Genomic DNA, 143,154 nt, shown 5'->3' on the forward strand with positions numbered 1-143,154 from the left:
CGCTTCCTCCCCTTCTCCTGTTGCAAGTGCTGCTCTTTATCCCAGGTTGCCAGGAGCCTACTGTGCCAACAGCTGCTAAGACACAGAAAGGTGTCAACTTTGACAGGATGCCAGACTGTTTATTAATTAAAAATTTAAGCACTCTGTATCTGTCCTGGGACCCTAATCAAAACCGAGCCGTTTTACCAAGGGCTTTGAATGGTTAAACCCAGTTATTCTGAGGCTTTCAGTCACAACTGGCAACCAGAAATAAATCCATTTTGTTGACACTACTGTCTGTTTACTGAAATACCCAAAGACCACAAAGCTAACTTCAGTTCTCCACAGCGAAACCCCACCTCAGTAATATGGCAACATATGCACCCTTCCAGCAGGATCCTTCCCCCTGAACACAATAAATAACATCTTTTCAAAGGCGTTCACCTGCCTCCCCAGCACTCAGCATCAATATGCTTCTATTTGTATGGTACATTTTTCCTGCTGCCAGCTCCCAATGCCAAGCAGAGCCGTCTGCTTCCCATATGCCACCCGTCCTCCAGTGCCTCCTCTCCTGCTTACCTTCCCCCTCTGGGCTCCCACTGTGGATCAACTGCTACTCTGCCAGCCTTCTTGGTGTGTAGAGGATTTTTCTGACTGCAAGCTCCACAGGATGGGAACTCTGCCCAACTCTCTATTTCCCGGAGCACCAGCTAAGCTGTGGTATAGAAATAATGAGCACGGAGACGTTACTGGTGTGACATTTAGATTTGTAATATCCCAAACATCCTTCAAAGTGTCCCTGCCCAGGGCAAGGGGGTTGGGACAAGATGATCTTTAAGTTCCCTTCCAACCCCAGCCATTGCAGGATTCTAAAAAGCACGGGAAGCAAGGCCCTGGGTTCCTTTCAGACTCATGTCCAGACAATGGGGTTAACTTCTACTGGCTCAGGGTTTTGATCAAAAATTAAAAAATACATACACATGTTTGAATAAAAAAATATAAAGTTCATTACTTATATAAAAATGTATTTCTGAGCACTTGCAGTGAGCACTGAAATCTTCTACAGCACAACAGTGAGAAAATTAGTGTAACTACTGAGTGAAGAGGTCATCCCATTCACTTTAGAGACAATCATATCACATCTTTCATTCAGACGTTGCTGCACATCAACATCCAGGGTTTGAATTGCTCAGGCAGCGTTCTTAGGAAAATGGAAAATGTTTTTAGTGGTTCCTCCCTCACTTCTGCAGCCTTTCTGTGTGTTTACAGCACTGCTGTCCTGCCCCAGAGGTAACCCAACAGGTCTTGCAAAGCCTCCTAACTTTGCCCCACCTCCCATCATTCACAATCTTGTCTCTCTAACCTACTCATTTTCCCCCATTCCACAAACTATTAGTTTCAAAGAAATTCAGAGATTAATTAAAATGATTGGTGGGATGAGTAGGTGAGGGGGACAGGCTAAAGGGCTTGACAAGAAGAAAGATGAAAAGGACTAAGTGCGTATGGCTTGGTTATGCGATGACTAATGGAGGGTGGAGGAGATGGACACGATATTCATTTACAAGTGCCTGTGGTTCTGAAGAGCGTTTTTCATGTGCAAAATGAAGACTCACTCAAGGCTGGCCGGGGATTTTTTTAGAGTTTTGGTTCCAGGGTCCTCCACGCCAAGCTGTGAATCCTACTCTTCCCCCAGCCTATGCATTCCCACCTTTCCCCCGTGTTCCCAAATGTATTGATTGGGTTTTATTTCAGACTCAGTTCCTGGATCTCCACCTGGCCACGGGAGTCCTGCTGGGAGCAAAGAGCAGGAGGAGAGGCCACGGAAGCCGGGGGTGGATGAGGTGGCAGCTCTGCCACGCCTGTGCTGTGCTGCAGACTTGGACCCACTTGAACCGAAGACACAAACACGCCCTGAGGAACCTGCAAGGGACTGGGACCAGCAGAAACTGGGAATGGTTTTACTTCCACTTGGCCTAAGTTCCTCGTACCCTCTCACTCCCACCTTCTTTTACTGTGCTTTCATGGAGTAAATAAGAGAAAAATACTTGTGCTTTCTGACTCTTCAAACCCTTGTCTCCCCCAGTTGGAGAAATCTGGTCTATAGTAATTCCTCAAGCAAGTGGAAAGCAGTGTGTGAGCATCCAGCAATTCCCGGTTTTGTTCACTTTAAGATGTGAAGAAGGATATCACATTTAGAAAGCGTGAAGTCCTTTTTTTTAGACAAAAAAAATCTAATACTTTTCTATACAATAAAAATGTTACGGAAACATCAAGGAGGACAAAAAGCAAAATAGTCTAACATGTCTAATATTGAATATACATGTAATAAAACTATATGGAAAAAGGTGGGGTTTTTTTTCCTTTGAGCACTGTTTCCAATATAAAAAAATCAGAAACTGACATTTATCCTTTTTTTTTTTTCTTTTTCTTTTTTTTTCCCAAATGATTTTGAAATAAGTCAAAAGCATTTGAGATGCAGGAGTGAAACAAAACAACAAATCCATTTATTCCTGGACACCAAATATAATTTAGACGGATGTGGTGTGTGTAAGAAATTTTAATTTGTCCCTGAAAAGCCATTTAATTATTCAGATTATCTGATTGCCTCACTCAGGGTTCTATTGATTGATTAGAGAAGTTTATAAATCAAAATGTGCATTACTGCTGCTTGACGTATTGGCCTCTCAGAAATACAGGGCAATTCCTAGCCACAAGTTTGTTTATTGAGCCATGTAAATGGCTCTGGTTTGTACCTGGGTCAGGAAGTGTTCCTTCATCCTACTAAAGGAATATTTTCTTAAGGACGTCAGGAAAGGGCGAGTAAAAGCCCAGAATTAATAGGTGTTTAATAAATCAGGGCATAGCCACCAGAATTCCCAGCTCCTTGGCTAAGGGCCATGAAGAATCACTAGGCATGGATCACACTTCTGGATCTGCTCCACTCCGAAGGTCTCAGGGGCTGAAGTTGGGACTGAAGCCTCAGCCGAGTCCTCCCTAAGGTCCCCAGTGAGGCAGAGAATCCCCTGGGAGCAGCCAAGAGCTCCTGTCTCTGACTCCAGCGCTCTCCTGCTCCCCACAACCTTCACAAGCACCTTGACTCTACTGCAGCCTGCACCAAATAACCCGCAGTGAGCAGCAATTAAGGTAATGAGTGTCCCCCACAGCTACAGGGCCTCGGCCCCTACACGTCTCCAGCAAACTGGAATGTCTGCTCCTGAAACCCCGCCTCTGCAAGCGGAAGGAAGTACAGAGCTGAAATGGGTGGAGGGGGAAAAAAATTAAATTACACTAATCCCTCCAGCCTGATCCAACCCTCAGTGAAGTTAATCAAAACCTTGCATTGATATCAGTGGGCTCCAAAGGCAGTTTTTCAGGTTATACAAATTTGTGATAAATAGTGGTTTAAGCTACGCTGAGCATGTTCATCATAGTCTGAACTTGGCTTTCTAGGACAAAAGAAACATGCAGAAGAAAACCCCAAAAGATAAAACAAAACAACACGACCAATTAAATACATAAAGTTAATCAGAATAAATTTTCTTAGTAGTATTTGTCTAAAGAGCAAATTAATTGCATGACTTCCTATGTACCAGAAACCACAAACAACCTCCCTGCCCCCATTTTTAGCTTTATTTGGAATTTAAAATATTTTATTTAAAAAAAAAAAAAAAAACAACAAACCAAAACAACAACAACAACAACGAAAAAAACTCTGCACAATAAACGACATCGAATTCCAGTCTAGCATTTCTCCAGATTTTCTTCCTTGCCCTTTATAAACACAAAAACTGCGGGGTGACACAGGGATCATTTATGGGTTGTCTCCAGGGGTTGTAACACATCAAGGTCCGCCGAGATACCATCTCTGACAGGAGGCAGGAGAGGGTCCCTAGGGAGGCACAGAAACCAGGGATGCCCCCCCAGGCACAAGTCATTTGCAGCTCTGGGATTTCCAGAGCCAGTGTAGACGTTCCGTGATTCACAGACCTTAAGTGATTTCTCTTCTGTGAATTCATCCAATCGCGTTAAAATCCCTCAGCCCGCCCCTTGCCAGGGAGTTCCAGTGCTGAAGCACAGTTCTGTGCAGACATTTCTCTGGTTTATTCCGAACCTGCCAGTTTCATTTGATGCCCCTTGGCTCTGGGGCCAGAAGAGTTAGACACTGGTCTCTATTTATCTTGTATGTAAGGATTAAAAAGGAATTAAGCAACTGCTTTGAGTGCTCACTGCATTAATGAATTTCAGAGATTTCCTTATGCATGTGCAGTAACTTAGTGCTGTTTGGCAGCAGTTTGTGCAGCTGAAGTTTGAGTTACCTGCAGCCCAGAGAGATGCTGCCTCTGTGAAGGCTGTGCAGACACCAGCAGCACACAGCGAGCCCCCACATCCAGTTCAGATTTTGTATTTTGCGCCACAAACAGTTAACACACCGCATGTATTATTTTCCATCATTCCAGCGCACACCGGTGCCCACCGTGTGGCCAAAGTCAGGTGGGAACACCAGGGAAAATCTCAAAGAGGGGAGCTGGACCTTCACTTTTCTTTCACAGCTGCTGATGTTTCTGTTTGCTTCACTGCTCCTTCCTATACGGTAACTGGTAATTATGTTATTATATCCAGGAAAAAAATAGCACTGGAGAATTTGAAAGTGTGTTTTCAAAACTGGACCTAACTTTGTTAGCTTCACGTATAGTGGAGAAGGGATCGAAGCTGACAGACCAAGTTCTGCACTGACAAAAAGCTGAACAGCAGGTAACAGCTCCGTGTCGGAAGCGTAAGGAGCACTTGTTGCACCGCTGGCAATCAAACACAACAGTACAGCCCTGCGGTCCCTGTGCCACCCCGTATTGTCACCGTCTGTCCTCAAATACCTGCTTGCACTTTATCCCAGAGGTCCCAAAGCCCAGCGCCCCGAGAGAAGGGCGTGCGCGGGGCCGGCTAAGGAGAGAAGCCCTTTTATCAGCGCTCTGCCCTGGAACGCCGCTCGCTCAGAGCCGCTCCAGCGAACCAGACAGCTCCCATCTGTTGCTCCGAGGGGAACATGCCAGCAGGGACTTTTCTCCTCCACCGCGATCCTTCGGCTCCAGCCCTTATTTTCTCTCCCGACTAACCTGCACTTCCACAGCAATACTGGGGCACTGTCTAAAATTAGGCCGTCGCCGTCCCCTCCCCTTGGAGGACGAGTTCAGAGAAACCCATCCGCACCCCGGCTTTTTTCCCGTGGGGTTTTATTTCCCCTCTGTATTCTCCCGGTTATTCCTGAGGCCGGGAATTGACGCCCCGGCTCTCGGTAAAGGCAAAGCCGTGCCCGGAGGTGCGGGGGCGGACGCGAAGCCCCGCCGGGCCGGGCGGGCGAGCGGGGACTCGGCGGGAGCCGCGGGGGCTCAGCCCGGGGCGGGGAGCGCGGGGTACCCCCGGTGCCGCCCCCGGCGCTGCCTGGAAGCCGCGGGGGCGGCGGGACGGGGAAACCACGTGGGGCTCCCCGGGAGCGCCACCTGAAGGGCCGAACCACCGCCGGGAGAGGGAGGAGCGGCGAAGGGAGGGGGGAACGCGGCACAGCCCGAAACCCGGCGGAGGCAGCGGCCGCCAAGCGAGCGAGCGAACAAACAAACGCACGAGCGAACAAAGAAGCGGAGGCAGAAGCACGCCGGGAGCGGCGGCGGGCCGGGGCCCAGCGCGGGGCCCCCGCCGTAGCTCCGGTGCTCGGGCGGCCCCGCCGGCCACCGCCGCGCGCGCGGGACGCGGTAACCAGATATTTCAAAAACAAAGACGTCAGCCCACACTGCCCCGCGCGCGCCCCCCCGGCATTACGTCATCCCACAAGGCCCCGCGCGCTCAAGAAGCTTCTGAGGGGGGGGGTGGCCATGGCGACCCGGGCCGGGCCCGCGCGCCGAGCCCTGGCCCCGCCTCCCCCGGGGACGGGGCGGCGGCAGCCAATGGGGAGCGCGCGGGGTGACATCATGCGCTATTTTTAGCGGGCTCGCGGCCGCTGATAAGTGAAGGGCTGCACGGCGGGAGCGGGCGCAGAGCGCGGGGCGGGCGGGAGCGAACGAGCGCGATTGAGTGCGGCCGCCGGGACGGTGGAGCGGGAATAGCGCGGAGCCGGGCAGGGAAAGTACTTGTGGCGGCCGAGCGGCGTCCCGGCACTCACCGGCACAAGGAGGAGGAGGGCGGCGAGGCGCCCCGCCAGGCCGGGCGGGCTCTCAGCGCGGCGGCGGCGGCAGCGATCCAGTAAGGCTCCGCGTTTCTCCTTCCTCGGCTCCGCGTTCCCCTTCCCCGGGAGGGTCGGGGTGCCCGCGGGGAGCTGAGCGGCGGCCGGGCAGCTTCCCCTCCCCGGACTGTGTTCTATGAGTGCAAAGATGGAGCCTACTTTCTACGAGGATGCGCTGAGCGCCGGCTTCGCGCCGCCGGAGAGCGGCGGATACGGATACAATAACGCCAAGGTGCTGAAGCAGAACATGACGCTGAACCTGTCCGACCCCTCCAGCAACCTGAAGCCGCACCTGAGGAACAAGAACGCCGACATCCTCACCTCGCCCGACGTGGGGCTCCTCAAACTGGCCTCTCCCGAGCTGGAGCGGCTCATCATCCAGTCCAGCAACGGGCTGATCACCACCACGCCGACCCCGACGCAGTTCCTGTGCCCCAAGAATGTCACCGACGAGCAGGAGGGGTTCGCCGAGGGCTTCGTGAGAGCTTTGGCGGAGCTGCACAACCAGAACACGCTGCCCAGCGTCACCTCGGCCGCCCAGCCTGTCACCAGCGGGATGGCACCTGTGTCCTCCATGGCCGGCAGCACCAGCTTCAACACCAGTTTGCACAGCGAGCCCCCGGTGTACGCCAACCTCAGCAACTTCAACCCCAACGCGCTCAGCTCCGCGCCTAACTACAACGCCAACAGCATGGGATACGCGCCCCAGCATCACATAAACCCCCAGATGCCCGTGCAGCATCCCCGGCTCCAGGCTCTGAAAGAGGAGCCGCAGACTGTACCTGAAATGCCGGGGGAAACTCCTCCCCTGTCCCCCATTGACATGGAGTCACAGGAGAGAATCAAAGCCGAGAGAAAGCGCATGAGGAACAGAATCGCGGCGTCCAAATGCCGGAAAAGGAAGTTGGAAAGGATTGCCCGGTTGGAAGAAAAAGTGAAAACTTTGAAAGCCCAGAACTCAGAGCTGGCATCCACTGCCAACATGCTCAGAGAACAGGTTGCACAGCTTAAGCAGAAGGTCATGAACCACGTCAACAGCGGGTGCCAGCTCATGCTCACACAGCAGTTGCAGACGTTTTGAAGAGACTCTTCAGCGAGAACTGTGTGTGTTGTGGTACAACTAAACCAGGAAAACTCCGAAGTGGCAGAGGCATAAAGCTAATGGCAAAGGCTGAGCGGCTGAGCCCTGCCTGTGCTCCGCAAAGCGCATGTGTGGAAAGACTGGCAAAGCCTTCAGCCGGAGCCGGGAGTGCAGCGGCCGGCGCTGCTCCGGGAAGTGCTGTTCCTGCTCGGATGAGATGTCAGATCTTCGTTTAACATTGACCAAGACCTGCATGGACCTAACATTCGATGATCATTCAGTATTAAAGGTTAAACCGCAATAGAAACTGTAGATTGCTTTATGTAGTATTCCTTAAGAGAAAAAACAAAACAAAACAAAAAAAAAAAGTGGGAGGGAGGTTTGTGGGAGGCTGATAAACAAAAACAAAAAAAAGAACTGTTCTGCCTGCCTTCAAGTAAATTGTGTATGTACATATCTTTTTTTATTTTATTTTATGAAAGTTGATTAATGTCAATAAACTACTTCATGACTTTGTAAGTTATTTTTATGTTGTTTATTTGGGCACTGCCCAGTATTGTTTGTAAATAAGAGGCTTTTTTTTAGCACTCTGAGTTTACCATTTGTAATAAAGTATAATTTTTTAATGTTTCTGTTTCTGGAAAAATCTAGAAGGTTCTATTATATTTAAGAAAAATAAAATAATTAAAATGTATTTTCCCCTCACACTTTTTTTTTTTTTTTTTCTTTTTGGCTAGTACCTGAGTTGGGAGAATGCCCTTTGAGCTGCACTCTGAAGGGTAGGGATTGCACTGAACTTGCTCTGTAACTCCAGACATGTCCTGGAGAAGGTGTGAGGAGGGGTGGAGAAGCCAGATGGTGCTCACTAAAGCCCCAGAACTTTTTGGGGTTGTCGTGGAGTTGTATTCCCAGCTGCAGCCTCCCTGCCTCGCCTGCCGCCTTCCTGGGGCCCAGCTTAGGCTTCTGACTTGAGGCAGGGTTGTGGAGGGGTGGGAAGGCAGGGAATGAAATTGTTCCAGAACTGGAGCAACTGGCTACTTGATCTGACATGCTTTTTATTAAATTAATGCCCTCAAGAAGATAAGGCAGGTGGTTGTATTAAAAAAAAATTATGCTGTAGGCTTCAAAACTAAAAATATTCACCTTCATCCCTGTGTTTTCTCAGGTACGAGGTGATTCTTGTCTGTTAATATTTATGACAATGCTGCTGTCAACAGGAAAATAGGTTTATAACCCTTCCCCTGTCTCTAAATCCTTTCCCTTTTGGGGATTACTCTGGGTTCTAACCTTCTTGGCAATAGAGAAGCTGGGAAAACTGAACCTAGTGGGAAATGAAAATAGCAACTTGTTGAAAAACAGCAACTCCTGTTGCTTGTTTCCAGCAATTTGCTGAAAATAGTAACTTCTCAGGCACTTCCCAGGTATTTTTTACAAAACAGTCCTGATTTTTAGTACAATGAAAATATACAGTTATATCTCAGGAACATGCTATTTTGCTTGAGGGGGTGGGAAACAGCTTTATTACCAGGATTTTAAACACTGCACCCAATTAATTTTGTTTAATAAACCTATTTGAAGGAGACCAGATGTTTTCCTGTTTACTGTTTGGAGCCAAACAGCTAAGAGAAAATAGATGATATCAAAAGACTGCCAGAAAATATTAGAAAAATCAATACTCTCAAGCAGGAAGGTCTTTTTAAAAAAGTCTTTTTTTTTCTTAAAATTGGAATAAGCCTAATTTAAATTGAAGTGACAGTGTTGGCTAAGGTCTCTTCACAAAATTACTAGATCGTTATTTTATATTTGTATATACACCTTTACTGTTATCAAAATTATACTCTGAAAACGTGCAACTACTGTGCTCCAGTTCCTTACAGGAAGCAGAGAAGTCTCTTCCTCTAACTTTTTTTTTCCCCTGCATCATAAAAAGCGTGATCCTCATTTTATCACATGAGGGGTTGTTTGACTGTTTACAATATCCTAATTTGGTAGCGTCCTTCCACATCCCAAGCACGTGCCAAGGTAGGCACCGTTTGGAGGCTGTTTGCTGCTGTCACAGGAATAAGGCTGTAACAACACCAACCAAACAAAGGGTTACTAGGAGGATTCCCAAGTTTGCCAAGAGTACATTTTGCTGATGTCAGCAACCCGGAAGGTAAGTTGATTTTGACCATATGTAGGAATAGACAGCAGAGGGATAATACACAGCACTGCTGGGTGTGGTTTTACAGGGATTTAGCAAGTGCCAACTAGCAAAATAAGCAGGGCAAGGAGATTAATTACCTGCAAAGGTGCATGTTTAACTCTCAGCAGCGCTGGGTTATGGAAGAGATGTTACTAGCAAGCATTTTGCTTAATCACCTAATTACGTAAAAAATAAATACATTATATAAAATACTATGTTAATTAAACACAGCTGAGTGACAGTCTGCTCCACCCTAGCCTCATGTGCACACACAGACACTCAGAAGTGCAGCTGTGTGCTCTCTCTCAAGGTGACATTCCGTGGCAGGGGTGAAAGAGTTCCTGAGCAGTGGCCCTGCTGGGTTGTTCCTGTCATGCCAATATTCCAGTGGTGCCCACTGACAGAATCTGCCAGGCAAGGTGGGGTTTAGTGCCAGTCAGCTTCACAAGGAGATGAGGAGCACTTTAAGATGAACCTTTTCATTGGCCCCTCATCACATTTGAGGATTAGGCCTAAAAGAGGGCAAAGTAAGTTTATATTCTTTCCTCCTCCATCTGTTGTGTAAACAGTGTGGTGGGCCGGGAGCCTGTTGCTATCTGGTCCACCTCAGCCTAGATTAAAATTCAGCACTCTCAGTGTATTTGTTAGCAGATCACTGTGTGATCAATACACACAAGGGTAATGAGAGACCTGCGTGCACTTATATGTGGTGAAATGCAAAGTTTTAACACTTAATTAACTGCCAAGACTAAAATTGCCTCATGCACTATGGGCCCTACTGCTACGAGGAATAGTCAGTTCTCTCTGAGATTCTTTTTGTTGCCCCAGCTGTACTCACAAGGGAATATTTTGCAAATAACAGCATTGTGAACATGTATTTTGTTTGGCTGTGAGTGTTGTCAACGGATTCAGGAAGTGAAGTCAGAAAAAGGCAGGGTTTCAAACAGGGCAGGCTACAGAGAAATGCCTGGGCAAAGAGCCTCTAATCAGAACAACATGTTTGGGACACAGGAATATTAATTAGAATTTGTGTCTCTATTGAAACCAACCTCACACTTCTGTCCCAAGAACAGAAGGGAGCTACAAAGAGGGGTTTGACCATCAACACTCACTGAATAATTTAAAATCCAACGTACTTTTTGTTATAGGAAGAACAGTAACAATTTAACTTATTCTCCAATGGGACCGAGTTAGTTACCAGCCACTTTCAACCTCAGAACGCAGGGGAGGTTTGTACAGACCCCTGTGTATCTGTAGGTCTAAAAAATACCAACCTCAAAACAAAGGAGTTTAAATACCAGCCCAAGGCAGCACATACCCATTTAACAATGACATCTAAGGACCAGAGATTCCTCAGCTATCTCTATTTTATAGGGAGCTGTCAGAAAATCCAGACAATATCCCTCCAATCCGTGTGAGAAATGGCTGACAGTTCTGTCCCATGCAGAAGTCTAAGAAATCCATTACAATAATTACTTTCTAAAAAGCAGCTCAGGCTGGAACAAGCTCAGGCACCACTGGAGAGCACCGTGGCGTGGGCTGTGCCATGTCCAGGAGATGCACGAGGCAGAACTGAAAAAAATCCACTTATCTCTAAAATCAAGCCTAGCACTTTCTCTGTTCTCCACCTCTTCTTCCCTCCCCTTATTCCCAAAACTCCTGTTTAACAACATGAAGTTACCCACATCAAGAACTAAAACCAGTTCAGGCAAAGTTGGCTGTGTAGAAAATAAAAGTTGCAAACACCATGAGTGAACACAAAATATTGCTAACAGGCAGATGGACAGCAAGGAAATATTTGAAATTACCATATACACAAACCCATTATGAGACAGAAGATACCTTAGGAACATCTGGCACCAGCTGAGGGACAGGGGAAGGAAGGTGGTGTTAGCCTTACAAGTAAAGAAAATGAAACTTCAAAATGCAGTTGGTTTGCTTTCCTTTTGGGGAAGGTAACTCTTCCAGAGAAATGCTTGTTCCTTGGAATTACACAGGCTGCCAACAGCAGAGCCTGCACCCAAGGGCTGGTGGCCATCCTAATTCTCCACAGCCCTGTTATTGTTGACAGGAACAGGATAATGTATCCTCTGCACAGAGAATGTGCTCCTTACAAAGGAAACTTGTAGAAAGTCATCATATAATTCACCGTGAAAGCCTCTGACTACTGAAACACTTTTAGAGTGGTTTTGCACAGCAGGGCCCTCTTTTCCAATTCTGCACATTATTCTTTGCAGTACTTTTTTGTTAAGAAACAATGGAACTACAAAAATCAAATTAGATTTTCATCATGGTCCCTTCTGTCCTTAAATATCCGAAACACTGGAAGCACAGTTACAATGGGGAAGAATGGCTTTTTAAAAACTTAATTAAATATCCAAAACACTGCTAATTTTCTTAGTTATAGAGTAACAACAGACATCAGGGGAAAACCAAACAAAAACCTAATGCAGAAAAATGAGCAAATAATCTGTTTTGAAATCTGATACAGAACTTGATAGGTCATGACTGACCTGATTAATCCAATTCTCTATGAAATACCTAGAAACTGTGAACAAAAGCAGAGGAAAACTTAGTATTTGTTTTCCTCCATCACGATTATTTTCTGGTTTTGAGTCTTAGATTCTCCAAGCAATCTCTAAGTTGAACCCTTAAACAAAAGGACGAGCAACTTGCTGAAAATTCCTCTGAATTGTGAATTTCACTGCTTATTCTCTTTTTAATAAAAACCAATTCCTGTGAGACCTGGCAGCATAATGACAGCAAAGATGTGGGAAACAGGACAGAATTCCAGCAGATGGAGCTCAAAAGCAAATAGTTCTGGAACCAGCTGCACAGATGCCTGGAACAGGAGCCTCTGCTTAGGTGGTGTAGTAGCCAAAAAAAGACTTCAGATGAAACCTGTTATCATACAAGTGTGCTAACAACAGAGTAATTATAACAGCTTTCCTGAGTTCTTAAAATAATCACTGCAGTGAGGAGCGAGATCCTGCAAGATTTTAGTCACAGAATAAGTAAGCACAGTTACTTCAGAGGACACTAAGAGTTCAAAGTGAGTGTCCATGGCTGTTTTTCTGAATTCTCCTCCCCTTTCAGATGGCTGCTGTCACCACACCTTTCTGTCTCAGATAACAAGCCATGAAACACACATGACACAGAGACCATCCAATAACGTTGCTATCCAAACTCACAAAGTCTCTCTCTCACACGGCACTGGACTGAAAAGAGAAAACTGAACAAGTTTTGAATCTCCACTGAGTGGATCACTGGTAAGTTTAAAAACACGGCCAAGCACTACCAAAACTGGGGCCCACCTATTTCAAGTGATGTGATTCTCCAAGTTGCTGACTTTGTGTGAAGGCAAACCAAACCACCTTGGCAACTGTGGAAAGTTCATTTTCATTTGTGTCCAAAAGCAGTTTTAGAAATTTCAATAGCAGCAAAAATTGTGAGCTGCTGCACACACCTTGCAAGCTCTGGAGGTTGTTTGATTTGCACCTTGAGAAATCAGGCACAGAAATCCCTAAAACTTTAGAGATACAACTCAGGATTTATTCAGTTTACTTCTGACACCTAACAAAGCTGGGGTAGGAGGCACCACAGGTTCTCCTTAAAGTTGACAGAAAAACACAGGCCCCTTCAGAGAGTGATCTGGATAAATTAAATTGCTGGTTGAAGTGCCTGTGCCTCAGCAATGAGGGTTTTTTTTTAACTTAGGAGCCTCCAGTCAGATAGGATGAAACCAGGGAGCAACAATTACCTGATTAGAATCAGGAGACATCCACTACACAGAACATTTCTGCAAACATCCACCACGTGTTAGTGATGAACACATTTCCATATGCAAAGCTTTACTCTGCTGCAGCCCATACATAATGTACATCTTTTTTTTTTTCCCCCATCCAAATATTATCCCCAAATATTAACTGTGCAAAACTCCTTGCAAGAAGTAATTAAAAACAAGGCTTACAATGAGCCCTCCAGTGGTGTCTCAGGGCCCCAGTCAAGATATGATCTTTATCATGTTAATAATCACTAAGTGTCTGACCCAAATACCTGAAGGGGAAAAAAAGAACCTGAATTCTCCAGGCAAAATCTATCCCAAATTTTCTTGTTTGGCTCTGCTCTCAGTTATACAGACTGTCTGTTCTCCCTGCTTCCTGACTAAACAAGATAAAGTATTTATAAGTACATATATTTTAACTAGTTAAGCAAGTGCTTTAATATGGAAAATTACATAAAAACTATATAAAAATGTACAGTAAGTGCAGCTGACTCCAGAACTGACAGTACAAGAGTCTGCAGTTAGTCTCCAAAAAGGTTACTGACCAAAACCAACCCCTGGATAGTTGACTTCAAATTTCCTTCTTTAAATGATGAATTGTAAGCAGAATTTAGTGTTCTTTGCTCAGGTTGCTCCTCTTTGAAGCAGAGATTTCTAACCAGTAACTTTTTGGTACAGCACAATTTCCAGTTTTCAGGAGTGTGACCTATGGAAAAGCAGGCAGCTTTTCTCTAGGCAGGTGTATCTGTGCTTTTAATACATCAGCGTGGTTAAAGACTTCTGGATTTTATTTCCCACTTCTGCACTCCAGAAACCACCTCAGCTCAGTATATTTGGGGAAGTGCCCCTCACTACACTTCAAACTACTCACAGTTTAGGCTCTGTATATTTTTGCAGAAGTAACAATAAAGTTACTGACCAATTTGGCTGTTCCTCAAAATACTGACAGTTACCAACAAAGTAGCACAAGTCCTGAAGATGCTGAATATCCCAGTGCTGGAAATCAGGCCACTGATAAATATTGGAAAGAAAATGGAAGGAAGGAAGGAAGGAAGGAAGGAGGGAAGGAAGGAAGGAAGGAAGGAAGGAAGGAAGGAAGGAAGGAAGGAAGGAAGGAAGGAAGGAAGGAAGGAAGGAAGGAAGGAAGGAAGGAAGGAAGGAAGGAAGGAAGGAAGGAAAAATGAGCAAGAGCATAACACTTTGTACCATGAGTTGAGTTTTTTCTTATCTCATCCTCAGACTAAACTTTTATTTTGTAAGAAAGTTGCATGGTTCCAGCACTTTCAAAGGGATGGTCTCAAACTGGTCCAAGTGTGCACATCTGGGTTTTGTGCAGCCCAGGCCTCCCTGCACGACCTCAGGTAGCTTTAGCTGGTGTTGGGTGACGGTGCCAAGGAAGCAGCTCAGGGTTCTGTGCCAGTCTGTGGACTGCAGGAGCCACTACTGCTGCAGGGGCAGCTGCTGCCAGGCAGACACCGACACAGGCTCCTCCTGCCCTCAGGAGCTCAGCTTTGATGTGTATAAGCACTTTTTCTGCCTCGGTGCCAACCTGAGCAGCCACCTTCTCCTTTCTCCTTGTCTTTTCCACTCCCTCCTTTGTGCTGGTAGAGCGTTTGGGAACATTTTACCCTGCGTTGCTCCCCTTATTCTGTTACCCACAGAGCTCTACAAACACCTGACATGACAGGGAGCAATAGGGAGTGAGGATGTGGCATCTCCTGAAAGAGATGTTCACAGATTGCCACAGATCGAGCCAGAGCCCCTAAATTAATTCTTCTCAATGGAACTTACAGTACAAAAATGCCCAGAGAGATTTTTGCACCAGTTTTACTAACTTAATTTGAATTCACACTTTTGGTTAAACAAGCTCAGCTTCCCATATGGACAAACCTATAAAACATCGTTTGACTTTCCCAGGGAACATTTTTCATGCAGCCATTAACTTGAATGAGAACTGTGAGACATTACTGTACCTGCTTATGAGACTGTTTTTGTTAGATGACTAACTTTATGCATATATGTTTAAAATTATTTAAGAGGGCACTGAGGTTATTATTCCAAGTCTTATAAATGGAATTTCTCGCACATGTTCCTGATATTGGCTTCCATGCCTGTTTTGAATTTACTTACGAAGTACACTACCACACCCACAATTAATTTCAGGCTATTTCCTTGGCCCCCTCCGTTTGCTGCATTATCATCCTCACGTGCAGAAACTGCTCCTGTGTTTTTCACTGCACAGGAAATGCCAGGCTGGCAACACGAGAAAGGTTTGGATTTTAACTAAATGTTACTAATGGCTCTTGCTGCGGCTTGAATGTGGCAACAATGAAACGCTCTCAGACTTTGGATCGACAACTCCGATTTGCTACTGCCAGTCACGGTTCCAATCAAACTCTAAAGGTAACAAGGACGACAGAGGGACAAAAGCACCAAAGTCATGAGCTCAGGGAAGGAAAGATATTCGGAACTTACTCTTTTTTTTCTGTTACAAACAGCCCAATTCTCAAACTTGTTGCAAATGAGGAACACCAGCAGCTCGGTGCCGCCTGATTTCCTGAAGCCTTTCTAATGGTGCTCCCTCATGGAGTTTAGTTCTGCGTGTTTTGACACTTGTACAGCCCAATCTAAGAAAGAAAAGCTCCTTTTTAACACGCTGCCCACCCCAGCACAGGAACACAGCCCCATCAATCCAGGAAAGCACTGCCAACCATCTCCTGCCTCTCCAGGAGAGTCTCGCTCTGCCGGCAGTCGTGATCTAAGGCAATTATGAAGAAATAAAATTCCTTGTCTTTACAACTGTAGAGAAACAAGAACAAGCAAGAGCTCGCCGTTAACAGACAATTATAAACCCAGATTCCTCCGTGTTTCTGGGGTTCAGCTGATACCACAGCAGCCAAGAGCACCATCAGTCACGGGTTTGAGTTCTATTCCCAGCTACAGCTGTACAGGAGGAGCTCCTTTCTAGTTGCACACAGTTTCTACACTGCTGATTGAGATCTGCAGTGTAGAAATACCGAGCTTAATTCTCCTTTTTCCAGGCAGGCCAGGTCTTGGCTTAAAAAACAAAGCTGAAAAGCCCCAAACCAAACAACTATGTCCTGGTCTAAATCCTTCCTCTGGATCTTCAAAACGATACCGACTTCACAGAGATCTACTCTCTCATTTAAATGACTCCGTGAGTCTAAGAGTTCAAAAAGAAAAGTTTTATAAGTGCAGGTTCAAAACAAACAGGCTCTCCATGTAATAAAAATTACCACTTTTGCCTTACAAATAAAAATGATCATTCAATGATGATGCTCCAAAAATCTATAGAAAGGCTTTTCAAATTCATGAGAGGAGTCAGAATAAAAGCAGAGCTCTCAATTACTGAGAATTTGAAATGGCTTTCTATTTCTTTTGTGCACATCCATCAGTATTTCATAGTCCAAAGCCTGTCCCATATGACCAAGAATATATTAAAATGTATTTATCAAATTAGATTGAATTATATTTAAACATTGCTGGTTCTAGAACTAAAACTGGAGTATTAATATTTACCACATTAAAAAACCCCAAAGATTCTTCAAGTCCATTTGCTTTATATATGCTTGCCATGCCTGACATTACAAACCTCATCCTAATCTGGAATTTAGCTATTATTTGATACTTTATGTTCTAAGATTCCTTCCTTAAGTCTGAAGCTTTAATTTAAACCAGCTGTTCCGCAATAACTCAACATGTGTGGGATTTTCCCACTAGATGAAAATGATAAGCAGGATTTTTTTTTTATTATTATTTTTAAAGACGTATTACGCCCATTGAGAGATGGCTCCTTTTAAACAAAGGCAAAGAAATTGTCACGGTTGGTTCAGCCATGAAATGTGAAAATGATCCTGTGCAACACAGTTGGTTTGTTGGTTGCTTGGGTTTGTTACTGGTATTGCATTGGCCATGTTCTGGGTTAATGTATAAAGTTATGTTGGCTTTTTTAGCTTCCCATTTTTACTGACCTGTGCACTTTGTTTCATGATGACAATTAACACATGAATATTAATATAACAATATAATATTCCAAAGAGGCATTTTAAATTCAAATTACAGCATACACTGAAGACTATTTGTGCTCATCAGGGAGGGTGTCAAAGTGCACATCTATACTACAGAATGCCACTGGTGTACTATCAAAATACAGACAGTTTTAGCATTGAAATATATTGTTTTCCAGTACCATTTTGACCACAAGAAAATGACAAATGGCCTCTAGGAAAAAAAAATAAATAGCACTGTCATACCAGAGGCAATGGCAGGTGAAGGGTTAAAACCAACACAGGATTCCAGAGTAACAGAATGTTTTCCTGCAAACTCCTTCTATGGTGTGATCCAGGGGAAGGTCCAACTCAAGTGCTGGATGTTCATACAGGATTTCCTATGACTAATGCTGTCAGCATTCAAGACTTTTGATTTAAAACGTGGGCGTTACACACAGATAGGAAATTTACCATTTGCAATTTCGAATTTGAAAATGAATGGCAATGACTCTGATTTTCAGATTCATTTTCTGTACGTGGAATGAGAGCATAAAATAAGGAAATCACTAAGTGGCACATGCTGGGATTGCCTGCCAAGCTTTTACACAAGTCTTATATTTGGATGGGATTCACAGGAAGCTTGTACAAGGAAGGCCTTTTCCTTCCTTATTTTCCAAGAGCTTTGCTGGATGGAAATTATGCCAGTGAGTAAAAGAGGGGAAGGGGGAACAAACCACCATCCCAGTGGTTTTGGTGTCAATTCAAGCAAAAAGTCACATCCAGATCACATTGGTGCAACCTGTTGTAAAATAAACTAACAAAACCAAGCCTAGGGAATACAAAAGATGTTTTTAATTTGACAGATTCAAAACCAAAGTAATACAGAAATCAAACCAAACTGGAAAATGCAAACTTGAGATGAAATCTGTTACAATTAAGTTCAATTTGCTAATATTTCTCACAAACCTGCCATGGCCATGAACATTCTTCAGCAGATTTGCTCCGAATTCTATCACAAGCTCTGGCTGCTTCAGACAATGTTTAAATAGAGATATTTTATTGAATTAAACATGAAGTCACTAAAAGCACTTGAGCTGTCATTACAATATCCCTTCTATTCACTTTTTAATGTCACGTTTATCCCATTTTCATGATGCAATATTAACTTTTAATGGAAACTGAGATTTCCCTGTGTCTTGTGACACAAGGGAAAAAGAAGGTTGATTCCAGCTATTAAAAATCACTATTCTTTCCTTAATCTGGATCTTCTAAAATCCCTAGTGGCCATATGACTGTTGTATTATCAGGGCAAGGATTTTGCTTCACTGGGAACCATAGGATATATAAATACATTTCCAAGTAAATTACAGTGGGTCCAGATGCCTGTTCAGCATCTACCACATCACCTGACAGGAATCCCACAAGTCTCAGAGAACTCAAGTTAAACCTCAGAGTTTTGTAAACCCAGGACTGCTATTTAGGCAAGGAGAGGGGGGAAAAAAAACCCAACAAAAACCAAATCAACAACAATTAAAAAAAAAAAAAAAAAGAGAAGGCACAATCCCAAAAACTTTTAAAACTTTCTCAAACAGTGAATGCTTCAACTGCACCATAAAGGAAACTGAATTTCCAAATGAGTGTGTTGAGGTTAGAGGGACAGTGTGGAAGAGACTCAAAAAGGCACAGGGTAGCAATATTCAAAGGATGGAAAGCAAAGTAATGCAGGGACAACAGAAGACATCAAAAGCTTTAGGAAAGATGCCTGAAGAGATGCAGCTCTTGTGAAGACTGCTGGTGGAGGTGTGCAGTTCTCTCCAGCTGGACATCAGAACCAAACATTCAAGTTATGGAAACTATTATTTATTAAATAAAAACGATGCTGAAATGATGAGTCAAACCTTTGCTTTGTCCACAGAGCAGCTGTGGCACAGGAACCAACCCTGTGTGCTGTGAGAAAAGACACTCCTAGGGAAAAGAAAATCCATGCTGTTGTGTTTGCATTACTCCTGTGACCAAAACTAGGTTTGTTTTTTTTTTTTTCCAAAAGCCTCTTTATTCACCAAATAATTCTCTGCTCCCAGTGCAGACTAGAGGAATGAGGAATAAAAGACTTAGTCCCAGGCATGGGGATAGAGAAGTCTGAAATGAAAACTCCAGTTCAGATGGGACTGCACATGAGCTGCAGAGCGATGGAAACTGAGTGGGCAGCCAGGTCATGCCTTTCCCCTGCTGCATGAATCACCCTTGGAGTGGAAATTAGAGTAGGAAGACAGAATGGCTTGGGAACAAAGGGAGCTGCTGGAATATCACAGGTGCAGCCCAGCACAGAAGGCTGTTTTGGGACATGCCAAGGAAAGCAAACACCATGGATCTGGAGGAGTTGTCAGGACTTGGTGATTTAGGGAGCTCTCCAAATCAACAAGGCTGTTTCTCATGGAGTCAAACAGACCCGAGGACAGCTGAGCTCCTGAGCCAGGGGTCCAATCCATCAGGTCCTCAGTGCTAGAGCTTTATTCAGGATTCAGGGAAAGACAGGAGCTGCTAATGTCCGGCTGATGTTTCTGGGAGTCAAACTCACTCCTCTGAGGCACCTCTCTGGAGCTGGGTGTGTGGCCACATCCTGTGCTGACCTGGAGCTGAGGTGAGGGGCAGGATCCAGACCCTGACCTACAAGAAGACACTTTCTGGGGGAACCAAAACAGTTAAAGGCAGAGGATTCAAACAGAGGACAGGGGAAGCTGCCAGAACTGGGACGGGGAGATAACATGAAAGAATCAACTCTATATCCCTCTGAATGAGAAATACTGTGGGACTGAGCAAGAGATACCAAATTACTGAACTGAGGACAGACTAAAACACTAATAAAAAAGGCACAATTAGATGCCTGTGATTTTTCTGCTACAGCAGGAAAGTTAAACTTCATTTTGATGTATAACAAACTAAACAGAATGCAGCTCAAAATCCAAGATGATTTTAACCACTTGATCAGGTTGGAATACAACTAAATGATAATAAAGGCAAACAGAATAAATTAATGAACAAAAAATTGCTTCCATATCTTTTTTTTTTTCCAGAAGAAAGAAGGAAAAGAATACCAATTTTTAAAAAAATGCAGTTACAACCAAGACCCTTGAGTAATTTCAATTGTCTAAAGACTAGCAAAGTGCTATAGATAGAGAGATTCAGAAAGAACAGTGAAGATGTACCAGTGATAATTTTTTATAATCATTAAGAACAAAATGCAGCTCGGTACTGGTGTAATTTCAGAATAGTTTTCACTAAGTCCTCTACCTCTACAAAGCAGATTTGGCTAAAAGGTTTCTGTGGGAGATGCAGTGATAGCACCACATCCTTCTGGGAGAAATGCTGGGGCTGTGAAGAAGATCCTCACTGTCTTCACCAGTTACAGAACTTGTATAAAGTATTTTCTTCTGTAAGATTTCACTGACAAAGTGCATGTTCCTGGTTCAAAACCACAAGGGCTTGTTTGGTTTACAGTGCAAAAAAACCCAAAAAACCTCCCCATTTCGGAGAAAACCCCGTCCCTCTCTCCATTTGGTTTTGCTGATCCTTGAAGCTGCCTCAGCATTTAGTAACTCAATATTTTATATCATTTACATTTCATCCTAATGATAGGAGGGCTTGTGTTTTGCCATAGCTGTTTTCTGTTAGCCTTGGTCTGAAAGGTCACATCTAAAGCTCTATAATTTTATATAAGATAAAATGATGACACTGATACAGCTTTCAACCAATTAGTGTCCAGGTTTAGTCAACAGATTGACATACAATTAATTCTTAAATTTAAATTAGGCTTGTGACAGTAAATATGTCTTCAGAATAAATACATGTAGAAACTAATAATCATTAATACTCATCAGTTATACACAAAAATTGTAATTTTCTTTAACTTTGCATTACGAAAGTTGCAGTAGCTGAATATATCGTTCATCACATCAGAACATTTTTTGTTTCTTTCAAACCAATATTTATTATGTTCTGAAACAAGAACATCTCTTTTCTATACCTCTGAAGCTAAACTAGCAACTTTTTTTCCTTCAAGCTCCACCATGCAGCTTCTTAGAAAACAACCTGGCAAGTAATGCCATGAAGAACTTTGGAAAAATACTTCAAATCTAATTATTCAGAACACGAATGGCACAAAAAATGGTTCCTAAGTAGTTTTGATTGCTCTTCTTAAATTCACTATAAATGCATGATAAACTGGAAAACAATCCTAATCCTCACTTTGGCTGAGTTATGTATTTGTTAAGCCTCATTCCTAGAGCTGGATGCAGGCAGCAGCATTTCCAGCCATCAGTGGACTTTGCAGATGTGCACTGTCCACTCACAGGTACAGGCTTGGGAAGGACTCGTTAATCTCTGGCAAAAAGGACAGTTTGCACTGAATGTCTGCAGGGTTTAGTGTGCCCTTCATTTGTTTTTCATTTGTTCATTTACCCTGAGGAAACGGCCCCAGAGTGCCCAGATAACAGCGTGGCTTGTTCTGGAAACAGGATGAAATACCTGGGGGGTTACACCAGCTGCTGCATTGTTGGGGTTTTGAAAGCATCCAGGGGCAGTGGACAAAGGTGGGGAGCTGTGGCTTCTGCAGGTCTCTCTTCCAAGCCCTGTGCCTGTCACGGGATCTGCAGGGGGGCAGAGGTGTGCAGGGGGATGGGATGGGATGGGATGGATGGGATGGGATGGGATGGGATGGGATGGGATGGGATGGGATGGGATGGGATGGGATGGGATGGAATGAATGGGATGGGATGGGATGGGATGGGATGGGATGGGATGGGATGGGATGGGATGGATAGAATGGGATGGGATGGGATGGGATGGGATGGATAGAATGGGATGGGATGGGATGGGATGGGATGGGATGGGATGGATAGGATGGGATGGGATGGGATGGGATGGGATGGGATGGGATGGGATGGGATGGGATGGGATGGGACGGGACGGGATGGGATGGGATGATGGGATGGGAGCCTGAGTCAGGCACAGAGCACTGGCACACTGCCCAATTCAGCTTTCCCTGCCCTCAGAGGGCCCTGCTCAGGCCCCTGATCCCTGTTCTGCCTGTGCCACTTTCCCAGGGAACACTTCCCATCTGAACACCGAGCCTGCTCTCCACAGAAATATGACCAGCACAAACTCATCCCTCAGCACCAAAGCCTCCCTCTGGATTTCCCTCATTTTCTGCAGTTCATCTTTAGGCAAAACCAAGCACTGCACTTGGCCTCCTGCAGACGCCCTGACTGCTCAGCTCTCCCAGCATTCTAACAAGTGGAGCTCACTGTAATCATCAAAACGAGCTCTCCCAGCGCTGCTGCTTCTCAGCCCAGCTCGGCCACACTCAGATTTCTGGCTATCCAAAACAGAGCTCTATTCATGAGCCGTGTTTATTATGGAAAATGTTTTGATTACCCAGAGATATTTCTGCACCCCTCACGATGTTTAGATGATGATGTTGGCTGTATTATCTCTTACAGGCTGCTTATTCCACAGCGAGATGCGTTCCCAACAGCCAGCTCAGTGGAGGAATGGTGACCTCTGCAGGTGCCACATCCCCTCACAGGCTCCTTCCACCACACTCAAGGTGTACTCTGGGTCCCTTTCATCTTCGAGAAATTAAAATAGAGAAAATTAAATGTATATTTGATGATGACATGGCAACATAAAATCAGCTAGAGAACACGGGCATGCGTTAATTGAAGAAATAAATGTTCATTGCTGAGAAGTCAGAAAACAATACTTCAAAGGACAAAAACTTCAAAGCACTCTACAACTTCAAAGCACTGCACCAGCAGTAATAAACACTTAGGACGTGTCTGTGAGGTAGAAAAAAAAATTTCCTTTTTTAATGCTTGTGTAAACAGGGAACAGGGATTAAGGGATTTGCCCAAGGACACAAGTTAGGAGCAAAACTGAGATTGCATGTCAGAAATAACTGACTCAAGTGTCCCAGCTACAGCCAGATTTAAACAGTTCCCTGCACAGACACTTACTGAGCAGAGGCCAAAATTGATATCTTTCCTATCAAGGGCATCACCTGCCCTTCAAATCTACAGATTTAGTAAAGCCCACCATTTTCTTTTTAAAATAACTTAATAAAAAGCCTTTTAAAATAACCTGATAATCCAGTCCTTGGATACATGAGGCTAAAAAGCCAGCAGAAATAAAAGTGGTCTGTGAAGTACTTCATGCCCCTCTGACAACAAATAAATATAAAAGATAACAAAGAAGCCCAAAGATAACAAATGTCCAAATAAGCCTCTTCTTTCTCTCCAACTTTCTTGTTTTCTTAGATCTCTGGTAACATTAAATACTAAAATAAAAATTTTATTTTTAATGAGGAGTTTACTGCTGATCCAACACATTTAAGGTCTCATACACTTAATTAAAAGAGGTGTTGAGCCTTAATATTTTTCCCTTCTCTAAAACATTTACATGTCAAATAAAGTGAGTTAGTAAGTGAAAAAGATAAAAACAAAAAAGCACACTTCAAATAGCCAATTCTGAATCTCTTTGTGAAGTGGTTGTTGGATCAAAGGCTTAATTCTGAAAGTGGTTAAAATAATAATTTAAAAATAAGAGCTTTTAAGGCATAATTTCTTAAAACTAATCTATACAACAAGCTTCCAAAATTTTCTTGCCAAATATGATTCTTGTTCTAAGACAGAATTTCATCATAAGTCACATATTATGTATATATCTATTTTTGAAATATATGATTTTTTATATATTGAGAAACCTTTCTTTTTTAAAAATGCGTAATTATATTTTGAGGAGTGTGATTTGTAACACGTCATTTGCTGCTTGTTACTTTCCAAAATAAAGTGAAGTGGCTCTGAAAGAGATGCTGCCTGCAAATATTGCTCAAATGTTCCTCCTCAAGGCCAGGGAGGAGAACTGCACCCTTCCAGCTCTAGTAGGACCTGCTTATGAGGGCAATTCCTGTATTCACAACACTGGGAAATTACTGCCAAGCTAATGGAATCTTAAAGAAGAATATCACCATTTCTTTTTTTTTTATTATTATTTTCAGGAGTTCAAAAAATTCCTGTGCTATCTATAATAACTCTGCTTGGCACCCACATAACATTTCCCACTGCCAGAGCTCACAGCTTTCCTGTGAAGGTGAACGAGGATTTTTATCTCTGTTTTGCACGGGAAGAATAATAATAACAACAACATAAAGATCCCATTACCCAAACTGAGGAAGGATTGATTTACTCAAGGCACAGAGAGATCTTCAGGACTTTGGGAAGTGAAATCTGGAGACTAAATAATTTGCAGCTTACAGACTGAGTCAGTGGCAGATTTGGGAACACCACTCAGTCCACATTAGACCATGGTTTTCCATGCTATGAGTTAACAATCATTAACTAAATGACAAAGGTTTTGCTATTCTTGGTGTAGTGCCCTTCTTTGCATTTCAGAGGAATTACTGGGCTCTTAAATTGGCTGTCAAATTCGCTGACTTGGTAACTGGCTGGCTTTCAAAATATATATTAAAAGTCTTGCCTTTCCCAGCTATTTCTTCAATAAAACTTTTTATTTTTTTAATTAGAATAAATTTTGCGATCTTACTTATAAAGTTAAAGTCAACAGTGAAAAATTAAAAATCTTATCAGTCACCTTGTACATACTATTAAAAAAATACATGCAAAGGGAGCAGGACCCAGCAGAAAGGGCAGTGAACTAAGAAACTGATTGCAAAATTTCCCATTTGCTTAAATAAGGTCAAGCTTTCAGTTTTCAGCTCATTTTACCTCCAGCTTTTCCCAAACTCTGTAATCTTAATTTCTCTCTCAATTGCTTTCAAAATGTGTGGATAATTACTGTTTTATTTCCTTCTCTTCCATAGGGACTTTAAACACCAATAAGTTTAAATTAATTACAGCTAGATCCCAAGGTCCTACATCCATATGGAAGACTACACAGATTTGGAGCTCTAATTATACTTTAAATATTGCCCACTGAATCACAGGCCTTGATCTACCTCATGTAAGAGAATTAACTTCCAGACAGACTCTGGGTTAGGGCAGGAATGACAAGCTAAATGGCCTTAAATATACCCCTGACTGGAGTTGTAGCTCATATTAGAAAGGCTGGATCCCTTTTTATAACCAGCTGCTTATACAGTTTATTTTTATCTAGGTCTTTATGCTTTTATTTCTTTGCATTGTAGGGTTTTCACCTGCCAGAGCTGGCAGCGTGCACTCTTTCATTTCAGATCAAGGGGTGTGATCATGGCAACAGTAACTATGCTCTGAATTTTCTTTTGTCATGTTTAATTGGCTGGTCATTTAGGAACCAGCCTGGCCAGAGGAACAGAGAAACTCGACTAACAGCTATCTTCTATTCAAACACCAGATTCACAAAAGCATTTTTTAAATCCGTAATTATGCATTAAAAATCTGGAAGAAGCCTTCCAAGCGAAATTATCTTTACATATCACAGACTTTTGTTTTGTTATTAAGCTGTACTTGTTGCTAAGGAAGAAAAGAGAAGATCAAAGGACTTCTAACAACCAGCAACTCAAAGGTGAGGGAGTTTTTATTTCTTTAAAGATTTATCACTGATCTACAACGGTTGTTGGTTGATAGGTCTATGAAAAGACTGAAATTATGTGAGCTGCTTTGCTATTTCCTATTTACCATCAAACAATGCCTTCATTCACTTTTTGGTTAGCAACATGATCATGCATTCAAGCAGCTTGTTTACAAATCCATACGCACTTGAAGTCCTAAGGACTAAAAAAGAAGAACTTGTACATAAATGACCCAGAGCAGCTCCTGCACTGCCTGATAGAAAATGGTATTTTTACCCCAGAAAAAAAAAAGCTGGTCCTGAGTTTCTAGAGGACACGAACAGCAGAGAACTCTCGTGTTTTAGACACACTCATTTCTCAAGGTGAACGAGCCTGCAGGCTCTTTTCTTATCCATGTTTAAAGCAAGTGGAGCCAAAACTTTACAGCAAGATAAGAAAATATGTCAGTGAAGTAAATGAAAGCATTGGAGATGCCAGGAGACAGTTGATCGGTATTTACTTGAAAAAGATAAAGTTTGGTTTGAAAATAGCAGCGAACAGCAGCAGGGGAAAAAAGACAGACCTGGGGGAAAAAGCACAAATGGGGTCTTAAGAAGAAAGGAAAAGTAATTCCACTTTCAAGGGCAACAAAGCCTAGAAAAGATCCTGCTGCTGTCGACATCTTTGCTGCAGTTGCTGAAGGGTGCCTTCCTGAGTTAGAGAAAACAATGAAGGAAGATGATCTCAATGTGCTAAGTGTTCCTGTGAAACACTTTGCATGTTGCAGCCGCTCATGGCCAAATCTCCATCATGGAATATTTGCTCAGCAAAGGTGCAAGGACAGGTGTGAAGGACAGGGAAGGGAGAACAGCCCTGCACAGGGAAAGGCCATGGAGGTGCAGTCCAGGTGCTTCTCCCAGGTGGTGCCTCCATGCACACTCTGGATATGGAAGGCAAGACACCACTTCACTGGGCTGCAGAGAATAACCACAGGCACATCCTGAAGATGCTCCTGAAAGAAGAGGCAAGGAGCTGCAGGAATCAGCATAACTTTGTACACATGGCAGCTCTTAGAGATGAGAGCAGCCTGAGCAAAATGCTTTTAGAGGCTGGTGCCTGCACTGAAGGGAAGGATGAGAGAGGACAGACTGCTCTCAGCTATGCTGTTTCTCAGGGATTTGAAAACACTGCAAAAGTACTTCTAGAAGCTGGAGCCACTGTTGATTCCAACATAGTTGAAAGAGCCTTCAACAGCAACCACCCATCCATCATCAAAATATTACTGGAATATACAAAAGATCTGTCTGCTGGCATCATGGAGTCAGCTCTCTTTAGAGCTGTACAGAAGAATCTGCAGTGTTGTAGCAGCTTTAATTGACAGAGGCACAGATATCAATGCCCACAGCACAATGCATTACCCTCCTTTGCTGCTGGCCTGTGAAATGGGGAAAGCAGAGTCAGCAGAAGTTCAATGGAGAAAGGAGCAAACTTGGGCATGAGGACTCCTGCTGCAGACACAGCTTTGCCCTTGGCAGTGCAGGCTGGGGCTGCTCCATGGCAGGCATGCTCCTGAGCAAGGGGATGGACACAAACCTCAGGCACCAAGCTGAGTGTTGGGAAAGATGGGGCAGGAAGGGCTTACGGATGTGATTGTCTGGTAAGAAATACTGGAGATGTAAAATCTGTGAGTGAAATAGAAATGAAGGCCAGCTTTGAGATGTAGGCATGGCAGGCAGGAAGATGGTGATTAACTGGAGACAGGTTGAAGGACAGAAAACAAAAGGACCCAAGAATGCAGCCCCTCTCCACCCTGCCAAGGCATCAAGGAAAAAGTAGATAAGAAGAGTAGTCTTTAGAGTTTAGAATGTAGGGTGATATATTAATTTAGTAGTTCTCATAGGTTGCATGCAAAGTTTGTAGGTTTTGTACCTTGCACCGGTTGGTCACTGTAAATTAGAATATTCATCACAAAAGGAGATAGAATGTGTTGGAACAAGGCGCTTGCTCTCTTGCTCCTTCCCCTCTCGCCACTCTCTTTTTCCCTGCTCTTACTCTCTTACCTCTTACCACTTACCTCTTCATCTCTTCTCTTCTCTTCTCGCCCCTTTTCCTCTTGGCCCCTTCTCTTGCCCACTCTCTCCCTCTGCTTCTTCTCCCTCCCTCTCTCCTCCCGCCCTGACCCCGGCACTCTCCTCACCTCACACCCCTCTCTGTCTCTCCCTCTCTCTTTGGGGCTTCCCTTCAGCCGAGGCTGGTGGCTGAAAGCAGCCCTCTTTACCCACCACCCCTGCAATAAAACCACGTGTTTCTGGAATATCTCAGCTCTGCAGAGTTCCTTCTCCCTGCCATCCACGGCTGCCCCTACAGCTGAGGAAACCCCGCTCCACAGTGCTGCACTCCAGGAGAACAGAGCACTCGTTGGCCTTTTAGCCGCTGCCAGGGCCAGGGTTAATGGTGGCACTGGAGACTTTGTGAGTCCCCTGCACGTCACCAGTCAGAGAGGCCACGCTGAAGCTGCCCAGCAGCTGCTGCAGCACAGAGCTCACGTTAATGCCCAGGACAGGCAGGAAAAGTGCCCTCTACATCTGGCTGCTGAGCAGGGACACAAAACATGGCAGAGATGCTTCTGAAGGCCAGAGCTGACCCCAACGCTCAGGACAAGGGGAAGAAGACTCCCCTGCACGCTGCAGGTCTGAGAGGACACCCGAGCACCGCGGAAGTGCTGCTGGCTAACAGAGGGAGAGCTGGAGCTAAGGACGGGGATGGGTGCAGCCCGCTGCACCTTGCCACCGTGAGAGGAAACACAGACATCGCAGAAGTCCTCCTGGCCTCGGGGAAAAATAAAAATACCGACGACAGAAACGTCTGGAGGAAGACAGCTCTGCATATTGCAGCGGAGCGCGGACGTGGAGAGTTGACAAAGCTCCTGCTGAGCCTCGGGACTGCCATCAACACCTCGGACAGCAGCAGGGACACTGCCCGGCGCCGTGAGCGCCCTCTCAGCTGCTCACCGCGGGGAAAAGAGAATCCGCTCGCCCTGAACAGCCCCAGGGAGACTGCACTGCGAGCAGCGGAATTGAATAAGACGGAAAACCAGGCTCAAATTTTAACGCTGTTTGAGAAAGAAAATGTTAATAATGAAGATGTGAAGAAGAAAAAGGGCAGAATTCTCTTTAATGTAATTTGGAAAATTATATATTATGTAATTTGGAAAATAAATCCTAATGTGGAATATGATTGAGAATTATGCTTGAGCTGGCAGAATTAAGTTAGCAAAGGTGATCTTGGAAAAAAGGGATGTTAAAGGCCCTATTAAACTTTTAAGTATTGATTAGTCTTCTGCTTCTCTCATGAATCACATACTTGGGACCTATTTAAAATGCTCTAGGCTTAAACACATTGTTTTTGACCCCTTCTAGTATAAATCAAGACAAAGATAGAAAATATCTTTTCATGTATCTATGAATATTAGCCTGTATGGATAGCTCAGTTTGTTTGGCAAAATCACAAGTTAAAAAACATCTATTGTAAATAGGAAGATGTCTGTATTTCCTCAAGATATTCCTGAGACTACAACAATTATTAACAATTATTTTTCTTTCTATCTTTTGTCATACCATTGTCTAGATTTTGCATTTTTAAACAGAGAGAACAAACCCCATCACATTTGCCATTTATTAATTTCACTTTCATCACAACACAAAGATAAAATATGTAGAATACAAAGGTTGCAAAAGAGTTTCTTGGTTCAAAATATTTTTGTATTGAGATGACAACACAAATATAAACAGAGACGCTTTCTGAGTCAATATTAAATTCTCTGGGGTCATTTCCCTAATGATAATTAACCCTTACACTTCCCTTCAGATTACAAGCCAAGTTGCCACAAACACCCAAACACCTTTTGAGAAACAAAACACAGATTTAAGGATGCATGAGACTAAAACTGATTTTTTGGTATGGATAAAACAACACTTTAACTTGACCCTCACAATGCCGTGGTGAAGGAACAGACACGACCACGAACTCCAAAGACACGGGCACACAGGCTCAGAGGATCACAGAACCGTTTAGGACGGAAAAGATCTCCAAAATCATCGAGTCCAACCTATGAACAACCACCAGCCTGTCAAACAGATCACTGAGTACCACATCCAGTCTTTTCTTAAACACCTCCAGGGATGGAGACTCCACCACCAAGCTGGGTAGAGTGTTACAATGTTTAGTCACCTCTTCTGGGAAGAAATTTTTCCTAAGATCCAATCTAAAACTCCCCTGGTGTAACCTGAGGCTGTTTCCTCTTGGTCTGTCTCTTTATCCCTGGGAGTTAAAGCTGACTCCTGGCAGGGAGTTGTGGAGAGAGAAAAGGTCCGCCACAGTCTCCTTTTCTCCAGGCTGAGCCTCCCCAGACACTCCTCACACTTTGCTCCAGGCCCTTCCCCAGCTCCGGACACCTCCAGCCGCTCCATGTCCCTCTCGCAGCGAGAGGCGCACACCCGCGCACATCTCTGAGGAGCCCCTCACCAGCGTGTGCTCCAGCCTCCCGCCCTCCTCCTCAGGCCTGACTGTCACCCCTTTCCCCTTCGCTCTCAGCCCGGCGGTGTCCCCTCAGCCCGGCACTGTCCCCTCAGCCCGGCCGTGTGCCTTCAGCCCGGCCGTGTCCCCACAGCCCGGCCGTGTCCCCACAGCCCGGCCGTGTGCCTTCAGCCCGGCCGTGTCCCCACAGCCCGGCCGTGTCCCCTCAGCCCGGCCGTGTCCCCACAGCCCGGCCGTGTGCCTTCAGCCCGGCCGTGTCCCCACAGCCCGGCCGTGTGCCTTCAGCCCGGCCGTGTCCCCTCAGCCCGGCCGTGTCCCCTCAGCCCGGCCATGTCCCCTCAGCCCGGCCGTGTCCCCTCAGCCCGGCCATGTCCCCTCAGCCCGGCCGTGTCCCCTCAGCCCGGCCGTGTGCCCTCAGCTCCAGGCCGTGTCCCCTCAGCTCCCGGCCGTGTGCCTTCAGCCCGGCCGTGTCCCCTCAGCCCGGCCGTGTGCCCTCAGCCCGGCCGTGTCCCCACAGCCCGGCCGTGTGCCTTCAGCCCGGCCGTGTCCCCTCAGCCCGGCCGTGTCCCCTCAGCTCCCGGCCCTGTCCCCTCAGCTCCCGGCCATTTCCCCTCAGCCCGGCCCTGTCCCCTCAGCCCGGCCGTGTCCCCTCAGCCCGGCCGTGTCCCCTCAGCTCCCGGCCGTGTCCCCTCAGCTCCAGGCCGTGTCCCCTCAGCCCGGCCATTTCCCCTCAGCCCGGCCGTGTCCCCTCAGCCCGGCCGTGTGCCCTCAGCTCCAGGCCGTGTCCCCTCAGCTCCCGGCCGTGTCCCCTCAGCTCCCGGCCGTGTCCCCTCAGCCCGGCCGTGTCCCCTCAGCCCGGCCGTGTCCCCTCAGCTCCAGGCCGTGTCCCCTCAGCTCCCGGCCGTGTCCCCTCAGCCCGGCCGTGTCCCCTCAGCCCGGCCGTGTGCCCTCAGCTCCAGGCCGTGTCCCCTCAGCTCCCGGCCGTGTCCCCTCAGCCCGGCCGTGTCCCCTCAGCCCGGCCAAGTCCCCTCAGCCCGGCCGTGTCCCCTCAGCCCGGCCGTGTCCCCTCAGCTCCCGGCCGTGTGCCTTCAGCCCGGCCGTGTCCCCTCAGCCCGGCCGTGTCCCCCTCAGCTCCCGGCCCTGTCCCCTCAGCTCGGCCGTGTCCCCTCAGCCCGGCCCTGTCCCCTCAGCCCGGCCGTGTCCCCTCAGCCCGGCCGTGTCCCCTCAGCTCCCGGCCGTGTCCCCTCAGCTCCAGGCCGTGTCCCCTCAGCCCGGCCGTGTCCCCTCAGCCCGGGCATGTCCCCTCAGCTCCCGGCCGTGTCCCCTCAGCCCGGCCGTGTCCCCTCAGCCCGGCCGTGTGCCCTCAGCTCCAGGCCGTGTCCCCTCAGCTCCCGGCCGTGTCCCCTCAGCCCGGCCGTGTCCCCTCAGCCCGGCCAAGTCCCCTCAGCCCGGCCGTGTCCCCTCAGCTCCCGGCCGTGTGCCTTCAGCCCGGCCGTGTCCCCTCAGCCCGGCCGTGTCCCCTCAGCTCCCGGCCCTGTCCCCTCAGCTCGGCCCTGTCCCCTCAGCCCGGCCCTGTCCCCTCAGCCCGGCCGTGTCCCCTCAGCCCGGCCGTGTCCCCTCAGCTCCCGGCCGTGTCCCCTCAGCTCCAGGCCGTGTCCCCTCAGCCCGGCCGTGTCCCCTCAGCCCGGCCCTGTCCCCTCAGCTCCCGGCCACGACCCCCAGTCCCCGTCCCTGTCCCCTCACCGCCCGGGCCTGTCCCCTCACCGCCCGGGCCTGTCCCCGCAGCCCGCCGCCCATCCCGGCCGCCCCGCGCTCCGCCTACCGCAGCGCCATCTCCGCCTCCGCCGCGGCCGCTCCTGGGGCGCAGCTCCCGCCCGTTCCCGCGATAGTGCCGGGCGCGCTGTCATGGCGGCGGCGGAGGAGCCCGAGGTGGACATCGAGGGCGACCCTGCGGCCGCGCCGGGGTGAGTGAGGGGCGCGGGGGTCCCGCCGCGGCTCGGCCATCGCGCCCCGTCCTCCCGCGCCGGGCGGGAGCCCCGAGGGGAGATCCGCTCCTGAGGGGGCGGCCCGGGCCGGGCGCTTCCCGGGAGAGACCTTGGAGTGTCACGGAGTGCCCGAGGAGAGGGGGCAGCGCCGTGTGGGGCACGGCCGGGAAGGGCGCTGAGAACGGGGCCGTGATAGCGCTGGGCTGAGGGGAAGGAGGAACCGCCGGCATGGGATCCCCCGGAGCCCGGAACAGCGCTGCGGGGCTGCCGGGAGAATCCTTAAAATACCCATGGAGAAGGTGCTGGGTTGTGTAACTGTGTTAGCTGCTCGCAGAGGAGGGAGGCTCAGAAAGCTGAACGCCGGGGCGGAGGTGTAGAAAACGGGTTCATGGAATCACAGAATGTTACAGATTGGAAGGAACCTTAAAGATCGTCTAATCCCAACCCCCTTGCCATGAACACGGGTATCTTCCACTGGAGCAGGTTACACTAGATTCAGTCTGGCTTTGAACGCTGGCAGGGCTGGGGCATCCACAGTCTCCCTGTGCAATCTGTGCCGGGGCATCACCATCCTCAAGTAAAGAATTTCTTCCTAATATCTAATCCAATTTTTCCCTCTTTCAGTTTGTACCCATTAGTCCGTGTCCTACCGCTGCAGTTCCTGCAAAGAGCCCTTTTCCAGCTTCCCTGTAGCCTTTTCAGATGGTGGAAGTTTGTTGTCCACACAACCTTCTCTTCTCCAGGCTGAACAGCCCCAGCTCTCCCCCGCTGTCTTTGTAGGGGAGGTGCTCCAGTGCTCTTATCAACATTCTGGCTTTCTCTGGACTTGCTCCAACATTTCCATGGCCTTCCATGGTTGGGGAGCCCAGAGCTGGGTGCAGCACCTCACTCCAGGTGAGGTGTCACCAGAGCAGAGGGGCAGAATCACCTCCCGTGCCCTGCTGGCCGTGCTGCGTTTGATGCAGCCCAGCATTCCACTGCCTTTCTGGGCTGCAGCAAATTCATGGATAAGGGATGCTGAAGTGAGTAGGCAGTGACTGTAATGCCTCAAATCGAGCACTTGCAGGTGCTGGGAGAGAACAGGAGGTTTGTGGCAGAGACACACTGCCCTGGAGCAGCCCCTGCCACTCCTGCAGACAGGCTGCTGGCAAAGGGAGCTCTCAATCCCACACTTTCCTGGGAATGCTCAAAAAAAAAAGCAGGAGTTGTACTGATCTCTGCACATGGAGACTCATCCTGATCCTTTATCCTATAAAGAGATGTTTGGAGTGCTGCTCAAAGTAATTCAGAGCAGGAGGTGAGTTTAATTTAGTAGCACTGCAGGGAGCATAGGGCTAATTAGTCTTTAGACAAGACAATGTTCTGGAGGTAAAGGTTTTTGAAAACAAGTAATTGCACAAATTGCTAAGGAGATCTTATTCTGCATGAAAATAAAAGGAAGTTGATCAATGATGTTAATCAGTGACAGATCTCTAATTCGTAGTTATTTACAGAAAATATTAAATATAAGCTGGATGAAGTCTGTATGAGCAGGAGATTAAATATTGGGAAGAAACTCTCCCTGTGTGGATGGTGAGCCCTGGCCAGGCTGGACAGGTCTTGGAGCAACCTGGCCTAGTGGGAGATGTCCCTGTCCATGTCAGGGAGTTGGCATGAGATGATCTTCCAACCAAACCATTCCAGGATTTTATTCTATAGTTCTAACAACCCTGTATGACAGGATTCCATTAAACCTTGTGCAAGCAGGAGCTTTCCGCAGCAGGAAAAGCAGATTGGCTTTACAAGAAAATGCTTTTACCTTATTGGGGGTAAGATGTAGAAATGTTAAGTGCAAGAAATACAACTCAGTGTCGTTCAGCATTAAAAATACAATGGTTCTGAACACTGGAATCTCTTTCAGAGATCATGAAAACACAGCATCAAGCCTGCTGCAGGATCACTATCTTGATTCATCTTGGAGAACTGGCAACAATCTTGTAAGTGGTTTTTTTTCATCAGTGCTGCTTGTATCAAGGTTATCAGAGCTTCTGTGTTCTCTCTTCCCTCCATGTGTACACTCTTCTAAGTGTTTAACCAATGCTTCTTCCTTACTTTTGGAAACTCTTTATTGTCAGTACTCAGGTACAGTGTGACAGAATTCAGATATTAAAATGTATTTTTGTTGTCTGCAGCCCTGGACATTGGACAGCAGCATTAGTGAAGAAAACAGGGCTGTCATTCAGAAGATGTTGCTGGAAGAAGAGTATCCTTTTGCTGATTATGTTTTATGTTTTCCTGTAGAATGCTAAAAAACCTCCTATTTCCAAAAGAACTGGACAGATCTTTCCCTGTTAAGGTGACTGAAGCCCTGTCAACTTGTAGGTAGATTGCATAAATCCTGCTGTAGAAACTACAGTATTTGTTTCTACAGCTGGGTAATTCTGAAGCAGTGTAATTTATCTGATTATTAAAATTCTCACATGTCCAAATATATCTGGTGGTCTGAAATCTTACTTAATGACTATTTCAGATATTATTTATCTAATAAAACGCTTTCTGAAAAAATATGGCTCAACCAAAAGGAAGTGGAGAAAAGATCTATGAAAAGGTAAGATCTGTCTGGGAAAAATTCTTAGTTTGCTGAGTAGAAATGAAAAGTCCTTCTAAAATAAGGTTATTTGCTAGATATGCACCAACAGCACAAGTACTAATTTTTATTTTCACTCTTGCATTTGCAGCCCACATAAGAAAACTGGAAAGGTCATGTACGTACATTTTAACAATTGAATTGCATTTTTAACTGTGGTGTCTGATTTTGTTAAGTTGCCAGATGCTATTTTAGTAAAATTAAAGTTTCTTTTTCTCTGGCTATATAAAATTATTTAAGAGACCTTTCAACGGGAAGAAGTATTGTTATCTGTAACAAGAGGCTAGAGTAAAACAGGTTTTGGGAAGTTTTTTTGGTAGCACAGTGGTCCTTGTGATAAAAAATTGTTAATTTTAGTTACCTTTTTATTTGAACTTCTTTGTTGCCTGCTTTGATGTATTTTTGTGCCATTGGTCACTGATGAGTGTTGAGTTGCCTTGAATCTTCCATCATGATGGAGAAATTGATGGGATTCTCAGTATTTTATTTATGAGTCACATTCATGTTGAGAGCAATACTATGAGTTTTACCAGGGATGAGGAGTGTCCTCCTGTGAGAAGGTGCCTTGAGTGACTGGGATTGGAGAATATCTGGATTTGGGGACGCACTGATTTCTGCTTCCTGCATTCCCAGGGTGCGTTCACCTACAAAATCACCCGGCTGCTCCTTGAAGTGGACACCAGAGGAGAAGGAGCTGTTTGAACAAGGACTGGTGAGTTTGTTTATATATATATGTTGCCTTAAGTTTGCTTGCCTTTTTAGTGTTTGCAGGTCTGTGGTGAAGATTCTCACGCAGCTTTATGTGAACTATATATATATATATTTAGAATTATCTACTTTGTGTACATATTTCTCCTCTGGGATTGATGGTGATGTTCACTTACAAGGTCGAAGAGGTGGCAATCTGTATAGCCAATCTTTTGCCTTCTGTTAAAAGTGTATATAAACTGAGTCAGAAATATTAAAATAAGAGTTTTCCTGCCTGACTTTCTGCTGCCTGCCTCGTCCTTTGTGTGTCAAATACTGAGACATATATATATATATCAAATATTTTAAATTGAATCAGTGAGTTTATCTTGAATAGTAAAGTGGTTAACATAAATAAGCATGTTGTACAATCACAATGCTGCATTAACTGTGAGAAGTGTAGTGTGTTCTGAAGGCAAATCAGGTAAGAAAGGAAAATCCTTCACTGTTGTAAGGCCTGCAGAGATTATATGGTTGTGCAACTGTGAAAGGGTTTGCTTTGCCAAGCACAAGGATTCCTTGGGAGAGCAGGCAGCAGAGTGCCTGAAATGGGTGAAGATATTTTAATTAAAGATAACAATAATTCTTACTACCGGATGCAGTTTCCTTCTCGGTAGAACTGAGAACCACAAATAGTGAGGCTCTTTACCATGGGGTTGCTGTGCTGTTTGTGCATTTTAATGACTAAAGAGGTTTTGAACTCACCTGACACATGCAGTGCCATGTTTGGGATGTCACAGTTTGGGTCACCCCCTTGTGCTTTGTCGTTTCAGGTGAAATTTGGCCGCAGGTGGACGAAAATCGCCAAACTGATCGGCACTCGAACTGTTCTGCAGGTGAAGAGCTTTGCTCGGCAGTACTTCAGGAACAAGGTAAATGGAGCATCCCTGCAGCTGGTAAAAAGGTGTTTGCCAGTGGTTAGCTTGGTTTTAATCTGTCTTTTCAGGGCGCTGCTGTCAAAGCATGTACTCCATTTATCCCTGTCCCCAGAAAAGTGGAATATCCTTATTTGCAGATTTAAATGTGAAGTCAGACCTGATTTCAAAGTCCTAGAGTCACCACTGTTTTTATTGCTGGTATAACTGAGCAATAAATGCAGTATAATTGTGGTCCCTTATACTGTTGGTTGTTAGTCTGAAAATACTGGTTTTCTACTGCACAGCCTTATCTGCTGTGTGTTGTAGTTTTAGCTTCAGTCTCATTTGAGATTTCATGGGCTTTAAGAAGAAACAACTACTTTCTAGGGTTTTTTGACTGGAAATACATGGAAATTTACACTTGGCCTAAAGAATACTTGTAATGCTGTGTAAAAGTCAGTTGCAGTGGATTAAGCTAAATTAAAAGGATAAATTGAAGAAGAAATACTTCAGAATAACTGCTGTTCAAATAAAACAGTTCTGATTATTTGACAGGCAGATGGTTTGGGTTTGTTTTTCCTTCCTAAAAGTGTTTTATATTTTCCTAAGGCAAAAAATGGTGATTCAGAAAAAGAAGAGCAGAGCCAGTGTGGGAACAGCCTTCCCATGGAAGATGGGATCAGGGTGGAAGCTGGAAATTTGAGAGGCCGTGCAGACCCCAACCTGAACGCAGTGAAAATAGAAAAGCTGTCAGATGATGAGGAAGTGGACATAACTGATGACGTGGATGAACCTCTCACTCCTGCCTTCCAGCAAGAAACAAGAAAATCTGAATTGTCTGTTATCCCAAAAAGTCCAGTTGAAGAAACGAAAGCAATGGAACAAGATTTTTCATCTGCTGGCCACAGTTCTGCAACTGCTTTGCCTAAAGAAGATCCTCAGCACACCAGGCCAGAGACTGTGGATGCTTTAGTATTTCCTGCTGTGGCAGCAACGTGTTCCCAGCACCTGAATGGGGATAAATCTGTGAATTTGGATTACCAGCAGTACAATAGTTTTCTTGAGAAAGCTGAACAAGGTGGACCAGTCACATGTCATGGGACTGCACAAGAAACAGGTCAGGAGCTCCGTGAGGAGCAAAGAGACCTGCCTGATAATGGATTGCTTTTCCCTTCTCCCTGCCAAGCGGATGAAGATCACCAAGAGGAAGCAGAGGAGCTGAAGCCCCCTGATCAAGAAGTGGAGGTTGACAGAAGCATCATTCTGGAAGAAGAAAAGCAGGCTATTCCCGAGTTCTTTGAGGGGCGCCAGGCCAAAACACCGGAGCGTTATTTGAAAATCAGGAATTATATTTTGGATCAGTGGTGAGATGCATTAATGTCTTTTACTGAAATAAGTGATTAAGGTGCCCTGCTCTGATGTAGTTAAAACACTACTTAGGAGTAACAGCTTACTTCTGAATAGAGTGAAATTAATTGTATGGTAGCTTGCCAGTGAAGAGCATTCTTTTATTAATGCTTCTTTTGCATCTTCCTGATTTGTTCTCTGGCATTCTGGAAGCTGAGCAGTGAAAATAATTAGAAGCATTAAGAAAATGAATGTCCTGTACCAGAACAGGGTGCATTTATTTTGGCTGTGCTATTTTCTTGCCATCTTATACATAAGAATGATTTTAAAAAGTGATTCCTTAAAATAACCAATGGCATTAATTCTGTAGCCCTGCCTTTAGAGAAGGGCAGTAAGAGGTAATCATCTGTGCTAGAGCAAATAATGTAGACCAGAAAATGCCTCAGATTAAGAATCAATTTGGAATGGTGCTCATGCACTAAGATATTTTATATTCCATCTCCAAAAACTCAGTGTAAGGAACTGTAGTGGCCTGTAGGAGGCTCAAGATAATTTGGTTGCCAGTTTCAGTTTGTGCTTGCTTTGAGGTAGAAAGAATTATTGAGTTTAACTCTGTTATCACTCTGTTGTCCTGTGCTCTGACAGCTTCTAGTTGCAAAGAGAGACCAAAATTCCATTCCACACCAGAGAAGTATTGAACTGAGAAGGTTCAGTATCAGTTTAAAGGAAGGAATAAATGCCTAGAGAGTGAAAACAGGACCTCAGTTAAAGTCACCCAATTCCTTCACCCCCCATGGCTTGTCCTGCCCTTTGAGCAGGTGCTGTGCTTTGTTTCAGGGAGAGATGTAAACCCAAGTATCTGAACAAGACCTCAGTGCGTCCAGGCCTGAAGAACTGCGGGGACGTCAACTGCATCGGGCGGATCCACACGTACCTGGAGCTGATAGGAGCCATCAACTTCGGCTGTGGTAAAGAGATTTCTGTGAGAACCAGCAAAGAGCCTCCTCTGGTGCAGTGCTGGAGGACTGCCCAGCATTGGGCTGTGCTGCTCACACTGAGGATGCACATTCGTCCTTCCCAGCAGATTCTCTCATAACCTTGGAAACCTAGAGGAGCTTGTAACCTATTCAACAGGAATAGGAAACTTCGGGTTTACATAAAACCTTCTATTTTTTTTATTTCCCTTTCCTTGTGTTTAGCCACACACCGGTTGGTGGGAACATTTGTTTCATGCTTTTCTGTGTGTGCTGATAACCAGCTGTGTCTCAAATTCTGCCCTCCTTCCTATTAAGCAGAATTCAAGGAGTTGTTTCTTTTCCCACACTAAATTATAACTCTTTCCTAAATAAATACCAATGCCTTCCTCCTCAGGGCTAGTTTTTAAACAATTCAAGTGTTAAAATGAGGTGACCTGTTAAAAGTAAATATGCACCTGTAACTTGGTTTTGGTTTGGAGGCTCTGAATGAATTTTGCTCCAAAGCTGAATGACAGTTGCCTAGGAGAGGAGCAAAGTGCTGCAATTACATTTTGTCTGAAGTAAAGTTACTAAAAATTAGTTAACAAGAAGGAGGTTTTGTTGTTTCAGAAGTGTAGAGGGAGAGGGCCACACCATCACTCAGAGTTACAACTACCAGGAGATGTCTTTACCGTGGGTTGCTTTCTCCCTGTGCCGTTTGCTGCTGTCAGCTCCCCGTGTCGTTGCCGTGTGTGTGTGTGGCAGTGCTGAGTGGCCCTGAGCCCTGCTGACACGGGATTGTCCCCTGTGTGTGTCCTGCAGAACAGGCCGTGTACAACCGCCCCCAGCCCGCCGACAGGAGCCGCTGCAGGGAGGGCAAGGACACGGTGGAAGCCTATCAGCTGGCCCAGCGCCTGCAGTCCATGGTACAGCCCCGGGGGCAGCAGGAACAAGGGGAAAATCCTCAGTTTGCATTCCTCTGGGAATTTCTGCCCTCACTCAGGCTGCAGTTTCCTTAGAAGGCCTTGTGATCAGGTGTCAGTCTTGGTACAGGTGTCTCACACCCACTGGCACATCCAGGCATTTCTGTCTCCAGGCCTCCCCTGCAGCCTGAACCCCCTGCTCCCCGCCCCTCCATAATTTATTAGCCACAAAACAGTGAAGTGCATTGCAGTGTGTGATTAAGCTGCTTGCATTTCAACTGTTAAATACAGTAGGTATTTGTTATGGCTTACTGAGAGCCCTGTGCACACAATTAAATGCCGCAGTAACTCATTTATAACTGCGCAAATTACCAAGGCTTGCCAGAGTTAATTTTTATATTCACACTTAATGTAGCATTTTTAAGTGCTTCACAGCAAAGTAAATCAGTTGATTAGAAGAAAACTAAATCAATCCCCCTTTAAAAATAATAAATTGAAATGTAAAGAACTGTAGCATACACTGAATGTAAACACACTGAGTTTATAGCTTTGTGTGTTTTCTGAGCATTAATTCAGAGCTGGAGATCAGTGCCCTTGTTGCCTGATACTCCATGGAACATTAACAGGCTTTACAGCCTTAAACCCCAAAAACTTTACTGATGATAATTCATGACAGATTATGAACTGCATAATTCCACAGAAATCCGGGGTGTTCTTTATTTCCTGGGGGCATGTTGGAGTGTCAGTACCATTCCTGGGGCAGTGACCTTTTGCACAATGTCATTCTGGCTGCCCAGGTGAAGGAAATGCAGTGTTTTCAGGGTGAGAGCTTTGACTCATGGTGCTTTCTTGCCTCAGCGCACGAGAAGACGGCGAGTGCGGGACCCTTGGGGAAACTGGTGTGATGCAAAGGATTTGGAAGGACAGACATTTGAGGTAACCCTCCTGTGGTTTAAACTTACCTAAAATCTTCAGTTCTTGCAAATTGCTGGTGGTGCTGTTGCATCAAACAGACAAGGGAACTGTCATGTCATAGGGACTTAACCTCTCCTGTGGAAGTGTAATTTGAGAGTACTGCAGCAGCTGGTATGTCTTCATGCTGATAAATACAGCAGCATTTAGGGTTTGCAGAGGGGGGTTATGCCCATAAAACTCTGCCTCGTCTTGTAGGAGATTTCATGACCTGTTGCTTTCAGTTAACTGCTTTTAGGGTAACAGTAGGGTATGGGAGAATAACATTTAAATGTTATTTTTTCAGTCCCATATGGTTTCCTTGTGCTCATTGTGCAGGTGACAGTGAGTTACTAATATTAGTTCTGCTGCTAGCAATATCCCCAGTAATACTGTGGCTTATTAAGTGCTTAAAAATTCATACAAGGTTAAATATTTTATGGGAGAATTGGACAGAAAATACACGTGTGTTCCTGCAATTACAAACTACATGAAAAGTGAGGAACTGTAAACATCCAATTTTCCTGTATAGAAAACCTTAATTTTCAACATTTCAGTAATCACCTGTGACAATTATTTCCATGATATGGTATCATGCCATACCTATTTTGGAAGAACTGTGGGTCAATAATTCCAACACTTCCTGGAAAATATATATTTGGATGGAAATAAAGGTTGAAAACATTCATCCCTAAGGAGAGGGCATAATAAATTCTGGCTGTGGTTTGTAGTGGCAGATTATCACACCTGGATTTACACCTGGTTTGTGACGTGGGCTGTGATTTTACTGAATTTTAATGATTTGGAGAGTGAGAAAATTCTTTTATCAGGCACCCTGTGGACTTGATCCCACACTGTCATTCCTTCCACACTGTTTGGTTCTGCCACGGCTGTTGCCTCTATCTTGAGTAGCCTTGTAATGCACAAATCACATTAAGAGGGCAGGGATGTCAAGAATTTATTCCAGACTTGTTTTGCAAGGGCTGAAAAAGCACTTCAGACATTGAAACATTCAATTTTTTTTACAAAAATGTTTTCAGCATCTCTCAGCTGAAGAATTAGCAAGAAGGAGAGAGGAAGAAAAACTGAAACCTGCAAAATCTTCTAAAGGTTCGAGACAAATCAAAAGGTATTTGATTGCACCGTGTTCAAACGTAGCTCTGCTAGAAATGGAACAAATGTCCTGTGTTGTGTCAGGCTGGAACCCTGCACTGCATTAGTATGTATTCTGGTCTGAAATAGCAGGGCTGCATTTGAGATGTTCTGTGTTGGAATTCAGGAGTGTGGGAAGTGACATTTCTCTATTTGGTGGAAGTCATCTCTAATGTGGGATGAGAAAATCCAGTGAAGAAAACAAGGTTATTTCTCCTCTGTCAAGGAGACAGTGGGAAACTTGAAAAGTTTCCTGACTGTCCTACATCTTTAGAGAAATTTTCTTTCATTTTATAGTTCCTTTGATCCCTTTCAGCTGATACCATGCTGTTTGTTCACGGAAGAAAAGCAGGTATGTACCTCTGAGTGAATTACTGAGTGCAATACTGAGAAGGCTCCATTGCTTGGGTTACTTTTCTTATTATTGTGTTTATCATTTCAGGAACCCTTTCAGGTCAAAGTGTCTTCTGAAGCACTTTTAATAATGGATTTGGTGAGCATTGAGTTTTATCTTTCAGAAAGCTGTGAGGTGTATGCTGTGGGTTTGGTTCTTTTTTTTTAATAAGCAACATAACAAGACCAAGAAAATAAAATAGAGAAGCTGTGGCTGCCCCATCCCTGGAAGTGTTCAAGGCCAGGTTAGGTGGAGCTGTGAGCAGCCTGTTCTAATGGAGAGTGTCCCTGCCCATGACAGGAGGGATAATGAGATAATGATTAAGGTTCCTTCCACCCCAAACCATTCTGTGATTCTTTCCTGTCAGACCTAGAAGTGTGAAGCCAGTACCAAATAAAGCCCCTAAAATGGAGGGGTTTTGTATTGTGCTTAAAGTACAACTATTGACCTTCTAGAAGAACTAATAAGAGTTTTGCTACTTTACTGAGAGCTTTACTGCTCTTTGTCATATTTAAATCTCATTTGCTTAAAGCTACTTTCTGAAACAGAACTGCTCTTCTGAAATCTATGGCTTCGTTTTCTCCCAGTCTGGGAATTGATTTTGTGTTTGCAAAGCAGTGTATGGGGTTTTTTTTGAGAATAACAGGCTGTACCAAAATGTGTGCAGTTGTTCAGCACTGCCCAGGCTGCAGTTTTTGAAGCCAGCATTGCCTTGTGTGTGGAAGTGTTGCACCCTCACACACTACATCTGTGGTGTGGGTATAATAAGCAAATTTCATCTTTTTTGTTTGCTTTAAATGGAAGTATTGGGTATTTGAGAGTCTTGAGTTGTCTTGAGTTTTCCTTCTGTATATCCTTGAGAATTCACTGGCTTGTGAGAAATCCCACAACTTGGATTTTCCTCTCTGTTTGTCTCCTTCCAGCACTCTCACGTGTCCCTGGCAGAGGTGATTGGGCTGCTCGGTGGAAGGTACTCTGAGGCTGATAAAATTGTGGAAGTAAGTGTTTGTCTTCTCACATTTTCTCTGTGATATTAAAACCAAAATGATCAAAGTTATAATTTGAATAGATGTAACTTATTTCCAAAAGGCAGCTAATTAAATATATTGAAGTTCATTACTTTAGTCTTGAAATAGGAGAGTTTAGCTTGCATTCAAGTGTCCAACTGCATTGTGAGGAAGATCTGGTAAATTGCTCTTAAAGCTCTGCAAGTTTTCTGTAACTGATGGAGGTTCCTGTTGGAGCCCTGGGCACTGAGAATTCCAGGCTTTCTGTGCTGACAGGCACTGACCCTCAAGAGAACACTACATTTGACCTGAGGCCGTGGAACAGGTTCCCAAATTGAGTGACAGCACTGGGGTTATGGCTGTGTAGTTTGAATAGAAGTGTGTAATGCCACAGGCTGCAGAACTTAGGATTTAAGAGTTTAGTATATAGTAATGTATATCAGGCAAGATGGAGGATTTAAGGTCTTGGTTAAATTCTTCTTTTCAGCTTCTTCTTCATGGGTTTGGGTGGTGTTTTATAACTGGGTGAAAAGGTCCACATTGCAGACCACGGATGGTTGGTAATAGGGTTAAAAGTCAAAATAATAAAGTGTCATCTCATTATTGGACCAATTATGTTTAAGAGACCTTGAAAGAGTTAGAGACAGAGCCATTTTCTACCTTGTTAGCTAGAACTCACAACTTGGGAGGCTGTACTTTAGATAAGAATTAATGAACAACCGAGTCTGAATGTGAAAACTGCAGCTCCCAGGCATTAATCTGGGCTCTGACAGGAAAAAAAAGAAGATAAACCCCCCAGATTTTAATGGTGCCCCATGTGAGGATCACACTCAGGACCTTCAGCCTGCTGAGGTTCCTTGCAGTGCTGCAGCCGGAGCTCTGTCCCCAGGTGTGTGCAGCAGAGCCCTGCAGCAGCCTGAGCACGGGGCTGCAGTGTGAGATGGACCCGGTGTCGCAGACGCAGGCCTCGGAGTCGCTGGCGGCCAGGGGCTTCCGGGTCATCGGCTGGTACCACTCCCACCCCGCCTTCGAGCCCAGCCCCTCCATCCGCGACATCGACACCCAGGCCAAGTACCAGGTACTGCCCCGGCTGGGCCCCGCTGGCCTGCCTGAGAGGGGTGTGCTTTTCTGAAGTGCTCTTCCCGCGGGGGTTCTGCAAACCGCACAGATGGCTTTGTAAATTACACCTGTGGTGTCCTTTCCTGTTCCTAGGAGGGACTTCTGGATGTCCCTCTGGTCTGACCAGTGTGAGTGAAGAGGTTTTGCCTTTGTGTCACCAATCGAATTGGTCTGTGTAAAATAGTATATAAGGGAGACACGTCCCAAAAATAAAGGAGTTATTTCATACTTCTGAAGCTCGGAGTCTGTGTCGTTGTGGTGTAAAACAGCGTCACCCAACAGCCCTAAAGCCTCCCTGCTGTCTGCAGGGGAGTTCACTGCTGCACCAGTGCAGCTTACATCAGCTCAGCATGAACTGATAGAAAAGCTGCTCTTTAGGTTTCAGCCTTGCTGTTCAGAATAAGACTGGCTTTTTGTATGTGGTGTTTTTGGTGTTTTTTAGAGCTATTTCTCCAGGGGTGGTGCCATGTTCATCGGGATGATCATAAGCCCTTACAACAGGAATAATCCTCTTCCCTATTCCCAGATCACCTGTCTGGTCATTAGTGAAGAGATCAGTTCTGACGGTTCCTATCGTAAGTACTCCTGTTTAATCCAGTGTCTTAATTCTGCTTTTCCTTTTGGGTGTCAAGGGGAGCATGTCTGGTTTGGAACCTGAGAAATCAGTATTTATGTCTTCATATTGGTGATATGATGGCATTATATAAATGGGTCATTTATAGTGGTAATATGTGCTGGATAAATCCAGGAATTTCCCTGAGAGAATAAACCTGTGGGTTGTCTGCATTGTCAGGACAGGAATACACAAGTATAAATACAGGTGAGATTGTTCTTCAGTGTCAGTAGTTCCATAATTCCTGAAAGGGTTGGGACACAGGTCCCTGTTATTTACCCACAGAATCCATGTGAACAGCTTAGAAACTCTTTCCCATGTCTCACTTGGCCTTTGCTGTGTTACAACATTCTGAACAGATTCTCTGCTCGAGGACACAGAAGTAAATAGCAAAGAATTGGCTGCTATAGTAACCAAAAATCTTTAATTTTTAAGTAACACAGCATTCAGAAGGTCAGAGGATGGAATCAATGTGCCAGCTGTCCAGGGAAACCCAAGGCACGAAAGCTGAAATGGTGCTGGCATGAGCCCCCACATAAGGGAACAAATTCCCCGTGAAAAATACCACTGGCATTTCATGAAAACGGGATCTTTTCCTTTCTTGAGCAAATAAAATTTGCTGTACTGCAAGTGCTGATCAGATCTTGTGCTCATTTCTGCCATGGATTTGAGGAAAGTTCCCTGATAACAGTAGATGGTTCTGGTAGCTGCCCGTTCTCTTTCCTCCTCCCTCTGTTTATAAAGTCCTGATTTCTGCATCCACACTCCAAGATTTCCAGTTCTCCTGGCCCAGCAGTAGCTGAGGCCTTGTGAGCCCACAGTTCCCTCTGTTTTTTCCTGTGGAAGCAGACAGGGGAGCCCATCTGCCTGGAGCCTCACTGCCCAGTGCTGGGGCAGGGGGAGCAGTGGCCACATCTGTGTCCCAGTTCCTGTTCACCACACTGACACTCCTGCATTTTATCCTCTTTTCCCACACATCCCACCCTTGTGGGGGGCAGTTGAAATACTGACAAACCCCATTGCCCTGAGAAGCAGACATTTTTGTAGTCATGTGCATTTTCTATCAGAGGATTTCAGATTGCTCTTTAGCTCCTGAAATCCGGGTTGTACAAAATGCCATCTCCTCTAGCTCTTTGGAAATGATTTACTGAAATGTACAGTCTCTTTCTTGCTCCCTCATTTTTGGTAAAAAAAATTGTGTTCTGCAAATAACTTTCTGATGGTCCTTTAAAAATATTTTCTAGAATTCTCCCACCTGCAGTAAGCTAGAAGAATTTCTTCATTTCTGAGCAGCATTCCTTTGAAATTGAAAACAATACTCAGCACTTCACCATCAGCCCATTCATACTGAAAAACCAAACCTTTTTTATTAATTTAATAACCATAAAACTCCTAGGCTACAAAAGTGCAACTAAATTAGAAACACTCGATTCATTTTTCCATTTCTGGGTTTGTTGTAGATTTCTGTGTCCTTCCTTATGGAATGGGAATTGGCAAGGACAGGGAGCAGAACAGATTTGTTCCTACTCCCACCAGAATTAAATTTGGAATCCAAAACACGTCATCCTTTAACCTCCTTAATGTTGTCAAGTAACAGAACTACAGACTTCTGCAGTCAGTAATAGATGAGGAGCAGTTATGGAAAAGGAAGGGATTGCACCTAAACTAAACAGGAAAAAAAACAGTGGAGTGTAGCAGAAACACTGAATAAGGATCTTCAATTGATTGCAGGCCTGCCCTACAAATTTGAAATGGAACAGATGTTGGAGGAGCCTCGGTGGGAATTAATATTTGAAAAAACAAGGTGGATAATTGAGAAATACAGATTTTGCCACAGGTATGTGTCCACTTCTGTTACAAACAGCCAGGTTGGAATTTTTATACATTTATTCTTATGTTTCAGTCAAGACTTGTGGCTGCTTTCTCCAGCACTCCTGTTTCTTTTTCTTCCAACAGCAGTGTCCCCATGGATAAAATTTTTCATAGAGATTCTGACCTGACCTGTTTGCAGAAAGTAAGTTTTCTTCTCTTAATTTTCTTACATTAGTTTTTTTTTTTTTTTTTTTTAAATGCAAATCTGTTTCGTGTCAGAAGTCACCTGGAGTTGCACTTTTATTAATCAGTGATGTAAATTAATTATAATAAATTATTTCTGTGGCACAGCTTATTTACTTATAACACAGTGAAAATAAAGAGGTGGAGGTGTGGTTATGGGCAGACACCAGGTTTGACCCTCAGTTAGGAGAGGAATTAATGGCAATTAATTACTCAGGTCTCCCCTCAGCATTTTGTGTGCTTTTAGTGTCCAAGCCTGCACATGTCTCAGGAGCAGATTTGGCCTTCCTGCTCCTTTGTTCCATCAGTAAAATATTGCTGTGCCATGTTTATCATGGATAAGTAGGAACTTTAATTTTGCAGTCAGTGCAGTCACTGCTCTGGAGCTCTGACTATTGGCAGCTGCACCATTATTGCACAGACAAGACAGAAACTCTGCCCAAAGCAAAAGACATAAACAGAAAACTTGCACACATCGATTTCTTTTTGTTTCCTCTCAATATATCTTTGCTTATAAAGTGTAAATCTGAACTTGAGTTGGTGGAATGCTCTGAAATTAAGTTATTGGGTAATTGGTTTTAAAGACTTGGGTTTAAATCACACTGTTCCTTTTAAATTTATAGTGGACAAACACTTTTTGTAGTGTTCATCCTAAATAAATAAAAATCTCTTGGCAATACTTACCAGATAAAAGAGGAGGGAAATGACAGATTCATAAAACAGATTTCCTTTTCTTTTGCCCAGCTTTTGGAGTGCATGAGGAAGACTTTGGGCAAGGTAACAAACTGCCTCATTGCTGAAGAGTTCTTGACTCAGATAGAAAACTTATTCCTTTCCACTTACAAGAGTGAAAAAACTGCAGAAGGAAGTGAGAATGAACATTCACATGAATTGCCAGTGTGAATTTTGGCTTTGGACTTCCGATTTCATTTTTTAATTTCTTCCCCTCTTCTCCATTATGGCAACTCTTTCAGAATTGTTATTCCTTTTAATAGTGGCTGTAAGAATTCAGTGTCATCTTATTGTTGTGGTTTAAAAACACTTTGAAAGCTCCTAATGTGTGTGACCTGTGTGCCCGAGGAATGTTTAATGCTAATGAGTGCCATGGAGTTAATTGCTGGACCAGCCTGATGTTTGGGAAGGAGGACACCCACTCAAAAATGCTGTGCTTCAGTCTTCAGGGAGAGTTTGTCCTCTCTCAAGTCTTTCAGTTTGGGACTTTTCTCTAATGTTTCTATCTACAAGCGCACATCTATCTCAGAATGAATTTGTTCCTTTGCTTTAGAAGAGTGTAAGTTTGAGAGAGTTCACAAAAGGGAAACTTCACTGAAATGAGAGAATTTTATAGCTCAGACTTTCCTGGTGTCCAGTCAGAAGTTTTATCCAGCTGTAGCAAAATACATCACCCAATTTCTTTTTTTACTGTTGTTTTTCATACTACTTTTCTCCAATGCTTCTGATGGTCAAGTAGCTTTTTGGCACATTCTTTGCCATCCTGTTTCTGTACTGGGGAGAAAAAGCTGATGAGTTTCACTTCTCAGTAGTGGCTGTGCTTGTTTCCAGTGGAAATGATAACTCCTGTCTTACTTACTACAGGTTGCTTCTTTCTGACCTTCCATTCTACAGGGAGGTTTTGTGTTGTTCTCCAGATAATTGTGGTTTGTCCACTTCTAATTGCCACTGTTTCCTGTGGAAACAAGAGCTCCTGATTGATGGCAATCTGAGTGCAATGAGCAGAAAAGGATTTGTGTTTTTGAAGAAAAAAAAAATCCCACTTTTATATTCAGAATCTTCCCAATAATATACAGTTCAAGAGAAAAACACTTGTTTGTATCAGTTCCTCAGTTCTGGTTTCATACAGGTATATATTTAGATAAATCAGTCACAGATTAATCTTGATTGAGAAGTTTCCTGATGGCAACTTGGAAATGTTTCATGAGCTGTATCACTGTGAATCTTTTTAGAAAAAATGTGCTTTAAATGTTGCTTTCTAAATGCTAAGGCAACTTGACTTGCCTACAGGTATTACTATTTACACATGTTTATCTTGGGCAGAGTTTCTCAGAGAGGTCTAAAATATATTTGAAAGTGTCAAGCAAGACTTTGAGTTTATATCTGAAGGGGAGGCAATGGACCCAATTTTTATTTTAAGAAAATATGTGTGTGTGTATATATATATATGGTTCTATATAACATAAATGGAATTTTAAGATTTTATATGTTTCAACTTTTTGTTTGTATAAAGAGTTTGAAAAGCTTTAAAACCATAGAGTTGCATCCCAAGGAGGGAACTCCTTCACAGGAAGTTAATGTTTTATTTTTATCAGGCCTCATGAGTCTCTCCCTGTCACTAAGGGGAAGGAGCAGACCTGATCAGATGAAAATGTGAGCCCTTGACACTCAGTGCTTTTCCCACCTTTAAGAGCTGTGCACTCAAAAGCACTGCTGGTGTTGTGTGCTCTCTCATGGTGTGCTGGTGCACAGCTGTAGGTCCCACTACTGGGTGTAATTTACCACTTGGTGTTTCCATCTCTCCTTGGCCCGTTGACTCAGTCTGCATTTACTCTCAACTCTCATCTTTGGGGCATCCTGACCACCACTCTTGCATGGATTCCTGGATTCCTGGCGAAGCTACACTCCAGGTGGGAGAGCATTCCTCCTCCTCAGTCATGGGCTGTTGGGTTGCAGTTTTGCACAGGTTACTCTGGAGAATCCCTCAGTGCCAGTGTCCTGACAGTTCTAATTAGAGCTGCTGGGAGGAGAATTTGGAAGCTCTGTTGTCACAGCACGGTGAAGTAGATGCTGCTCCTTGTCCATGCAGGATTCCCAGCCCTTTAGGGATGACCCAGGTGGTGGTACCAGTGTCCTGGCTGCTTCCCTCTTTAATGATCTCTGAGGTAAAGTAATAAATTAACACAATTGTAGCATTGTGTTTAACAGTGCTGTTGTGTAAGGAAGTTTTTGGGCAACGCAGACTTCTGAAGCGATTTTTCTGAGGACGGGGCAGGACTGAGCCTTTGACATGCACATAAAGGCTCCAGATTTCCAAGTGTGTGTTGCAGGGTGGTGTGGGAGAAAACACAGTGTTTGTACCATCAGGATCCAGTCCAGCACACCGAATTCTGTAGGAATTGGAAAGAGCACAGTTGTGATGCTGGGTAATGATTTTGTTGACAGGAGCCAGGGTAAGAGAATAAACTAACCTACTTTTCATCCTTTAGTTTTACTGAGTGGTTATTAGTTTGGAAGTTGCATGCTTCCCAGGAAATAAAATTCTGTTTGACTAATATACCAGTTTTACCCAACTCATTTTAGGTATGAAAATTTTATATTATAAAGCTTTTTTGTCCCAATCCAGGCTTTGTTCCAGTGGAGCTGTGCAGACTAATCTGCTGTTCCTTTCCATAGGAGCAGTGTTACACCTTACCAAGTTGTTGCTCAGAACATGAGAAATTGTTGAGTAGTGAGTAGAATGTTACAGTTAAAACTGGAGTTCAACAGGTTAGAAAAGGAAAAAAGGAATTAACAAAAAAACCACAAAATAAACCCAAACAATCCCCCCCTCAAGATGTCACTTCTGGCAAATATCCCTATGGATATCTGTTGGCTGAATCACGTTTTGCTCTCCCAGTTACCAGCAGTGCTGCCTCATAGGGGTGCAGATCTTGTGTGCAAGGGGAGGGAACATCCCTATTTTTATTTTTTTAAAACTAATTAACTTTCCAAAAATAATTCAGTTGAAAAAAAACCAACAAAATCCATAACCAAGTAAAAAATTAACGCTGTTGCCGTTGATATTCAGTATTTTTTCCCTTTGCTTGCTTCTCTGCTGTTTCTGACTGACGACAGACAAGAGTCCACTAATAAAGACTGCACATGCAATACCCTGAAAGATGTGTCTGTGTTTGTGATGGCTCCTTGTCTCCACGCCTGGGTCTGGACGTTCTTTGTTCCGTGTGGGTGGCAATGACCAAGTGACAGAATTAAGCTCGGTTTCAGCAGAGGGCGCTTTGTCACAGCGGCTGCGGGAGAGGTTCGGACAGAACTGCGCTTGGAGTGTGTGTAAAAACCTCTGGTCGGGGACACGTTCAGAACTGCCCTTGGTGTGTGTGTAAAAACCTCTGGTCGGGAGCACGTTCAGAACTGCCCTTGGTGTGTGTGTAAAAACCTCTGGTCGGGAGCACGTTCAGAACTGCCCTTGGTGTGTGTGTAAACCTCTGGTCGGGAGCACGTTCAGAACTGCTCTTGGTGTGTGTGTAAAAACCTCTGGTCGGGAGCACGTTCAGAACTGCTCTTGGAGTGTGTGTAAAAACCTCTGGTCGGGAGCACGTTCAGAACTGCTCTTGGTGTGTGTGTAAACCTCTGGTCGGGAGCACGTTCAGAACTGCCCTTGGTGTGTGTGTAAAAACCTCTGGTCGGGGGCACGTTCAGAACTGCCCTTGGTGTGTGTGTAAAAACCTCTGGTCGGGAGCACGTTCAGGGCAGGAGTGCCTCGCTGGGGAATGTTTCTGTCATTTGTTTTACACCCCCTGTGCTTTAGTGTCCCTCAGAAGAGGATGCGGTGGTACTGGGGGCAGGGATGTGGGGATGGTGTCAGTGTTTGCCCCACGCAGGTCACAGTCCTGAATCAGCCTGGGCACATCCTGAAGGTGCCCGTCAGATCCCATCAGCCGTATTCCCTGCCCACACCTGATCCGAGTGTCTTGGGTCCGGCTCTGTTACCGGGTTCCTCCCTGCTGTGCTGGAGAGAATTCACTCTGCTGGGCAGGGCTGAGCCGGGAGGGCACAGTGGGGATAGGGGAAGGGGCTGTGGAGGACAGTGCACCCCAAAAGGGGGGTGTGGCACAGCTGGGCACCCCAAAAGGAGAGCGTGGCACAGCTGGGCACCCCAAGTGTCCCCATGTGGAGGGAGAGGTGCTGTGCACCCCCGAGGAAGTGAGGGACGAGGGACTTCATCCATGCCCACGGGAAGTAGCTGGTGGTTTAAAATCCCAGTGAGCGCCGTAATCACATGTGATGCTGGACAAAGTATTTAATGGCCTAGATAAAAGTATTCGGGCTGTTTAATTGCTGTTTTACATGGACCTACTGCCCTACTTTTACAAGGTTTAGAATTGTGCTGAGAAATTGTTTCCATGGAAGCAGAGATCACTAAAGAAATAATGCGCTCGGCATTTCCTACAGGATTATTCCTTTTACAGCCTGCTGTTGTAAATAATTAACTCTTCTAGTGCTGTTCCAGCTTAGCATGGATTAAAAGAAATAATGCTTTTTTTGATGTTATAGAAGCATTACATATTTTTAATATATATATATAAGTATATAGATAGTTGGAAAAGCTTGTCTTTGAAGTAAGTCTGTTCCTTCCTTATTTACAGAGGGGAAAATCCACCAGTAAAAGGAAAAGTCAATGATGAAATGCACTTTTATTTTGAACTATATTTCACATTTGGCATTTAAATAACATAAAATAAAATATAGACAAGATATGAGGAGGTAGGTGATAGTTAAATGGATTTTGACTTTGAAGGAGGGATGTGAAAATTGAAAAAAAAAAAGGACATTATTGTAGTGTGGGTAAATGAATGACTTAGAAATGGGAAAAGAGTTGCTAAATTATTACAGAATCATCAACATGACAAATTGACTTACCTGGCAGTTTTAATAATAGTTTTAGCTGTAGATCTCAATTATTTTCCAAGAAAGGTAACTACAGTTACTGTTACCTGAAGGACTATCCAGATTGCGTCCTGCTTTGGCAGAGGGTATTCACATCCCATTTCCATGTGGAGCTCTGATTTTACACCTATTCTGAGTTCTGAGCCCTCCCTGGGAGGCAGGATCCTTCCCAGTGTGCACACAGAGCCACCGGCAGGAGCCTGCACGGGCTGGAAATGGGGCAGCGCTCAGGTCGGCAGCACACAGGAGGAGCTGCCTGGGAGTGCAGAGCACACACTGCTCTGTGCCCATCACTGCTCTCAAAATAATGATTTATAAACAGTCTGACAGGGGTTGACAAATCAGACGAATGGGACTGACTTCATGCAAACTGGAAAATCTTTGGCAGGTGCTGCCAAAGCACGTGGAGATGGTAATACAGGTTTGTAGATCACTGGGAGACTTGGGAGCCACTGGAGTGTTCTGTGAAAGGCATTATTAAAGCTCAGATTGAAAAAATTTCTTCAGAAATAACGAACACCTTTGTAAGGGTAACATAAGCATGAAAATCAGTATTCCTAGTGCTGCCTTGGGACGAGCATGTGGCAAAGGAAAGGTGGGAGAGAAGCTTTCCATGCCGGAAAATGAGGCTGCTCTCTGCAGGAGAACAGCCATCAACCTGGTCAGCTGTGCTTCCTCTTGAAACAGCAGCTGCTCCAGGCAGCAGCTATCAAACTCCCAAAGGCTTTATTTAATAAAGCTATGGAAGTAGGAAGTCCATAACTGATAAGAATCTGGATAGTGGAATGATAGAGATGCTGTGCAGTGAAAGGAACAGGAACAACCATGATGGAAGTGGAGGAGTAGGATTTCCTGCAGAAGTGGAAGAAACTCCTTCAACAGCCATTTGCATACAGTCCTCACAAAGTCTGAAGAAGGAAAAGGACCGGCTGCTTGTCTTTAATCCATAACGGGAGCCCAGGGCAGGAGCTTGGCTGCTGTCTCTTCCCTGTTGTTTCCTCATCAACAGGAGCGAGGGAGGCGGCTGCAGGCTGGTGCCACTCCCTGAGAAGAAACAGGGAGCTGGGAAGCTGTTGACTGGGATTTGGGAAGGAGATGCCAAAAGTTGTTTTGGAAGAAGAACCTGTTTGGTGGGTATGATTTGAATCAATAAAGGGAGCAGCACACCAGTGTGTGGGAATGAGCAGCCTCCATCAGCGGATTGAAGCTTTGGATGCTGCCTGCTGCCGCTCAGGACTTTATCTGTGCTTTTCTCCAGCACTATGGAGCCTCTGTTTGGGGTTGTGCTGGCTTTGATTCTGGCAGCCGCTTCACCAGCCAACGACAGCTGTACCTGTGCCACCAACAAGTGGGCAGTGTGTGCCCAGGACGGCCCTGGGAACTGCACCTGCAGGCTGGCAGGTTCTGATCACCCCGTAGACTGCTCAACCCTCACTTCTAAATGCCTCCTGATGAAGGCAGAAATGATGCCCCTGAAGGAGAAGCGCCTCTGGAGACCCCCCCAAGGGGTGTTGGACAGCGATGGCATTTACAACCCCGACTGCGAGGACAGCGGAGTCTTTAAAGCCAGGCAGTGCAACCAGTCCAGCTCCTGCTGGTGTGTGAACAGCGCGGGCGTGCGCAGGACCGAGAAGGGCGGCCGGGGCCTGAGCTGCAGCGAGCTGGTCCGCACGAGGTGGATCTACATCGAGCTGACACACAAGAGACGATCCAACGCCTTCCACGCTCCCGACGTGACGAAGGCCCTGACGCGGCTCTTTGAGAGCAGGTACAAGCTGCACCCCAAGTACATCGCAGCCATCAAGTACGACCCCCCGCTCATCCAAATCCGCCTGCACCAGAGCAAGAAACCCAGCTGGGATGTAGATATAGCTGATGTGGCCTATTACTTTGAAAAAGATGTGAACAATGACTCGGTGTTCCACTCCAACAGTAAATTAACTGTCTCGGTCAATGGAGATACTCTGGCTATTGACAAGCTCTGGATTTACTACGTGGATGAAAAGCCCCCGGAGTTCTGCATGAGGCAGCTGGCAGCTGGCATCGGCGCTGTGGTCACCGTGGTGCTCCTCACTGCGGGCGTTGGCATCGCCGTGCTGCTCATCCTCAGGTGGCTGCGCACAAGGACATATAAAAAATTCGAGTGTAAAGAAATGAGGGAAATTAAAGCCACAAGCTCAGAACTGCCCTGAGCTGAAAGAAGAAAGGCAACTAGGGGAAGAAATATGAAAAAAAAAAAAAGGTACAAAATACAAAGAACAGACTCGGTATATGAGATGGATTTGGAGTTTTTTCCTTCCTACAGGAATTTGTTCAGTGACTGTTCTAAATTATTCTTGTTTAGTAAGAATAAAAATTTTGGGGTATAAATGAATTTGGGAGTCAGTTATCTAACTATTTTAAATGACTCCTACTTTGAGGGTAAGAAAACTATTACAGCTGTCTGTTTAACATAAGACAGAATGCTTTCACTCCTGCTGCAGGCCTGGCTCAGATTGCTTAAATACTTAAATACTCTGTGGGGTTCTTGGTGTATCTACTTACTGAAATTAAAGCACTTGCCTCAGCATATTTGGGCTATATTGCTCCTTTTCTCTTGGTAGACTTTTTTAAAATGCAGTTTGTTTTTTGTTCTTTTGGGGTATTTAAAAAAAAACTTTCTGGAACTTTTTTTATCAAAAAATAATTTCATCAATATTACCAAATAACCAAATAAGGTAATGATATGATACTCTGCAACGTCAGAGGCTTTTATAGAGTGATTTGTTAGAAAACATCCCAGGTGTTGGGTTGCTTCCAGGTGTGGTGATCCCAAGTTCCCGGGTTTGTATTCAGGCACAACAGTGAGCTGTTCCCACTTGTGCTCTTTAATAAGGGTCTGACACTCCTCGTCAGCAAAGATCCCTTGATCCACATGCAAGTGTAAGTTAACCTTGGTGTTCTGCCCACATTCCAACTCTGGTAATAGCTTTCTGTCTACCTAAATTCCCTGGGCAATTTTAATGAGAGGAGATATTTTTCAGTGTTGTACAGCTTCACAGAAACACTACACAATGCTCCGGGACAGGCTGAAAAAGAGCTTTATTCCAACTGAGCTGCGGGGGAATTTAAGAGCAGAGTGTAATTACTGAACTTGGAATTTGGCCAACTGGACTGCTTTGCTACCTACTCATCTGCTGCATTCCTGGTTTGGAGAGCTATACCCGCTGTGAAGGACATTTTAAAGGAAATAATGCTGATTGTTGAATGTTGGGATATTGTCAGTTCCATTCTCTGTGCTGCAGATGGATGTCTAAGTCCATCGCTCTCACCTGCTTCCTTCAGCAGCGCCTGCTCCACCTGGGCACTGCCACAGGGCCAGCAGCTCTTTCCTTCTCTGAATGGAGTTTCAGTGTTGCTCATTTGTGATTCCAACAACAGTCAGGAATGTGCTGCTTCCACAGCAAACCATTAAATATGCAGCTCTAGTTCTACTGAATGAAAAGGATATCAGGGGGAAAAGGGAAGAGGCTTTGATTCTGTTCCTGCCTTTGTTTATAGACGCTGTTGGATAATAACATTTGGTTCAGCATACACCATTTCCATTTGACCTCACACTTGTTCACTTACCTGCTGGAAAATTCTGGGTACATTGCTTGGGCAGGTGTGTCACGTTTTCCCAAAATAAGATTTTTATGCAATTGCAGCAGCAGCATTAATATACTCACAGTTTCAGAGCAGGGTCTATAATTCATTGTGTGCCTTACAGCAACACACTGAAGCTGGTAGTTTGTCACTCAGGAATACTCACATGGCTGAGAGAAGATGAAGTGAGAGTTTAAGATCTAGGCTGGATCTTTCCATGTTGTAGGAAAACTCAGAACTTAGCCTAACTCCACACAATTTTGTGAGTAGCCATTTATAAAACAGAATAAATTAAAAATCTAGAGCTGAGCGGCTCTCAGCTGAAGAAATGTAGGATGAGAATAAAAATCATTCAAGTACATTTCTTAACCAATTTCTTAACTTATGCAGAGCAGATCAAAGCCATTGTTTGAGAGGCTGGGGCTGTCCTTCACTCAGGGATCCTGAGATGTTCAGTCTTTTCTGGAGATCTACGGTGGTTTTCAACAGTCTTTTAAAATCCTTGCATTTTTCTCTTTCCCATCATAGGAAAAAATATTATTTTCAAGGTGAATGATGAGATTTTATATTATAATATAAACACTTAGACATCATATTCAGTACAAGAGGCAAAAATTACTAACTGTTGAAAACAGTGTCAGCATCTTTCCTTGGCTCCTGCTTTTTTCAGTAGCTGAGATTGTAGAGAAAGAAGAAAGATTATAAAGACAGAAGAAAGGCTGTTGTGGTGTCATTCAGACTTTTATTATTCATTAAAGGACTGCCTCATGAAGGCCACGAGCTGTGGTTGGTTATGTCTTTGCTAGTCCTTCAGCACCAGTGAAGACTGCACACTGGTCAGGGACTGGAAATGCACTAGGGTTGGTTAATAGGAGGGATAAGGGATCTGCAGTTAATCAACAGAATGAGATTAATTGAAGCAGAGGGCTCAGAGAACCCTGGACTAGATCATTGTACTCAAATAAATCTGTGTAGAGCTACTGTAGGATGTGGACTTGAATAAACCAAACAGACCCATTGCTGCTGCTGAGTGCTCGTTTCTCTCCTTCCACCTCCCACGCCAAATCTTTTCTGCACGTGGCAGATCACATATTTTACTGTAACAGCCCATCACATTCTGCCTGTTTGACTTCCTTACCACTCCTGATGTTCTCACTGAAAAAGAGACAATGAGCCCTTTTTCAGCTTTACATTTTGCAAAATGAAGATGCATTTTGAGGTTGTTAACTCTAAAATTTCTAGCTATCCTTTTCCTGATTACATCATCCTGTTTTAATGGAATGTTTGCTCATTTTATCTAAGTAATTAGGACCTGTGCTCTCTGCAGTGGGCTCTGGGTCCTGTGGGTGATAGCAGAGAGTTCCTTTTGTCAGTTCGTCCAAGGATGTGATCTGCTTCACGACTGTCTCCAAAGATTGAGGACTGAGACCCCAGACTCTGAAAGGAGCCCTGGCCTGGCCGAGGTGGGACATTTGCCAAGTCTCAGAGGACTGGTCTGCATCTCCATGAGAACGGAGTGCCAGAACAATGGATCTGGTCACAGTGGACTGAGCCAAGGCTACTTGCCCAAACTGGTCTGTCCCTACCAGAACTATGGTTTGCAGCTTGTTCCTGAGCCCCAACCTCAACACGGCTGGTTCCTGCTCTGGCTCTGTGCCCCTCACTTTGGTTCCCACCTTGACCAACCTATAAAAGCCCTGGAGACCCCCACTCACTTTTGTGGACACTCCACTGGAGAAGATCGTGTCCATGGGCATCGAGGCCTCGAGGACTTGTCCCTCCACGCTGGTAGCTATAATCCCCTTCCCCTCTTTCTCTCTCTCTCTTTACTATTCTTTATTTCTCTCCCCACTGTCACACTAAATAAAGGTGCATTTTTGTTTGAGTAAACTGAGTTGTCCCCTGTTGTGTCTTTTGCACTCTGAGATCCTTAAAACAAACCATCAGGTTTCCCACATATATCTGCAGACCCTGACACCTTTGTGCTGTTGCCTGCCTGGGTTAAAAACGGGGTGTGCTTGCTATAACAATGCCAGAGCTGGCTGTTGCCTAAATTAGGTTCTGCAGTTCCAACTGGCTGCCTTGGAAAGCTCAAATCAAACCCATGCAGAGAAAAAAAATCCCCTCTCTGCACTCCAACTCTGAAGAGGCCAGTTCTGCCCTTTATCCACAGTGCCTCTACCCCTGGGCAAGTGCACAAAGTGAGCCTTGGCCTTCGCTTTCAACGAGAACTTCTGTACCGCTCACGATCTGAGGAGAGTGCCAGAAGCAACGGCAGCACTACAGCGAGGAAATGAAAGATAAGGATTAAAACCCTCTTCAACTCTGTTCTCTCTACTCCCCCTGGTAAAATCTGTGTCTGCCTCTATCTCCAAGAGTGCACCCTGGAATTCCTTGTCACAAAACGCCCGTGTCAGTTTGTAGGTGCTGGCGTGTGCACACACCTGTGTGTTCCACACCTACTGTAAACACACACACCACTGTCAGGGCAGGGAAGCCCTCAGGAAAACCTCGTGGCAGCAGATCCTCCTCAGTACTCATCACTCTGCAGCCTCCAGCTCTTATCAGAGGCAAAACCATCAAACCTGCTGCTGTTGTGGACCAGCAAAGAATCCTCTTTTTGTCCCACCTTCCCCACTTAAGCATAATCTCTCAGGGATGTTTAGGCTGGGATATGCCAGATGAGGTTACTGATGAGAATTTTAACAACTGCCATGTAAATACACCGAGGTCTTTCTTGTTGGGATGGAGGAACACCTGCATCTCTGGGATGTTACTGACAGCTGGAGACAACATCCCCCAGTAGTTCTTAAAATGTTTAAACCTTGGGGAATCACCATGGAAAAAGCCAAACCAATTTCTACTGCTGGAATATAGAAATCACTTTTTCAGCGAACAGTTAAAGAAGTAACAGATTGGCCCTTCCTCGTCTTCTCCTTAATTGGGCCAGTTAATGCTATTAAACAAATCTTCCTCATGCAGGTATAATTATCCTTTCCAAAGCATTTCCACTGATTTGCCTCAGGGTTTTAAATACTGCAATTACATCTTTTTTTTTTTTTTTTTGGTCAATGCTAAAATTAATCTTTAGTCATTACCGTTGCTATCAAAGCAGGGAAAATGAGCTTCTAGAACTTTTACTATTATTTTTCAGCAGTTCTAACCAAATCTCTTGTACCAGGCTTCACCTAGTTAAAATTTCATCCACGCCAGGCAACCTGACAAGATCCACATCTCATTTGCACAATGATCCCTGGGATCCTGAGGGATAACACTCCTACAGCCTCACTCCAGCCCCAATCAAGCACCACAGAAACAATTAGGCAGACTTTGCATTATCTAAATGAAAGATGGAATTATGAAAATGTGCACTGCTAATTTTCCGCCGAGGTTTTTACATGTGAGCCCGGCACTACTGGTGGTACGTGCACCCAACCATCTTCAGGTGGTTCTTTTGAGACAAATTTATCTTTTGAGATAAATGCCTGTCCTCGTAAGGCTTGAAGTGAGAAATCTCAGCACTTTTGCTGCTCTGTTTACACCCAGAAAAGCTGCTTGGAACAATTAGAAAGCATTGAAAAGAGCACTCCTTATTTACAGCCTCCTCACACGTGTTTTGGAATTAAATTCGGCATTGAATTTTTTGACAACTTTTAGAGGAACAGTTTTAGAGTCAACTTCTGTTTGCTCCAGTAACTTCATTTTCTGGATTTTAAAACTACTTTTTTAAAACCATCGACAACAGAGATAATATGCAGCAATAGTTAATACCTATTAAATTCTTGAAGAGCATCCTCTAACTGGTATCTCGGTGGGGAAGGGAGGGCAAAGGACAGGTAGTACATAACACACTCAGTGTATCAAGGCAGGATGTCCTAGTGCACAACATTTGGAAAAAATCTTGGTATTAATGAAAAGCGTCATCTGATCTTTTAAATTAATGTGAACTCCTGATATTTCAGCTGGCCAAACAGACTAAGTGGAATTAAATCCACTTTCTGACTTGCCAAAAGTGATGGAGTGCGTTTTTTCAGCCAAGATTTTAGCCCAGCATGCATGAGCAGAAGTGAATTACACTGAAACTTGAATTACTATACTATCAATTAATAAGTTTTCCTTGGATTTATATAAATGCCAAATATTTTAATATTTTATAGTGATTGTTTTAATTTGAAGCTGAAGACTGTATATTCTAACTGACAGCTTTTAAATTGTGATGATCAAAATTGGTAGCAGAGAGACTTTAGTACCAAATATGAAGTATGTGTATACCAAGCACAGAAAAACACTTTTTATATTCAAAGTTAAACTACTTTTCATTACTTTTATTTGATTTGGCAGTTGCTTGTGTAATTTCATACATATACAAAACCTCATTCAGTTCAGAACAACTACTTATATAAAGAGATACACAAATACTAATGGGCACACCCACACAGGAAAATTGTACCTGTTAAGGTGTTAATTGTTTAATTGTACTTAGGAAATAACTTATGACCTCTAAATAGGTCTTCTACACTCTTAAAATTTTAAAATTTGCTTTCTGCTCTTCTTCTGGAATGAAATTACAGTCTTTTTTTGTAGAAGAGACGAGGCTTGTAAGCAAAAACTCAGCTACAAAACTGTCTTAATCTACCTCTCTTTACCATAGAACATTCTATTTTATTTCCTCTAGAAAAAAAAAGTTGCATGCACACACCTTCATTAAAATTCAAGAGAAGCTACAATATAAATTATAAGTTAGTATGGTTTTTTTCTACTACACATCTATTTAGAGGAAAAAAAAACCACTACAACAATTGCTCAACTGTTTACCAGTTTTTCATCCGGAGATATATTTAGTGCTGGTATTTGATAAATCCTATAATTACCTGTGCTGTATTTGCTGCTTGTCTGCTTTGAAGTTTTAATTGCAAGTGATGATACTTGAGGAAACTTGAGAAGTGCAGAATGTAGAACACAACTTTTAGCCCTATCCTTGCACATTCAAAACATCCATGGGTTTTTAGAAGAATTTAGCCAAGTCAGGAATGCAGGAGTAGCTCCTCTATGCAGACAGAGTTAAACAATGCACCGGAGAAACAAATAATTGCAAAAAGAAATGTGCAAAGAAAAACTCCCAAACCAGTATGCTGTCAGCAACTCAATAAAGAGTGGAGACACTGAGGTGGAAAAATGACAGAAGAAATGGTAAAAAGCCTTAATGTCTTCGGAATGGAGAATTCTAAAGAGAGAAAACCAGGAAAGTAAGCAAATACGAAGTCTAGTAAGGACATTGAGAGCTTTCATCTCAGTTCTTCATTTCCTGACAGCTGGGACTGTCAGGAAACACAAGCCTTGGGTTAGACAAAGTGCTGCTGCTACAGCTCAGCTGGTTTTGTGACTGGAGCAGACAGTCGCAAAAATTAACGCTGTGTTACTGACTGACAGATTTTACTCTTCGTGCTTCTTATGATAATGGGCAGGTCTTAAAGGAATTGTGTCAGAGGAAATTATAAGATTATCACTAAATAAAGTTCCCTCTTGGCCTGGACTGCAACAATTGGTCACTACGGATTTCCCTTGGCGATGAACATCAGTGCCTAAGAGCTGTCACAGGAGGGCCCTGGTAATTAAAAAAAAAAGGAGGCATAAGGAGTACCTCAACAAACACTGAACAATACTCAGCAGTGCTCATACAAAGAGGATGTGGCTCTTTGCCTTTAAAGAGGAAGGCAAAGATTTGTGTTTCTTTACCTTCCACAACAACAGGGCCTCTGTTGACATTGAAGGCACCAGGGCTTATGTGCAGCCTGGGCTGCCCTGTCATTACCACACATCCCAGCCTCACCCTCCCTCAGCAAATAACCTGTTTTTCACATCACATCGCTCCAGATGCACTTGTCAGCCAGAGGAGTAGGACAAGAGCCACACATTAAGTTAGCAGCTTGCCATTTCCTCGGGAAAAACATCCCTTTCTACCATGGTGGCAGATCTGCCTGCTCCCTGCCCAGGAGGGAGCCCTCTGGCAGCAGGAACCACTTCCCATTTCATGTCCCCAAAACTAGATTTGTAGAATCAATCAGGTTGGAAAAGACCTCTGAGACCATCGATTCCAACCTGTGACAGATCCCTACCTTGTGAACCAGCCCAGAGCACTGAGTGTCACATCCAGCCGTTCCTTGGACCCCTCCTTGGGCAGCCCATTCCAATGTTTAGTCACCTTTTCTGTGAGGAACTTGATCTTCACGTCCAGCCTGAACTTTCTCTGGTACAACTCGAGGCCATTTTGTCTTCTCCTGACACTTTTTACTCTGTACAAAGACTGACCTCCACCAGGCTCCAAACCACCTTCAGGGAGTTGCAAAAGTGAGAAGGTGCCGACTCAGGGACCCACAAAATGGGATTGTTACCTGGTGTGCAACAAGGCAATAATTACACACTTGAGATGCTTTTTATTTCAGAGCTGCACTCCAGTTCTCGCAGTCCACAAATCAAGCAGAACCACCAGACTTTTCCCACCATTGTTTTTAGGCAGGAATTCAGTTAGTAACTTTCCAGTCACAGCCCTTCTATTATGATTGATTACTAATTTACATACAAGTTACAAAGCCCCAGCTGACTTCTACACATGCTCAGGGAAAGGGTCTTCATCTGGGCAGGGTCTTTTTCACTTGTAGGTTTGGGGTTTATTATTATAATGATCATAGTTCAGCTGTAGGGCACACAAACCTGGAGTGCTCTGCAGAGCTAGCAATGTATACACAGATACACAACAGTATATCTTGATTTATTTACTACATCCTTAAACCTTCCTGGTTCCCGGATGTCCTTGAGTAAGGGAAGCTGGCTGCTGCCTGTTCCACTGATTTAGGCTTGAAAGCACACAAAGACCTTACATCCAAGAACGCCGTGATTTAAAATCCTCCTGACACATCCCACATTTTGCAGACGGAGGCACGGCGGAGGAGGCTAAAGGCACCGGAGAGAAAGGGCCCTGCGCCCGGCGAGGCTCGGCCCCGCTCCCCGCGCTGCCACAAAATGGCGGGCGCCGCCTGAGGGCAGCGGCGGCGGCGGGAGCGGCGGCGGCCCCGCCTGAGGGAAGGGACCCGGGGCCGCGGCGGCCGTCCCGCCTCTCGCCCTCCGCCCCGGCTCCGGACCCACACCGGCTCCGCGCTCCGGCCCCTCCGCCGCCGCCTCCCGCGGTGGTGAGTAGGGGAGCCCGCTGGAGGAGGCCGTTCCCGGGCTCCGGGCCGTGCGGCTGTGAGGCGGCCGGAGCCGTCCGCCGCCTCCCCGCCCGCCATTACCCGGGCGGCCGCCTCACGGTGACCCGTCTCCCTCATCCCCCGCTCCCGGCTCCTCACATCAGCCCGCGGCACCATAATCGCGGATATCCCAGAGGGTGGCGGGGCTGGCGGAGAAGCAGAGGCCGCGGTCTGAGGCAGGGAGTCAAAATGACGGCGGCGGGGCCCCTTCGGGCGGGAGGGCCGGCTCCTGTCCGTGCCAAGGCATTCCCATGTCCGGGAGCCAGAGGCTGGCCGAGACTGGGTTTCGTTCGGTTTTGTTTCCAGGCCTGGAGAAAGTACGAGCAATGTGTTCACAGATTCTGGTTTTCCTCAGCTATAGAAATAGCACCGGTGGGCAGGAGCCCAGTGCGGAACGGTGATGACCCACAGGGAACACCTCCAAGTCACTCTGATCTGATAGTAATAAAAGTGAAAGGAAAAAAAGTCAATTGCACCTTGTTTTATTCTCAAGCATGCAAGATACTGATCTCTTTCGCAGTCGGAAGCAGATTGATGTCTTACAACTGTAACCGGATGCAGTTGTGACTGTGACCTTTTTTTGTGCTATGTAGATGTTGACAAACTAATACACAGTATCCCTTCGGGGGAAATGAAATTACGGTGCGCAGTTTCTTGTTCGGGTGAGCTTAATAACGGTCAGCTCTTTTTCTTTTTTTCTTTGTTTCAGGGCAACCAACCAAAGAAGTTATGAATATCGTCTGTGGTCTAAAGCTGTCGGGCAGGAGCTGTATTTTGTCTCATTTGGCTTCTTTGTGCAAGCAGAAGTGCAATAATTTCTCTAGGACTTACACAGGATGGGGCCGAACTCAGGGTGGCAGAAAAAGATGCCAAAGGTTGGATTTGAGTGGAAATGATAGAAACTGGTTTTTGACTGGAAACCCTGACTCCTGTAGAAACATCACTGATAAAGGACTGAGATGCCTTTTGGATGTCCCACGTCCAAGTGACAGGAATGCACACCATAGTTTGGGAAGCTTGTGCTCCCAGTCTTCTCAGCCCCTGGGGGAGAAGATCCCACCCCTCCAGATCAGTTCTGCAGAGCAACCCCCACGTCACTTTCCTGCTTGGAACATTCAGATCAACAGGTCTTTTCACACATCACCATCGCTGCAGGCTGCGCCGGTTCCTCTTTTCTGGATTATTGTGAAGCCAGCTCAGAAATTATTTGCCATCATTCTTGGCAGGTAAAATACTCTGTTACTTTCCTCTCCGCACAAGACCCATCGTGCAAAGTGTGAGTGTGGGGAGGACGGCAGGCGTTTTTGTAGTGTTTGACTGACAGTTTGCTCAACAGTAGGTGGAGTTTTTTTCCATTATCAGAGGTGTTAGATGTATTTTTTGCTCTTTTGCTTCTCATTTACACGTGGTAGAAGGAGATGAACCAAGACACTGAGGGGCATTCCTTCTCCTGTGAGAGGGAAGAAACGCAGTGGAGTGGAAGCCAATTACAGTATAAGCTCCTACATGAGATGAGACTGTAACAGAGAATACAATAATAAATTCCTTTTCAACTATGTCCTAAATTAACACCGTTTGTATCTTACAGGAGCATAAGAAAATGGTGGAAGGCACTTCCTCCTAATAAACAGGAGCTCTTCAAAGAAAGTGCAAGAAGAAACAAATGGAAGATCCTGCTGGGTGTCAGCAGCTTAGGAGTTGTATTTGTCATGTTTTATTTCACCCACTTGGAGGAGACCCCCATCACTGGGCGCGCTCGGCTGTTGGTGTTTGGCAAAGAGCATTTCAGGGAACTGTCACAGATGGAATATGATATGGTAAGATTTTAGGCAAGAAATTGAAAGTACTCAAAAACTGTTGCTTTTTTTAAGTGATAAGGTAACCCTGTTAATGAGATGGGAAAACAAACCTTGATGAGTTTTGAACTTCATGCTCAGAACCCTGCAAAGTCCCTTCATCCATTACCTCCTCCTCTTGTCCCCATCCTTTTATCCTTTTTTAGATTTCCCTTTCCAGGAGGAGCACATAATGGTTACAAGCACATAACGTGCATGTAGCAAACATTCTTAACTGTTTCTTGTCCATTGGACTTGCCCCTGTAGTTGTGAATTCTGTGATTTCCTGTTGTAAAGTGAAACTTGATAAACCATATCCAAACATATCCATATTCCCATCTGTCAGAGACACGAGATAAGAACAGAACAATTACAAGAATATTTTCCAATTACATGTTTTGTGTACATTTGTCCACCATAAAAATTAGGACCAATGAATTTTTCTTTTTTTTTTTTTTTCCAGTGGATGGAGCAATTCAAAAGTCAAATGTTACCTGAGACAGACGCACGCTACCAGGTTGTGGAGAGAGTTGTTGGGCACTTGTCTGAAAGCAACAAGGACATCCCCCAAGTGGCAGCTCTCAAGTGGGTTATCCACGTGGTGGATGAACCAGGTGTAAATGCTTTTGTGCTTCCAGTAAGTTGTACACCACACAAAAAAGTAATAATATTGAAACAGCACTTGATATGTCTCCCGCTTCATTTTTATTCTCTTTGTTTACAGAATGGTCAAGTGTTTGTTTTTACTGGGTTACTGGATGCAGTTTCTGATATTCATCAGCTGTCATTTATTTTAGGACATGAAATAGCTCACGCTGTGCTGGAACATGCAGTAAGTCTTTTAAGAAAGCTGTCGAATACTCTTAAATTATTAATTCTAATTACTCTGGTTATGATTTTCCCTATCATTACCAACCAAGTTTTCAGTATGACTCTAGCTAATTAATGCAAAATTGACCTTTGAAATGAGTAGATCCTTATTGTTCGTGTAGCACTTAATAACTGTCAGAAGACCTGTGGTGGTCCTTGTTAAAGCAAAGGCTGCCAGGGCTTTATTCCCAGCTGTCCAGGTGGATTTTGGCTCATTTTCAAGAGTCATTTAGAGCTTGGTCTGTGGATCCATCTCTTACAGGACAGACATAAAGAACTGCAGAAACTCAGCAACACTGTTACTGCAATAATTGTGCATACCTGCAGAAGTGGATACACTTTAAAAAGTATCTTTAAATACGTGATACTGTTATGACTGTAGCACACAGTTTTAGAGTGTCGAATTCTAGGCTACCCAGAGCTTGGTCCTTGTGTGATTCTGGTAGCAACAGCTCACATCATGGTTTCTTGGGCTTGGTTCAGCCAACCAACCCTTTAAACTTCTAAAAAATATTTCTGGTTATAAAAAAGAACTTATCTTGTTTGTATGGAATCTGTGTCACCCAGCTGGCACAGAGAGAAGCATTGCCCGATCCTGCTTGTAATGTCAAATAGAGCTCTGGAAAACAAAATGATCTCTTGGATTCTGAATTTAATGGAAAGCAGCAAAAAATAAAAGATAAATACATTATGTGTACTTTCCCCTTATCCCTTTAGTGATCCTGTCTCAGTGATGTCTTATCTTTCCTCAAATTAAGGTAAAGACCAGTCTTTGAGGTCTTTTTGTAGATTTTTCACTCACACTGAGGTGTTTCATGGCCTTTTTATTGTAGAACTTTTTCTGCTTGTTGCCTCCATCCTACCTCAAGCTTGGAATCTCTCAGAGAGGCTGATAGGCAGAATGTATTTGTTCCAGCTGTATTTATGCAGCTCATGTCAATTCTGGCCTGAAAGCACCTTGTATCCAAATGGATTTTTCCCCTGTTTTTTTCTTTTTTAGTACAAGCAGGGAATGTTATGCTTGCCCTGTTCCACAGGGGGGGAGAAAAAAAAATCAGTGATTTTTAAAGTGTTTCCAAATTCTGTTATGTTCTAAAGAAATGTCAGACTGTAAGGAATGAAAATGGGACAATTTCTGTTTGCAGGCAGAGAAAGCCAGCCTGGTTCACTTCTTGGATTTTCTCTCACTCATCTTTCTCACCATGATTTGGGCCATCTGTCCTCGTGATAGTTTGGCAGTTGTTGGCCAGTGGATTCAGAGCAAGTTGCAAGAGGTAAGACCGACCTTTTCTATTGTCTTTCCTGATTTCCTTGGAAAGATACTTTTATTCTTTTCCTGCACTAAATAGTAAATTTAGGGAAAAAGGCAAGAGGAGAAATATAACCAAAAATTAATATTAGAGTCTGTTATGGAACAAGATATGATTTTATAAATCTGATTCTGCTTTAGTTGATGTTGATTTTCATTTGTCATGTTGAAGAAATGCAGCTTTCCCTAAACGATTTGGTTTAGTTGCACAGGCTGCAAGAACCTGCTTGCCAGTTAAGAGAGGTGATTGTCTTTTAGGAAGGTAACTTGCCCTTTCAAGTTGCATATGGTAAAATGCCATGTTTTTATTTTAAGTAGTTAAATTCTTCCTAAACCAAATAAAATATATGGAATTCTTCAAATATATTGTTAGTGGTAAGAATGGTTTCCAAGGTTAAAAAAAATGAGAATCTAAACACCCTTTATATAAACCATGCTATAGTACAAGTTACTAAAATAATCTTTTCAGCCAGTAAATATTTCAGCAAAGTAAAATTCAAAGGCTTCCTGCTGCCAGGTTTTTTCAGCAGTTTAATTTACTCTCTGGACAGTTACTGATCCATTTATTTTTAAAAATGTGTGGTTTTTAAATAGAAATGTGCTTAGATCATAAAACTGGAATCTGAATTAAAGTGAAAGATCTCTTTGGTTCCTTTGACTTGATGCTTTTCCTGAGATTTCCCCCAGTTCCTCAAAAACATGAAATTAAACATAACCAATCTGTTTTGGTAGTTCTTATGCTAATGGGTGGATGTGTGGATTCTGAACATAAATTATCTCTAAAGAGCTTGGATATTTGCACAAGTAGCTAAGAAACCAATACATTGATGAATGCTAGCCAGCATTTTGAAGAGCTGAATTTGGCAAAAACAAAGTGTGAATGAATCCTGAGACTGCTCATAATTTAGACAGCAAGATTCAACTCCCTGTCAGCATCTCTTCTCCTCTCCACAGAGACTGAGTGTTTTAGCATCATGGATTGGGGTTTGGATTGGGAAGAGAATTTGGGTTTAAGCTCCCTGTCCTGTGCAAAGGAAACATCACCTATGGCATACTGTCCTGGTTTCAAAGGCTGATCAAACTTCAGTAATGCTGAGGTGATAAATACTTGCAGAACTTTCATCCCATAGACAAAAGAAGCTGAAGAGAAAATTTAGGTTATTTTTAGTCACCCAGGAGTGCAGTGTCCCTTTCCCTCATTCACTATTTGCCTGTTGTGCCTACGGTGAAAGTGAATCGTTCTGCACGTTTTCTCAGGATGTTTCTCTCCCTCTTCTTCCTTTACTAAAGCTTTAAAGCTTTAGCACCATTCTGTGAAAGGGTTATTCATGCTGTGGTACTCGCTTCTGTTTCAATATTTGTTTTTCTCTTATGTCCTTAGAGGCTTGACTTTTTGACCTGCTGACTATTGTGTATTTTTTATTATTGACTCTTAGTGTTTCCCAGTGATTCTTTGTAGGCCTTTGGGTATGACAACTCCAGTTCTGCCTTTCCCCCAAAGCTAATGGGTTTTCTTTCCTTAATAAATTGTTAACTTCTCTTATGATATTTATTTGGGGTTGTTCCTTAAACGTGTATCTGTGGACTGAGGCATATTGGCTTTGTTAGAGAGCAGCAGTTTTTATATGGGAGCTAAAGCCTAAGAATTACTCTTGGAATAACACCAGGCATGACTCTGAGCTTTACTCATGCCCCACACACCTGCACAGATGTGTGTACAGATGCAGTGCTTCATACTCCTTCCTTGTCCACCTCACACCATAAGTTTCGTATTTCAGGTGAAAACTGGTGATTTTGGCTAGTCAGCATCCCTGGAACTCCCTTTTCTTCAACACACACAGGCAGCTCTGAGAATTGATTTGAAAACTCAAATTGGTTTTCTTCTTTGTGTCCAGTTTCTGACAAGGATTTTACATCAGAGTTTGAAGTTCTAATTTTTCATTCCAGCACATTCACAGAAGATTTTTTAAGCAATTTCATTTTTCAGTAGCTGATGAATACCACTGTATGTTAGATACCTCAGGACTCTTTTGTAGGTTACCAATTTCATTTCCCTGTCTAAAAAAATGCTTAATAATTAAACAAATAGTTTATATGGCTAACTAGGAAATGGTGCTTCAGGAATATATGACAGACTAGCCTGGGGTTTCTTTGCTGTTTAGTGAATATATGTGCACCAACATGCCTGGAGCTCTTATCAAGGCAATAAAACCATGTATTCCACTTCAAGGAATTACATTATCATGAGAGGATTAAAAAAATATAGTTATAATTGCAACATTTAAGGTCTTATGAAAACTAAGAATTTAGAAAGTGACCTCATCTCTGCTTATTTCTAAACCAGCAGGTTTGGCTTTTAAAGCCAGCTTTGGTTGGCTTCTATTTTTGACTTAGGAAAGAAAAGCTGTCAGTACTATGGAAAGCAGCAAAAAGTTACAGTTTCCTTTATGTACTCAAGGGGCTGGACTACTTCTTTGGTGCTAATTTCAAACTGGTTTGTGGTTTGTTGTTTAGTTTTTTAAACTTTTAAGGAGGATAAATTTCTATGGCCAGATAAAGAGCTGATAAAACCTTTTTGAGCTCATAAACCTTTCTCTCTTCTCTAACCTTGCACATTTGCCATTCTTCAGTTCACATTTCCTAATGGATGACTAAACCAGGATGTTGTGACAGGTCCCTTATCTCTGCAGGAGCAGGCTGTTTAAACAAGTCCTGATTTGCATTTACTGGAACATGACAAACTAGGGTAAGGCTGCCCAAATCTACATGAATTACATTTCAGACAACCACCACTTCTCTTAGTGTATTTTAATGCTCTAGAAAAATGGGAGAGGAGTTTGGTCAGCTTTATGTCTTCTAGTTTGATTCCTCAAGGGCAATTTGCAACTTGTGTTAGGGACAATCATGGCAAAGGAGTGATTTCTACATGCAAATATTTACGTCTACATCCCTTATTGTGGGCAGTTTGCCATGTGAAATAGATGATACCAGGCCTAAAGGAGTCATAAAAGTTTAGGGAACCACTGGAACTTTTTACATGCAGTTGCTGCAAGAAAAAGATCTTGATGTCAATAAAGGAGTGAAGTGAAAAATTTCTGGTGAGAAGTTGGTATTTAGCTTTCAGCTGCTGCAAAATGAGATTGGCTGCTGAGAGTGCCCATGAAAATATATCTGATTTGAATTAATTTCAACTGAGTACAGGATCAATGAGCTACATATAATGGAATTAGAGATTACATGAAGGAAATTAATACTGATCACGTGCAATGTGAGCATGATAGATAAACCCCACATCTTATGAGAAGGTTAAAAGACAGCTATGAGGTTTTATCTCTGTACACATCCCAAAGCAAGGAACAGAGCTTTGATGTGTTTCTTTGCAGTTCATATTTGATAGACCCTACAGCAGAACCCTGGAGGCTGAAGCTGATAAAGTGGGACTTCAGTTTGCAGCAAAGGTAACCACAACTGATTGGTTTTATTAGCAATAACAATAAAATCAGCAAAAAAAAAAAAAAAAGTGCTGGACGTTTTTCAGTTTCTGTTACAATCAGAGGGAGTTTCTTTCTTCATATGGAGGTAAACTGTAAGTTGTTGAAGATAATGCAGATTTATGAAGTGGTGGGAAATAAAATAGTTTTTAGGGCAAGACAAAGTCATTCTGGCTAATTGTATAATATAATAATTGTGTAATAACACTGAAGTGTGTAAAGTTGTGCATTACCTGCACAGTCTTCTTTCTGTGTAGTTTGTTGCTGTTAGAAGAAAACCCCGTGTATTTGTAAACAGAACTCTAAATAGGGAACTTCCATCAGTAGGATTTAATTCTAGGTAAATATTTAAGCTAAATACAGCCATAACAACAATACAGCTTTGCTGAAGTAAGACAAAAATTTGGTCAGAAGCTGCTCAGCATTTTTTCTCAGTTTATTTTTTCAGTTACTTTTTTTCCTCCTGTGGAATTTAATTCTGTACTAAAGGAACTGAACCAACTCTTTGAGTCCTGGCTGAGTGCAATAGACTTGTGTGAGATACCAGTGAGAGCAGCACCATCTAGTGTTAATATTTCATAAGCAAAACTTCCTTTTAATAATTATTAATATTTATTTAAGGATGGGTTTTTTAAATTAACTTTGATTCTGGGATTAAAATTGCATTTGTAATTTGAAGGTGTCTAAAGGAATAATATAATCCATTAAAAAATGTAATTGCTGTGTTTGTGCTCAGTGCTTTCTAATACTGAAAATGTAGGGTCATACCAGAAAGAAATAACTGAAGTGACATAAGAGCATTTCTCTGCTTGTGCAGATAACCTTTTTATAATAATAATTTAAATAATAAATTCAAAGGATAAAGCACCACATCTATTCCGAGGATGGGGAATGGGAACAGGTAATTTTCTTCTGACTAGTTGTCCTCTTTTTCCTCTTAGCAAATAAAAGTCAGTGTAAGAAATCTTATTTATTTTTCTTCTCTACTTAAATGTAAAAATAGAGAAGTCTGTGGTGATGCACAAAAGCAATCCTAAAAGTTACTGTTCTGTGACTTTCTGTGGTTAAATATATACTTCTTGAAGAGAGTCAGGAGTTCTACAGAATTGCTGTTTTACTGTGTCATGGATCTCACAGACCACCCATGAAAGGCTGTCTAATCAATTACAGAAAAGCACTTCCAGTTACTTTTTAGGTATCTTTAAGTATCAATTATTATCACCTCGTATTTTTCACTCTCAACTTCTTCCTGTAAATTTGCCTAAATCTGTGGAGATGATTAATTTGTTCTAGTAAATAGAAGTTTGAATTTGCAGCTGAGCTTTTTTGTAAAGAACGAGTATATGCCAGAAATTGTAAACCTTTTCTTCCTCCTGAATTTTCTTAATTCAGGTGTAAGTTTTTTAAGGCACAGTTGTTAAAAGGAATAGATCCAGTGCCTGCAGGAATTTTTTATTGCTTTTAGATATTCTGGAACAGCTTTTTCAGATATAAGGACCATCTAAGCAGGCTTTAGTGACTTAAAACTTAAGACGTCTTTTGTAATTCAAAATCAATTAGCCTGTGTATTTATTCCTTTAAACTTACAGTGGTGTTTCCATTTCCCTTCTGTTCCCAGGCCTGTGTGGATGTCAGAGCCAGCAGTGTCTTTTGGCAGCAGATGGAACTGGCAGAAACCATCCAGGGGCAGCCCAAGCTGCCAGAGTGGCTCTCCACCCACCCTTCCCATGAAAACAGAGCTGAGCACTTGGACCGCCTCATCCCAGAGGTGAGCAGCCCTCAGGGAAGGGGCTTTTCCTCTCAGGAAAGTTGCCAGGAGTAGTCTGATATTTATTAATTAATTAATTAGCTGCTCTGGTGTCAATTCACAATTTACTCTGATAGCACCACGCTTCTCTTTCTCTTTATCCTTACAGAAATTCTCCATTGCAAAGCTTTCAGCCTTAAAGATTTTATTAAATGAGGGAAAAGTTAGATAGCACAGACAAAATGTAATTATATTCCAAGAGGCTTGGGGGTTTTTTCCCCTGATTTCTGATCCAAGTGTAATATTTTTGCTTTTGAAAGGCCTTTTGGTATAGATGTGACAGTGCCACAGGTCTCATCCACTCTTCCTATTTTTTTGCCATTTTGGAAAGGCAGTTTTTAAGTTGGATCCCTAAATTGTCTCGACTTCTCTTGCTTTTGTAGCAAATAAAATAATAAAATGGAGTGTTGGAAATACCCTTTTTTATAACCAACTAGTTATTTCTTCTCTTTCTTTTTTTAACTTTCTGTCACTTCAAGTCTTTTTCAGAAAAAAAAAATTATTCTCAGTTCCAAACTGTAAAGACACTTGAAGATTTATTGGCAGAGGGAGCACTAAAATGTTGAGGTGTTTGCTGACTTCAAAGGAGAAAAAAAAGAGTTTAATGAATCCTTTGATGAGAATGAATACAGTAAATATTCTAAATGATGGCAGAAATCAAAGTCAGCATTAGGGGTAGGAGGCTGGAGAGTGGCTAGACTGGATATTTCAAATTCATACACACGAAGTCTGTACTTTGCAAAAGCAGGCTGGGAGAATGTTTTTGATGGATTTTCTAACACATTGGAGCAGCTGAATAGAAAATGATTTTTGTTGTGGAGCCTCAGTTTTAGCTGGATTTGAACATAAATGGCTCAGGATCATTTATTTTCATGTAGTTGTTGACTGGCTTATAAAGAGGTAATGAAATAAATTACTTCTTATGTTCTACCCCAGGCCTGAGCAAATAAGTTAAATAACTGAGCAACTGCGTAGAAATGTCTCATCTCTTATAGTTTAGCAGGTGGTCTCATCTTTTTACTAAAAAGTCTCATCTTTTTACAGCTACTCTCCCTTCCAAGAGCAGTGGAGGCTGGGAAGATCTTCCAAAAGATAATTGAGGGGAGATGTTTTTGTTTGCCTTTTACCTTAAACATTCTCTGGAGTAGGATGAGGAATCTGGGGCTGAAGTCTTCTTGTTTTTAGCAAGTTCACAAGATAAGTGAGGTTGGCACTATGAAACTGGAAATAAAGATGAAAGGAAATGTGTAGAGGAGGCTTCTTGTGTGAAGCATTGACTCCCCTTCCTGTGGGAGCTGCTGCCTTCAGGCTGGATTCCAGGCATGGAAAGGGAATCCCAGGCTTTTATTGTTGCTCAGTATCAGCCCCTTTTTGTTTCATTGTTCACATACTTTGAGCTTTTCCAAACAAGATGTTTACAGGTATGAATTGCCATTAGATATTCAGAGCCCAGGAGAGAAGCCAGATTATCAAAAAAAGCCTTTTTATCTCCAGTATCTCTCTGTGAAGAAACTGGTACTTCTTAAGACTCAGTGCCAGATCCATCATGAGCATTATTGGGTTTCATGTGCTGCTGCTTTGGGAGCTGAAATGATTTTCAGGACAATACATCTTCTATTAGACCAGCTACTATAGCTGGGACAAATAGGCACAAACTTTTGGACCTCTCTAATATTTCTCTACAGACTTTTAAGCAGGTTCACAATAAGATGCAATCATATGATGTGAGAATTTTTCTTCAGGTAATGAAATGTCACATCTCAGTGAGGTGACAGAACAGTCTCAGGAAGTGTAAATTAAAGGGGGACTATCACAGAGATCCTTTTCAAGTAATGAAAAGACTGAGAGCAAATCAAATGAATGTTAAAGATCTTGCATCTCATTTTCTGAGCAAGTTGGAATCCACAGCCACACTAAGGAATCAGTGAACAAGAGAGCTATAAGCTCTCTGTAAGAGTTACAAAGTGCTGCTGTCCTGGAAATGAAATAAAGCACATGAAAAAGATTTGCTGTGTTTTTAAAGTATTTCCCCTCAGACAGGGAGGTGTTTGATTGTAAGCCAGGAAAACAAAGTATACTCTTAAACAGGAAACTGAAATCTCTTATAATTCCTACATGGAGGATGGACAGATGCATTTTATTTTCAAATCATAAAGTAACTTTGTAGTGGGGGAGAGGATGATCATTGTTCTGGAGAGAGAGTCTGTGGGAATGTAGTGCCAGACAGAAGCTACAGAATCTTCTAGTTTATCTCAGTGTTTTATTTTCATGTTCTCTGACTTGCTGCAGTGTCTGTTTCCAAGTGTGCTGTGCAAATGCAGCCCTGTACATCAGTGGAAGCTTGAGCTAAACTGAATAAAGCTGCAGGTTATCTCCTGAGCCTTGCCTGTGATACAAAAATCCATCTTGATGTGACATTTGCTTTTTTAGCACCATGTTGTTGGCTCAGATTCTCTTTTTGATTCACTGTAACTCCTGCTTCCACTTTCTTGTGGAAATGCCATGGTGAGACCATTTAGAGACTAATAATAAGTTGGGTTTTATCAATTGCACTTCTTGTCTTGTTCACAAGGTCAGTTAACTTGTCAAAAAAAGTTAATTCATTTACTTTGGCAATACCTGTTTTTGTCAAATCCTCATTGGCTGCTTATTATTTTTATTAACTTTTGTGCAGTTAATACTTTTTCCTCTGCTGCCTTTTGATATGGGAGATACATTTATTTTCCTTCCTTTTCCAAAGTAGGTTGGTATATTTGCCCTTTGCTTATGGTGTGAACATTACTTCAGATTATTCTAGTTTTAGAATATGTTAATTAAGCCCTATCAACGTGGAAATAAGAATAAAAACCACTGACCTGCATTTCTGTCCTCCCCACAAAGTTATTAAATATTTTGTCACAGTTTTTCTTTCCTATTCTGACATCAGTGGAAGATTGGAAGTATTAACGTTATATATAAGCTGCTTTTCTTCTCTATTCAGTAAAGTCTATCAATTCCTTTAATCATCTTTTTACTGCTACTTCATTAAGACTGCAAGGGCTTGAGAGCAGCAGGTAGTCTGGTGTCTGTGACAGTGTGAAGGATTAATATTGGGAGCAAAAAATTACTTCTTTCTCTATTTGCCTCTGCTGGTAGCTTTACATGAAGGTGATAGGATGGGGGAGACCTCCCTAATTCTTCTGCCTTCCCTGCTCCCAAACATTGCAGGAGGTGACTGTGATAGTACAGATAGGAAAATCAGCTTTGCTTTTGCTATTTACAAGCAAAGGTTGGATGTTTTATTTGGGAGCTCCTGAAGCAATGAGCAGGCAGGTGGCTGCTCTCACTGCAAGGTGTAGTTACAGCTGTCCTGAGCAGGGAGGTGGCAAGTTAACATGGCTTTTCTTTCCTTATCTGGAGTTTTTCAGTGCCATGAGAGGTGATGGTGTTCAATAGCTGCCTTCTACCCCCTTGCACAGCTTTATGTCTAGTAGGAGCTCAGACACCCACAGGGTAAAAATGTTCACCTGGAGCACTGGTTTTTATCTTTGCTGTTGGGGCTTTAGGTGAGTGAAACCATGGAAATAGGTCAGGCACTGTACAGCCAGAGATGCAAAATTGTTAAATTAGTTTAAAAGAGGATTATGTTGCCTTTTCCAGGATACAGCCTAAATCTTTACATTCCCATTTGCCTTGAATAACACTGCTTGACATTAATGCAGCCTTGCAGCAGCTTATGTTCTAGAAGAGAACAAGAGAAAACTCTTGGTTTGTCATGAACATCAGTTTAGAAATTAATTGGTCACTGAAGCAGAAGAGTGTTCAGCAGTACAGTTACATGTGGTGTCTACATGGACAATCATGCTGTAGAAAAACAAGCTGTGAAAGCTTTAGTCATATTTTTAAAAACTTAGACAGGAACAATATTTGCATGCCTAATCCAGTCTTGTGTATCCAGTAATTTGAATTTTACATTTCAGCAAGAAACAACTGGAGAAACTCTTGCTACATTTTTGGAATGTGTCTTTTTCCAAAACCATTTGTTCATTTTAGATTCTGTTTGTTTCTAGCCATTTACAGCAAACTCTATCAGTTCACTGTAGTAAAGTTAGAGGAGAAATATGTTTTGGAACCTCCTTATACAAAAAAAAAATAAAAGAGCTAAGAAGCTCTGCTCTTCTATTTTAAAGTCTGCTGTAGGAAGATGTTTTCAGTGCCTCCTGTGGAAGAATATCAAAGTGTTTCAAAGTGATGGGCAAATATTTATGCAGAGCTGTAGTGGAATATTTGATTTGATGTTTCAGACAAAACTAGTGGATATAAAGCAGATTAAAAATTTCTGCTCTGTCTACAATGTAATGCTAGGACTGCTATTATAAAAAACTGTGTTGTTTTCTTCCTCCTCATGAATCCATCTAGAACAAATTAATTAACATGTGTTTTCTGCTGGCAGTCCCAAGTGCTGGCCAGGAGGCACCTGGCTACAACTCAGGACAGGTCTGGCCACTGCTTTTCAAGAATCCATGGTTATGAAATAAAGTGGAATATAATGTGCATCTGAACTGGCTTTTTTTATGAAAGGATTAAAAACAGCTGAATATAAATCTGCCCATGGTTTATGCTGTTAACTGAGGGCAAGTCAGATAATATTGAACAAATGTGACCACACCACAGTGACCATTGATTGATGGCAACCATCAGACTTGTTTTGGTCCCGGTGTTTCATTTTGCAGATCTCAAAAAAGCAGTTCTCAGTGGAGATGTAGAACTCCCTGGAGTTCTACATGTAATATTTTGCTATATGAGACACAGGATCTACTTTTCTTAATTAGTTTAAATGAGTAATAGGAGGACCCACGGACACCAGTAGTTCTGTGTACAGCTGCTTTCAAAGCATCAGTTTGTTGTGTGCCAAGCACAGAAGGAGCTGCCAGTTTGTGAGGTCTAATTAAGGATATTCAGCTTTGTGACAATGAGCACAACTTAAGCATCCTTTGAAACAACTGACTTTGAACAGGTTGGTATCAATTTCTCCACGGTGCCTTTGGGATTTCAGGTTCATCCACTGCCTTACCTTTCTCAGATTGCCAGCCAGACAGGATGGTCTGGGGAGAATGTGCTTGTGCTAATGAATTTTGGTTCTCTGGGAGATTCTCTGCCTCCTTTGTGCCTCTAGTTTCTCACTTGTAAAATGCAAGCCATGGCACTTACTCAGTGAGCAGCAGTAACTTAAAGTTTGGTCTCTTACTGCTGATCTTTTTATCCAGAGAAACTGTTACATTCTAGAGACATTATTTTTCTGTGATACTATTTTCTCGTAATACTTGGAAACTTGGAATATTCCAAATGTTTCTTGGAGTTGAGCTCACTTGTGTAGCAGGACTTTAACTGTACTGATGAACCATCTGGGTCTCTGTGCCAAGCAGTTAAAAGTCCATTATGTTATTGGAGATTTTCCCTCCTTTTTTGAGTCAGACATCTATATATAGTTACTTCAATAATAGAATATATCAGAGGAAGTAAATTATTCAGAGCCCTTTTTTTCCTCGATGCAGTCATTTTCATTTACATTTGAATGTAAATATAAATATGAAAATAGGAAGCTGAGTGCAGTAATAGCCTGTGGGCTAGATACACCCCCACTTAATTAGGTGGATTTCCTGCTGGGATTTTTCTTCTTTCTGAGGCATTTTAGAATGTGGATTGATTCAACATTTTTCTTCAAAGTAGCCTGAAAGGACTACAATAAGTTTAGTTTAGATATGAATATAAATGAAAAGGTCCTGGTGTGGACAAGTATCACAGACAACATTGGAGAACTTCCTGTCTAATTATGTTGTACCTTTCAGAGTATCCATCCTTGGAGATCACGGTGTGATAAAACAATTTCACTCTTCATTTTTCCCATTGTTTTACCATATTGCTACATTTTGTCACAGGAATTCTTGGTTTCTGTTGAGAAGTTGTTCAGTAGCAATTCAGGCTCATCATTACACTAACCAATGTGCAAATGCAAACCTGACTGGAAAGCCAAAGCCACTGACTGAAACCTTTCCTGCTTTTCCTATTTGAATGAGCTTGATTTGTTTTCCTATGTGTTCACAGGCTCTTAAAATAAGAGAAAGGTGCAACTGCCCATCTCTTTCTGGACCAGATCCTCGTCTTATTTTCAGACTTAACATGCAACATCTTCTGGAATCAACTAAAGGTCGACAAGCCCCAAATTCTACAAAGCAAGATCCCTCAAAGCCAAAACTGGACTTTCCTCACACTCAAAAAGTGGAAGATATGCCAGTGACTTTTGCAGTTAAGCCCACAAACTGATGGCATTAATTTTCACTTTTTGTGGAACTGGTGGTCCCTGAAGGTCTATCTTATAACACAAAAGTGTCTTTGAACCATGAAGAAGATGTAGCCACTCAGATTCTCCATTTCTTTTATGTGATCTCTCACTCAAAGCAATAAGGAACCATGCCCACAGAAGAAGAGCAGCGTGTTGAAGCAGAAACTTTCTTATTCATTAAGAGTTACTAAAATAAATCACTCCTCAGGGGAAAGATAATCTCATACAATCCAGTCACACAGTGTAATTTTCAGCTTTATCAGGCTCACCTTGATCAGAGGACAGATGAGCCAGAAGCGTCCCTAAAGCAGAGGGAAAAGTACAATTTTCATCACTTAAGTTGTCTGGTTTATCTTGCCATAATTTGGGTTAGATCTACTCAGCTTCATTTGAGAAATAATGAGAAGGGCTTACTGCCTGCTCCACATACAGGGTGTTTAAAAATATTAAGCTGAGAAGTGATAATAGCTATGGGCTAGATACACCCTCACTTAATTAGGTGGATTTACTGCTGGGATTTTGCTTCTTTCTGAGGCGTTTTAGAATGTGGATTGATTCAACATTTTTTCTTCAAAGTAACCTGAAAGGGTTGCACCAAGTTCAGCTGAAAAAAAAGGAATGAAATAATTTTCAGGAGATTCTTCCTTCTGAAAGAGACATCGAAAGAATCATGGTAGTACCATATGCTTTCCAAAGATGCCTCTTGTCTTTTCCAAACGATCAGGGTGCCTCATGAGAGGGCATTTTAGCTGCCACAACATTTGATTTGGATAGAAATGGTTGCTGATGTGGAGTATGTTACATAGGAGACAAATACAAGGTTTCTTGACTGCACAGCTTTTGCAGATGACTTTATCATGAAGGTGATTTCTCTTCAGGAAACTGGCATCTAATGCTGAGCATCCTTCCCTCCCTTTATTCCCTCCCCTTGAAGCCACACTTTTTATACCCTGGAGACAAATATGACAACGTAGGTAAAGCTCTGCCTTTCAGGATGGGTGACCCACTGTACCCAGCATGTTAATCTCTGTTTGCACATGTTTGAATTGTCCTTACTTAGCAGTTGGTGGAAATACTGACATGTTGATCTTTAAGGAAGATGTAGAAAGAGGTGGCTGGCAGTGAATGAAAATAAAAATGGGAAATCCTGTTCCTTCATCTGTTAAGATGTGTTTGCTGTTATGCTTTTTGTTGCTCGTTTGATCAAAACAAAAATCTCTTTCATAAATGCTAGTGTCTTGAAGAAAACGTTCAAAATATTTTACAATGTCTCCTAATTTGAAACATTCTTTTTCTATATGGAGAAGGGTAGACTTAATCATATTTCGTCAATTAAATCTGAATGCAAGCTTTTAAGAAGGAAAAAATTACCTATTCAGTGCTGTCAGTGACTTTAGCTGGGAAAATAGATTGTGAAACAAGTAATCCTTTCGCTGACTTCAGTCGATGAAGCCGAGTCCTTTGAGAAACACCAGCAAGTCCCTTATCTCTGTTCAGAGGTAAGTTGATGTCTGTGTAATGCTGATGATTCTAAGTCTGATTACATAGGTCTAGATTGGCTGCATATTGCTTACGAGCTGTTTTTAAATCTCTGCTCAATCCTGCTGGCAGGAGGCAGAAGGTCCAGCCTGACCATTATTCATCCATCCATTTTTATTCTTCGTGACAGGAGTTTTTTGTAACAGATGCTCAGTGATGTGTTGCAGCATTTGGACATTGTCACCTGAAGGTAAACAGAAAAATACACCATTTAGATTTCCCTGTGGACCTCAGAGTTTATCCTGCAGCACCAAAACCCCAACGCTGCTGCTTCTCTCTTGCTCCAGTGTCAGAGCTTGTTTCGTTATCCAGGGCTGCTGCTTGACATGCAACTGGATGCTTGTGTCTGGTAGGACTAAGGAGAACAAACAAGAATTTTTATAGCATTCAGGATGAAGTATGAAACTACACAAATTTCATATTTCTGCTGTCTGTTTTAAGTGACTGAAGTATGGCAGTTGAAGGCAGGAGATGCAATTTTCAAGTTCACCAAGGGAGATTTTTCAAAATTTGTAAGTAAATAGTCTTGTAACCATGATCATGGTGATGTGAGGGAAACGGTTTCAAGGGAGAAGTAATTGCTTATATTAGACTGACAAGGGGATTGTGTATTTTTTCCAGCTATGCTCATCTAATAAAACACACCCCTTTTTACAAACATACACACACACAAATACAAAGTGCACACACAACACACACACAAGAGTTAGGCCTCTACACTAGAACACTATACGTTTAAATACTGTTGAAATTGTTTCAAATGTATAGTTTTACACATAAGGTGGAATGCTGAAAATTTTGCGTTTTAATTTACATTTTAATTAATCCCTAATACTTTTCTCAAGTGCTTTGGAAAGGGTTTCTCCTTTCTACTTTGCTTGTGTCCAACACAGAAAATGGGTATGTTCATATTATGTTCATCTGCCTCTGGGAGGGAACTTTTTTCTTAAATTCTTATTGAATACTCTGTGGTGGATCTGCCTGTACTGCTAAAGCTTTTTTTTTTTTTTTCTTTCTTGAACAGAAAAATTACAAAAATTTTGCCTTCCATAGCAAGCATTTCTCTTTTAAAGTCAAAGAATGTATAATTTGTGAGGGCGTATATAATAATACGCATAATGTGTTGATATAGAAACCATAACATATTATTAATCATTAAAATATAATTTCAAACTATTTCACTTAGGAAAATACTGTGGTTGCAAGCTTCTGATTATCTGTGAAAACTTTCCATTGCAATTGTAACTCACTATGGCACAGGAAAAGCAGATGTAGAAGTGTTGTTGAAGGAATTCAGTTCTTGGAAAACACAGCATATAAGAGGGAGAATAGTGGCTAAAGAGAAAAAAGCTAAGATAGACCAGTAAAAATTCATCTGAATTTCCACCTCCAGTACTTCGTGCTGCACTTCACAGCTTCCTGCTGGAAGAGTAAATATATGGTACAAATGTCACTCTTAATGCATTTACTGGAGTGGAAATGTTGAGAGATTTCATGAGGAGGGGGGTGCATTCAAGGCAGTCCTGCAATAAAAATAGCTCCTTTTACCTTTTGGTTTATCAGGTTTACTCTTTTGGTTTGGTTAAGTCTGTTTTTTCTTTTTTTTTCTGTAAACTCAAAATACAGAAGTGCCAGGAAAGCAAAGCAAACAGCTGTTGAAATGCTCTTTGTTCTCCAGTTCTGTTTGTAGTCTCTAAAAGAGAACAATCCTGCAAGCTTGATGCTTTTTCCACATATTATGTAGGCTGCCAGAGCTTTTTTCTTGTGGTGTGATGTTTGTATCTCAGTACCCTTAGTTGAAAAACAGCTTTCTCTGTAATACTCTGTGTAAGCTATTATACAGCCATCCAGATTCTCTCTGGTGAAGATCTTTGTTTTTCCAGATCTTGGGAGATTTAAAGGGGGGCAGGATGATCACAACTGTGGCGATGGTAGAGGTGACAGGATGACTTTCCTGTCAGCAGTACAGGGTCTGTTCTTCAGGTTCCCTGTCCATATTGCAGAGTGTGGGTTAAACACTCACAGGAAGGACTGAATTAACAACTTGGATTTCTAAATCACCTGAAGCGCCTCATAAATACAGTTTTTCCATAATACCTGCATAGGTCATCCTTCTGGCAGTTCTGTGGGAGATATTGGAGCTCAGTAAGGTGGAGATTTTAGCCGAGGTCCACAGAAACTCAGTAAAAAACCTGGAGCAGGAACTCTGGTATTCTGAGCCACTCCTTAGCTTATAATGTTTGTAATGTGTGACCAAACCAGAATCCTCACAGCAAACTGAAGTGATGGGCTTTGGGTGATCTCTGTATTTATACATTTGTCTCCTTTCAATGTCTATCTGCAGAGTTTGGGGGTGCCTCTGTGCACACTCCACTAGGTTACAGTTATTTGATGTGGTTATTTCTTAGCTACTTTCTCTTATGTCTAAACTGGTTGTTTGCTCACCGCTCATCATCACTGAAGCTGATGCCTACATCTCTTGACATGCTGGTTATTTAATCTCAGAAAAAAGTTTGGTCTCAAATTTGTGTTTCCACAACAAAACCAGGGATTGTTTTGTATATTTATTGTCGCATTAGCTGTCAGATAAAGCCATGTAAAAGCTGGTTACTGTTCCTTCTTTTCCATGGCCCAGCTCTACCTTTTCCTAGAGCTGCAGGTGTCTTTGCTGGAAACAGCAAGGGCTGCTGAGAGAGAGCAATCAGGATAAGCAGAAGGGCTCCTCACTGAGTCGAAGAGGAGATGGGGCTGGATGTTGTGCCTGTGATAACTTTATTGCTGGGGCTGACAATTGTTGGCAGGTCTGTAAAGAGAACTGACTGAGTGTCTCTGGTGTCGCTCGCTGCTGCCTGCACACACTGCAGCCATGCAGTAAATGTGCTCTTTGATCTCCTGAAGCCCCAGGCTGTGTGCCAAACCCAGGCCTAGCAGAATATTCCTGGCTCCCTTGTTCTGGCTGTGCTGGTTCAAGGCTGCAGTTCTTGGTATGAGCCAGAGGCTCTTACCCTGATTTATGGACCTATGCAGAGAATTGTTATCTCCAGCACATAAATTCATTATAACTATTAAACTAAGCTGAAATTGAACCTGTTGACCTGGAAGTGAATGGCTCCATAACATTTCATTAATCCTCTGAGATGTTTAATTCCTGCTAATTTGATATTTCAGATACGATCTTCTCTACAGATATAATGGCTTAATTAGTATACATTACATGGTGTCTCTTCACAGTACAGCATGTACAGTATTTATCCACTAGGAAAGTAATTCAGTAGAGCTCAATTATAATACATTGACTAGAGCATCAAAGTTGAAAAGAATATGTGCAGTAGTCATTACATTTTAAGCATAAACATTTTTCAAGCAATCTTCTGTTTGTTGGTATCTATTGCCTTCTAAAAATGATGGTCCTAAACATTTTGTTACAACTTATTAAAATATTGACTGAAAGCACTTTTTGGTATACTACCAAAATTCATGCTCTAGAAATCCATTTTTTAACATTCAGTTTGCAAATCTTTTTACTGAAGTCACCTGTTTCAGAGCAAGTGTGTGTGACAGTTCAGGAGAGTGGTGACAGTTGGGACTGCAGGGGACAAGCCAAGGGAAAGGTGGATCTTTGGAATGTGGTAATTTTGCTGCCTCCTTCCTGTGGAAAGCCAGTGGAGGCACAGATGTGAGGTGGCTCTTGAGTAGTGCCTGAATTTAGTCCAATCCAACCACTCTCCACAATCTAAGACTTGAGTTAATTAAATGTATCTCTTTCCCCTCTAACATTGATCTATATATTGTATATTTGAACTCTAGAGATTCGGAGCTCCTTTCTCCTACCTGGGATACATAGCTAGATTTATTCCACGCTTCTCTGGAATAAGGAATGGAGGAGTAAACGCTGAAGGAATAACGCAGTGCGAGCTTTCAGTCACCAGGTGGCGGCTGGGCTGCCCGAGCCGGGCTCAGGCCGATGGCTGCAACACCTGCGGGTTCAGTCCGGATTCAGTAAATTATCCTGGCGATTTTCCCGCACTGTTAACGGCGGTGACTCCTCCCTAGAGTGAACTCGAAACGTCAGGAGGAGAAAATGAACGTATTAGGCTAGGATGTTCTTATTTTCTTTAGATTTCTCTTTTTAGAGGATGAAGGATAATGGAGAGAGTAAGAGGTCAGCCAGACTTACTTGCCCAGGGAGGATGAAATGGGAGGACTCTGATTTTGTTCTCCGGTCTCAATGCTCGGTGTTCTCTCCCTCCTCTCCCCCCCATTCCATGTGAGGTGTTTCTTGAACTGAGAGGCTGAGGGGCAGTAATTGATCTTGGTGTTTAAAGGAGTTGAACATGTGTCTCTTAGATTTCAGATATATGAAGAGCATCTTCAAATTCTGAGCCTGGAGAAAGTTTCTGTGTTTTGTTTTAAGCACTTGAACAAAATGGCAGATGATCATCAAAGTGCTCAAGACCCCAGGTAGGACCCTGTCTGGTGGGGTTTTACCCTCTTCCTTGCTGTATCCTCAGCTTTATCACCTTTTCCTTACTTTGATCATGCAGATGAGGCTACACTGCTCTGTTTCATCATCTTTTCATCCCAAAAGCTAGAAGGAAACAAAACCCTTGAGAAGCAACAGGGTCTAATTTCCACCGTCTCAATGAGGCCTCTATCCTGTTCACATCGAAATCCCTGGCAAAAATCCCAGTAGTTAGATCTAGATTTCTCCCTCCTTAAAACAATATTCCTCCTTTTGTGCTTTATCCTCTGCTTCTCAGAATCAGCTGATGATGAGCTCCTGCACAGATGACATCGTATCTGCAGTCAGCAGGAAGGAGGCATGAATTAGGGCTTAGAAGAAAATCTTCAATAATTAGCCACAGAGGAAGGAAAACATCCAAAAAAAGTACACAGAAGGAATTGACTTATTTCATTTGACTGGGCTGGAAAGTTCAGCTGTAATGATAGTGGTTAAATGAATTATGTTGATTTGGTGGCAAGGAAACTAGCGTGTCCCCAAATGATGTGTATTATTTTTGGACCCAGATGAAGTAACTGCACACTGTTGGTGATCTATGTCAGAGTCACAGATATCAGGTATTCCTCATGTGGACTTTTCACCCCACGCTCCTTCAGGATGTGATTCATGATGGCACAATCTGCTCACACACAACCCTTAAGCCAGAGTCTGGATAAGTGCAAGGCTTTAGTGCTTTCTCTGAAATCTTTATTATTGTGAATAACTGTGATGGACACAGTTTTGGATGCTGTAGTGGCTTGTGGACTCTGTCATGAAAAGACACATTCTGCTGTAGCTGAAGTGCGTTCTGGGGCTATGCTGAGAGTGCTGCCCGTCTTCAGCAGTGACTGCTGGCAGGAATTGTCCTGCATCATCCCTCCCACACCAGTTACAGCTCTGTTCTGCCTCAGCTGCAGCTTCACTGGCCAGAGGTGTTTGTGGGCATAGCAAACATCACACACATCACACACGTCCCTGTATGGAATTAGAGAACTTCTCATGGCTGTCTTGGGCTGTAGAACTTAAATGTGCTCCAGCTTCAATTCCTTGTGGCTCTTGTTGTTCTGGCAAACTGGTTTTTTAGTAACTTCTGACATGCTGACCTCTCTTTGTTGTCAGCATTGTGGGAGTAAGGATCCACAGAAATAACTTTTCCATGTGGCTGTGGAAACCACTGACACCTGCAGATCTCCTGATTTTCTCTGTGAGCAGGTCCCAGGCTGTCCCTGAAGAAATCTCTCTCTCTTAACTTTGTACTTCCAGTTTTGTCACTTTAATGTTTTATAGTGCCTGTGGGACATATATGTCAAGAGGCATCACATCTTGGAGGATGTTTCTGAATGGCCTTCATGACCTGATCCATCTAGGACTTTAGAAGGAGGACCTGGAATTTGATAGGGATAAAAAAAAAGGCAGCCAATAAAATGAGCACAAAGGGATATTCAGAAGGTTCTCATGAATTGATACCTGACAACGCTGACCATTTTCCTGAACAATAACAGATTTGGGTGCCTTTGAACTTTTTATTGCCACTGAGGTGGAGTCAGGCTGTAAGTCATTGCCAGCAGCAGTCAGGAATGGGTGTGAAGGGATGTGGGTGCTGATAAGCAGAAGGGGCCAAGATGCCATAACAAAAGCATAGTTAATTTTTGGAGGAAAAAAAACCCAAACACACTACTGATACCAGTATTTCTTATTTTATTCCACTAATAACACATTTTTGTCATGTATTACTTTGTCTGCATAGAAACACTCTGCTCTAATGGTTTGCAAATTTTTATTTGTCAAAAAAAAAGTGTTCCTTACAGTCATTTGGGCTTGGTGTCATTTTCATAGAGTGTGTACACAATTCTGCTTCCTAGAATAAAACACACATGTTTAATCCTCTACTGCAGGAGCTGTAGGCACAGCTCCTTCTCTCCACCACTAGGCAGAGCTGCTTTGTGATCTCTGCCTTCCTCTGAGGCTTCTTCCTCCTAACCTTTTCTCTTATACCCTGCTTTTGTACTTTAAACTTGGCTGCTTGTGAAAACTGTGAAGATAAATCCAGATTATTAGGCTATCTGATACTCTGCTCTGCCTCTGTTTCCAAATAACAAGAAAAGCTTTGACAGCTGAGAGCCCAGGTGAGCTGAGGTGACTTAACCTGTGGCAGTGGCTGCAAGTAATGTGTGGCATCTTGAACTCTACCTGCAGAGACTTTCACCCCAGGAGCTGAGGCATCAGTGACTCTGAATGTGCAATCTATTAGCATGTTTCACTGTAACTGCCTAATGAGTTGCAGGAATCCAGCCTGGAGGTCAGGGATGAAAGGCTTGTGTTGGAGCTGCTTAGTGAACCTGATTCCTCCATCTTTAGGAGGTCAGAAAACTCCTCCACCAAGAGAACGACCTTTGCCAGGTCACAGGGGCTGATGGGCAGCTTTCTGAAGAAATCCCAGTTCTGAAACCAGTCTTGGAAGCAGAGAGGAGTGATCTCATGCTTTCAATGAGAAAAAGGTATTCTGTATCTTTGTTAGTTTCCTAACCTAGGCAATCCTGCATCTCTTAAAGTTGTGTTGAATAATATGGAATATTCTCAGGTTAGTGCTGATAGGTTTGGATTGCAGTACTTCCTTGAATTCAATGGGATCATGCTTTTAATCTGCTCCAGTCCATCAGGGTGACCCAGTGAAAAGGGAATAGGAAAAATGCAACAAAGGAACTGTCAATACTGAGACAATTTAATTACAGTATTTCACTTCTACAAGAATTGCCTACACTGAGAATACAAAAATAAAAAACCAACCCTCAAATCCTCAGCAAAATACAGCTTCCACAGGCTTCCTGGTGCTTCAGACATTCTGGTGCAAAGGTACATCATGAAGCTTTGTGTGGTTTACAGAAAGGAAAGAGTAAAATATAAAAAAGAGTCTATATCTGGAACTGTCATCCTCACAGGTGAGCTTCAAAAACCCAAAACTAGTCACCTAGGAAACTTAAAATCTTCCAGAATTCTCTCCTTTAGTATAAACATTTTTTTTAAAACGCAGTATTGTGATTAATCATTTCAGTAAAATGTATGAATCTGTACACTGTGTGTGGAACACAAAGGTGAAGGGTCTGAGGTCTCTCCAAGCAGGAGATTTGAGCTCTTTGCTCTTTCAAAGCCAATTAGATTTTGGCCAAAGCTTTGTGGTAGAAGCAGAACCAAGTTCTCTACCCCTCCTCATTTCACAGGTGCCATGTAGTTGGGGCTTTGTTCCCTCTGCTTCCTTTGATTTACACTGTCATGCAGACAAATCAAAGCCTACCCTTTATTTATTGCAGCCAGCAAGAGTGTGCTATAGACTTAATTCAGGATATGGACTCAAATCCTTCCCTGGAGCAGAGTGGAGTACTTTGTCATTTGCAAACACTTGGAAGCACAGTGCTTCAGAGTTCCTGTAAACAAGAATAAATTCAAGGAAAATTCTGAATTACATGTGTAGTTTGAATGAATACATTGGAATCAGAGTAGCACACAGCAAGACGAATCTATCCATCATGGGCATTTAGTGCAGAGCCTGGATTTGCTTTTCTTTGCTATTCACATAGATTCGATCAACATCGCACTTGTGTCATTCGCTAAATACATGGGCTCTGCTCGGCGGGACACCAGCTCATCAGTTACCCCGTGAGCAGCCTGTCACTGGGCCAGCACAGGCCATTTGTAACTGTCACATCCCCCCAGATCAGAATCTTCCCAAGCCTGATCCATCCAGGCCTTGGGAACAGGCTGGCTGTACCTGAGAGCAGCCTTGCTGCTTTGAGCCGGAGTGCAAAATGTGCAGTTGGGAAGTCTGGCTCTCTCCAAGTTGGATGGTGTTGCCAGATGGACGTGAAAAGATCACACTCACACCTTCAGATTGTGAGGTGAGAAAGAAGAAAGCTTATTTTGGGTTTAGGGTTTGAATAGGGTTTGGAGTTTGACCAGTGATTGGGGGAGGAGGTTGACACCTCTCTGACCCCACTGGTCAAACTGGAAGTGCATCAATTTGGCCTTCACCCTGGAAGGAATGCGTGATATACCAAACATCACTCTGTTTATGCTACAGTGAGTGAGAAAGCTCCAGCAGAAAATCAGAAGGGTGAAAAATCAGGGTGACAGGATGGTAGGCAGCAGCCTGCAGCTCTGTTTTTTTACCTTATTTTTCTGTCAATATCCAAGGATACTGGCACTCACTTCAACTAAGTGGTTTTGGAATTCTCTCTCTAAAGTAGCATTCAGCTGTAGGGTTTAGGAGAACTGCAGAAAGGTGTAGAAATCGTGTTACAAACTTGGGCTGATGTCTAGGCAAACCCAGGCACAAGAGTAAGAAAGCTGCACTACCTGGAGTGAATCCCTGCCCCGATGCCAGAGCTTTTGTCAAGCTCTTTTAGATGCCAAACAACTGTGTGAGGGCAGTTTTTTTTGTGGTTCATCATTTTCTTCCATATTTCTGCCTTCTAGAAAGCTAAGACTTTACATCCTTTCCTGAGACTATTTAAGCCTTCAGCTGTATATTCTTCTAGATCTTAGTAAGTTCCTTAAATACAGTCAGAATGGTAATTTGCAACCATAACTGGTTTGGATCTTTTTCCCCCCCCACAGTTCAGTGCTTTCAGCTCCAGCTGTGTTTCCTTGTGCATTTCTTCTCAGTTCTTTGCAGGGAAGTTGAGGAGTTTAATAATGATGATGATGGACAACAAAGGGAGTGTTAACCTTATTTTAGTCTCCTGTATCCAAAAAACTGCTGGATCATGTCTTTGATCCCTAATCTAGACTGAGTTCTCTTTCATGTCTTTTAAGTTTATGTTTTTTTTTATTGAATGAGTAGCTGATACATTTAACTTCAACAGAGCAGGAATTGTGTAGTGGCTGCATGTAGTTCTAAGAAAAAAATTTCCCAGGGATTTTGTAGTAAGGCCAGTTGCTGGAGACTCAGTGCTCTTTAGGACCTGCTAAAATAAGCCTGGATATCTGGATTACAGATTCCCTGAAGATTATTGACATTATAGGCTTGGTAGAATATAATACTTCTTTGGGAGCATTTGTATTCTGTCACTGCAGTAATGAGTGTCAATAAAAGAATTAAGGTGACCTAGGACATTTCACTCATGCATCTCTCCATTCCTCCATTTTGTCACTATAACAAACAGAGGGGAAATTTAAGTGCCTCTTCTTGTTCCTGGGAGACTGCTGATAAATCTCAGGTCCTTCTTCAAAAAATTATAATAAAACATTTTTGTGTCTTATACACACCTGTTGCTGATTAACTCATTTAAGGTTTGTGATCATCTGGGGAATTGGTGTCTACTTGCATTTTTGTTGCTATCACGTATATGCAAACAGTGAGCAATGGGTGCAGTGCAGTGGGAGGATGTCTGTGCCTCTGGATCCACCTGCTTATGTCCTCTTTCCAGCTGGAGATTTTGTCTGGGCAAACCTTAACACTTCCACATGTGTGGAGGACTGTCCAGAGCATCTCCTGAAACATGACTACCAAAAACCAAAGTTTTTCTTCTATTTCTTAGCATTTGCTTTGGGCAGCTGCAGGATGTGCTTCAGGAGTGCCTCAGTGCTTTCACTCTCAGCAGCACAGGAACAGGCAGGTCTGTGTCAGGAATCCCAGCACTCCTTGCAGACATCCAGATGAAGTCTGCTGTTTCCAAGGGAGATCCTGTCACAGCCCAGCAGATTCCACTAATGCAGGACTGTTCTGGTAATCAGACTGAGAGTTCTTATCCTCAATTTTGTGCCATTACCCCTCAGCAGCTCCCCTAAGGAATAAAACTTGCTTTTTGCTCTTGCAAACCCTTCAGATACTTGATGATGACACTGCATTTTCCCTTCTCCCTGCCTGCCCTGAATCCAGCCCTGATTCACACTGAATCCCCACACACCCATATCATTTATGCTTTCACATTTTAGTTTCCAGTGAGTTTGTAAACATCTTTCTTTGACAATGCCAGGATACTCATAATTGTGTAGATTCTGTATCACTGAGTTGTTTCAGTGACATTTCCCACTTTGGAGGGAAATGCCAGACTCCGTGGTGTCTTTGCTTTTCATAGTTTAGGTCAAACTCTGCCTGCACACTAACATACTTGGCTGCATGTTAATTTTAGTTAATAGCTATTCAGTAAAACAATGCATCCAGCTCAAGATATATGGCACAAATTAAGCTGAATGCCCAAACAAATTCAGCAACAGACCCTGGCCTCAGTGGGCTCTTTAAGTCCAGTGTAACATCCATTTACATTGTTTTATTTCTCTCTCAAACTGTAACTTGCTCCCTGTGGGGTTACATTGACTCAGTTTCATTTTCACATCGTACTGGCACCACGATAGTCTTGCATTTAAATAGTCTCATTTCGTTTTGATATCATGATGTCACCTCCACAGAGGTGTTTTGAGGCTGCCTGGAGAATTCAGAGCTAATGCCCAGGCAGAGCCATCAGCTGACACATGGCTGTGCTGCACAGCAAGCTCAGCTTCCATTTCCCAGCCCAGCCTCTTCTCTGGACTGATCACAAAATGGATTTTTATGTCCCTTGAGGCCAGTTCCCCCTGCCCCTGGCAGAAAGTGTAGATGTGTATGGCAGAATTGGCCTCTGGGAAAGGTGCTTTGGTCATGCGCAGGTCAGCAGTAGCTGCGACAGGACACAGGCAGGGCAGGATCTCATGTCACTCTTGCTCCATGGCTGGAGCCAGTGCAGAATTTGCTGTTGTGTCTTGTCACAGTCAAAGCTACCTGCAAAAATCCCATTTTGCAGGGAAGTGTGAATCCATCCCCTAGAAGCCATGGAATGCGGGTGTCTCTGTCCTCCCACCTGGCTGTTCTGGAGCCAAGAACAAGCAGACATGAGTGAGCACATGCCCTGAGTCCTCTGAGAAAGACACACAGAGCTCCTGCAGTGCCCCCTGTGCCCTGAATACCTCGGTAACACAGAGCACTGCCAGCCGTAAATGTCAACATCCCAGTGGCAATCCCTGTACGTGTGTCTGCTCTCAGCATTTCACAAACAACTCACAAATGGTGAGCTGCCACCTGGAAATTTGTGCTAGACCACCCTCTTCCTGCCCAGCCTGAGCCACTGGGGAAGGAGGGATCCAAGTTTGCACTGTGCATAGCCAGTCTCCAAGGCCAGGACACAGCTCTGTGACTTTATCCCGCACCCTCAGCTCCGGCGGCCTCTTCAGGGCAGCAGCAGAGCCTGTGCTTTAGGTCAAGGGGTTTTTTTATTTATAGAGCTGCCATTAAATCAGTCTAACACAGTCATGCAGTATTTATGGTAAGATTAGATACATGACTGCATCCAAGGCAGAGAGAGATTTTCACTTCTTGATGGAACATTCGCTCTGAAAGGAAACTCTGGCTTTAATGTGTATTTCTTTCCCTACTGCTATAAGATTTCCAGGGAAAAAGTCAATCAAGCTCTTTGACTCTAAAGGTGAAGTCTTTGTGGTTAGTGTTTCCCTTTTAATTATTTTGTTTAAAAATAAATGAGTTCTGCAGCTTTTGAGCTTGAGGGTTGGTGGCTTGATTTTAATTCTCTCCAAAAGCAGCGAGACTATTTGGCGTGAATGTACAAAAGCAATTCTGAGAAGCTGCTGGGTTTAGGCATTTCTAGAATGATGCAAGAATAAGACCATTTGTTAGAGCTACCTCTGGGATCCAGTGCCTATGTGCATTTGTCAAAGAGCACAATATTGAATGCTTCATTTTCCAAACACTGGGCTAAGATAAATTATATCTGGATGCTGAGCCTTCCTGATATAAATCAGTGGCATATCAATAATAGGATTCAGCTTTTAAAGTAAATGTGCTAAGATCCTAGTGGGAAATAGGCTGCATTTCATGGACTTGTGCAAGGAGTGTTTTCAGTGGAGCCTGTTTTTTATTCTGGCCCATCGACTAATGGGAAACTAAGTGCAGAGAGACACAAACTAAAAGGGATTGGGGTGATGCTTTGGAACAAGCCTGGCTGACTGATGAAGCACTGAGGGCATTCAGAAGCTCATGCAATTGCTTTAAGATTAGAGATGAAGAAATGATGCTTTTGAAAGGTCACATGAGACTTGGAAGTTAAAGTGAGTGGGGAAGGAAGACAAACAATATAAGGGACTGATTATTTGCTGCACTAGTCTTTGACTTAGGAGGCCCAGGGTCAAATCTTCTTCTAAGTCTTAAATTACAATTAGTTTGGTGGTTTGATTCCAGACTTCACTTTTCACATCAGGCTCAAGTGCAGTTCTGAAATCTGTTTGTTATGACTGACATTTTACATTGATTTTAAAGTGCTTTTGCTCATAAGGTACTTATAAGGTCCTCAGTAACACTTCCATGGACTGTCTTTCAAGGCTGACTTTTCCCTCATGCTTTCGAAAGAGTATCTGCTAATTCTCTCTGACATTCTTATTCATCACAACCTGGAAATAGTAAAGGCTTGAGCTTCATGCCCTGTGGCTTTAAAAACATTCTCCTTAACGAGAAAATACTGAATCTGCTTTTTACCTCTTTGAATTAGAAAGTAAATTCTCCCTGGACTCTGAAACACAATATACAAATTATTTAGCTATGAGAGCCAGGAATTGCTCAATTCCTTATTTATCCCTGACTCAGATATCCAGGACACAGAGAAGAGTGGGAATATTTTACCTTCCATGTACACACCACACATCAGGTGCACAGTTTCTCCACTGGCTTGATGAGATAAACATGCTAATGGGAAAAACAGTGAATAAAGGGAAGAAAAAAGGATGGTAGAGGGAGGAGCAAGGATAAAAAATGAGAAATGAGCAAGTGGAAACCAAAGAAAGGTGAATTTCAGCAAAGACTTAAAACATGTGACAGATGAACATGTGCTGCAGTGGGCAAACTCTCCACAAATGACCAAAACCTCATGAGCTCATGTACTGGGTTCCCTTTTGCTTCCTTAGAGACTATCAAAGAAATCGATTTGCTGTCCCACCCTTTCACCCCAGAGAGTGGAAGCAGCCCCAGGATTATACCCAAGAGTTCTGGGTTAATTTCATTGCTTTGTCACAGGTTACCTATTGATAAATCCAGGCAATCGAGTTCCTGTAGTTGTGCTCTAGTCCAGCAGCAGCAAGTGATGTCATTGCTGCCTTACCCCTAAAGGAAAAGAGAACTTGTGTTTTGTGATTGCTGTGGACAAGCACCACAGGGTGCTTGGTGCTATCATGGCATTAGTCCCTATTTGCTTGCAACTTCATGTTCTCATCACTCAAAACAAGAGAAGGTAAAAATATTTTGGGAGGAATACGCTGGGGCATTTCATCTTGAAATACTGTCATTGTCACAGGAACCTCCCCTCTTAGCTCATACTTGAAAAGGTTTTTTTTTTCCCCCATTTGCTCCATGCAGATATTCAGGCTGGACTCACTGATTCCTAAACCCCATGTTTCATTGCAAATTATTATTTTACCACGCCATGTAATGTGAATTAATGCTGGCGCTCTGTGACTCTACTTTTATTTATGCTCTCCAGGGCTTAGTGGCTTATGGGATTATAGAGTTAAACTCAACTAAGTAAAAAAAAAGGAGAGTGAGAAGTCATACTTTTACTACTACTGAGAAGTGTTTATACAGCTGCATGTTTCTACTTCTTTCACAGTAAACATTGTTTTATTCATGCTTATTATAATGTATTCCTGGGTGATAATTCATACAATGCAAGGCATCTCCCTTCCCTTTTGTATTTAATTATATTTGTATTACTTGTTTACTGATGCCAAATGCTTCCATAGATGAAAGTAGATAAAAGGAATAGATGAATCAATAGATGAATAGATGAATCAATCACAGAAGGAAAAACATGGATTAGCAACACTCTGCTGGCTTTTAAAAACTGGGGCAAGCAAGAATGTGATACTTTCTGGTTACTCTGCCTACTTGTCACTGTACAAGAATTCAGGACAGCAAACAGACCTTATCTTTGCCCCCAAAACTTTCTGTACAGAACAGACCTGTTAGGTTGGCTGCCATGAGGTCAGACTGAGAGCCCAAAGGCTGCTTAGCCCTCTGCAAAAGTCAAAAATGCAACCTGGAATGCTTGGGTGGCCAAATATCCTTGGCTTAAGTCTTCTCTAGAGCCAACAGTCTTCCCAACAAATATTGTGAATACGATGTTCACACCATCAGAAAGTTGATCTTTTTACAGATCCTTAAAATCTTGGCCGCTGCAGCTTCTCTTTAATATTTTGACCCATTAAATCTAATGGTGGGGGGAAGAAGTTCCTTTGATCACTGTTATTGATTGGTCCTTACTGGTGAAAAATAACTTTCTTAGACAGAAACATTTAGAACATTCAGGGCAAATCCTTCTTTCAGTGTCACCGATATAAATCCAGAGGCATATGGATGGATTACAGATTTATGCTCCTGGAACCGAAAGCAGAATCTTGCCCTCAGTCTTTAACAACCCATTAGGAATAAATAGCTTTTCAGCTAATGAAAATGTAGCATTTTTGTTAACAGCTTCATGATGATATACACAAGTGCTGCATTGCCTTGATAATTGGAAAATTTACTTGCCTCCTTTCCTTTGGTAAAACATGGCCCTATTGTAGTTGAGCCATAAAATCCAGACACCCCAAACATGCCTGTAGCATTTAAGAATAAGCAAAATGCAACTGTAAGCAACTCAGCTCTATTCAAAACTAGCTGAGGACAGAACCATGAAAACTATGATAGTGTTGAGCTCCCAGGGCCAAATGGGGACATGGCAGTGAGGAAAAGAAGTTTCAGAGTGATCTAACTGCTGCCTCCCAGTAGCTGAAGGAACCTACAAGGCCGCCTGGCACATCCATGATATGGCCACTGCCAGGTGCTGATAAATTCCCTCAGGAAATGGTAAACCTGTCCCTCGTGGTGAAGACTGTGCTTTCAATAAATCTGTCGGGGTTTGAAACTATCAAATGTGATTCACAAGCTGTACTTTGATTCCCCATGTTGTCACAAACAACACACAAAACTGGTGTGTGGGTCTGTTCCTGGCTGGAGCACATCACATTGCCTTTGTGTTACTTTGATTTCCCCACTGTTTCTGTCTTTTTTTGCTTTGAAGTTCTTTGCTTTGGGGATTAATTCCTGCTCTGTGTTTGGAACGCTCAGTCAAAAACTGTACCTGAAAATGCTGGTGCTTCTGTACTATGAATCTCAATTGGATAGCATTTTGGAGAAAACAAAACTAATATCTTTCTGCAGGGGAAAAAGGGTTTCTGTTTGCTTTGATTTGTTGGCAATTCCAATTAACTTCTTTATGTTTGTGTTGGTTTGAGAAACTGAGCTCCAGCAGAGTAAAACTCTGTGTTTGGCCTTTAGACCAAGTGCAACCACAGACCAGGACAGTGTGGAACACTTCTTACAACTATTTAAGGAATGTGGTGTTTGAAGGAAATCCATGCATTTGTATATCCATAGACTAGGTGAGTGTGTTATAATAACTACCTTGAAAGCAGTTTTCAACCAACTATTGAATGCTCACCTCTGGCAGCAGACCTGGTGTTCAAACATTGAAGATGCCTTGCTCGTGTTTCCATGGGGTTTCAGTCTTTGTGACTTTTGCCTTCCATTTGTTGCTGCTTTATTAGGAATGGAGATAGACAACTCAAAAAGCAATGTTGTCCCTTTCTCAAAATCTGCTTATTAGGTTTAAGTCAAACATTTCTGCTTTCTATCATATTTACAAAAGCAATATTAATAAATATTGACAAAGCTAAATAGTCTGTGGGAAGAAGCAGCCTTGAATTGCTGTGCAAACATGTTTTAAAAATTACCTACAGACAATACTGCTGTATTAAAATAATAATCCAAATGAGCGTATTTGCTTGAATACTACTTGTTTTGCTTCCCTTTACATCCAGGAATAATGACAGATCTTGTGCTGGTTTTGAATGAAAATATCAATTGGGGAGTGGATTTACATAATAAAATTAATAGAGCATAGAAAGCTTTCAGCATCGCTTTCTGATTTTCCTCTGTGTGTCACAGAAGTTATATTTAAAAAGACAGATGATTGCAAGTTTGTTTAGGAAAACAAATCCTCTGGGCTGCATGTATGAGATTGTATGACAGCTGGCCCAGCTCACAGAACACTCAGGTTCCTTTTCTGTTCCTATAAAGAAAATCTGTAATTGTGCAGAGTGCCACACGTGGGGCAAAATGTCACCACTTATACATTTTTTTCATATTTACTTGCCTGCTGCTCTCCATGTAGAGATGCCCTTCTTAGTTATTCTCTCTAAAGTGCACTCACCACAGAGGAGATGGAATCAGGCATCTGTTATGCAGTCCAATCTTAGATTTTATTCCTTTGCACTTACAAAGGGAAGATCTTGCAAGAAAAAAATACTTTCCCATCTTTACACCCTGAATAACCAGTGGTTAAACATTTCATAGTTGTCTGTGTCTGAGCTTTCTGTTACAGGAGAGTAACAGGAGAGGAACACCAGGGGGAAAGGGGAAGAGTGGTTTCAACTTCTGAGCTGCTGGTTCATCACACCCAGACCCCTTCATTTATTCCCCCCTGAATCTCAGTCCTCCTTCTGCAGAAAGCTCCAACAGTGATGTCTGATCCTGTAGCCCAAATCTGTTTTATATCCATGCCTGTGATGCTGCCAGTTTTGGATTGGTGCTGAGCTGCTGTCCATGACCTGCTCCAGGCTCTCCAGCTGGGGAGATGAGGGGACCTTTCTGCACCTCTTGGACACTGAGCCCCTCACACTGGCAGTCATTTCACTGGCTGCTTTGTGAACCTGCTTTAAGGCTTCTAAAAATTCAGTTTGAGCTAAAACCAAAGAGGAATTTACTCATTTTGAGGTAGGGACAGCTTTGCAATTATCTACTAATGGAAACTTCAGGTGCCCTAAGGGTGATGGGTAAATGAAGGTTCAAGATAAAAAAAGAAATGTTTCAGGGTCTGTAGAAGAGTGAAGAGTGGTTTCCCTGATCTCACTCTCCTTTGTGATAAATCAGAAGCTATTTTTGGTTGGCTTCATTGTTTTCAATCATGTCAACAAGGACCTACCTAATACTTGAATCTGTTTTGTTATTTTTACATATAAATTCCATTTCATAACAGCAATAATACTTTCCAGGCAGCTCATTTGAGGATGATTGCTCTACTTCAGAGGTAGTAAAACTCACTGTGTCTCATTATACAACTCAAGGTGTGTGAAGCAGACAATTGCCTATAAACATGCTGCCTGATGGGTGTTAATGCTGCATTATATTTACTGTTTTCTTTTCATGGCTTCAGGTAGCATGATAAACCTTTTCCCTAGGAATAAAATTTGGAAAATCTTTCCCTTTTTCTTGCCAGAGCGTTCTTCCTAGCCTGGCAGTAAATGTGCCTCAGATATTCTCTAAAAATTGAAAAGAATATTCTCATCTTCACACTTTGGCAAGAGGTTTTACAGCATAAGAAAAATGCCTGATTTGTTGTTTGTGTGAGCAAGAGTGTCTTTGCAGAAATGTACAGTTTATGCCAAAGTGTTTTAACTTGTGTGTTTAAATTAGGCACCAAACTCTGGTTAATTTCCCAAATAATGTCCCAATTTACATCAGCACTTAAGCATGTGCTGAAGTGTTTTCCTGAAAAGACAAGTGATTTTGCAGTTATTCAGAAATAGAATGATCATTGGGACTCCTTTGATCAGCCCCAGAGAAACCAGAGCTGCTCAGCTGAAAAAAGTGTCTCCTGCTCATATGGCTGGATTTGGAATTATATGTCTGCATGAAGACATTAATGACTGAACATTTTGGCCGTTGTGCTTACCAGTGACAGTATTAATTATTATAATTATTACTACAAACCCCTCAAATACCTCCCTGCTTCTTCCCAGCCTGCAGTTGTCGTCAAGAGGTTCAGCGTGTTATTTGGAAATGGAAAGGTTTTCTAGTAGATGAAAATCCAAAGCCTCATACATTTTATCCCTGTTTAGAGGGTCCATCTGATTCTGTCTGGCTGTTGTAAACATGGAATTAGTAAGAAGAGAACAAATATCCCTGGCCAGGTGTTTTACCTTTTACAACACAGAGCATTTACACCAAGGATTTAAGGAAACTGAGGCAGATTGTTACATGAGAGGTTCATGTAATGACAGATTTTCAGTGGTTCTGACCTTCTGTGTATTGGGTCTTCCAGCCAGACTGCAGGTGCTGCCACACAGAACATTGTGTAACCCTGAGTTATCCTCTGTTCATTTTTCTGAGCAGGAATCTCAGGCCTTTACACCACTTACACTTTTACATCTCTCACTTTCCTAACAGCAATATGATGATTGGTATGAATGGAGTGCTCGGGAACGTGGAGCTAGGAAAGATTTCCTGAGTTCCTGAGCCCTACCTGTTGCTGCCTTTGCCAAGCATGAGCTGTAATCCCATTCACAAATTGTTAGGTTGTCTTGCCTCCACTGGAGTTATTCCAGAATCTTGGTCTCCTCAGGAAGAACAGAACCAAACATCCTCATTTTGCTGGTGGCTGATTTATACCCACAATTTTGGGGTTAAGAATGGCCTTTCATTGCATTCTCTCTGCTAATGCCCTTTCACTTCAAGCTGCTTCTTTGAGATATTTTGTCTTACCAAGGTATTTTGTCTTACCAAGGTATTAAGGAAAAGCATTTTTACCCTTTGACTATTTAATAAAGCACTTTTGGATCCATCCCCTTAGTGAATCTCTCCAACTTGTCTCCCTCTTCTCCTCAGCCATGATCTATAGGTACCTGAGCTACCTCTTGCCCTTTTTTTTTCATCTGCTCCTTTCCAGCAGAACTTTTCTCTGAGACGAATCGTACAATCTAAACCTCATTTGGTCACTTTCTATTGAAACTTAAATAATTGAAATGTCAATAACATACTATTTAAAATCTATTCTACTTAATCTCCCAGAGTGGTGTGTTGGCAGATTGTGAATGTCACACTACTGATGAGCAAAGGACTTGGATAACTATGAGCTTCTAATCAAGAAATTAATCTAAAATTGTGTATCTGCGTAAGAAATGCTGGCACAGGAGGCTGAAGTGCTCACTAAAAGCAGTTGGGTCTAAAGTGATTACTGAAGCAATTCAGGGTTTCAGGGACTCTACAGACTGGAGATCTCTGCAGTGATTCAGCCCTTGTACGTGTTTGATCCTTCCCTGCTGCAGTGCTCCCTAACAGAGGCAGGGTTGCAGCATCCTCCTCTGGTCTGGGCTCACTGAGCCTCAGGGAGACCCAGGAATTGCCCCACCGGCTGAAAATTGTCCCTTTGGATTGGGCTGATGTCACTGTGCTCTCTGTGTGTGTGCCAGTCCTCTTGATGAACCTGCCAAGGAGGAAGTCTTGAAGCTGTGGATGCTTCCATCTCTTAGAACTGGTGTCTCAAGGTCTCTGCAGATTTAGACGGACACCCCCGCATCAGTTGCATTTAGAACAGATTATCAGGACTTCAAGTTGTAAAACACATTAGATTCCAGCCACTCAGTAATGCTATTCCAGGGTTTTACAGTTTATCCTAGTGATTTGAATAATAAGCAGAGTAACAGTTTATTCTAACCATTTGAACTGCACATCAGCGAGGTAACTGGGAATTTATTAATAAATCTTAGAGCTTACACATTGCATTTCAAAGAGACTCACAGACAGGAGGTAATTAATAACCTGGTGCCCCTAATCTGTCTATAAACTTCAGTTCCTGTCACACACCTTAGTTCCTGTGAAGTGCAGATATGATGGTTGAGATTAAAGCACAATTTTGCAGATCTCAGATGTGTCTGTGTGTAAGCAGAGGATTTTGGTCTTACAAGAGGTGAAGCAGAGCACTCAAGCTGATTATCCTCCCTCTGGCCAGCAAGCAAAGGGAATGTCCCTTAGTAGTTCAGTGTGTGAGTGATGCCTGCCATAAACAGTTTGTTTCCCACTGGCTGGAGAGGGACAGGCTCCTGCCACTGGGGCCTACAAAACCCACCACGGGATGCTGAAGTTTGTAATTGGCACTGACTGTTCAAAGGCCCAAACACAGTGATGAATTTTCCTTCCATGCAAGAACATTTCAGCACCTTCCACTATCCCAGGTTGCTCCAATCCCTGTTCACACTTCCAGGGATGGGGCAGCCACAGCTTCCCTGGGCAAACTGTGCCAGGGCCTCACCACCTGCACAGCCAGAAATTCTTTCCTAATATCCATCCTACCCCTGCCCTCTGTCAGTTTAAATATTTGCATGAGAGATCTCTCCTGACACTCTTACTGGCATCAATAGTTTGTAATCAAAGGGTCAGAGATTCAGGCCTACTACTTTAATAGTGTATTATTTTCCCAATTGTGTCAAGATTTCCATATCAGAGGTTAAATCCTATCAGTAGAAGCCATCGTCTTCCTGATGACCATCTGAATGAGGGTTATCCTTTCTGTGACCAAAGATTCCCCTTAGTGCACCTAACACTCTGTACAGTTACTTGGTGCAAATATTCATGTTTAAAGATAAGGGCAGTAATCTACCAAAGATCACACAGGACGACTGTGGAACAAGGGAGAAATGGTAACCTGGAGTCATTGCTTGGCAGCAAGATTCAGTTTTACCTGTTCCATAAAATAATATAAATAAGTAAACCCGAGGTTAATGAAAAAGCATTCTAAACCACAGGTTAAATGTAGAGGTTGAGGGAATCTTTGACTATCATAGATGGGGCCAAAACCATCTTTTAAAAATGCTAGGAATTAGCTTTGCACACTTGATTTCTTAAGTGCAGAAGGAAATGTCATTCTTGCAGCTTCTGCTTTTTCATCTGATTATTGCTAATGCAAATTACCAGTAGGAAATGCATAAATCTGCACTGCAGTGCTTGAAGTTTGTGCAAACAGCAACTTTTTTTTTTTTTTTTCCTTTTTTTTTCGAAATATACCTATCAATTTCAGTCCTGGAATGCAGAATTCTGCTTTCTTACTGAAAGACTTCCCAAATCTCAGGTTGTCACAGACAGAACATCAAAATTTTATTTACTAAAAACTGTGCAACCATTCTAGATTTTGTTAGGTTCTTTCTGAGTGTGTAGAATAGCAGAATTTAATCTCAGTATGTGGTTTAAGAAGAAGGAAGTTGTACTTGGAGGGAAAGTTTTCCTGATCAGAAAGGGTAAAGATAAAACACTCAGCAAAACTTTTAATAACAGATCATTTTCCTCCTCTCTCATAACAGGAGACAAGTAGAAAAGAACATAATGTGGGAAGAGGAGAAAGGAAACAAAGCTACAGAATTACTGAGCAAATCCTCTCTTGCATTTCAGAGGGAGGACTGGAGAGAAGTTGACATTTTAATATTTTGTAAATGACTCTGCAACATGTTTTCTGATGAATCTAATCTGGCACCTCTTCCAAACTTATATTTCATCCCAGAATATTTGAGCAAATGTATCATTAAACTGGTAATTTAGTTTTAGCAGGTTTTGTGTTTCAGTAAATTAAAAAGAAAGGCAGCCTAATTTCCAGAGTTAAAGGAATTGGGCTCATTATTCCCCATGAACAGAGGTAAATTGTTTAACTAGCAAAACTCTGGATTGGTTTTCATCCTGTATCTCGGTATTGAATGTTGTTCACACTGAAAGATGCAAGAGGGAGAGTGGGTGCTCATGGGGCAGGAGAAAGATGAAAATAAGTTTTTGCTCGTTGGACTAAGATTCCTACACTCAGTAGTGACTCTTGGTTGTTTTCTAGGCCATTTGGGGAAAATTCCTGATTGAATACAAGTGAATTGCCTAAATCCTTCTCATCTCTACCCTTCAGATGACTTTAATGAAGGGAAAAACCCTCTCTTCAAGAGTAACCATCAAGGGACCTTCAACCCCACCCACCTGGTTGCCTCGTGGCCAGTAGCATCCACAATATTCCTGAGAGTGGCAGGACATTTTATAATCCTGAGGATGAGGAGCCTGATCAAGCCTGTGAGCTGTACAGCTGCTAGGAAGGGTAAGAAAGAGGGGGAATTCTGTTCACCCTGGTCATGTGGAACTGTTGATGAACATCAATTCAAGCCATAATGAGTGCTGCAGTCTGTTGCTTTTGATTGAAATCTAAAATTAGCTGTGTCTGCGAGAATATCTACTGCCTTGCTTTTGTATAAATCAAAGTTTAATATTCATCTATAAACACCCATCTACATATGCTGAGAAAATTTACTTATAAACAATAGAGAAAATTCATCATCATTACAATCTCACCAGCTTTATCTGAAATTAAGTTCTGGATCTCAGCTTAAATTCAAGCAGACAATTTCTCTGCAGAAACAATCTTTGCTACTTAGAGTTAGCAACACTGCCTTTCAAGTGTTGGTGTTGATGCTGAAAATAGAAATATTCCCCTTTCTTGTTCTGTTGTTATCAAGTTACTTGGCACTTGACAAACTGCTGTGACTTGGCTCTTTGGGGCAGCTGCTGAAATGGTTGGGTGAGGAGGGAAGTGGGAATTGTATTTCGGATGTGCAGGGGATTTTTGGTAGCTGTGTTTCATTGGCTGGTAGCTGAATGCAGGACTGCAGCAAGGATAGACCCCACATTATCTGATTTCGGGTTATCAACATGCTGTGTAGAGACTTTTAGGGTTCATCGAGGGGAATTTGGAACCCATCAGCTGACAACGGGGAAAACGTATTAAAAATTGCTGAAAGATTTAAAACCAATCTGTTTTGCCCTGACAACCTGTGGCTAGAAAAAGCTCTCCTCCTTCAATTACAGAGCAAGCTCAATTATTCTAGGGCCTGGCCATATAGTGTTTACTTGACTTCACCACTTTTGATGGCAAGAAGTGAGGAATTAGGCACTGACGAACAGAGTGGGCTGAAGGATTTTCTCCAGCATTGGACTGAGCTCAGTACATGACATCAGTTTTTGTGTACCCAGTCAAACACATTCACTATTACAAAGCAATCAGACATTTAATTACTGATGAAAGCAAACAGAAAGCTCTCGAACACATCCAGGACACATTAGTCTTTTCTTCTGTCTGTTCCCTCTTTTGTCTTTGAGCCAGACACCCTGGATGTCTTCTCTGCCTGGCACATACTCTTTATTTATATTGTAGTCCTAACACTGTTAATGTGCTCAATAATTTATAAGACAGCTGACCTCAACATTAGGTGAGCTATTGAGCAAACATCAGGGAGTGTTACATTCAGTTTAGGCACTGGAGGCTGAAAACTCCTCTGAGTCCACACACTCCAGAAAGTCCACAACATGCACAGAGGGAAGAGGGATCCCTGGGCTTCTGCACAGCCTTGGATTCTATCCTTAAACACTGGAATCACACACTCAGGTGGGTGGACCAGTTTTGTCCTATTGTCTCCTCTTCCACTTCTGTGGCTAAAGGTATAATCTTTGCACACAAACCCTGTTTAAGTACTCTGTTACTAAGGAAACAAACTTGTCAAGTATGGACCATGTGGGAATAATGGTGATTTATTTAGAAAAGGAAAGGTTTGTCATTTTAAGCTCACTACTACAAAATTGCTTTTTGATTACCTTCAAGCTTATTGCATTGTCTTGTCACAATAAACTATGGGAACAAGTGGAAAGGTTAATAATTGTGGGCTTTGTTCTTGTCAGTTATTCTGAAAAGATCTTACAGGACCTGCACCTTTAGCTCAAACAGAAGAAATTTCAGCAGGGCTGGGGCAGGATCCCAGGGTCCCTTTTTTCTCTTGTTGTTTTTATTATCCTTTTATTTCCTGTCTGCTTCCAAAGCCTGCCCAGCTGAGATGTGCAGATTTGTGGACAGTGACAAGGGCGGACTCTGTGACACTCCTGAGGGGAGGGGAGGCTCTTTACACAGTTTTTCCAGAGTGGGGGAAGGAGAAGGATGTGAGCAGGAGAGGGGAAAGGGCAGGAGATTTGAGAGTGCTGTGTAAGATCTCAACTTTAATACATCTGAGTCTCCTCACTGAAGGTTCCTTGTTTGCTAGGAAACAGCAGGGGGTTATTTTATTTTACTTTATTTTCAGGAAATCCATTTCAGTCCTGATAATCAGATAAAAACCAATCTAAACAACTTCAGTGTTCTATGAGCTATGTCTAATGTGCTTTCTGTCAGGAAAAATTAGTATTAAATCAAGAACTTTCTCCTGGAAAAGCAGATCACTTTCCTGCCCAGGGGTGTCTTCACCAGGAACTTCTGTTCCACTGTGAGCTGCCTAAAATTCTTTAGATTATTAGGGTTAAATATTTGAGGAAGAATAGAGCAAGAGGTTCAAATTGTTGAGTTTAGGAGTTCTTAAAGGAATGATTTGCATCAACAAATTGCACTAAATATTTTCACAATATGACAGCAATTTAGTATGATGGAAAGTTTTTGAGTAGACCGTTCATCAGAGCATAGTTTGGTTTAGGGTAAAGTTTTGAGGAGAAATGCAAAACTGGTACGTATTTTTGAAAATGAATAGTTTTAGAGTTTTTTAGTGTGAGAGAATGACTCCTTTTGGAGTTTTTATTGAAGCAAGACTATTTGAAATCTAAACAAAGTGTTTCCTAGGGTTGAGGGAATTTATTCTCTTATATAACTCACATCTTGACTTTCTGTTCTTATCTGCATTAGCAAAACTAAAAAACCTTGAAGTATTTCCCAACTTTCCTGCATACCTTTTGGAGATGCTGCCACTTTCTCTCAGTAGCAGCAGTCTTTCCTGCTTTCCAGAAAACCCTGAAGGCTGACTGGAAAAGTTAAAAAAATCCCAGCTAATATCTGTCTACTCTCTTTTCCCATGTGCAATTACTCACCTCACATTTTGCTAGAAAATTAATAATACAATAGTAAAGGATGCAGCATGAAGTATTTATGGCAAATTAAAACTCATCTCCAGGACAATTCAGGTAATGGGGACATGGGCTACACCTGTTCCTCTCACTGGAGTGAACTTGGGAGGAGTTGATCAGTGGAAGTTATTTTTATTAGCAGTATGAATTATTATTATTATTTTTATTAGCAGTATGAAAGTATGAATGCAGAATGAATTAATCACACCATAACAGGAGTTTGATGTGGCAATTAAGACCAATTTGGAATTATTTGCTGCATTAGATGGAGGCTGGGTAGTGCCTTGTGCTTAATGAGTGGGTTCATGCCCCTGTGTTGTGGAATCTACAGGGAGGCATCAAGATGAAGGTGTGGGATTGGGCACACTGAGATTTGGGCAGGTTTTTATGCAATAGCAGTGTCAGACACAGATATATCTTTATTTGTACTTTGGGAAGGACTGGAAGTATTCAAGGATGTTCTGTAGTCAATCAGCTGCCCTGTTCTGCAGCTCTTTTACCACCTTCCCTTCAGGATTTAGATTTCTAAAAAAGAACTTTAAAATTGATAATTTGACTCAATCTTTTGCAATTTTGTATGTCTCTCTTCCTACACCAGACTCCAGGCCTGGATGTTTGAGTGTGTGGCCACTTAATTCCAAAGTAAGTTGTGTTTGCCCCAAATTCTATCTAAAGGTGGCTGAATCTTCCAGAGAGGGATCTCTTCAGCCTTCAGCCATATTCCTACAGCTTGGGAAGAGCAGCTCAGCTGCAGAGCTGCTTCTAAGGAGAATTTCCAGGCAAAAGGCCCTGTTGGTTTGTGAGAGGATACCAGTGAATTGTTGAATAATTATTTGTTTGTTTATTCTAAATGCTTTAGAATGGGTTTTTTAATTTTGTGTTTGGATGTTAAACACATTTTAGTGATCAAATGTTAAACCTTGTAACTTTGCTTCAAAATGCTTTCATAGAAGTGATGATCGAGGATAAAGAAGATTTCACTGTCGTGCTTTTGAGCCACACTATAAAAGCAGCTTGCTGCTATCAGTCTGCCCGCCCTTCAGCCTGCTCAATCAATACCTGTATAAATATCTGTCCCCAAGAGATGGACACAAGGCACTGCCCTGCTCACTGCTGGAGGCAGTGCCAGCGAGCCAGCGCAGCAGGGCGAGGACAGTGGCCTTCAGAAAAAGCCACCAAGGCAGAAAATCCTGAACCATTTATACATTTCCACCAAACAAATGGCTCTTTGCACTTCCCCATGGCCCTTCTTACAAGCACAGCAGCCGCTCTCATTGAAAGCCAGAGCACATTTCAATAAAAGAACACACAAAAAAAAGGATTAATATTACACACTTTGATGAAGAAACTCCTATTTCTAATTTTAATTTAGTGCCACAGCAACTGATTTCCTCCCTGTGCTCTGTGGGGCTGGCAGTGCTCTGGAATCCGTCTGTGCTGCCTACAGCTCCCACTGCTCTGATCTCTTCAGGCTCCCTTGCAGCTTGATTAGGTCCTGCTGGGTGTGTGTTAGACCTTCTCAGCAGAGCTGCACCTGGACATTTGATCACAGCTGAATTCCAGCTGTAAGAAACACCCAACAAAGCCACCTCATGCAGGGAACAGACTTGTTTGGGTTCCTGTTGCTGTAGTTACCATGTCTAAAGGAAAAAAAAAAAAAAAAAGCCATGGGAAACCCTGGCTGGAGTTTAGCAGGATGTGCCATTGACTAAAAGAGACTTCATTGTAAGGATGAAAGTAGATCTGTGAGCTCCCAGTGACTCCATCAGTTGAGAGGCACTGCTGAAAGGGGCAGGTGTCCAAAGCTGAGAACCCTGGAGTTTCCTGTACTGCATTTTCGTTTCTGCATTGAATTCATTCTGCAGGAAAGAGCGCAAGGAAAAGGCAACATTTTCTACTGAAAATTTCCTGCCTTATAATGAAATCACAGCATGGTTTGGGTTGGCAGGGAATTAAAGATGACCTAGTTCTCCTCCCCTGCCATGGGCAGAGACACCTTCCACTAAACCAGATTACTCCAAGCCCCATCCAACCTGGCCAAGCTTCTCTTTAGCATGGGACCAAGGACGTGCTGTCTTCAGACTTGTCATTAAGGTCTTCTTCCACCTTTTTGGAATCCCTTGGGAGCTGATGGATGGAAACAGGCAGCTACATAGAACAATTCACCCCATTCATTTTAAGGCTCTGAAAAGCTTTGGGGACACTTCACTAAATGGCTTTGAGAGCTCATTTCGACTTGCTGCCCTAAAATATGAGGTGAAATACATCCCTCTGAGGTGCCCTTGCCAGCTGGCCAGCCTGCAGTTCATCAGCAGGGGCCAAATCCTGCCCCAGGCTGCTGGGTTCATGCCTTGCTCAGAGGGGCACTGTGGCTCCAGGAAGCTGCTTTTCAGTTTCTCTGACAGCAGTAATGCTGTTTGCACTCTGCCCATGCAGCTTAAACAGTCAAGGATTAATTCTTCTTCTCTAATTTGACATTTAAGTTCCTTGTTCATGCAGTGAAGTTCCGTGCTTGAACCTTGTGCCTTTTTCGAAGCTGATACAACACTGCATTGTACATAAAATCACAGGAAATATAGTTGGGAGCAATGTTTTTCCTGCACCAAGACCAACTATACCTAGAATTATAAGATGTTATCAGAATATGATCACTGCTCAGAGTCCTGAATAACACAGTCACACAAAGGCTTTGGGACTGAATCCCTATGGGAGGAGGGGAGCTCAGCTGGGAAGTGTAGGGTTATAGCTTACCTGCTTTAAAAATATATGTTCTTTTCAAAATTCTCTGGTTTTCAGAGTCATAAATTACTTTCAGGCGTTTTGTAACATTAAAATTGTTACCTGAAGACCAGGAATGATTTATTTAAGAATAAAAAGAAGTCCATCTCCATGACATGAGCCTCTGTAAATATCTTAGATGTAATTCCATAAAGGTAGATGGCATCATTTCAATTTTTCTCTGCTCAAGTGGCAGTAGCCCGGCAGAGCGAACAAAAGGCAGGAGGCAGGACGTCTTAGGAATAAATCCAATTAAATTTCTGTATGTGGATTGATTATATTTTATTTACCCAGACATAAACCAGATTCTGGATAATCAAACCTTTGGCTTGTTGCACTGTATTCGATTTTTCCCAACAAGTTGTTTTGTGGGAGGCACAGTGTACACCAGCTGATTTTGTAACCCATTTTGCTTTCCTCCTAAGCCAAGCTGGAGTAAATAGGAAAGGTTTGGGCTTGCTGAAAGGTGTTTTGGTGAGATTATCTGTCCTGCAGCACTCTGTGCCTGCTGTTCAGGGACACCATGGTTAGGAAGCCTCTATTTGGTTTCAATACTCAATAGCTTCGATACCTAATATTTTTAAAAAATATTTAGCAAATCTTCTCAGGGGGAACACCAAGATGAAGTTCCGGGATTTGCTGTTGCTTTTTCTCTCTTGCTGGTTTAATACTTTGCAGTAATAGACTTGCTTTAGGTAATAGAGTCACATTGGAGCTGAAATCAGAACATTTTTTGTGCTGGGAGGAGGGGTGGAGGGCAGGGGTGAGGAGGATCGGCAAAGCTGGAAATGCAGTTCTGGTATTCAGCTCTAAATCATGTGTGATGGTCGGAATGGACAGATCATAAAGATCTTAATTTCCAGATGGGTTTGTCGGATGTCTTTTGTGATGACAGCTGATTAGCAGGATCACGCAGATTGACACCAATCAAACTGCTGTTCCATGAATAATTTTCCTGAGGTTTTTAACCCTATTTCTGCTGAAGGTCAGTCTTGGGTTTAAAGTAACTTTGCCAGAAATCTTATAACAGCTGTTACCTACTTTCTAAGCCTCACTTTTTTTCCCCTTATCTCCTCTGTCTCTCCTTGCCAAAAATATTCACCTTTTCTAAGTGGTACCATTTTTCTTGGAGAATACACAGGGCATTCTCATTTTGGAAATCATCCCTTTTAATGGTATTTTAATGTCCTCCCTATATTTCTCCTCTTCAAGCATGGAGCAAAAGTCCTTCACTGTTTTGTGACAAAGCAGGGAGCTTTCCCTGGGTGCTGAATGGAGTCAGCACATAAATAAACACAACAGGCTCATTAGTGGGGGCTGTCAACTGTCAGTAATGGCTGAGAGTTGCAGCTTTGTATATAATAACCTACTTTATTAAGCAAGGGTGAGTTAGGATGCAAGGGCTATTCCCTGGGCTGCTTAAAAAGTGCCAGGACATCTTTAGCTTCCAGCTGGAAGAACCACCAGAGAGTAGCAGGAGGAATCTCAGTTTAAACACCTCATTTGAAGGTCAGAACCTCTAACAGTGTAGCAGAAGAACATTGCAGTGTCAGCATTGGTTATGAGCCCAGGGCCTAATGTAGGGCTCAAAACCATGACCTTCTACACCAGAGGCAAGAATGTTACCAACTGAGCCCATCTGACATTAATTAAACCCTCATTAAAAAGGAGGGCTCTTTTCCTGGGCTGAAATGTGATTTCCTCTGCAAGGTTTTGTCATGCATATTTTATTAGGAATTTTAGCATGTGGACTATAGACCCTGTTCTGATCTTTTGGAATCAGTGCACATGGCATATGTTTCATGCAGATGGGAAACAAAAAAGGGAGAGAAATATCCATATTCATTTGTTCTGGTGTGTAGGATAGGTGGCTGTGGAATGACATTCAGGAGCAGCTGAAAGGGACAAGTTTAGGATCTATTACCACATGGGAAATATTCCACAGGGCATGAACACAGAAACTCTGCAAGATTTAGGTTACGTGTGAGACCTCAGGATCATCCAGAGGTTGAAAATCACCTGGCAGGAGAATCTGGGAAAAGTCCCAAGCCCATTCTGTTTATTCTCATGAGCTCCTCAGGGAAGCAGAGTTACTCCCAGGCCTGTTTTACCTGCACTGGAACACATTTTCTCCTTTAAACCAGCCAGGAAACAGCACGGGAGAGTTCAATATTAACAATGTCTTCATTTGTAACACTATCTGAACGATTTGTCAGAATTACTGGGGCTCTTTCCAACAGCAAGGATTGGCTGTTTGGGCACTTGGTAGGGGCTTGGATGCCTGGGCCAGTCTTAGTTTTGCCATTAATTCTGTATTTAATCCAATTTCTCCATCAGTAAGAAAGGGGAAGGTCTCGAAAACAAATCCACAGCCATGTAGTGCTTCAGAGTTCCTGCCCAACATTCCAGAATTGCGATGCAGCCCAGTGGAGCCCCCTCCCTCCTGCTTCGGCACCAGGTACGGGATTCCGAGCTTTGTCTCGGGGACTTCACCCAGCTGAGCTGGAATTCCTTCCAGCAGAGGCCAGCACTTCCAGCTCTGCTCAGTGTCTGCGGTTTGGCTGGGAGCAGGCGGAGAAGAAAGCTCCTATGCCCGGGATGTTTTGGGGTCTGAAGCGCCTGTCTGAAGTACAGCTGCTGAATAAATACAAAATCAAATTTTTCTCTCTCTCCGATAATAATACCTTTGACAGCACTGACCTCATCAATCTGTCTTTTGCTCAAGTGTGGTTTTTACACATTGCCCCTCCTAATCACAGCTTTTCAGTTTCAGATACCTTTATATTTTCCTCCCTTTTAATGACACACTTTCAGCTCTTTCTTTCTAGTAGGCAATGTACAGCCAAACCTCTGCTCCTGTCTCTTTTTCTGAGATGACAAGATTCATCACTCAGGATTTCTTGACCCTCTAAGGAAAGAAGCTGATCTTTCTTCCTTGCTCAGTGGGAATCCCTAATGCCAAGACACACTTCACCGGGAAATCAATATAAATAAAAAGCAGTGAAATGTCTTTGTTGTGAAGCGACCCCTTTGCACTGCTCGTGAGCTCGTGCAGAGGGCACATCCCAATCTCCAGCCTAACTGAGCAAGTAGCAACACCATTGATTCAGAGTCCATCTTACTTCCCATCCTCTCCTGCGCATCGATTCAGCCCAATTCCCCCTCTCAGCTTGTCCCCTTTGGTCAATTGATTAATCATCAATATTACTCACCAAAGACAGCTACAATTAAACAGACATTAGATGACTTCCCCTCGCATTTAATAACGCTGAGCTCAATCACACACCCAACTCTCTTCTTCCTCAAAATATTTTAACCAGTATACAGAAAATAAAATGCTGTAAATTCAGCACCTGCTGCAAAGCCCCGAGAAGCTGAATGGTTGGACATTTTGTTAAGCACTGACTTTCCTCATCTGGCACCTTTGTGCTATTGACAGTTCCTCCCTGAGCTGCTGTGACTGAGATGTGTCTGCAGCTCAGAGCAGCCCACAGGAATTGTCTTATAATGTAAAGGAGCTGGTTCATATAGAGACAGAAATGTGTTTTATTGATCAGAGCAAGGAGAATATCCATGGGGAAACTTAAAATCTGTGAGAGGGTTGGCTGTAAACCAGTGACCTCAGCCCCTCAGCTGCTGTATCTTGAATTAGCTGGCTAAGACTCCTCAGATCACCTTGTTTCATTTGCTGGGCTTCCCCTGGTCCTGTTTTATGGTACTTCTCAAGTCTGAGCAAGATTTACTTGCCTTTCTTGCCCTAAACCCTGTGAGTTTCCTCAGTGGGGTTCTGAGCAATTCAGCCCCAGGGTGATGTAGTGCTCTGTGAAGGGAGGCCCCACATTACATTTCCATAGAAATAAGTACGGTATCTCAAACCTTGAATTTGCACTAATTCATGTGTAGATCTTAAAATGCCACATTTTACCCTCTGCCCATGGTCAGATTGAGGTATTTTACCTTTACCTGGGTGCAAACACCTGGCAGGAGAGGGCAGGAGAGGGCAGTGGAGGAGGAGACATGTTTTGTTCTTGGAGTGAATTTGGTGTACCACAGACTCACAGATAGTTCAGGGTAAAACAGTAAAACCAGCTCTCCTCTGTAGATGCTGAAACTGAGCCTGTTTTACTGAAGAGAGAGTAGGATTTATCTGTTAAACCATGCCATCAATTGATACTAAAATACTTGAATAAACTCAGAGAAATAGAAAGAAAAAAAATTATAGATGGAAAGCAATAGAAAGAGTTGTCATTATCATAGTCTGGTGAAAGTTTCCTTTCTTGTATGCATTCATCATCCAAAGACTCACTGTTTTTATAAATTTCCTGCCTGGCAAGTTTTCCATCCCCAGATTTCTAAGAGGGTTGAAGCCCTAGAACATATATTTAGTGCCTGCCGACAGGTCCCTAATTATGGTTTGATTAATCACAGCAGTGCCTGCACCTGCCTGTGCAAAACATCTTCATTTCTGCTTTGTGACCCGTGCAGGAGCTGTGGCTGGGGAACACCCAGCTTGGTTTGCTTCCCTGCTGTCAGCTCTGCTCCTGCCCTGGCCACAAGGAATTCTTTCTCTTTTGTGGCAATAGCTGTTTCTTCCTTTGCTGGTGCTTCTGGAGAGGCTGGAAGCTTTTCTCAAGAGTCAAAAGGGCTAAAACCTGGTTGTGTTGTTTGTTTTTACACACTGTGCCTTCCACAGCATTCCCATTAGCCCTGTACCATTGCTGGGAATATTCACAATATTGCCCTGGAATTGGGCAAACTGTGTTTTGAAAACCATTAAAAACACCAGAAAACCTCTTAGGTCTGGAATTCCTGCAGCCTTATAGAGATGTGCAGAACTGTGACTGTGGTGGGTTTTCATTTCTGAGCAAACGCAAGGGTTTTTTGTTTTGTTTTGTTTTGTTTTTTCCCCTCTTGTTTTATTTTGGAAAATTCTTCAGGAACCCTTAGGGCCATACCAGGCTCTTTTCTAGGATACAGATCAGGGTGGTTTGCACAGGACTCAGCTCAGTGCCCTGAATAAGGACAAGGAATTTATGGGGCACTTGAGGAGAGTGTGAAACCCCAAGCCATCTCCTACTGGGAATTACAAAGAGCACAGAGAATCCAGTGAACTGACTGTGCTGGGAAGGGACTCAAAGGAGAGGTTATAGAATAGTTTTCTGCAGAGCATCCTTTTTTCATTTTTCAGAGAAAGACTGACAAATGAGACACACTTGGAAGGGATCCAGACAGAACTAAGAAAAAATGTCTTTTTTATACCACTGAGATGAAAGACCCAACTGAAACTGCTCTTAGTGAGGAATGGGAGCAAAACACATCAGCTATCACCTAATGGCTGAGGATTTGGAGGATTTTCCTCCAAAATCTGGAGGAAACAAATTTGGTGTAGATCAAACCAAAGTACATCTTATGTTTTTCACCCTGAAATGAAAACCAGCAAGTCATTTAATCCAATAACAAACATTCTCTCTTACCTTGGAATGAAATGTTTTCTGATCAAAGTCTTGCAAAAGTAGCCTGGGAAATGAAAAGTTTGAGCAAACAGGAGGAGCTGTGCCATCTGCCTTTTATCCTACATTTTTGAGACCCAGTCTCTTCCTGCTCCGAGGAATAAATGTCATTCTGCATACCTTGCCTCATGCTGCAATCTGCTCTTGGAAGGACTGCCTAGCGTGGTCCTTGTTGATGCTGGCATTTCTAGGAGTGGTTCTGGAGCCCTCCTTTTGACTCAGATGCACCCTAAATATTTCCTTTCCCCTCTCCCATTCAAGAATGCCACGACCAAACAATTCTTTTTAAACACAAATTCAAATATACGTGGAATTGCACTGACCAGCTCTACAGCTGGAAGACTCTCAGGGCACCATCACCTTCATTTTGCAGAAATGAAGAGCAGTTCTTCCAATAAAACTCATCTCCTAGCATTGCATTTTCTTCCAAACAAAATGGGTTCTCATGCTTCAGGAAAGTGTTTCTGGAGATAGCAAATAGCTCAATCCAATCCACCACTTAAAAAATAAAGCAAGATTTCTTTTGTTGTGGGTTTCCTATTTTGGACAGACAAATGCACATTGTTCTTTGGAATCTGTAAAGGACAGAGGATGTGTTCTGTTTGACATGAGGCAGAGGTGCCAGTTCTGACCCAGCTGGGTTGGATGGACTGAAATAAAGGGTCAAATACTATGAAGAAGAGAGTTCACTAAACCTTTTAGCTTGTATGTGAGAAGGAAGTGGCAGAAGAATAAAAGATAGTGCTGACAGTGCTGGCCTGGGAGAAAGGGAGGGAGAAGAAATTAAGAAAATAATGGAGAAAAGCAGGAAGGGGGCAGGTGGACGATATAAGAAATAAAGTGCTCAGTTTTGTCCAAGTTGCCCTTGAGCTGGCAGGGAGGTTATGCTGGATGATGTGCAGAGAGATTTATGTGTGGTGGGTGAGCTTGGGAAGGCAGATTTGTGAGTCAGCACAGAGCGGACGTGGAACAGCACGAAGGAACCGTGAGACAAAGAGAAAGGAGCCCAGCCCAGTCCCTGGGAAATGTCCAAAGAGGAGGAAGGAGCCACATCACCCCAAGAGTCACCAAAGAGCTGAGTGTTCACCAGGAAACAAACAGCAACAGGAGTTTGGTGCACGGAGGGAGCACGAGCATTTGGAAGTGAATTTGGGGGAAATGCAGTCTTGTGGTTGTTACTAACTGGCTTTTTATGGCATGGATTTGGGTAGGAATTGGAATTCATGGATTGGTGTCTAGGCTGGAGCATCCCTGAGGAAACCTGTCCCTCCAGCCAAGCAAACCACAAGGGAGGGAGGGCAGGGAGGCAGTGAATAAAACCCAGGAGAAGACAGAGTAAGGCATCACCTCGAGTGCTGTGTCCAGTTCTGGGCCCTCCGTTTAGGAAGGACGTTGAGATGCTTGAACATGTCCAGAGGAGGGCAACAAAGGTGGTGAAGGGTTTGGAAAACAAGCCACATGAGGAACGACTGAGGGAGCTGGAGTTGTTCAGCCTGGAGAAAAGGAGACTCAGAGGTGACCTTATCACTCTCCACAACTCCCTGAAGGGTGGCTGCAGACAGCTGGGGGTTGGTCTCTTTCTCCAGGCAGCAAATGACAGGAGAGGACACAATCTCAGGCTGTGCCAAGGGAAATACAGGTTGGATATTAGGAAGAAGTTTTTCGTGGGAAAGAGTGATTAAATGCTGGAATAGTCTGCCCGGGGAGGTGATGGAGTCACCATCCCTGGATGTGTTTAGAGCAGACTGGATGTGGCACTCGGTGCCATGATCTAGTTGAGGTGTTTGGGCTGGGTTGGACTTGATGATCCTAAAGTTCTCTTCCAACCTACACGTTCTGTGATTCTGTGATTCTGTGATTCTGTGATCTCCACTCCTGAGGAGCTTTCAGCTCTGCTGCCTGAGGGGCAGTGCCAGGGCCACCCCCTTTTGATCCTCCTGCTCCTAGGGGAGCAGCACAGGCAACAGTCCTGGAAACTGGGAAAGGAACGGAGGAGACAGGGCTCCCGGGACCTAACCACAGCTTGCTCCCAGGCACAGGGCTTACCCTGAGTTATTTGTCTTTTGCTGAGTTTCAGACAAGCTCTAAGAAGGTTTAAGAGCTCAGACTATTCCTGCTTATGGAATCCTGTGTAAAGTCAAGCATCATTCCACAGCACAGTTATCAAATGGTCAGATTTGCACCCCAGAATCATTTGCAAATGACAATTGTAATTTGTGACTACCAGATAATGTCACTGCTCTGATTAACTCCCTGCACCTGCTACATACAAATGTGTAGAAATAGACTTTTTTTACTACACCCATCTTTTGAAGAGAAAGGTTTTAAGTGCCCCACTTGCATGACTGAGAGAAAATGGTTTTTACGAGAACTCAGGGAGTTAAAGGATGAGCTTTCAGGAGCATCTTCTCCTTCACAGGTTCCACCAGGAAAGTGTACCTTTTTTTTTTTTTTTTTTTTTTTGGAAAGTGAAAGCTGGAGAAGGCAGTTTTTGGGGAATCTCATGACAAATCCTATTTTAAGAGGTGCTGAGTGATGCAGCTGCTCCCCATGGTGTCAGAAAAGAGCATGGAAATGGTGTAAGTGGGGACTGGATGTCTGGGAAGAGAGACAAATCCCTGGGGCAGCTCTTCATACCTTTAGGTACCTACATACCTTTAACCATGTGGCCTGTGTTAATATGGTCCAATGAAATATTAGGCAGATGTAGTAGGTAGGTAATTTGATTTCTGTTAGCGTCAGAAATCACAGAAAACCTGATTGCAGATCATGTATTTTTTAGCTATTCTCAGCCAATCTTTTTTTATTTGACTTTTATTTTGAAGCTCCTGATTTTAGGCTGTTATTTTAAACTTCTCTCAGCTGGTGACTCTGATTGCTTTTCAAACCTTCTATTTTCCAACCTTTGTACTCTTATGCATGAATCCAGGCCAAGTTCCCTCCTTCTGTTCTCTTTCCAGTGTCTTTGAGCTTTAAAGTAAGCAAAATGCAGTTTGGGGCTGCTGGGGCTGGGAACCTTGGAAGACACCAAGATGAGTTTCTTTTGTTAATTTTTTTAATTGGCTTTTCTACATTGGATGAGCCACCATCTATGTGGATTGTTCCCTACACCTCTACCTTGTTTAGCTGAGCACAATTAAAATACAATGGACAGAGGATTTTTGCCTGCAAAGCAAAGGTGGGTGCTGTTACATAACGAGGAGAAATTAAGAAGGGAGCAAATTTTACAGCTCTCCTGTGATCATTGTTCAAAGGAGAATTCTCATGAAATGAGAATGAAAATCTAATTGATGGCCTGATTCTCCATGGCTGTGCAGCCATCCTTCCCTGCTCTGCCTCTAATAAATGCTCTCTGCCTTCACCCCCACATAGGCAAGAAAAATCCATGTGACCAGATAGGGAGACCTTTAAGAAAAGACCAATATTTGCATATCTATTATGGCTATACTCAGTGTTATACTTGTTTCATTAAAATTTCTATTTGGATAATATGTAAGGTCAATACTGTCACTGTTCTGGAAAATTCATTTATTTTAAAATTAAGGCTAAGCACAGCAAGTAAGATTCTCCTCATGCCTCCACCTGAATAAATCCCTTGAGCTTGACAGGGTCAGTAAGTGAAAGCAGAATTGGGCCCAATGTGTTTAGAGATGGGGGTCTGTGAGGGAGAAAAACATGCTAATTACATGGATCTCAATTTTCTAGGTAAATCATTTAGAGGTGCTCTGTGCTCCTGCTTTTTGATATTCAAGGGATGGTTATTATTTCAGCTGGGTGCCTACTGAGGTCCATTAGCTTTTACACACCAGTTAAGGTTGTCAGTTGCTGGGATTGAATCTACACAAAGAAATACCTGGGATTACTTAAAAATATGGTGCCTCCCTAAGGTTTTCAGCTTTTAAACCCCAAGCAGATATTTTCATGTGAATTTGTCTGTTGAAAGGCTGGGGATGGGAATTCTTAACCCAGAAGAGGAAGGGGATCACTGCTCTTGAAGTCAGGTGTCAGTGGGTTTCCTGGCCTGGTTTTGGGTCATTAACAGGTTTTAGAGCCTGTGCCTTGTCTGGTTTTAGTATTTCCAGAGTTTGGGCTCTTTTGTGTGGTCAGTTGCTATTTACAACTGTTGTTTAACAATCCTTAAAATGGCATCTGGTTCAGTTCTCAGAAATCAGGGAAGTAGAAGAAATGATCTAGGACAGCTACTCTGGAAGTCACCTTCAAAGTCTTACAATAATATATTAAAAGCAAAACCTATTTTCAACATCCACGAGGGAAATGGTGTATTAAGGTGGATCTGTTTCAATTTTAACATTTCTGCTGTAAAATTGTAGCTTTTTAAAGGCTTCATTTTGTATACAGGGAACTTGTATGTATCTATTGAGTCTTACTGAAATCACAAATCTGTCTGTTAAATGATTGTATTTATTAAATAACCATAAGCTTGGTTACCTTCACTTTCACCCTTAAGGCTTGGAAGCATCAGATGGTGTCTGTTACCCTTTTCCAAGGTGTTAGTGGTCTCTTATATGTCAGATGAGCTCAGTGGCTTTAATCCCTGTCCCAGATGTGCACAGCACAAAGAGCAGGATCTCAAGCAATAATCTCTATGTCAGTCTCCACAGACAGAGACAAGACTACACTCACCCAGGGGAGAAAGGGCCTTTCTTGGCAGCAAAGGTTTTTCCTCTGGCAGAAAAGGAATATTTGCATTAATGCTTACAGTGCATGGTCCTTTCACCAGGTCTGCTTCTGAAAATTAATTTCGTTTGTAGATGAGAGCCTGGGTGAAATGAGAGTCTGCAACAAAGAAATGTCCAAACCCACCTTTTTCATTCAGCTCCAGACCTGTGCAGGGTGCTGCTTGTAGGATAAAATTACTGTTTTATAGGAGACTGGATCCCAAAGGTGGGATTCATCCCACTGAATTTAAGGATCTAGGAGTTAGCTGTAGGTACCCTTCAGAGTTATGAGAAAGAACTGGTTTCTCCAGAGGGTGAATCAGTGGCACGGGAATCTTTTTTTCAGAGTCTGTGGCAATTTTAGCTTTCAGTCACCCAGAGTTAGGCCATGGGAAACCCTGAAAGAATCTTGATAAAAACCTTGATTGGAGGGAAAACAGGAACTGAAGAATCTCAAATCCACAGCTTGATTGCTGGACTGTCTTCCCTTATTAAATCCCTGATCTATTCATGAATCATAGATGTGCAAGTAGCTTCATGCATGATGTTATTCTGGAGATCCTGGGAATGCAGAAGGTTTAGAATGAGTAATCCACAGTGGCTTTAGCCGCTGCACTCAGAAAAGCCACCAGGGCAGTGCTCAGCAACCCGAGGGTATTCTGCAAGGAAGCCCAAAGCAGCAGAAACTTGCACCCTGTAAGTTTTCCTGTGCTGTAGAAATCAGAGACTGGTCTTCTTTACATGAGGATGTGCTGGAGATGAGCCTTGGGCCATCATTATGGAGGCAGAGGATTTGTGAAAATTCAGATCTCTGCTCAGATCTCATAATCAGAACTCAATAGTTATGAAATTCAAGGCCAGAAATTACTGCTTCAATTGTATTTCAAATGTCATAATTTTAATGCTAAATGCTGGTTGAATGTAGCCAGCAAAAATACAGAAAATCAAACATTTGCTACTGATCCAGAATCAGGCAAAGTTTCTGTTAGGGATGTGGAATTATCCCTATCAAAAAAAGATTAAATTGGACACCATTTCAGCAATCACTGGTGTATATAGGTATTTATCATCTCATTAGAAATTATTAAAGTGGGGTATTTTAAGCTTAGTAAATGCCAAGATCTGAGAGAAGCCTGAATGATGGTAAAATGAAATCATCACTTCAACATCAGTGAGCAGGAGTTGTTAAAATTGTCATTTCTTTCCAGTGCTTCGCCCACGAGTTGAGAAATCCAATATTATCATTGTAGCAACCAGTGTTATCTCAGGGGGGAATAGAAAGGAACACCTGGATGCAGAAAATCCATGGCACTGACCTGAGGAGGCCTGACTGTGATACTGGCCAGGACTGGGAGACAGGGGCTGAATGGGGCTAAAGGCCAGATTTGAATCCTGATAGGATAAATCAAGCTCAGAGAGGAACTGAGGGAGTCCTGAGGATTCCTGACCCTAGCAGCAAAGGGATTCTTTAAGCTGCATCTTGATCATTCCTGTGGGCCAGGGGATGAAGAGTTTGCTGATTGGGATATAGGGACAACAGCACTGCAGAAAGTTCCAGAGGATTTTAACACTAAAAGCCTTGCTGCAGGAGGAAAAAAATGAAAAGTGGCAGCATTCATTGGAAAAGGAGAGGTGGAAGAAGTGAGGTGTCAGCCCACAAGCAGTGCGGTGAGGAAGGTGCAGGGACGTGGGGTGTGAGAAGGAGAACCCTGCAAACAGCAGCACACACTGGAAAGGGAGAGCCCCTGCTGTTTTGGAAGAGGAGTATCAGTCAGATAAATGCAACTTTCTGCCTGGCACTAATGAAGCAGATTGATAAGGCTACTGCAGCCCATATGGCCATGGAGATTCCCTTGGCCTAAACACTGCTAAGGAATGTTTTCAGAACGTGGTGTTTACACTCAGGCATTTTTCCCCCTCAGAATGGCCTTGTACATGAGGCAACTGCAGTGTTTATCCTTGTGCATCAGATGCATCATCCCTCTGTGAAATAAGTGCTGCTCCCACTTCACAGATAGGAAAAGTGAACCAAAACCCAGCATTTACAAAAGCCACCTCTAAGGTCAGGCTTGATTTTAAGAATCTCAGAGATTATTAAAAATAGCCAAGATTTAAACTAGAATGAGGCCATGGCAAGGGTCAGAAGGGGTTAGAGTGCAGTGTCCTGGTGTCAGCTCTTTGTGGTGCTGCTGAAGAGGTTATTGCTGCTGCTTATTAGAGCCAGCTCTGCTGCAGGCTGGGACTGGCCAACAACTGCTGACAGTCCCCACAGTGGCAGAGGCCTTCCCCCTAAACATCCATCTGCAAATAAATAACTCCTAACCTCACCACAAATGTTTCAGTGGCAGGACTCCAACACAGGCTGTGGAAGTCACATCTGTTTAACTCTGTCAGCTGGATGGCTTTGACCTCCTGACACACTGGCTGCTTTTCTTGCCCGGTGCTGCTGGTGTCCTAAAGGGAGGCCAGTTCACGTTTAAGTTCAAAATCACAGCTTGGCTGCTCAGGTTCAGGCAGTCAGGTGCCAAACCAGACTGGTTTCTCTAAAGGAGCTTCAGTCACTTGTTTGTGTCACAAACATATCCACAGCCATAACAGGATCACCAGCCCCAGGCAGCACAAGGAGCTCTTGTTCTCCTTTCTCCTCTCACAGGTTTCTCAGCTTTCTCCCTCCACATTCCTCCCTATCATTTTGATATTTGTGCCCCTACAGAGCCCTGACCAGACAAGATAATTTTTTATTTGTTCTCTAGAAAGGGCAAACATTAAGCTCTAAATGCTTTTGAAAAGAACTCCGTTGTTTTCTTTCTTTAAAGATTTCTAGAAGTTGTCTTCAGCTGTGCAGTTTAGTTTGAGCATGTGCTGCATGTTCAGTCTCTATTTCCCATTAGCTGACTTTCCATGTAATGCTGCTTTGTTGGATTTTCCATATGAGCGAGTTATTTGGCAATTCCCTGCCAAAGCATTAGTGTCTGAGGTGGTGAAGTGGCTGCAAACATGAACACCCTTCTGTTGTGTTTGTGAATGCAAATGTGTGCGTAAAGACAGGTTACTTTTGAAAACCAGACTCAAAATACACCTTTATCCTAAAATAATAAAGACAATTCACCTCAACACCAGCACATAAATCGCTGTGTGTTAATGCTTTTATGTGCATGTCCATGTGTGTCCTGTGCTGGAATGACTCAGAAATGCACCTAAAATCATACATCATTGAGGTGAAGGGCAAGGTGAGAGCAAAACCAGATGCATCCCTGTCTCCAAGGCAGTACCCTGTGGAAGGAGACAGACCAGCACAGCAGGTAGCAAATGTCTTTTTTCTAGGGCATGGAAGTGACTGGTGTGTAGGCAGGCATGAAGGAAAAGCCCTGCATCACTTCTATTGTCAGTCTGCCTGTCAGACTCCCTTCTAGGCAGGAGGATGGGAAATACACCAATATTTAGCTTCTTTTTGTGTGCATATCTGAAGGCAGCAATTGTTTTTTTACAAAAATGTACTTGGTTGTGTCCGAAGTTAAGTGCACAAGGCTAAGATAACCCTACACAGGGCAGTACAAAGAGGAAAGAGAGAGTTGTCCCTTCTTAACCCAGAGCTGAGAGATTTGTTCCTTCCACTCTCAGCTGTGTTGGTGCCTTTCCAAGGGGCTGCTTTAGTTATTCGTGGAGGGGAATGTCCTCCCTGCTTGATTCCTTGCTGCACTCTGTGCTCTTGGTGCAGGGCAGCTGAAAGGGAAAGAAAATTAAAGTAACAGAGAAGAGAACCAGAGCAGATGTTGTGTGTGGATTTCCCATCCACTTTCACATTGCTAAAGGACAAGAGAGAGATAGGAAAGGAGAATCCTCCAGCTGTAACAGCTGCTGGACAAAGACCACTTGCTTTCCCCTGATGCTCAAGGATGTCACTTCTCTTTCATGTCAAGCTAACGTTGCCCTTGAGCAGGGTGACAAGGACAGCAGCACCCACATCATGGGAAGATTGTGCAGGAAGCACAAGCTCTTGGATGAGTAGTGATGCTGAGCTGGCTTTGCTGCTGTGTGTGTGTGGCCCCTCGGCTGATCCAGGATTGTGGGAGTCTCTCATGGACAGGCTGAGAAATAAAACATTGCACCATGAAATGATATATAACAGAGATGGGCTGTGTTACCATCCCGCAGTGGATGAGAGCTCTAGGACAGGAATGAACATCACTCCTAAACTGTTCATTATTGTAAAGGTTCCTCCATGTGTCTGTCACACAGCTGAGCCTGCACATTGGAAGTTCCAGTTGCTGGCAGTGTTTCCACAGCAGATTTAATTCTTCACAGAGTTCCCACTTAGGGCAGTTGTTGGACTTTTGGTTTCCTGTGGTGAACGGTGAATTCATCTTTCCAAGAAGCTTTTCTTTTAAAGATAGACAGTAAAGCAAAATAAAAAGCCTTTTACATCACTTATACACAGTGGATAAAGCATTTCTGTCAATTTATATATATAAATAGAAGAGTTCTCTTTTATCAATTTCCCCTGTATCTTAAAAAAAATTACATCAATTTGTCTCTTTCAGGTAGGGTTGCCTGAACAGTAGCTTTATTTACATTTAGTGTTTCACTGCTGGCAAGAAGTAGTTTCACATTAGGCATTTGACCAGGAGATTTTGCTGCCATCATTCTAAAAAGAGGTGAACATCATTAAAGAAACCTCTCCCAGGTTTGAAATGGACAATAAAGAGGTAAGAGTTTGCACAGAGGAACCAGGCTGGCCAGTGCACACATACCCAGCTGGGTGCCCTGGCCACAGGTACTCAGTTTGTAACTGGTTCCCCAGTGTGCTGTGGAATTTGAATTCTTCCCTTCACACAGCATGGACAAGCTCTCACACTCGTTTTACTTCAGGCTCTTTTGCAAAGGCAAATGGCCCTGCTGGAAACTAATCAACATAATTTTTTACTCTTCACAGAGGTCTATTAGCAATCATTGCTGTGGTCTCGGGCTATAAATGGGGACAAGAATACTCCTAAATTAAAACCCAGCAATGTTTTGTATTTTTCCATAAAATATTCTTGCCTGGGCTTGTCTCTGGCCAGCCTCTTTTGGGGCTTTTTGTGTTTTCTCTTTTTTTTCCCTGGATGCTGCAGCTGGCTGTCAGGTGGGGAGATGCTGCTGAGAATATTGAAAAAGCTCAAATGAGAATGAATAGGAAAACACAAACTCTAATGTCACTGCTCTTACAGAAACCCTGCACAGCCTCTTCCTATAGATGTGCACAGCAAACAAATATTAGTTTCATTAAATGAGACACAGACAGTTTCTATGCTGCCTGCCAATGGAGAAGACAATAATTGTTTTCACCATACAGAGACAGCCACAGATTTTATGGTGTAAAATCCTGCTGGATACAAAGTGCTGCAGATTTATCATGACTAAGCTAAGCAAAGCTGTTCTTAGTGCAGACTTTACCTAGTTGTAGCTCTGCAGAAATTTGGTTGTCCCAAAGGTTACAACTAAACAACTAGTTTATGTTGAACAAGCAACTCATTTATGGTGTGAGAGTGCTACCTAAATGATTTGACAAACCCTAGGAGGGAATTTTGTGGAATAAGGGCATGTGGTGCAACATTCCCAGGTGGCTGCAGAAACCACTGCTCAGATTTCTATATTCTATTGAGTGTCTGTGTGGAGAGCAGTTTACTTAATTGATAAACACAAATTTGGCTAAAATTTCTCTGTGCCTCAAAGGGAAGCCATTTGGTTTCCATCCCTTGTCCTGGCTTCTCTGAGAGTTGGGGGATAGAATCCGCGGTGTCTCCCAGGCCTGCAGTCAAACTGCATCACTGCCCATTTGGGTAGGATTTAAACCTAAAACGAGTGTGAAAAAAAGGAAATTCTCATGTATTACAAGAGCTGGCCCATCGATTGGAATAAAAATTATAAGGCCCATTAATTTGTGCGTATGTAAATGAGGACGTGGAGAGGCTTTGCTGATCACCAGCAGCAGCCTGTGCTGTGCTCCATGGCAGCCATGCCAAGGATGAAATGTGTTGATTGCCTCCAGGGTTAACCCTGCAGCTTTCATGCCGTGCAGGAGCAGCTTGTTCTGCTCACCATGTGGCTCTGGAGGCACAGGCAGGAAAGGTCACACGAGCAATCAAGATCAGCATATCCCTCCTCAGGTAGGGACCCCTGTGGCTGCAGGATTAGCTGCTGAGCCCGGGCTGGCTTGGAATACACATTTGCTTTTCAATGTCCTGACTGCGTTAGAGGTGTTTTTTTGATTCATTAATCCGTGTCTGTTCATTCATTTCCATCAACGTGGACAAGGCTTGCTGTTTCCATGAAATTCATTTCCATCAACGTGGACAATGCTTGCTGTTTCTTGCTGTTTGTCTGGGTTTCGTCCTCGCTGGGGTTTTCGAGGAATGAAAACAGGAGGAATTAAAAGGTTAGGTTGTTTTGATACCGTGTCCCCCTGCAGGAGTGAGGTGTAAGCCGACAGGCTGCTTTGAGAGCTTTGCTGATGGCATGACTTCAGGAAGAATTCTCTAAGAAAGCTAACAGTAAGCATCTGCAACTGTATGAGTTTTAAAAATATAACTGAAGTTTTCTAAAACACTTGGTGCTTTTGAAGCATGAATATGCTAGCAGTTTAGAGGAGCTGAACATCTGACCTCCCTCAGTCATATCTGGAATTTTGTACATGAATTTCAAGTTGAAACTTAGACACCAGACAATTTTTTCTCCCTTTGTTGTTGTGGGGGTTTTTTTGTCTTTACTATTCCCACAACAAAGCACATTTGCTTCAGGAGCCCTTGCAACCCCTCAGCACCTGCCCTGCCCAGCCCTGGGACAAGGGCCAGCAGTGCTGTCTCCAAGGCAGAGATTTGTCAGGAGCAGTCGCTGACCTCCTTGTTTCCTTGGCCCTGGAGATCCCTGCCCTCTCATTGCTGAGTGTCCCCGGGGAGGAGGGGGAATGCTGCTGCCTGCCCTGGGGGAAGGAGAGCATTTAATCTCATCATCTGTCCCAGCTGCCATCCCTGCCAGGCTGGAGAGGAGCTCTGGGAGCTATCCCCAGACAGCAGTGCTCAGCATGTCCATTCCACAGCATCCTCTAAATGAATCCTCAACATTTTCATTAGAGACACTCCTGCTGGACAGTTATGGGTTGTGACTCTTCCATGTTTTTTTCACAGGCAGCAAGCTTGTGTAAAATCTGACTGACATTTAAAAATGCCACCAATCTTATTAATTCTTCAGTTCAAGAAGTATTTCTCGGGGCTTTTTTTTTTTGTTCCAGTTGGAGGGCAGGAGGGTGATGCAGCCCCGGTGGCAGAACCAAACTCTTTACACAAATACTAGACCTAGACTCCTTTAAAATGATCATGGAACTTGTGACTAACTGGGGAACACACCTGTGAAGGTTGAGACAGCTGGTGAGAGCTACAGCTGTTTGTGCTGTCCCATGCCTGACCTCCTTCTGCCTCGAGAAGAGCCCCTTGTGCAGGAATTTAGAATTCTGTGTGTCTGGCAGCACAGGGATGAGCTGCTGCCCCTCCTCAGAAGCAGAGCACTCTAGTGCAGGCGCCAGTAATCCACATGGAATTGCTGATGTGTGCCCTCATTCCAGGATCACACTGAATTCAGACCAGAGGACCGTGTGTGCCAGGGCTCATTGTCACTCCTTTCTGGGAGGAGAGCTCCATGGCGACTCTCACCTCTGGTTTCCTCACACCAATTCCATGACTGGAATCAGGTATTTCTGCTCTGTGCCACATCTATGTATATTTTAATGTCAAATTGACTGTTCTGGATTTGAAATCCTTCTTTTTGGTTGGTTCAAATATTGTTTTGTTGGATGTAAATCTACCCATGTGCTGCACGTGCTGAATCAGAGCCAAAGTTACCTCACTTCTAAATCTCCAGTGACCATCCAGTAAATAACAGCTCTTGAAATCCTGAGTCTGTTAGCAGAAAATACAACTGTGGATCTCTCCAAAAGGAATGACTCATAGCACTGAGGTTAGCAGGGAAGAGAGGGAGGAGGGTTCTGCAGTCGGTTGATTGGGTTTATTAATGCAACAGCTACTACTCCATTAGCAATTCTATTTAGTGTGTAGTGACTGAAAAAATCAGATGCCTTCCAGTTCCAGCCATTGGCATGGAGCTGCTTTCTGTTGAAAATGGGAGGGATATATAAAATTATCCCAGGGTAGGAGGTTATGCATGCATTAAGGTGGCAGCCATGGGTGCTGGCCACTAATTGTGAAACCACTGTGGGTTAGAGCAAGGTCTTCAATCCTGCTGTTGAGAGCTTTTATTCTTTGACCTGACTCACTGCAGGGGAATGGGTTTCAGTTTGGAATAAATTTTGACCCAAATAATTGGAAGTTAATCTCACTTCATTTTACATAATGCTTTATGATAATGCAATTGTAGCACATTTAGTGTGGGGCAGAGAGGGCAGCAGTTTACAGAAGCTGACATTTTGCATAAAGAAACAAAAAGAGGTCTTGAGTTTATCTAATCAAACTGATAGCAGCAGCTGAGAAGGTTAACCTTTCTATTAATGACTTCCCCTCTTTTATGTATTTTGTGGGGGTGGTCACTTACAGGTATTAATTTGTAACACCCAACAATTACATTCTGTGCAGTGTGGTAAATGTGAGCTGAACAGTTTGCTGGGTCAAGCAAAAGCAGAAGAGATCAAACCAAACAGGGTGAAAAAATGAACTCTAACAGAATAAGTGAATTGCAGGTCAAGTGCTGCTTGAATGAAGCAATGCTCAGCGAAAGTTGCTGGATACAAAATACTTTCCTTCTTGGGGAGTTATCAGAAAATATGCACTCAGTGAACCAGAAAACTGTGAAATTATTTAATAAAATTAATCCCCGGCTGTGAATAGGAAAAATGTCAGATTTATTTTGCATCTAGATTTCCATCCCAGCAAATATAAATTTATCCCTGGATTCTTTTGTCCCGATTTTAACATTTGCTCTGTTGTATTGAATATAGTCCTATACCCAGTCCATGTTTTCATAGTAAGTGTCGAGCTGGCATAAAAAAATAAGGAAACAATATATTTTCAATTAGAATTAAAAACCACAGTACTCATGTTTTGCTTACATCAGGTATAAACCAAATAATGTCATTACATATCCTTATACATCTGACACTTCTTTTCTTTTGTTTGCCAGCACAATCTCGTGTTCCTTGATCTGGAAGACATTAAAGACATTAATTTCCCACATCCTTACCAAGGTTTCCTAAAGGAGCATTATCTTGAAATTGTATTGGAAAGTGGAGCTTTTCACACCAGTTGATGCTGTTTTGCCCAGCTCTGTCAGTCTGTCTCCATCTTCTGCTCCTCTTTCAGCCCTGGCATTTTTCTCTCCTGTCACACCCTCCCCAGGATGAAGGATTCAATGCTCTGCTTTTATCTCCACATCTTGTTGTCTTGGCCTCCCCAGGCCACCACCTGTAAGAAAGCAGCTCCCTGCTCCCTTTGGCAGCACGTCCAAAGGTTGAGGGAGTTTATATTCCACTGCAGCTTGTTCTTCTGCAGTGTTTTCCCTGCCAGCAGCCAGAGCAGTTGCAGCAAGGAGTACATGGACAGACTTTGGCTCCCCAGTGACAGAAAGTGGCACTTGTGATGCCTTGTCCCTTCCTGGGTCAGAGTGTGCTGCTCTTGTCACCTCCTCAATGAACCAGCGTGGCCTCCCTGCCACTGCTGGATGCAAAGGGACACTCTGGCTTTGGGGACAGGCAGGACTGAAGGGCTGGCAGCTTCCAGCCCCATTAACTCCTCTCAGAGCCCCGTTCTGAGCTGAGCTGAGCTGTGTGCCTGGCTGGAATGTGAGCTCCAGAGGAGCTGCCACGCTCAGCATTGCCTCTGACACAGTGCTGGAGCAGCCTCTTTGAATGGTTGGGTTCTCTGTCCCAGCTCAAACAGCTCCCATAAAAAAATCCTCCTTTGAATCATCTCTGCTTCGTTTTCTAGGGGTTTCAGTCAATGCCAAAACACCCCTCGAATGAACAGAATTAGGGCAGAACGAGGAGGGCATGATTCCTCTGCCTGCATAGGAATAGTTTGGGACTGAAACCATCAGTGCTCTTTGAAAGCTGAGTTATTTCCATGAGGGTGCCTTAGGAGTGCAAAATGTTATTAGAATATGCATTATTATTTTGAATTTTGCCTGTCAGTGCTGACATCAGTGACAAGAAAGGGCACTACGCTGGAAATGTGATCTGTTCACCTTTCCCCAACATGAAGCAGCACAAAGACAGGTGATTGTTACACTCTGCTTTTACTTGGTACCTCGGTCCCAAAGGATATTGTGTGGCTGGGTGGCATTGTGCTGCAGTGTCTGTGCTTGATTTTATTTTGAGTAAGTCTTACCTCTTTATACATAGATAATGAGCCCACCATGCACCTGGCACAGGCTGAGCAGTGTTATTTAAAACAGGAGAGTCTGAGCATGCCTGAAAGCGAAGTTCTCTCATAAGTATAAGCTGCAAACCCTTATTCAACATTAAATCAAATCAATGTTAATTTGTGAACTAATTAGCATTTCAGGCTTGGGTTTTTTTTTTTTTTTTCAGCAGTGTGGTGATTTTGTATATAATGCTATGTGATTGTACCGAAGTACGTAATTATGGAGCTGAATACATTGTCTCCTGCTGACATGTTGCAAAAGGAGTTTCTTTCAGCAAAGGATGCTCGCTCCATCTGGATTAAAATACAGACCCACAGCCAAGTCCCATGGACACAGAGCTGAGGCAGTATCAGAATTGAAGGGTCATCTTGAAAAAAACAGGCTGAAAATAAGTTAACTGAGTTTGCTCATTCCCATTTCTACTATATTTTAATGAGGGAATGGCAGGATGTCCTTTGGTGTGAGACAGATGATGAGACAGGTATTCTGAGTGGAGAATATGCATCAAAGAAAACACAGTGGTGTAAGGAGGGTTGTTTTTTTTTTTAAACTCTGAAGTCTGACTGCTAGAGTACAGGAACTGTCAGTACTTGCTCAGCTCAGTGATCATTTTCACCAGAATCCAGGAGCCAGCACCAGGCAGCCAGAGATGGTGTCAGGAATTTTGTAATGGCTGTCTCTCTTAAGGAAAAACTGATGGAAGTCTCCTCTACATTTACCTATATTTACCCAGCAACAAGCACTTTAATTTAGATACTCTTACCCACACTCTAGTTTGCTTTAAAGACAGTTTTAATGATATTTATGTCCTTTTTGATCTTTGATGACACTGATTTTGTTTAAGTAACACGGTTAAGATAAAAGCCTCTTTCTTACCACGGTGCAGAATACACAATCTGCCCTGACAGGGGGAACGCAGCACCCATCTAATGTAAATATATGAGACAGTAACACAGCATCACTTATGGCTACAGTTTGTAACCCTGTTGGGAAAAAAAAAAAAAAAAAAAAAAAAACCACAAAAAAAACCAAAAAAAAAACCAAAAAAAAAAAAAACTCAACGTAGAAGATAGATAAACTGTAGAAGGTTTTGCACAATTGAAGTCAAACACGTGCACATAGTTCCCAACAGGATCTCTGAGTCAGGATCAACAGGATCAGCAAAATTCCATGTCTCCAGAAAACTTTTGCCCAGGTGAGAACTTCTGCTCAGCTGCTCACAGGAGTCAAATATGACTGATTGTTGTTGGGATTCACTGGTCTCCTCCTCCTGAGCTTGCCTTGGTGGGGATGAGTGTGGGGCTGTGAGAGATCTGTTTGGGTGTTTGTCCTTTTGAACAGACAGGTTATTCTTGCACCAGACAGACTGAATTACACAGAACCAGGATTCACACTTTATCAACTGAAGAATGAAAACTCAGATGTGTTGGAATTTCCGTGGCCACATTCAGCTGTCTGGGTGTGACTCAGGATGAGCTGACTGTGACATCCTCCCAAGCTGTTGTTTTGGCTCTCTTTGGAGGCTATTTTTTCTGGGGTCTGCTTCCTGCCTAGAGAAGGAGCTGGCTGCAGTTGGAAAGGCTGGAGACTTAAATTTCCAGTCTGGTGTTCCAGGCAAAGGAGGCATTTTAGATCTCTCTGTGTACTTACCCTCCTGGTCATTCTTTTGAAAGCCTCAGCTAATTTTAGCCAAATCTGACAGGCCATTAAGTTCCCCCTGATCTCATACAGGTAACAGGCTAAATTGATTCTCAGCTCTGAGAAATAGTCATAGACTGAGATTCCAAAGGTCCTGACTCACTCATCTGAGAGGTGCTGGAAGTCCTGTGTCTGGATATTACCTTTCTTCGAGTCTTGCCTGTGAGATTGAGTTGCCTAAAGAATCAAAGGAGTTGTGACAGTACAGCCAACTCATTCTTTTCTGCTCTTCAGTCCAGAAAAATCTTGTACCTCCACCTGATTCACCCACCAAATCCAGTAATTTGCTTTATGGTAAGACAAACACTCCAAGATATTTATTTATTAAACTTGACCTTTCCCACAATCACTCAATTAATTATCTCTATTAAAATTCAATGAAATTTTGTGAATCTCAGTCCACCTTTTACAAGCAGTTGTGCTACTTCTGAAAATCTGTATTATTAGGCACAAACTACATGAGAGAATTTGCAGGTTTTACCATGACTTTCTTACATTTATATATTTCAGGCCTTTAAAGGGTTTAATTTTTTCCCAGTTGCATTTTGTGATTGATTATACATAGTGCTACCTTTGTGCAAACACCAAACATGTCCATATTTTCAATGCAAACAGCAGAAAGTTGAATTATTTAGAAAAACAGAATTGAGCCCAAGAACCACAATAATTATATCCCTGGTTATTTTGAGACAGAGAAATATTTCAATCTACACTCTGCGTTTATATGCTAAAAATGTTTCTACTTGTCTGAAGTAGCAAATTTACCTCAGGGAGCTTTATTTTTGTTTGCACACCTAATGCAGAACATCATTTGCATCACAGACAGATCACATCTCCCCCTTGCCTATTTCAGCTTTTCCACACCAAACCTCAGGACTTCCTATTATTTGTAAAATTGCTTTTGTTTTCAGTTGGGATCAGATGCAGAAATGGAAAGATCAGGGCATATTAGAGTTTGTAGCTGAGGGAGATTTCTGCTCCAAGTGCAGAGTGTTAAACTCTGGAGGGGAGGAGGGGGATGCACAAGACAAAGGAGAGGGTTTAGAACAGATTTTTTGGGAAATCTCATTGATATTACCCTGCAAAAGAGCAAGAGATGAGGACAGGAGGAATGAGGTATTAATGCAAGGAAAGGCAAATATATTAATAATCGTGCTGCTCATGATTTTATACTTCTCAAATGTTGAGGTGAGTGATCCTGCCTATTTGGGAAGAAAGCTGGCACAGGCTTATCAACCAATTGGGAACCCTCAGGACATATTCCAGGGAGAAGGCGCGGGGAAAAATGTTCATTTTTAGATATTTATGCAGAAATTGCAAGGATGTTTCAGCTTGTGTGGCCAACACCAATCTGCTTAGGCATCTCCCTCTTTGCAGTGGATATATAAATGAATTATTAATTGGATTCTACTGTTATTAGGAGTACCTTTTTTAAAAAAAATTAGGCAAATATTACAAGATCAGAGCAACTCTAGAGATAAGGTCTGTTCTAATTTCTAGCAGCAGCTGCAATATCAAAGGGGTTAATTTAGATCATCAAGGTTTCATCTCCTTGCCCTCTAAGGTCTGATTCATAAAGCTGAAGAGATGAATTCAGAAATTTCCAGAGACAAATGGGGGAGAAAATCAAGATATATGAAAAAGGAGGGTGGAAAATTAAGTTTTGTCTCAGTGTATGTGGTTACCAAGCAGGGCTTGAAATTCACTTACACTCTTGTGCAGATAAGGTGGTGAGATGTTTCCCCTATATCCTGGGCCAATTCTCAATATTGAAACAGATCAATGATCCATTTAGTCTCACTGGCTAATGCTGGGGAGAAATGCAGAAATCCTTGATGATGCATTTAACGGCAGAAAACTAGAGATGAGATTGTTTACAGCCACTCTTTGTCTTCTGCTCCTAAAATACAAACACTAATCAGTCACTATTCTTCTGCTGGTTTAGCAAATGTGTTTGTGCATGAAGCCAACACTAAACTTCTTTTCTGAGTGCCCTGCTCTCAGTACCCCACAGGCTCCAATTCAGCAGGTTAATTGAACACTGTTTATCTACCACTGTCTTTAGCAGAATACCATCTTTTTATTAACCTTAATTCAGTTTTGCTCCAAACAGGCATTTGAATGTTTATGGTAAAAAACCCAAGCAAACCAAACCCATAGAAACAACCTCCCCCAAAAACACGCACACACACATCAAAAACCCCAACCCAGCCCAAGATGGGTGTAATTCCATTCAGCTCAGAGAGTAGACGGTGGAATAGACAGTTATACTTTAATCCTCTTCTAAAAATATGTGCCTTGTTGTGGAGATCACGGTACAGCCACGCTCCCTAAAGCTCTGCAGACTCATGGAGTCCAGGGTGAGGTTTTTGAAACTCTAATTTTAAGGAGGGCCATGATAAGTCCTTGCTACAGAGAGAAAGAAAATCATCTGTTCCCCGTGTCCTTGGTGGAAAGAGTGCAGGGGATGGTGCTGGGCTGAAATATCCATTGTCTGGAGAGGAATTCCATAAAAACCAAGAAGATAATCAGGAAACCAATATTTAGCAGGGATTTCTGTATTTAGGGGCAGAAGAAGAGGTGATCAGAAAAGGAGAGGATCACACTGATGTTCTTTGATGTGTTTTTACCTGAAATGTGAAGGCATGAGGAAAAAAAGAACGATATTGATTTGAATCAGTTATGAGAAAAGACCAAGCCTTTGCACAAAACCCTCACACACATTTGTTTATGTCTCAAAAATGTTATACAGGCTCTGAGAAAGGACAAATTTGTAGAGCAAATAGTGGATATTCTTTAAATGCAAAATAGGCTCCTAACTGAGCAACCAAAGCCTGGCTATATTGTGTCTGGATTAAATTTACAGTGGTAAATTTAATTTATGCAAATAAAAAAAATTACCAGCAGACAGATAACCCTCTTTCCTTTGCAAACAGCAGACAGCTCAAAACCCAGTGAGAGCCCTGCCTTTTTAATTTTCTTCTGTAAATGCTGATTTCAGTCCTATCTGCTTTATATAACAGTTGCAAGTTTAGACACAAACCCAGAAAATGCCAGTGCTCTTTTTTTTTTGTTTTCTTGATTATGCATGGAAGAAGTCCAGGCTGTTTCTTCCTGCTTGCCTTTTCCAACACAAAGGACAGCAACGAGCTCAATTTCTGCCTAGAGAATTCTCAGCACAGGTGTGCAGGCAGAGGGATAAATCCCCTGAGCAGTGGAGAGGGGAGCAGTCATTACCCAGTTTGAAATGTTGGGGTTTGTTAATTCTCACATTACTGACGTCCCTTAGGTCATCAGCTCAGTTGGGTTTATTAGCAGAAAGAAATTCTCTCTCTTATTCTCCTCTGGAAGCTGTAAATTCCCTCGAATTACAGGCACAGCTCTGGGGATGGGTGGACATCTCCTTAAAGAGTTGGTGAGCAGCAATGATAAACTGCAGCAGTGTGTGAGGGAAGTCTCTTCCCATCAGCTCTGCCTTGATGAGACCTCCAGGAGCCAGGAGTGCCTGGCTCTGTCCAGTGGCACAGCTCAGCTGCACTCCAGCTGTTGCCTATGGAAATTATGAGTAAAAATACAATTATGTTTCTTTTCCACCTAATGTAACTTTCTAGCATAGGGATGCTCCTTATTCTCTGAGACACCTCTATAGGAACCCTCAGGTGCAGCATCTAAATTACCTTCTTCCCATTCTATTTCCTAGATCTTGAAGAAATAAAATCATGAGAATGGTCTGGAATGGACTGAGGGAGGAATGCAAACACAAAGAAATCAGGATTAAGTTCTGATAGCATCAAAGTCTGATATATTTTTGCATTTGCTTTTTTTACTGTGTATCCATGAATCCACATGGCTTTGTAAATTTTCCCTTCCTGATGCATTTCTCTTTGTTCCTTGAGAAAAAACCAGCTGAGGATGTCTGTATTGTTGAATTGACCTTATCAAATTCAGCCCACAGCCTTTAGGAACTTAAAACAGAAAGTCGTGGAGCACCTGCACAGATTCTTGTTTACTTCAGAAAATCTTATAGGTTTAATAACAGATGTTGTACTGGTTTATTTCTGAGCTTTCTGAAACCATCCTTGCAGAGGGAAGACTGTTCAATGTGCTACACTCTGAATTAACAGGTTAATCTATAGCTTCTTGCTGAAAGTGAGGGGAAGCAATTACCAGTGTGCATTAGATCACTTTAATTTCAGGTATACGTTCAGATATATCTTCATTGGCCTGAGGAAGGACTGGGCTTTGGGCAGACAGAGGCAACAGTGATTAGCCAAAGCAGCCCGTGTTCCCTTTCCTCATGAAGTTTAATCAGTCACTCTCATACATGACATGTTTCAAAAGCCCTTCATTACTCTGAAAGGATGCCTGATTCTGTGACAGTGCTGACTGTGTTGTCCATATTTGCTGCTTTGCAGGCAGGACCATTGATGTGTCCTGTCCAAGAAGGTGCCATGAACACAAGTCCCAGATTTGGTAGTTTTGATGCCAATATGAAAATAATGGATGATACTAATCAATCAAAAAGATTTGATGGATTAGTACATTTCCCTTACATTTTCCAATCATTCTCTGGCACAGGTGACCTGCCACAACCAACCAGAGCAGCATTGCCATTTGCTTTTTTCCTCCATTTCCTTCCTGGCAGAAATGTTTCTTGCCCGGAGTTATAAGTTGGGTACTCTGGATTGCTGGGATTTGCCTCACTTTGGGGTGAAAGTTTGTCAAGATAGGGCAAAGGCTCCCTCTTACCTCTGGCAAAGCAGAACAGGCTGCTGTAGCTGCATCTCCCTCCTGCCTCTCCTCTGTGGTGTCTGCAGAATTTCTCAGTGCTGCAGGGCATTTTCAGCCTCGTGTCTAAATGCTGCTGGAGTTGCCACCTCATTTGCCAGACTGGTGACCAGACCTGCATCCCATTATTCTTCCTGTCCCTTCCCTCACGGCATCCTCAGAGCTCTGCACTTTCTAACGACTCCTACTTCTGTCCTCCTTTTTGGTCCCATGGTAAGTGAGGACAAAGAGAAATTAATGCAGATGAAAATCATTCAAAGAAAAAAAAAATTAGAAACTGCTAATGTATGTGATGGAATAATGCAGTGTGAATTTTCAGGCATTACAAACAAGGAGGGCAATTTGTTTTATCTCGTTCTGCTGGTTTTGCAGAGCCATGGGCTCCACTGGTTGCAGGGTGTTCCCTGTGGTAACCTGCTGCTCTGTTGGCACATCCCCCTCCTCAGACCTCATCATCAGCTGTAATTTATCTCACTGTGCCACCCCATTCCTGTAACCCACCTTCTCGAGGCTGACTTTAGCCACTAATCTATAAATTTCTGGATTTTTCTGGCTGAGTGAAGAGTTTGTCATAAGAAAATATGAATTATTTAGAAACACTATTTCAAAACGGAGCAGGTAGAAAGCACCCAGGACTGGGAGAAAACAGCAGGACTGGGAGAAAACAGCAGCCTTCTCCAGCTGCAGTCATTCCTCAGGGTTTTAGATTTCTCCAGCACATGGGAATCATTGCTTGCACTGTGGCACGAGTCACTTGGAGGTGAGCACCCGAGCTGAGAGGTGTGTGGAGGTGCCTTAGGAGAGGAGCAGGAGTGTTACAGGTTATGGTCATACCCATCTGCAGTGAATTTTAGTGGTTCTTTGGCCATGGAGCCTCCTTTTCCTGCACACCCCGTAGTTACTGGTGCAGAAATGCAGCAAAAGCCACAAAACTGAGAAACAGTGGAGCTGCTTCATGGGCAGACACTGGAAATTGCTGGAGGAAACCAGAGCAGATATAGAAGAAACAGCCAATTGCTAATGAAAGGGAAAACAGCGAGGAGAGAGTGTGAAGGGGGATTATTACTGAAGCTTTCACACCTTTTGCAGAGCTTCTGCTTCTCTATTCAGACTATTCGCTGACTCATGGAATTTCCGGAGTTACTCTTTTCCACGGTATGAAATGAGCAGGTGTGGGGGGTTCTTCCTTTTCTTCCTTAACCAACCATTTCCAAAGTTCGGCTCTCTCTGCTTGCAGTAAACACCCTAGTTTTAAATTCTGCGGTGTAAGGCATCCATCTCCATCTTTTCCCCCTGCCTGCTCTGAACAGGGAGCTTTTGGATGCTGAAAAAGATATCTCCCAGATTGCAGCTCGCAGTTGGGAGTGAGGAGGAGTGATCAGCACCGTGCTATTCTCACATCCCAGTGTGCTTTCTGTAATGTGAGAGGATTATTACTGATGCTCTGCTGGCTCTATTCATTGTTGTGAATGAATTATGCTTTTAAGCTGGGCATTAGCCTAAAAATACCTCCAGTAACTTAAGTGGGGATTATTACTGGTTGTGTTTAGGGCTGTTCTTCAGAGCCCTACAAGAGGGGAGCCCATTGTGCCAAGCTCTGTGTGTGAGATGCCCTGCCCCAGTCAGTGTCTGTGTAAAACCATATATTTGGGGTGGGGTTGAGGATAAAGCATCCAAATGGGGATTACACACAGCAGAGACGTTTCTGCCAAGGAATGTAAGAAAGACTGACATCTTCCTGATACTCTGGTTTGTCTGAGGAAAGGACAGCATCTATCCCCTGCCCTGGTCTGGGTTAGTGTTGTGTGGGGAAGAGTCCTCCCACCAAATATGTTAACGCCTGTCTTTACCTGCTCCTGCTGGCTGCAGCTTTGTTTCCTCCCCGTGCACTTCCCTGGGATGTCACAGGATTGCGGGGTGAGGGAGGATGGGGCAGCAAAGGCAGGGAGTGCTGTGCGAGTCCAGCTCTGTGTTTTTCTCTTCAGTTTTGTCACGGACCTTTAATGCTGAATTACTGAGCATGGAAATGCATTTCACCATAAAGAGCATTTTAAAGAAGGAGGCAAGGAGTCAGGTTACTCAAGGCATTGCTGTTGGACGGCTTGTGGGGAAAGCTGTTGGGAGCAAACAACCCAGACGAGCCCGTGTGCTTTCTCATTTGCAAAGATTCAGTTTCTGTCTTGTTTCTCCCATCATAAAATTGTCTCTCTGAGTTTTCCAGGTGGATGCATCACAGGGGCTGGAATGTAGGCTGACAGGTAGAAATCAAAAGCAGCATGTCTTAGTGATGCTTCGTCAGCTGTGAATAACAAGAAACATTCGGGGGTTTGTTCTGGAAATCCAGATGCCATCCACTGTCAGCTCTCAGCTGCTGCTGCTCTGGGCAAACCTCGTAGTATGTCACAGGCAGAACGTTTGCTGTGCCCTGGATTTTGCCCCCACAGACATTTGCCTAATCTGTCCGTGTGGCAGCTCTAAATCAGGTGTCAACTTCTGTCTGAACTGAAATCTCTACTGCCCCTGCAACCCCGAGTCCAGAGGACAATACTGAACATGTTCTGGGGATGATTTGGGCTTAATTCCTAACAACTTGGGTGACTAATTGCATGAAGTCAAAAAGAAAACACAAACTCTCCAGAGCACTATTGTTTTTGCAAAGGGATGCTGATAAAAAACCCAGAGGTGGAGAGGATGAGGCCTGCAGCAGCCAGTCAGAGACTGGGAGTGATCTCCTCACCCCAAATATAAAGGATAACTTGTCCTTTTTCCAGTCACATCCCCATTTCCAGTACAATCTGTGAGCAGGGGTCCAGACTCGTGTTGCTCTATTTGTGTATGTAGGTTTGTATATAATCTGAAATTACTCAGCCTGAATATTTTAGGATGTTTGTTTGATATAGTGATATATGTTAGAAGACAGAGATCTATTAATTGGAAGAACAGTATTTAGAGGTTTATATAAGTGTGCTGCGTGCTGCAAACCACACTTGTATCACTGGGTATTAAACTGGGTATTTTGTTTGACAGCACACTTCATAATGTATTATGGGAGTAATATTTTATCAAGAGCTCAAGTACCAAAAGGAGTGCATTCCCCTCAGGACTCTCTTCCCTTAATGTGCTTAAGGTTGTATTCAATATTCAGGAAGCTCCTTGTATTCTAAATCCAAAAGATACCTCTTCAGAGATATAAGAAAACAATTTTTTGTTCCTCATAAATTCCATATCAACAAGCCAGTGGTAAAAAGTTAATTAGAGCATCCTTTCAAACTCCAGGCTTCAGCTGGTAAAAATGGGAGGAAAAAACCCCCTATGAAATGCGCGATAGTGCCGTACCATTTCTTCAAATAAAAAATCATTAAAGTTTCTGACAAGGCTTTGATGCTGAAGCTCTGCCTTGCTCGTAGCAAACACCCAACTAAAGCAAATCCTCGACCTGTGTGACAGGCCCTGAACGCTTCCATTAGCATGGCATCATTCTAATGCATTTAGTGTGTGTGTTTAATGCTAAATGCATTAGCACTTAATGTCAGGAGCTCCAGACCCGCTCGAGTCAAGGGGTTAACGCAAATTAAGAATTGCAAGAGAGATTTGTCACTCTTTATAGCTCTGTGTTAGGAGTCCTAATTTCATTACTGAAGCTACTCAGCAAAGAAAGAGTATTATTTTTGTGTTAGGCTCTTTTTCTTTCTTTGGAAAATAAAGAGCAATTGCCCTGCTAGCACTTGGCTCCACAGTAACACCTCCCAAGGAGCCCCACTGTAACATCATGTAAATACATGCAACAGAGTAAAACCTACAGAATACATTACCTAAGAAAATTTAACTACCCAGTTCAACTATCAGGTTAACATTATAAAATCGACTTGAGAACGGACATCTATGGCTAAAGATGGGCTTTTGTTTTGTTTATTCTCTCTAAAACCCAAACCATTTTGGACTTCAGTAGCATGAGGGAGTGAGGGCAACCTATGAAATACAGCAACCCAGGCCACAGCTTCAGAGAGCTTTCCCTCAGCACCAGGTGAGGGTTAAAGAGCTTAACCTTTCCATATGACCTTGCCCCTGCTGGTGTTTGCACAGACACTGGCACAGCCCTGCGCTGATTCTCACTGGGGATCAGCCCAGGTGAAAAACAAAATGGGAGGAGGATCTGGAACAACAGAAAACTTGAGTTAGAGGCTGGAACGAGCACAGAGGGGTGGGCATCAGTTTTGCCATATTGCTGGTGACTGCTTAACTGCACAGAGCTCCTTTTATTATTCAGTGTGCAGGGAGGAAGATGCACCTGGTCTCTTTTGCAGCACTGCAGAGTGACAGGGATTCATTGCCTTAATAGGAATTCCTCCTAGCAGTAGTGTTAAAGTCAATGGGACTGCAAACAGAGCGTGGAGAATATGCCAGCCTCGGTAGGGTCAGGATCAAGAGCTGTTATGTTGATTGACCTCAGGAAAAGATTATTTTGAAGGGGTTTTTAAATGATCTTAATTAAAGCGTGTATTTAGATGAGTGGAGTTTATGCTAATTACACTTGTATGTCACCATCGTTCTTGAAAAAGTTTTAGAATTCTTAAAAACTTGAGCTTCTTACCCAGTGCTTCAGTGAGATGGTGCTGAACTCATCCCCACAGAAAGGCAGTGGGAAAACGTGTGCTTGGCCATCACCAGCAGGTCATGGCCCAAGGACACCAACAGGTCCTGACTGCCCTGACCAGGGAACTCCCTGCAGGCACCTGGAGCCCAGGGCTCCATTCCAGCTGCTCCCTGGTCCCTGCTGTCACAGGGTAACGTGGCAGGAATTAAGGTCTCCCACTTGTTTCTGCTCAGAGACCTTTGCTCTGTTTTCCTTGAGGACAAGTCCTTGTGCTCGGTACTTTGCTACACTTGGAGTGTCCTGCTCCTGACAGCAGCTGGACGTGCAAGTACCATTTGTGTAGCCAATCTGGCCTTATGGCTCATGGGCCAGGTCCAGCCTGAGCAATATTTCTGTGGGATTTGCTGCCTTTTCTCCACAGAAGGTGGAAGTGGTGCTGTAAGAACAGACTTCTCTTGCACCCTCCATCTGCTTCAACAGTTCCTGCTGCATCTCAGAGGGTCTGATCCTGCTCTTGTCATTCTGTGAAGGGTTTCCTCAAGATCCCAGTGATTTGTTTTCTCCTATCAGTACCTCACTCCCCTTCCCCAGAGCCTCCCAGCTGCAGCCTTGGTTCACACAAGGAACAGTGACAATGCTGGACCTTCAGAGGGGCACAGGCATTCACCTCTAACTCAAAGCCTAACCTGTGTTAGACTGTGTTAACCTAACCTTCCCAAGCATGCTGGTATCCTCAGCCTTTCAAAATACTCTTAACATCCTCCCCTTTCCATGAGCTTGCCTTGTTGCTGACAGGCAGCACGTTCCTGGGGTTGTGGCTACAAGAATGAGTTGCTACACGGAGAGATGGGGCAGAGCTGTAACCCCAAGGGAAGAGCTGGCTGTGGAGCAGCTCATTCCCTGTCCTGCTGCACTGCCTCAGCCTGCAGCACTTTGTTCAGGTAGCCATAGCCCAGCACCAGCCTCATTAACCCTGCCATGGCCCTGGAGCACATTGCTATCAGATGAGACAGTCCAACATTTTCTCTTTGTGCAAGAGCTTGAAGTGGTTTTCTCGGTCTGAAAACCAGCCACCTGATCAGCTGTGAGTTACATGCTTGACAACAGTGATAAAATACCTATAAAACAAGAGGCACCAATAACAGAGTCTAAATTGACTATAGGAGGTATGTGAGCATTGAGCTCTGCTTATCCTTAATTGATTGCAAGGTATCATTTTAAATTGAGGGGAAATTCCAGTTAAAAAATGTATTCATGGGAGGGAATCAGCACCAAGTATCTACTGTTAAAGTGTGCCTTGATTTTAATGTTTTTGGCATTTCATTTTATGAAGTGTTAGATGAGTGGATAAGCAACAGGAGTTACATGATGAGGTCGTCTGTGTTCTGCATTCACATTTGGGTAGTCATAATTCCAGATGAGAAAGAGAGCCCTGTGATTTGTCACGCACGTTGTGCTGGCTTCCACAGAGTGTTCTGAGACTGATTTGGCTGATTTTGGATGGGGTGGAAATTAAATAACAGGTGCCAACAAACCTGGCTCCCCATGACAATCTGAGCGGGGAAGGAGGATGGATCTCTGGCTCTGCCACCCAAAGGATCAAGAGAACGGACAGTGAGTCCACTGATGGTGAGAAGTGAGACAGAAACCTGGGGCCTGTGGGAGTTTATCCTCATTCTCCAACAAGCCCTGTGGGATGTGGCAGCCATAGGGCATCTCCAGGACAGGCTCTTGCAGCAGATGGGTGGGAATGTCTGGGCCAGGCAGGTGTGGGCAGGAGTCTGATTTTGGTTCTCCCTCCATTCCCATGGGATCCAGCCCTGGCTGCAAGGCTGCCCTTCCAATCCCTACCCCAGCTGCCTGTGCTCTATAAAATGAGACCTTTCCCTCCTCATACATCCCTGCTTCAGCACACCTTGGAACTGGAGAGAGTGATAAATTGAGCTCAGACTGCTCCTTGGGAGGAATTACAGCTGTCTGAACAGCCATGCATGCAGGCTGGGTATTTTCCTCTCTGCTTTGCCATTTTGAAGTGACATTTGCTTTATCCAAGCAATCATATTAAAATCATGCATCTCGGTGGCCCCTGTTTATTAGCCTATGCAATATTTGTAATTTTCAGATATTTTATTGTCGTTTTGGCAGAGTCTTCTTTATATTGGTGAAACTTCTGGAAAAAAAAAATTAAAACAACAAAACAAACCCCAAAAAATCAACCCGCCAAAACCTTTTAAAATCCCTGATTTCTTATATGCTGTACCAAGAACATAAACAGCCCTCTGTATGTGAGGGGGTTTTAATCTGTGACCTCCTCAGTATAAATCTCAATAGACAAATTTAGATCTCAACACAAAACCAAATTGCTTGCTGTTTATGAAATGCATATATTTGTGTTGTAAATGCAATCCAATAACACCACTATTGTCAGGATCGCTTTCTTTTTGCTTATTGAAATTACATGCACATTTAAAATAGATTTATAACTGCCTATTTCCATACCCCAGCAAAACCTGGCATTTCACTAGCTGTGCCTTTGATAGTCAAGCCTTCAGTAGATGTTTTCAGGATTTCTTTCTGGTTAGTGAAAACAGGAGCTGTTGATTTTGATGGTTTTTA

General features: G+C 43.1%; 5 protein-coding genes across 7 annotated transcripts; all 5 read left to right on the forward strand.

Annotated features, from left to right (window-relative positions):
• Positions 1–5,998: 5,998 nt before the first annotated feature.
• On the forward strand, positions 5,999–7,965 carry JUN (Jun proto-oncogene, AP-1 transcription factor subunit). The gene has a single exon (XM_066325402.1). The coding sequence runs from the start codon at positions 6,327–6,329 to the stop codon at positions 7,269–7,271; it is 945 nt and encodes a 314-aa protein (XP_066181499.1). The 5' UTR covers positions 5,999–6,326; the 3' UTR covers positions 7,272–7,965.
• Positions 7,966–25,730: 17,765 nt separating this feature from the next.
• On the forward strand, positions 25,731–29,033 carry LOC136364611 (CARD- and ANK-domain containing inflammasome adapter protein-like). The gene is given in 11 exon segments (XM_066324560.1): positions 25,731–26,034; positions 26,036–26,301; positions 26,304–26,378; positions 26,381–26,561; positions 26,563–26,673; positions 26,675–27,145; positions 27,147–27,259; positions 27,262–27,339; positions 27,342–27,404; positions 28,160–28,399; positions 28,402–29,033. Coding segments are annotated over 11 exon segments (2,307 nt in total). The 5' UTR covers positions 25,731–25,957.
• Positions 29,034–32,211: 3,178 nt separating this feature from the next.
• On the forward strand, positions 32,212–50,952 carry MYSM1 (Myb like, SWIRM and MPN domains 1). 3 transcript variants are annotated; one of them, XM_066325403.1, is made up of 20 exons: positions 32,212–32,292; positions 34,214–34,289; positions 34,485–34,555; positions 34,823–34,900; positions 35,031–35,057; positions 35,573–35,651; positions 36,460–36,558; positions 37,153–37,907; positions 38,728–38,858; positions 39,669–39,772; positions 40,628–40,705; positions 41,761–41,849; positions 42,170–42,224; positions 42,315–42,365; positions 43,190–43,264; positions 44,163–44,351; positions 44,835–44,967; positions 46,737–46,842; positions 46,962–47,019; positions 47,805–50,952. In XM_066325403.1, exons 1-20 carry the CDS (start codon positions 32,234–32,236, stop codon positions 47,961–47,963), a joined length of 2,472 nt encoding a protein of 823 aa, XP_066181500.1. In that variant the 5' UTR covers positions 32,212–32,233; the 3' UTR covers positions 47,964–50,952. The 3 variants fall into 3 exon arrangements, with proteins under 3 accessions (XP_066181500.1, XP_066181501.1, XP_066181502.1); XM_066325404.1 differs by having other exon boundaries at positions 46,965–47,019; XM_066325405.1 differs by having other exon boundaries at positions 44,919–44,967.
• Positions 50,953–54,001: 3,049 nt separating this feature from the next.
• TACSTD2 (tumor associated calcium signal transducer 2) lies at positions 54,002–55,092 on the forward strand. Its single transcript, XM_066325573.1, has one exon. It carries the CDS (start codon positions 54,002–54,004, stop codon positions 54,929–54,931), a length of 930 nt encoding a protein of 309 aa, XP_066181670.1. The 3' UTR covers positions 54,932–55,092.
• An 8,372-nt stretch (positions 55,093–63,464) lies between these two features.
• Positions 63,465–80,407, forward strand: OMA1 (OMA1 zinc metallopeptidase). Its single transcript, XM_066325407.1, has 9 exons — positions 63,465–63,550; positions 64,317–64,833; positions 65,196–65,424; positions 65,906–66,079; positions 66,167–66,274; positions 67,458–67,586; positions 71,005–71,079; positions 72,731–72,880; positions 79,004–80,407. The coding sequence occupies exons 2-9, from the start codon at positions 64,337–64,339 to the stop codon at positions 79,220–79,222; spliced, it is 1,581 nt and encodes a 526-aa protein (XP_066181504.1). The 5' UTR covers positions 63,465–63,550; positions 64,317–64,336; the 3' UTR covers positions 79,223–80,407.
• The last annotated feature ends 62,747 nt before the right edge of the window (positions 80,408–143,154 follow it).

The sequence above is a fragment of the Sylvia atricapilla genome, chromosome 9 (genome assembly GCF_009819655.1).
Source record: "Sylvia atricapilla isolate bSylAtr1 chromosome 9, bSylAtr1.pri, whole genome shotgun sequence".
NCBI classification, from domain to species: Eukaryota; Metazoa; Chordata; class Aves; order Passeriformes; family Sylviidae; genus Sylvia; species Sylvia atricapilla.

Excerpts from the sequence above, each read along its gene's own strand:
- OMA1 (XM_066325407.1), top strand. The coding sequence starts at position 64,337 with ATGAATATCGTCTGTGGTCTAAAGCTGTCGGGCAGGAGCTGTATTTTG. Across the intron at positions 64,834-65,195 it reads TTTGCCATCATTCTTGGCAG|GAGCATAAGAAAATGGTGGA; the intron begins GTAAAATACTCT and ends TGTATCTTACAG. Across the intron at positions 66,080-66,166 it reads TAAATGCTTTTGTGCTTCCA|AATGGTCAAGTGTTTGTTTT; the intron begins GTAAGTTGTACA and ends CTTTGTTTACAG.
- TACSTD2 (XM_066325573.1), top strand. The coding sequence starts at position 54,002 with ATGGAGCCTCTGTTTGGGGTTGTGCTGGCTTTGATTCTGGCAGCCGCT.
- JUN (XM_066325402.1), top strand. The coding sequence starts at position 6,327 with ATGAGTGCAAAGATGGAGCCTACTTTCTACGAGGATGCGCTGAGCGCC.
- MYSM1 (XM_066325403.1), top strand. The coding sequence starts at position 32,234 with ATGGCGGCGGCGGAGGAGCCCGAGGTGGACATCGAGGGCGACCCTGCG. Across the intron at positions 32,293-34,213 it reads GACCCTGCGGCCGCGCCGGG|AGATCATGAAAACACAGCAT; the intron begins GTGAGTGAGGGG and ends AATCTCTTTCAG. Across the intron at positions 35,652-36,459 it reads AGCTGTTTGAACAAGGACTG|GTGAAATTTGGCCGCAGGTG; the intron begins GTGAGTTTGTTT and ends TTGTCGTTTCAG.